Raw genomic sequence first — 121,896 nt, forward strand, 5'->3', positions numbered from 1 at the left:
GCATGTTGTCACACTTCATAAATTACATAAAACAAGTGTGACATCAAGCCCTGTTATCCCTTATATGCTATTCTCAGGGGAGCAATTTTCTCAAATATTAGTGTGCATGATTACTAGGCAACTAGATAACACTTAAATTATAAGGTTAGTGGAGAAAAAATAAAAAGTAGGTTTTTAGTAAATAATTCATGTAAAATAACATACAGTATAAAATTACCAAGGAACATTTTGGGCATTTCAGTGATTCAGTGGGCAATAAGGAACACTTTTCAATAACTTTCATGAACATCCCATCCATAAATTGTCAGTTTCGTTATGTTTTCTAAACCAATTTTAACTCAAGCAGCCACCACAGCCTCCCAGGTGTCAAAGATGTGAGTTGTTTTCCATCACTGTAAATCTCACATTGTAGAAGGGCCCATAAGTTCTCAGTTGGGTTTAGTTCAGGTGGGGAAGGGGGCCAGTCATTATTTAGTTATCTGTCAAGCGTTCTGGCTAGCCAAGCAGTGGAGTATTTAGAGGAATGTAAAGGAGACTTATCTTGCATGAAGATCATGGCTGTCTTGAATACTGTTGAATTCTTCTTGTACAAAGTTTCAAAGAAATTGTCTTCCAGAAACTGGCAGTAGTTTTTTTTGTTCTGCAAACAAAAAAGGTCCAACAAGCTCATCATTAATGAGAGCAATCCACTTCATTACCTCTCCTCAACCCTGCTGGCACCTGACTCTAACCTATATAATTTGTGCATTAGTGATCCAGCTATGTTTCCACACATCTGGGCCGTCAAGAGCCACTCTCATCACATATGTTCATAAAACCTTTGAAAAATAAGTCTTCTGGTATTTCCTGGCCCAATCTCGATGCATCAGCTTGCTGTTCTTATTCATTCGAGGATGTGTTTCAGCCTTCCTATTATTAACAAAGTTATTTCATTGTCTGGTGGTCACACCTCAATACTATGGAAATTTCAAGAGTGTTGCATCCTTCTGATAGGCTTCTCATAATTTTGAACTCTTTTTTTGTGTCAGTTAGATCCAGGGCCAGAGTGGCTAATCGGGGAGATCGGGAGGATTCCTGGTGGGCTGGTCAAAAATTGGGCCGGCAGGTCTGCATTTTTATAAATAAACTTTCATCATGTATCGCATAACATTTGCCATCTGGTATTTAAGGGATAAGAATTGCGATTGCAGGTCACGTGACGCCATGCGAGGAGCAGACGTGTGAGCGAAGTATTATCATGTTATAATCCGGTGAGATTCGATACACCCCGTATATTTATTCTTTGAGGTAAACATGGCAAAGAAGTCAAAATCCTCAGACTCTGGAGACATTAAAAGACACTTACGTGTTCAAGCTGAGGCCACTGACGGAACTGCGAGCCGGGGACTCGATTTGGACGGCACGTCGGGAGATGAAATTCAGCGTTAACTGTCCAACATCTCGGTGATGCTGAGGTAGGTTGTTGCTGACTTGGAGGATCTCTCTGTAATACATCGATCGATAACGGCGATGGAAACAAAATTCTCTGAATTGGTCACAAGAGTGACAGAAGTTGAAAAACAAATCGATTATCTGGAATCTTCTGAAAGGGAATTATCTGCTAATCCGCCTGCGTCCAAAACAGACTTGGAACACATTTTGGAAAAACTTGAATATTTCAAAAATATGAACCGAAGGAATAACATACGAATTGTTGGAATTCCTAAGCATGAAGAGGGCAGAGATATGGTGAAATTCCTGGATGAGCTCTTCCCGTGTCTGCTCGACATAACATGCCATAAACTGGAAATTGAGCGAGCTCACAAAGTCCCAGCTCGCAGATCTGCTGAGGGGGACAGGCCCCGATCAATTCTGTACAAATTTCTGAGATCATCCGATAAAGATCTTGTGTTGCGCCAGGCGAGGAGCAAAGGAAAGCTTTCTTGGAAGAATCAGAATATTTTCTTGTTCCCGTACTTTGCGAATTCGACAAGAGATAAACGTGATCGGTTCAAGGAATGTAAGAAACTCTTACATCAATGGAAGATCGCTTTTGCACTGATGTTTCCGGCCAAATTGAGAATAGACACCAAGGATGGCAACAAAGTATTTTTATGCCCCCAAAAGGCACTGGCTCCGCCTAGCGGCTGTAGTTTGTTTTGTGGCATGACACTCCAATAAACTTTTGCATTGATGGAAGAATGCTTTTACACAGAAGTTCCCGGCCAGATTGAGAATGGACACTATGGATGACCGCAAAATATCTACATGCTCACATAAAGGACGTCTTTTATAAAGTTGTCAGTCTGAGTAAGTCATGATGTATTTTTTTTTATGCGGCCTCCGAGTGAATTTGACACTTGATCATCCGAGGAACCAGGATGCCTATTTTGTTTCTTTATGTGCTGGCTCCGCCTAGCGGCTGGAGTTTGTTTTGTTGAATAATACTCCTTTGGGTCAGCCATGGATGAATCTGATCGTTCTTTGTGCTTGCGCCTCATGTTGGCGGGAGTTTGTTTTGTGGAGTATTTTTAAGGGACATTGGAATGATTACGTCATCTGCTGCACTCATAACAGCTGGCTCAATGAACACTTGTCTGTCTGTCCGAGGAAACTGAATGGCTTTATATCAGCTGGAGTTTGTTTTGTGGAGGAACACACCTTCAAACACTTTTGTGAATGAATCTACATGTTCTTTGTGTTTATTCTGCCTATTGGCTGGAGTTTGTTTTACAAAGTATTTTCTGTTATGTAATTTTGCCTCAAAACCTGTGCAGAAGCACCGGACTTGAGCAATCCGATGGCAAAGTTGTCGCGGGGGTTCTCACAGGCATATATGGACCTTCTGAGTTTAGAGGGATTGACGCTGGTTGGTGCTGTCGTGCGCAGGGTTAATGCACACGTTTTTCTTTTTTCTGTTTGTTTTGTTTGGAGGGGGAAGTTCGGGGTTTGATTGTTGCATTAATGGGAAATGTGGTCTGTATAATCTTGCTTTTGACACACAATTTGTTTTATTATTATATCAGTATGTCAGTTGTTATTATGAGTGGATTGTCTCTCTCCACATGGAATGTCAATGGATTGGGGCACCCCATAAAAAGAAGGTTTCTTTTCTTAAGCGTAAGAAATATGATATAGTGTTTCTTCAAGAAACACATCTTTCCCAACAGGATGCTGAAAAAATTGGGAAGATATGGGGTGTACATGTTTTCTTTTAATGCTGGCTCAATTAAGAGCAGGGGGGTCATTATATTGATAAATAAACATCTACAATTCAAATTTCTCAAATAGATTAAAGATAAAATAGGAAGAGTCATTATTGATTCAGGGGCAAAGGTTGATTTTGGCTAATATTTATGCACCTAACGCTGATGATCAGGGCTTTTTTATAGATCTTGAAAGGATGTTTAAAACCGCTAGCACCCCTCATGATATAATATTGGGAGGAGACTTTAATTTATTGATGGACTCAATCCTTGATCATAGTGAAGCAAAAGTGTGTAAGCCCCCTAGAGCAACATTGATGCTTCACAGGATGTGTAAAAATCTTGGTCTTGCAGATACACTATATTGCCAAAAGTATTCGCTCATCTGCCTTTAGACGCATATGAACTTAAGTGACATCCCATTCTTAATCCATGGTGTTTCATATGACATCAGCCCACCCTTTGCAGCTATAACAGCTTCAACTCTTCTGGGAAGGCTTTCCACAAGGTTTAGGAGTGTGTTTATGGGAATTTTTGACCATTCTTCCAGAAGCGCATTTGTGAGGTCAGACACTGATGTTGGACGAGAAGGCCTGGCTCGCAGTCTTCGCTCTAATTCATCCCAAAGGTGCTCTATCGGGTTGAGGTCAGGACTCTGGGCAGGCCAGTCAAGTTCTTCCACACCAAACTCGCTCATCCATGTCTTTATGGACCTTGCTTTGTGCACTGGTGTGCAGTCATGTTGGAACAGGAAGGGGCCATCCCCAAACTGTTCCCACAAAGTTGGGAGCATGGAATTGTCCAAAATCTCTTGGTATGCTGAAGCATTCAGAGTTCCTTTCACTGGAACTAAGGGGCCAAGCCCAGCTCCTGAAAAACAACCCCACACCATAATCCCCCCTCCACCAAACTTCACAGTTGGCACAATGTAGTCAGACAAGTACCGTTCTCCTGGCAACCGCCAAACCCAGACTCGTCCATCAGATTGCCAGATGGAGAAGTGTGATTAGTCACTCCAGAGAACACGTGAGCGGCGTGCTTTACACCACTGCATCCGACGCATTGCATTGCACTTGGTGATGTATGGCTTGGATGCAGCTGCTCGGCCATGGAAACCCATTCCATGAAGCTCTCTATGCACTGTTCTTGAGCTAATCTGAAGGCCACATGAACTTTGGAGGTCTGTAGCGATTGACTCTGCAGAAAGTTGGCGACCTCTGCGCACTATGCACCTCAGCATCCGCTGACCCCGCTCTGTCATTTTACGTGGCCTACCACTTCGTGGCTGAATTGCTGTCATTCCCAATCACTTCCACTTTGTTATAATACCACTGACAGTTGACTGTGGAATATTTAGTAGCAAGGAAATTTCACGACTGGACTTGTTGCACAGGTGGCATCCTATCACAGTACCACACTGGAATTCACTGAGCTCCTGAGAGCGGCCCATTCTTTCACAAATGTTTATAGAAGCAGTCTGCATGCCTAGGTGCTTCATTTTATACACCTGTGGCCATGGAAGTGATTGGAACGCCTGAATTCAATTATTTGGATGGGTGAGCGAATACTTTTGGCAATATAGTGTATCTGGTGACTTTTGAACCCATCTGGTAGGGATTATACATTTTTTTCCATCAGTTCATAAGATTTATTCTAGAATAGATTTTTTTATATATCTAAATCCCTCATTCCATCTGTTGTTGACTGCTCAATTGGAAACATCTTAGTTTCAGATCAGCCTTGGTGAGTTTAGAGATGTTGCCACATACAGAGAAAAATAAATCATATAGTTAGCATTTTAATGTATCCCTTTTGCAAAATCCTGATTTCCAACAAATGTTAAAGACTGAAATCAGTGTTTATATGGAGACCAACTGGTCCTCAGTATCCTCTGTGGGCATGGCTTGGGAGGCACTTAAGGCAGTTCTTGGGGGTCGGATCATACAATATGTCTCATTCATCAAAAAAATCCAAAGCATGAGAACTCATGGAGTTGGAAGAGAATATTAAAAGTGCCGAGGCAGAGCTGAATCACCGAATGTCGTCTGATGGCCTCAGAGAATTGACCTGACTGAAATATAGATATAATACTATTTTGTCGCAGAAAGTGGAGTTTTGGTTGTTCAGGGCAAGACAGTCATTCTTTGAGTCGGGGGACAAAGCAGGGAAGCTTCTGGCTATACATAAAACAGAGAGAGTCTTTCTCTACCATTCCCTCAGTGAAATCTGCTGATGGTGAAATTTTTGCCTCAGCCATTGATATTAATAATGCTTTTAAGGAGTTCTATCATGATCTCTATAGTTCCACATCTTCGTCTAATGATGAATATATAAGAAAATTTTGGAACCATTAGAACTTCCTCAATTGACGACTGAGCAAAACCATTCTCTTGAATCTGAGATAACCTTGGAGGAGCTTGATGAGGTAATTAAGGCCTTGCCTTCAGGCAAGGCTCCGGGGCCAGATGGTTTTGCTGCTGAATTTTTTAGATCTTATGCTACTGAATTGGCTCCACTTTTGCTAGAAGTTTATACAGAATCACTAATGAATGGAAAGCTTCCCTCAACCATGACACAAGCCCGGATCAGTCTGATCCTTAAAAAGGACAAAGATCCAAGCGAGTGTAAGTTACAGTCCAATTTCCCTGATCCTGCTAGATGTAAAAATTTTGGCTAATCGATTAAGTTATGACATCTCTTATACATGTAGATCAGGTGGGGTTTATTAGGGGCCGCAGCTCTTCTGACAACATTAGGCATTTCATCAATATCATGTGGTCAGTGGCGAATGATCAGACTCCGGTCGCTGCCATCTCACTTGATGCCGAAAAGGCATTTGATATGGTAGAATGGGATTATCTTTTTAAGATTTTGGAAAAATACAGGTTCGGGAGTACATTTATTGGTTGGATTAAGTTACTTTATAGATACCCTGTAGCGGCGGTACAAACAAATTGATTAATTTCAGATTATTTTACTTTGAATAGGGGCACTTGTCAGGGTTGCCCTCTGTCCCCATTACTGTTCTGTCTTGCCTTGGAACCATTAGCATCTGCGATAAGAAAGGAGGAGGACTTTCCAGGGGGTGGTGGCAGGAGGTGTGGCACATAAGCATTTGCTTTACGCAGATGATATTTTATTATTAGTCTCCGACCCTACTAGATCTGTGCCTTGCCTCCACAGAATTATAAATTCCTTTTCTAAGTTCTCGGGATACAGAGTTAATTGGTCTAAATCTGAAGCTTTGGCTCTGACAGCGTATTGCCCAGTAACAGTTTTTCAGCTGGGTGCTTTCCAGTGTCCCAAACAGGGCATTAAGTATTTCAAGCAAAGTCCTTCATTTGGAATGGTAAACATCCCAGATTACATTTCAGTAAATTGCATAGGCTGATTGACAAAGGTGGGCTAGGCCTACAAGATTTTGTTTTATTATTATGGTGTCCAGAGTGTTTAATTCGGAGACTTATTTAAATGTTGCCTCAAGCATATGGCTGAACCCAAAATGATGTATTAATAAATCCCCTTTCTGCTGGTCAGAGTGGATTGTGAGGGAAGTTAAAGCTAGGGTGTGCAATCTTTTCCAGAAAAGAATCACACATCATCAGCGCAGGTTCCTTGACGCTGTGCAGAGTGAGCGCGAGAATGGAAGGCGAACCGCAGCTACCTTATGTTCCTCCTGAACCACCAGTATAAAAGGAAACAAGAAAAGAAAGACCGTGTTAGAAACTTCTTCAACGAAAAATCGTCTGGATCAAGAGTGTGCTAAAAGCAGAATTAACATTGGTGATGCTTTTCCACGCTGGAGGCATCTGCGGGACTCAAAGGGTCTGAAAAATGATGCCATGGTTGCTGTTTTTCTTTTGGACAGGTAATTACATGGTTTGATTTGTTTTTCATATATTTTGTTAATGTAATGAAGTATTTAGCTCAAGTAGTTTGTGTACCTTTATGAATTCTCTCAACGCTAACAGCAGCTACGGTGTAAAATGAAACTATTTTTTATGTTTTCAAAGTTATGAAAACACAGCAACATCCACACCTTTGGTGCATGGATTCAAAAGGCCACCACCACCAACTGTTTCGAATGAGACATGAGGTAATCTGAAACCGTTGCAAGTGATTCCACCAACACGTCTCTTTTCCTGGTGCTTAGACTCTGTGGGTGTATGTGTGTGTTCATGTGTGATAGAGGAGGCGTGGCTTTAGAGACACTTCTGAAGCGAGGGTGGGCTCTATGCTTTCAAAGCTAGCTTGCTAACTGCTAGCCTCTCTGGATTACACACCCTAGCTTTAATACACTTGGTGACTAATAGGAGAGTGGAGTGTTGAGACCCTTTAAAAATTTGGTTCAACATTTTGGGATTCACCCAGATCTCAGTTCTTTAGGTATTTACAGCTGTGCCACCTGCTCTGTACTATTTTACACCCCCCTAAAGCGGCAGATACTCTAGGAGTGGTGATTACTGCTTTTGGAAAAGGTCATGAGGCATCAGTGTATTACTCCCCGCTAATTCAGTGTCTGGGGGATGGAGCTTTAATTTCTATCAAGAGATTATGGGAGAAAGATTTAAACTTTGTATTGGAGGAGGGAGTGTGGGTTAGGATTCTAAAATAATGTCAAGTCTGCATCTAGAGATGCAAGGGTGCCCCTTATGCAAATAGTGGGGGTTAAATGTTGATTGTGTATATATGCTTTGCTTTTCTTTGTTTACTGTATGAATCAATAAAAAAATGTTAATCACAAAAAGAATATGTAAAGTAAATGAATACAGATGCAACAGCACAACACGGTATGAAAATATATTAAAATGGGACTTTACAGCTCTCAAAAGATTAAACTCAGCCAAACACAGCAAACTCAGCAGATTGGTTTCAATATTGTATCATGCGGGATGTCCCTCTTAAAGAGACACTAATCATATTGCCGCTGTCCACAACATTTACATTCATAGTACACAAAATACAAATTTGTTATTTTTAGTCTTTTACTCTTTATTGTTGGTAAATGGCACTTTTCTTAAATGGCATGTAACAATGTAAAGACAATAACTCAACCTTCATTGTTTCCTGAGCATTTCATTTGCTAGTTATCAAAATACAAAGCACTGACAATTTGAATTGTGAGTCTGTACATCTTGAAATGTTTATGTACAGTTACAGTTATATAGTGTTATTATTTGCCTAGGCAGACTTTAAAATAAACTTCATATTAAAGGGAAAGTTCACAAAAATTATCTAAAAATGTTCTCACCCTCATGCCATCCCAGATGTGTATGACTTTTTCTTCTGTAAAAACACAAATGAAGATTTTAGGAGAATATCTAAGTTCTGATGGTCCATTTAATGCAAGTGAATGGTGGAAATTTTAGTTAAATTTTAAGCTCCAAAAATCACATAAAGGCAGCATAAAAGTAATCCATACGACTCCAGTGGTTAAATCCGTATTCAAAAGCAATATGATAGGTGAGGGTGAGAAAGAGATCAATATTTAAGTACTTTTACTACTATAAATTCTCCTCCCTGCCCAGTAGGTGGCGATATGCATGAAGAATGTAAATCACCAAAAAGTCTCTTAGGAGAGAAGAGTCTTTAGAAAAGTGAAAGTGGAGATTTATAGTAAAAAGGAACTTAAATTTAACTGTTTTTCACTGTTTCTCATTCACTTACATTGAAAAAAAAAAAAAGAGCTATTTTTCTAAAAAACATTGGAAACATTGGACATGAAATTAACAGGCTGAATATGAATCCCACTCCAACCCTGGTTAGATCTCTTTTTGGCTCATTTGATCTGTAAGAAAGTGTGGGAGAGAAAGCTGGATTAAAACATATTCATATAATCATTATAACCTCATATTCAAATGTATTATGCATAACCTCATGTAATCCCGAACAAGTGAAGAACAATGAACAAATATAGCTGCGAGCAGCAGTGACGGGCCCAAGCACCATGGGACCAATTCCACTCGTTGGCTTTCGGGAAACAATGCAAGGTGGACACACCAACAACTCAACATTAATGTAAACTTGGACCCTAATCATACAATGAGTAATAGATATATGCCACCATTCCAGTTTGACTACAACTTCACAAAATTGTCCATCAGGAGTGTCTAAACAATTTAAGCAATTTGGGTAAGAGACATTTTTCAAAGTCTATTGTAAGTGCCACACTTCCTGCTGCCAGTTGGTGGCGCTATGACGTGACCCACTATAGCCATATCCATGTGATTAGCCCCCAAGAAAAAAAAACTCAAGTCTCTCAATATTTAATTGTAATTTGAAATTTTTTGCTAACTGATTAATTTGAAATTTTTGCTATAATCTAATATAATTATTTATTGAAAAAAAATCTAGATCTAAAGATTATATTGTATTGAAATTATTTGCCATGTTTATTCATCCATAAACTGGCTTTAAATTAAATTAACAAATGTAATTCATGGCATTAGGTGTTAAGATTTTAATACGAGCACAGAAGTCATTTAGGCTTGTAATTTCCTTGCAATTCTGTTGTTGCATTTTTTTCTCTGTTCACTGTCAAAATAAATGAAGTACATTTATTTTGTACATTTATTTAGGGCAGTGGTAGCTCAGCAGTTAAGGCTCTGGGTTACTGATCAGAAGGTCGGGGGTTCAAGCCCCAGCACTGCCAAGATGCCACTGTTGGGCCCTTGAGCAAGGCCCTTAACCCTATCTGCTCCAGGGGCGCCGTATCATGGCTGACCCTGCACTCTGACCCCAGCCTAGCTGGGATATGTGAAAAAGAAGAATTTCACCGTATATGTGCAAATGTTTAATGTGTGATAAATAAAGAAAATTATTAATTATTATTAATTATTACATTAACTTTGAGTCTGCATTTGTTATTCATACGCACAACTGTTTAAATTGCCTCTAAATTAATGTTGGGCAAATGAGGACATAAATTAGCTTAGAATACTGCATGTTCGCCCATAGAATAATTATTCAAAGCATAAATTACCAACTGGTTACCAACAAACAACTATTTGTCATGGTTCCGGCATTTGTGCCGGCTCATACTGTTTGTTTTTCTCTCTCCCTCACGTCTCACAGGTGGAGCCAGCACACGATCAGCGTTTCCATGGGAATGGTGATCGATCTCGGGGAAAATGCTGATCACAGCAATGATTTACTCGCCCGTTATCATCTGCTTCACTCTGACTGCTCTCCCTACTTATTCTTTGTGTGTCACCTCGTTATTTGCCTGTATATTGTTCACTGTCATGTTAACTGTGCTCTCTTGTGTAGTTGGAGCATGCTCACATGTCTGTTGGTTGCCCCTCTGTAGAGGTGCGGTTACCTTCCTGTTTGCCGTCACCCTCACCAGTTCTGTGCCCAGTTCATGTGGAGGATTCCTCGGTCTCTGCCCGCGTCTCGGGGAACATATCATCTGGAAAATGACCCAACCATAACCATAAAGTCATTAAAGCCATAGCCATAACATTGTCATTAAGTAACAACTGACAAAAGGACGATTAACTGGCGACGTCGTCACTATGGCGGGAAGTCCATGCCAAAACCAAGCGTCTGATCAACCGACCGACGTCCAAAAGCCTAACCGAACATCTTGTGCTTTGAGTGTCTTACACGGCGGGTGACCCATGTGACGACCTGACGTGATGTCAATGTCTTGAAATTAGCTTGATTTTAACTAGGTAAGGAGCCATGCTGTTGTTTAAAGACTTTAAATGGACATTACAGGCACTAAATATAGATATTTTATACTTAAAACAATACTCATTTTTAACTGCATCCTGCTGTACTTCCCTCAATAAGCATTCAGAGAAAGGTGTTGTAGGCTATTCTAAGTCCTTCTTAGTGATGAACTGATAGTTATAAAAAAAAGCTACCACCTGTATATCATGACTTTCTCTGATAATTTTGACAGAAACTTACATACCACATTCCATGACAGAAGGATCTAAAGTTCTGTTTTCATTTTTCAAAGGCGTGTGTGTGTGTGTGTGTGCGTTTGTTTGCGAGTCTGTTTGTTTGCTTGTGAGTGTGTGTGTGTTACTTGCAGAGAGCAGACACTGTACATACTATACATATAAACAGTCTTAATTCATGCGTTTTTATTTTTTCATATTTATTATTCATACGAAATTAAATTTTTATATAATTTGACTTTGAGCTAATCAGCCGGTCGCAAGCAAGTGAAACATTGCACAGGCAAAAAGAGAACATCTGTACACATTCAGATAAACAGGGGCAGACTGGTCATCGGGAGAACTGGGACTTTTCCCGAAGGGCCGGCCACGAAACAGGGCCGAATGGGCCACGATAAGCTGAAATGGGCCGCCACGTTATGCAGAACGGGCCACAAAACTGCGCCGCGATATGCCAAAGGGGGCAGTGGTATGCAGAAATGGACAGCTGATTTCTCTTCCCGGTCCGCCCCTGCGTTGCACAGAATTGTGGCAGAAAAATCATTGCATTTCAGGACAGCCTGTGACTAGAGAGAGTCAGGTATGTTTTTGGAGCTCTTTGTGTCTATGAGTAGAAAATTGTTATATTAAGTGAAAACTTGGTTTAATACTGATTACAGAAGTGTTCTAAAGCTGGATTGAGTTCATGTATGTGCTTTTCTGAATATAGTTTAACTGATATTCATAGTTTTACATATGATTCATTTAATAAATGTTTTTGTTTAAATTGGTGCGCAGGCGGCAACATTAAAGCACATATGCGCATTAATATGAATTTCATACATATAAATCTGGTGGATTGTGGTCACAAGTGTCATGACCACTGATCTGAGGGGGTGTGTGTGTTTCCTGTCCTGTCTTTAATAAACTGCAGACGTGATCCAACAGATTTTCTTGGAACACTGGAAATTTGGTGGTGAAAATTATCTCTGAAAATGAAGCATCAGTTTCACCACGATAGGTCTTCAGTTGGTTGTTTGATTTGGCTAAATTAGTCATCGTTTTCTGCTGTGAACAAATTTGAATTTATAGCTGTCCATGGCATATGGATGTAGTTTATTCCTTGGTCAATTCATTGTGTAATCTCCAGCTAAAAAAAAAAAAAAAAATCAGCTCAAGCTGGTAGCTGTGTTTTGGAACATGCTGGTAACTTCTTTCTAGCTGGTCCCAGCTTGGACCAGCTCATGACCAACTTCAACCCATTTATGACCAGTTTGGACCAGCTAGACACCAGCTACCAGCATGTTCCAAAACTCAGCTGCTTAAGCTGGCTTTTCCAGCAGGAGATGATGCCTTCACAACAAATCTAAACATAAAAGCGATGCAAATTAGTCCATACATTTTCAAGCCTTTTGTTTTTGCATGTATTTGTAACAAACAACAGTGATGTTGAAAATATTTAATTCCTGTCTTTTCAGGGATGATCAGCAACTACAAGATTTTTTGGATGAGGTGTCCAACATATTAATCAACCTAAGCCGTAGAGTAGCATCCACTCATGAGGACATGGATTATGTTTATCGAAGAACTGAACAAGTTCTTCATGTATTATCTTGGTTTTCTGAAACCACAGCAAAACCCAGTGCTCTAGAAGTGCAGCGGAGTCTGGTGTTTGCTTTAGAGACATTAGATAACTGTCAGTGCACAGTGGTCAATGGTTACAAAGCACCAATTATTATAACAGGAACAGGGCAACGTCCCGGTTTTGACATATCTAAAGAACAACTGGAATTCCTTCTCAAATTCGATTTCACTGTTCCACAAATCGCAAGACTTTTTGATGCGAGTGTCAGAACAATCAGAAGACGAATGGCAGAATTTGAATAAGTGAAGCAGTGCTTTACTGACATTAGTGAGGAGAACCTCCAGTGAATTGTGGCAGACTTTCTTGCCACCACTTCCAACTCTGGATACAGAATTGTCTTTGGATATCTGAGAAGCATAGGCATTAGGTGTGTAATATAATAAGAGATTAACAAATAAATAGGACATCAGTGGTATTTATTTTTTCAATAACTCTTATAATGATCCAAGTTATGTTAATGCTGTCATTGTTTTCTAAACTTAGGGATATTCACTACTTTTCCATAATTTTTAACAAATTCATAAATTTTCCACCAAAAAAGTTTGCTATTATTCTATATTTATATTCCTTCTGTAAGACTATTTTAAATTAATTTGGGATCTTCTTTAAAAGAATGTGACAGGCAAGTCAGTTTGCAGTGTTTTTCATTTTATTTCAGTAAATAACTGAATAAGTTGTCGCTAATTAATTGGCTTTGAGTGATATTGGAGATTAAGGGATACAATGGTTTTAAATCAATGGTTGTTTCAGTCAGGACCATTTGCATCGTGTATAAATTTTACTTTCATTTGGAAGTCGGCTGGTGCGGGTCCTGATGCTGCGATACTGCCTGCCTGATGGTAGCAGTGAGAGCAGCCCATGGTTTGGGTGGCTGGAATCTCTGATGATCCTCCGAGCTTTTTTCACACACCGCCTGGTATATGTGTCCTGAAGGGAGGGAAGCTCACCTCCAATGATGTGTCTGGCAGTTCGCACCACACTTTGCAGGGCTTTGCGGTTGTGGGTGATTCTATTGCTGTACTAGGCAGTGATGCAGCCAGTCAGGATGCTCTCTACAGTGCTGGTGTAGAACCATGTGAGGATGTGGCGGTTCATTCCAAACTTCCTCAGCCGTCTCAGGAAGAGGCACTGGTGAGCCTTCTTCACAACGGCCTTAGTGTGGACAGACCATGTGAGTTCCTCAGTGATGTGGACACCCAGGAACTTGAAGCTGCTGACTCTCTCCACTGGTGCTCCATTGATGGTGATGGGACTATGTTCTCTTTCACTTTTGAATAATTGATTACTGTACTTATGTAATTGATCATACTGTAATGTCACCTGTAGTAAGTCCGTCTATCCTCTAGGAAATTACTACAGCCTTTAGAATGAGAAAGCAGATGATCTAGCACATGATGATCTAGCAAAAAGCTAAATAACTGGCAGAGTATAAATTCATAGGGGAAAAGACACTAGCACAACAATTATGTGGGTGGAGCTGGAAGAGCACAACTATATTTTTTCTAAAATAATTATCGTACTCATTGTTATAAATACTGTAGTAAATCGCACCTGTATGAAGTCCATCTATCTTCTGGGAAGTTACTACAACCTTTAGAATGAGAATATCATTTTGGTGAAGTGAATATTTTCCTTAATTGAATACTGTACTCCTAATTGATCATACTGTAATAATCTCACCTGTAGTAAGTCTGTCTATCCTCTGGGAAGTTACAACAATCTGAATGTGAAAATTCACCTTGATATTTTAGTGAATATTTTTCTAAAATAATTGATTACTGTACTCATGTAATTGATGATACTGTAATAGTCACATGGGGGTGGGGGTTGTGTTGGACCTTCAACCCACAGCAACAGTTAGTAGCCCAATTCCGCAGTTAACCCTTCAGGCTACAATTGTGGTTTGCATTCGTGTTATTTTTGGCCTATAGTGAGCAATGTGGAAGATATGTCAAAGAGGTGATAACTTCACCTCTTTGTTAGTATGTATTTTGTCTGATGAACATTCATTTCTGAACTTACTCTTTCCTATTTTACAGAGCAGAACGTGAGCCATTGCAAAGCATCTGAAATGCTTGTTAGAGCATCACAGATGATCAGAGGACCGCAGAACATTACATCAACATACATCGCAACTCAAGTGCACACATTCACACTGTCCCCAAACCCCCATCAAAACTGTCCAACAACTGCAATTCTGACACCCTCGCATACATCTAATTCTTTCCCATCATATATCCCAACACAATTTCAGTCATCCACACAGTCTGCTGTCCAAAGCAATGAACCAGCTTTCATTCCCACAGAGCTGCACACAAATACACCCCAAATGTCCCCAAACCCCTATCAAAACTGTCCAACACCTGCCTCTCTGACACCTCTATCTTGCCACATACATGCCAAGACACATTTCCAAGAAGAAGAGCACCACATACGGAGTCCATTTTAAAGGGGTCTTTTCAAGCCATACACGAAAGACCCAAATAGAACACAAACATCTTATCAGTATATACAGACCTTCTGCTGTCTGGCTGAGACAAACAGCAACATGGCTCCATCCCACAGAGAACGGCAGGTTCTGGCTTTTTCAGGCCTTGTTTTTAAAAGGATAGTTCTGGTATGTGTATCAGGCACATTTTGTGACGAGACAAGAGAGGAATGAGGATCTAAATGCAGCCTTTTTAATAAAATAGAGGTAAACCAGGTAACTCAGAACATAATGAAACAAAACACAGGGAACAAAGCACAGCATAATACAGATGAAGACTGACAAAGAAACCAGGGGAAAACAAGGGCTTAAATACACAAGGGAAAACAAGGGAACGAGGAACACCTGGGAAAACAATCAGGGGAAAACCAATCATGAAAAGAAACTACAAAGGACTACAAAACTAACAGGAAACAGGAACAGGGAACTAAACCAGAATTTCAACATAAAAGTCAATACAAAAAACAAGGAATATGTGACACATTTGATGAATTCAACACCCAGCTCACAAATGCATACCTTCCGCTTAAGAATGCACATGGATTTAAATTGAATGCGGTGCAGTCGAAGCCAAAACTTAATGGATATACCTATACCGAATTCTGGGTATTCAATACCTTACCTGAAATGTCAGCATGGCTTAATCAAGGCCACTGCCTACATAGTGCCACTGCAGAAAATACGGTAAGATTTGGGTTTTAAGTGAAATGTCAATACACTTATTATATTAAGTAGTAGGACTGACACTTTGCACCAAAATAGGAATAATTTAGTATTTTTTAAGTAGTAATTAATGATTATGGTCAACATTATTTAACAACAGTATTATTATTATATAATACATTGTTTTTTTAAAGAATGTTGTAAAGGAAGTTTGCCAGCATTGCTGTGGAGCTATTCCCCTTTTTGATCTGGAGAAGCATATTCAACAATGCAAAAGGTAACCTGTCCTCAGTTGTATCTAAAGTTATTTCTTAGAAAAAATTATATCCACATTTCTGTATTAATTTGTCCAATAACTCATAATATTGGATTCCTTTGTTTTGTTTGAATGTGCATACAAACTCATTTTCTAATGGGTTTTTACAAAAATAAATGAATGTTTATTGCCAAGTTTAATTACTTAACATGGTCCTCTTTTGTGCACTACCCCCTCTTTGTTATTAATTAGACTCAGAAAGGGGAGTTAACCATCACTGCATTACAGATACTTGTTTAGATGTATTCATAAAAAAATGCACTTTCAGTGGGCTGGGTTGAGCATTCCAAATTAGAACATATGTTTGTTTTGTTTTTTCAGGTCCAAAGGGCAAGATGAGCAAACAGAAATGCATCAGAGTACTTCGTAAGTCTTGATTGATTCTTTATATATTGTTTAAAAAATGCCTGATATATGCATAAATGTATGTGTAAATTTAGTACAATATATTTGAGGTGCCAGATAGTAATGCCCATTTTTATACATGTAGTAGAAGTTACTATAATTGACTCTACAGGTACAGTAAAGAGTCATGATATAGTGGACCTTTCTGGATACTTTCTGTGTAACATTGCAGCTTCATTAATTGAATGTATTTTTAGTGTATCTGTCGAACCGTTAAGCAACTGGAAAAAGATTGTGTCTTGCTTCAACATGCTATAATTTACATTCAGTAATTATAAACCTATATTCCACAGAACACATTGCCATGAAAGCACTCCAGAACTTCAACCAACTTGGTCCCTAAGAGTGGTGCTGCTGGATGACCCATTCATGGATGTGTATAATTCAAAAGATGGTAATTTCTTTTGCAACACAATTTTCTTAAAAAGTGATGAACATAAACTTTACTCTGGGGCCATATTTGCTATTGGTTTGAGCAGAAGACACTGAATAGGTTCGGCACTGTATGAAGATGCCATTCATTTCAAGACAATGAATCTAAATGTTTTGAAGCTGTCACATAGATAGAGCATTACTGAACTATGTATTTCAGATTTTTACATGATATGTCCATGCTATGTATGAAAAAAAGACCTTTTTTTGCCAAACTATTTTGCTGATACCACAGTTTGCCATTACTGATCTGGCTGTCTCTTAAAATGTTTGAAATCTTTTATTTTGCAGCAAATAAAATGCAACTCATTATGGTGCCACTTGCACTAAATGCTCAACAGTTTGTGGCCTTTCTACATAAAGAGTTTCCATTTCTTGGAGAACACCCATTTGAGGTGGACAAGAGCAGAAAGTTGCACGTTTTGACCTGCTCAATCAAGACACCATCAGCAATAAAGGCTCTTGGAGAGCTTGGAAGATCTGCTCTGTATATCAGACCACAGGTGTATGTACATTTTTTTATTAGGGATGTATGGATATGAATTTGTAGGTAGGTTTTAACCAAAAAATATAGGACAATGCCAATGTTTTCCCTCATGACTGTCTTACCTTAATTTGTCAACAGATCACCATTTTGCTAATGAATTTAGCTTTAAAAGTGTGAAAACAGTTACATCAGCTATGCAATTGTTCAAACAATAAATAATTGAGCAGATTTAAATAGAACACAACAAATAACTTAACAAAAAGTCATTGATGCAGTTACTTTCTACCAGTATGCTCACAAATTATCTCAAATAGGCAGATAAATATTGGTGGCTGATACATTAGTGCAGCCCTATTTTATCTTGTCTCGACCTTGCTAACATTTTTTGTAGGTCACTGTAATGATTAATATTTTCTAGATAGTGCACAAATTACATATTGCATTACAGACACAGAACAGACATGTCAAAATTTTATAATTTTTGTGCCTTATTTTAGATGGACAAGGAGATAACACACTCCGACCCAGATGAACTGTCAGAGGTAAATAATGAACTGAAAATATGAATATACTCCATTATGCGATTCTGGCTCTACTACACATAGGTTGTTGTATCACAAATAGTACACTGAGTTACATTATCCTTCCTTATAATTTGCCCCAATTATAGTCTACATTGCTTGCATTATTCAATGGCAACACAATCACAGAGTTAATTAATCCCCAATCCATTAATTCTGAGACTCTTTTGTTGAAGGGAATTGACACTGAGAGTACATCATCTGATCTGTTTTTGGATTCACATTACATGGAAAGCCCAAACAATTCACCACTTGCTCTTGCATCTCTAGCTGAACTGAGCCCAACCGATTTGTCTGTTCCTGAACAAAGCTCGGACACGTGTTCTTTTTCAGCTGAAAATACACCTCCTGTTCAAAATGTGGCACAATCCCCTGCTGGTGCCAATTCACCTGCTCAAATAAGCCCTACTCATTCCCCTCTTTCTGAAATAAGTCCACTCCACTCCCCTCTTAATGAAGACAGTCCTGTCCATTCACATCTTCCTGAGCGAAGCTCGGTCCATTCCCAACTTAGTGAAGACAGTCCAGTCCATTCACCTCTTTCTGAGCGAAGCCTGGTCCATTCCCAACTTAGCGAAGACAGTCCTGTCCATTCACATCTTCCTGAGTGAAGCCCGGTCCATTCCCAACTTAGCGAGGACAGTCCTGTCCATTCACCTCTTTCTGAGTGAAGCCCGGTCCATTCCAAACTTAGTGAAGACAGTCCTGTCCATTCACCTTTTCCTGAGCGAAACCTGGTCCATTCCCAACTTAACGAAGACAGTTCTGTCCATTCACATCTTCCTGAGTGAAGCCCGGTCCATTCCCAACTTAGCGAAGACAGTCCTGTCCATTCACCTCTTTCTGAGCGAAGCCCGGTCCATTCCAAACTTAGCGAAGACAGTCCTGTCCATTCACCTTTTCCAGAGCGAAACCTGGTCCATTCCCAACTTAACGAAGACAGTCCTGTCCATTCACATCTTCCTGAGCGAAGCTCGGTCCATTCCCAACTTAGTGAAGACAGTCCAGTCCATTCACCTCTTTCTGAGCGAAGCCTGGTCCATTCCCAACTTAGCGAAGACAGTCCTGTCCATTCACATCTTCCTGAGTGAAGCCCGGTCCATTCCCAACTTAGCGAAGACAGTCCTGTCCATTCACCTCTTTCTGAGCGAAGCCCGGTCCATTCCAAACTTAGTGAAGACAGTCCTGTCCATTCACCTTTTCCTGAGCGAAACCTGGTCCATTCCCAACTTAACGAAGACAGTCCTGTCCATTCACATCTTCCTGAGCGAAGCCCGGTCCATTCCCAACTTAGCGAAGACAGTCCTGTCCATTCACCTCTTTCTGAGCGAAGCCCGGTCCATTCCAAACTTAGTGAAGACAGTCCTGTCCATTCACCTTTTCCTGAGCGAAACCTGGTCCATTCCCAACTTAACGAAGACAGTTCTGTCCATTCACATCTTCCTGAGTGAAGCCCGGTCCATTCCCAACTTAGCGAAGACAGTCCTGTCCATTCACCTCTTTCTGAGCGAAGCCCGGTCCATTCCCAACTTAGCGAAGACAGTCCTGTCCATTCACCTCTTTCTGAGCGAAGTGTATAGCTAGAAGTACAGTAACTCAATGTATCCGTCTTTTCCACTGCTGTGCTCAGAACTGCTCTATACCAGGGTTGTGCAGCATTAAGAATGCCATCTGTTAAATTGAAGTGAATTCGAATTAATGTGGCAAACATGACCTACAATTGCAATTTGAATATGAATTTAGGAAGCAGAATTAAAATGGAATGAAGTTCAAAAAATTAATAACTGTTGTTAAGTTTATTTTTTAGTTATGTATTTGATTTTTCTGTAAAACATGAAACATGTTATCATACACACTGCATTTAGGGTATTTTCAAAAACATTGCACTGTATAATTATTCTTATATCAGGTAAATAATATTTAAAAAACAGACAGGCCAGTTTATTTGATTATTGTGGTTATTTCATATTTCATCCATTTTCATTTTATGGACAGTGGTGGAGGAGCACACCTTTTCCTGCATTGCTCTAATTTAATTTTTATATTCATGATTATTTTGTACAGTAACACTTTGGTTCAAGTTTCAAATTACAACTCATGAATTGAAAGAGAGTTAATTCTGAAATTCTTAATTTTGGCACAAGTTTCGCTATGTGAAATATTCCGTTTTTTGGGGGGTGGGTGTTTTTTGTTTTTTTTATGTTTTTGTGTTTCAGATCAACACACCTAGATCTGTGGAAGAAGCAAGGGCAGCAGTTTCTGCCTTTGCAGACACCCTAGGTGTTATGGGGGCCTTCACTTACATCAGAAATGTAGAAGAGCGGGGTAGGGTAATGCAGACTGCATTGCAGTTTTAACTTCAGGACAGATTTTCACAGCCTCTTTCACAGTAAATTGAAGATTTTTATATTTCATCTCATTTGTAAAACTATATTAGTGTGGTGTTATGTTTAGTTTAGAAAATCCAGTTTTAAAGAGAAGATACACTATATTGCCAAAAGTATTCGCTCACCCATCCAAATAATTGAATTCAGGTGTTCCAATCACTTCCATGGCCACAGGTGTATAAAATGAAGCACCTAGGCATGCAGACTGCTTTTACGAACATTTGTGAAAGAATGGGCCGCTCTCAGGAGCTCAGTGAATTCCAGCGTGGTACTGTGATAGGATGCCACCTGTGCAACAAGTCCAGTCGTGAAATTTCCTCGCTACTAAATATTCCACAGTCAACTGTCAGTGGTATTATAACAAAGTGGAAGTGATTGGGAATGACAGCAACTCAGCCACGAAGTGGTAGGCCACATACATCACCAAGTGCAATGCAAAGCGTCGGATGCAGTGGTGTAAAGCACGCCGCCACTGGACTCTAGAGCAGTGGAGATGCGTACTCTGGAGTGACGAATCACGCTTCTCCATCTGGCAATCTGATGGACGAGTCTGGGTTTGGCGGTTGCCAGGAGAACGGTACTTGTCTGACTGCATTGTGCCAACTGTGAAGTTTGGTGGAGGGGGGATTATGGTGTGGGGTTGTTTTTCAGGAGCTGGGCTTGGCCCCTTAGTTCCAGTAAAAGGAACTCTGAATGCTTCAGCATACCAAGAGATTTTGGACAATTCCATGCTCCCAACTTTGTGGGAACAGTTTGGGGATGGCCCCTTCCTGTTCCAACATGACTGCACACCAGTGCACAAAGCAAGGTCCATAAAGACATGGAAGAGCGAGTTTGGTGTGGAAGAACTTGACTGGCCTGCACAGAGTCCTGACCTCAACCTGACAGAGCACCTTTGGGATGAATTAGAGCGAAGACTGCGAGCCAGGCCTTCTCGTCCAACATCAGTGTCTGACCTCACAAATGCGCTTCTGGAAAAATGGTCAAAAATTCCCATAAACGCACTCCTAAACCTTGTGGAAAGGCTTCCCAGAAGAGTTGAAGCTGTTATAGCTGCAAAAGGTGGGCTGACGTCATATTAAACCCTATGGATTAAGAATGGGATGTCACTTAAGTTCATATGCGTCTAAAGGCAGGTGAGCGACTTTTGGCAATATAGTGTATATTAACACTAGCTGAAGCATTTCCTATGGTGTAACTTTTTAATCACTGATTTTCTATATTGTCTTGCACACTAGGCTAAAGGAAGGTCTAATGACTTTGGGGGTCCTAAATGAGGTTGTAGCCAACCCAGAGATATTCCACAGAATCTTCACAGCATCCGTTGTGCCTCTAAACTCCACTGACCTAGTGAACCTTTTCAACCCCATTTTCTCGCTGATTGGAAGTAATAGGAGAAGGTTTGAGAATAGAACTCTTGCTTTCTGGAGAGACTGGCTGTTGGAGGTGGAACGTAATTATTTGTTTGCTTTTGATGTATCCAAGTGTTTTAACAGCAACGATTACTGTATGTGTTACCTGAGAAGTGAGTGAGGGTCTGGCCTGTGTCAGTGAAAGTGTTTACTCATTTAGCCAGGCTTCAAGGGCAGACATGGCATCTGTGTTGTATTTCATTTATTTTACATCACATTTTTATTACATTTATTCATATACAGTTGCCGCAAAAAGTATTTGGACACCAAAGCCTTAAGACAGTGCGAATGCTGCAGTAAATTTCAGTTTCCTTTGCTTGTTGTAAGAACACTTCTTGAATATAAATTTGAAATGCAGTGGTTATTTCTTAGCATTACTTTTTGTCCTGTCTGCTGCTGTTCTCCTGCATCTGTCTCATGGGTTGTGGAGGAGATAACTTAAATTGACTTAAAATATTAAAACAACATCTGAATTGTACTGACAGTCAGATCTAGTAAGGAAAATAGCAAAATCTTATACTTAAACTGTATGTTAATTATTTTTTTTATTGGTAAACCAAAAAAACAATTAAACATCTCAAGACACAGCTTCAAACAAACCTCAAATTATAACAGTATTAAAAAATAACATTGAATAAGACAAAGAGAGACAAAAATAAATATAAATGCACATACCTACACATAAACAGACACTGTAATATACACACATTTTTACAAGTACTTGTCTCCTTAAAGTAGCCTAAAAAATGGCTCCATGATTTAGTCAAAAGATTGGGTTTCATTCTGACTCTAAATTTAATCTTTTAAAGTTTGAGGGCAAACAGTAGGTCAAAAGCCTCCTGACGATAGGTTGGTGGAGATGGCTGTGCTATATTATCCATCTCTAAAGTTGTTAGTTTAATATTTTCTGGGAGAATGACAAATACACCTGTCAGGAGGTGGCAGAAATTCTGAGAGACAATTAAAAATTCTTCCCCAAAACCTTAATAGCTTAGGACAAGACTAAAATGAATAAAACAAAGAGGCTGGCTCTACAGCACAGTGTGGACAAGTTGGGTCCAAATCAGGAAATACCTTGCAGAGTTGCCATGGCACGCTTTTTACGACTAAAAAATTCTACGGCACACCACTATCCCACATAGGCTAACCATCGTCAGCATTTTTCCTTTTCAAGAACTTGGCCGTGTTTTCTGTCCATCTTAGTAGCGTGTTTACTTGTAATGTTTGAAATTTGGCTATGCAAAAAAAACCCCCAAAAAAACAAGTCACATAGGTAGGCTATGCTGTGTGAGGTCACAGGTGGCAAGAGCACTAAATGGGTAATGAAAAAACAACAAATTTGCTTATTTTTAATTTGTAGATTTGTTCTTGCAATGCCACAACAAATTACAGGGATGCAAACTCATGAGGAGTGAAAAAGGTAAGACAATCACTGGTCCACGAAAAATTTTTCTGGGGATATTTTTTTTAAAGAATAAGGTAAAAGCACCAATTCCAGCTGTTTGAGTGATTCAAGTTTACAACTGAGCAGAATTAGCTGCAAAATAAAGAGTATTTTTGTGAGGCTTGCTTCTGTTTCACAAATTTGTTCAATTTTATTAACTGATTAGTTCAGTGACCCCTTCTGGAAATGAGTTTCAATAACGTCCTTATCTTTTCCTTTACTAAAACTTGCATGGCAACAAATCTACTGACTTCAGTATAAGAATTATAAACACAAAGCAGTTCTACGGGATCATTTTCCTATAGTAGCCTATTTAAACCACTGAGCGTGGCTTTTATCAGAAAAGACCACAATAATAGACAAATAATAATCATTTTGAGTTTCAGTAATGTTCTTTCGTCATTGTAAAGCGTATTTCACATGAGTTGAGTGCCAGCATTGAGCGCTGCATTGCCCTCCACATGACAAGAATTGCAGAAAGCGTCGCAGAGGGGCGATTTTACGAGGTGTGCACAATAAACATTGAAAACATGTATTTGGAAGAGAGAAAAAAAGCTTGCAGTTGCTTTGATAGCAGAAAGTAATACAAGGACTCGTTTATGTTTAGGTCTAAGTGTTTTCTTGGTGAATTTAAATTAGTTCAATAACTGGCGTCTGATATTCGTAAACGATAAGGTAATATTTAATTAAAAGAAATTATGAGACATTCAATGTCTCCACAAATTTGGACAGTTTTTAAATATTTCTTATTGCTTAGTGCTCTCAAAGACATTATTGGTGAAGCAAAAACGTGTGTGTGAAAAACACTTTGGTGTAAAGTGGCGTCACATCATAGACTTCAATGTATTCTGCAGCGCTGACGCGAGTCATGTGAAAGACCCTTAACGCGTATGTGGCATGGGGGGGGGTTCACGCTCTCCTCCAAAGCCAGGTTCTCGGCACCACTGTAACAAGTTCTCAGTTCGGGATGGAGGAGTCAGGAGCCAGCGAAGCAGATTCAAGGTCACTCTTTTAATTCTCAGCCTCCCTCTCCCTATCTCTCTCTCTCTCTCTCTCTCTCTCTCTCTCTCTCTCTCACACACACACACACACAATCGACGGTAACTGTCGTAACAGACTAAATAATAAACAACAACACTCGTGGCTGTCTCTGGACTTGTCGGTCGGGCTGGCTGGCTCGCTCGCTCTGATGCTCTGGCGTGCCTTTTAAGTCTCCCTCCGCCATCACTATAATGAGAGACAGGTGTTAGAGATAATTATGAGCCAGGTGACGAGCCTTACCGCTCTCCCTCTAAAAGCTTTCATGCATTTATTTATTTTGTGGAATTTAATAATCTTTCACGGCACACTAGTGTGCCGCGCACAGTGGTTGGGAAACACTGCTCTAGACCAATGAATACAGTGCACTACCTTAAATTGGATATGGCTGTGCCTAGAGCTAACTGAAGAGGAATGCATCCCAAGTGTCATTTTTGAGAGTCATATTTAAGTCATTCTCCCAAAGAGACTTTAATGGTCTATTAAACGGAGTTTGTTTATTATTTATTATACTGTAAATCTTAGAAATAGCACCCCTTATACATTTATGCTGATCTAAAATGCACTCTAGAATACTGTTTGGAGGAATAGAGGGGAAAATATTAAATATTTACGGCTGAAATCCCGAACTTGAAAATACCGGAATAAATGTGTTATAAATCTGAATTTTCCTTTAAGTTGGTCAAACGAAGCAAAGTTATTGTCTATAAATAACTGGAGAAAGATACTTAAGCCCTAACGCTTTACGTAACTGGGACCAAATCCTCAAATTAACTTGACTTTAATGACCTAACTGCTACCACTGACATTCTCCTCAATGTCCTGTATTTCCTCATTTGAGGTTTCAACTGCATTTTTGGCCAGATTGGGATGCTCTTGGAATAGCAACCACATAGAGATGTATCTATGGACACAACTTTTGTTCTTTGTGCCTCTGCACTGGCAGTGCCATTTGCCCGAGTTGGTGTCAAATGTGGAAAATGTTCTCTCAAACTCACACCAGTTGTCCTTCTGTCCTGTGTACACCGAGAAGTAGATGTATCTGTCCGACAAACTGTGCCCCCCCCCCCCCCCCAAAAAAAAAATTGGAAACACACAGTCTACTTCCTCAGAGTAAGCCTGATTGTAGAGTGTCAAACATTCTTCTTGTCTAGATTTTGAGAAGTCCTTTTTCTACCATCTCCTTTATAGACTCATTGCTTCGTGCTGCAGGTGGAAAGTATACTTTTGCTTTCCTGGTCCTCTCTAGGTGATAGCATTCTTTACCAGGGTTTCCACTTTGGGCAGCTATATTCATAAAATCCCTACATGCCTCCACTTCACAATCATAAAGTCGAGCTATTAAACATTTTGGTACATGTAAGAGAGGTCTAATACCATGACTTTCTTTTGTTGTCACATATATTCCATTTTTTGGATCAGTGCACACCATGGGTTCCTGTCCATCATGCTTGTCCCTTTCATGTCTTTTGAAGTCAGAGGTGGTGGTGAAATGAATCCCACATTTCTGGCATATTCTTTCTCTTTTTTGGAACTGGTTTATCTTCAACAGTGGGTAGGGAGGGTTCTTCCACATCTGAGAAATAGATGCCACATTCCATTATGACTTTTATTACCATTTCAATGTATAATTATTTTTGTATCGCCACTTAAAGGAATAGTTCACCCAAAATGAAAATTTGGTGATAGTTTACTCACCCTCAGGCCATCCAAAATGTATCTGAGTTTCTTTTTTCATCAAAAGAGAATTTAAGATTTTTAGGATTTCATTTCAGGCCTCCTCCTTGATGAAGAAAGAAACTCAGATACATCTTGGATGGCCTGAGGGTGTGAATTATCAGCAAATTTTCATTTTGGTTTACTGGTTTACTCACCCATTGATTCAATAAAAGACATTGCCTGATTGGGACATGTAAATACTTTGCGACCGTCCTTCTCTTCTATTCTCAGCTTGGCCGGAAACATCAATGCAAAAGTGATCTTGCGTTGATGCAAGAGTTACTTGCATTCCCTGGACCGATCGCGTTTATCTCTTGTCGAACTCACAAAGTCCGGGAAAAAGAAAATATTATGATTCTTCCAAGAAAGCTTTAATTTGCTCCTCACCTGGCGCAACACAAGATCTTTATCGGATGATCTCAGAAATCTGGCCAGGATTGATTGGGGCCTATCTCCCTCAGCAGATCTGCAAGCAGGGACTCCGTGAGCTCACTCAATTTCCAGCTTGTGGCCTGTTATGTCGAGCAGACTCGGGAAAAGCTAGTCCAGGAATTTCACCATATCTCTGCCCTCTTCATGCTCAGGAATTCCAACTATTCGAACATTATTCCTGCGGCTTCTATTCTCAAGATCTTTTAGCTTTTCAAAAACCCGTTCCAAATCAACTTTGGTCGCGGGTGGATTAGCGGATGATTCCCTCTCCGAAGACTCCAAATAATCGATTCGTTTCTCAGCATCTGCCACTCTTGTAACTAACTCAGAATTTTATTTCCATCGCCGTAATCGATCGACGTATTACAGCGAGATCCTCCAAGTCAGCAAGAACCTTCGTCAGCATCACCGACATGTTGGACAACTGATGCTGGATCTCCTCTCCCGCCACGCCATCTAAATCGAGGCCTGTCAGGGCTTTCATCCTGAACACGTGTCTTTTAATATCTCAAGAGCAAATGTGTAACTGGGTGTATCGAATTTCACCAGATTATAATTTGAGAATAATTAAAAATTAGCAAAGTGCGCAGAGCTCGTCGCTCACACGTCTGCTTCTTGCATGGTGTCCGTAAAGCCATCTTTCAAAAAGTTGAACAACACACATTTTAATTGCAGTTGAAATTAATCAAAAATAAAGTTCAAAGTTTGAAATCAAGGTGTCTTGCTTTATTGTGTAGGCTTAACAATAACCCTGCTTAACGAAAATTACCCCATAGTACCACCTAGCATCCAACGTGTTTGTCGGTTTGGAGCTTTTTTTTTTTTTTCTTTTTTCTGTGGTCGGTTGGTCAATCAAAACTTGGTTGACCAAGACTCTTCTCATCGACTAATGTTTGGTCAACTATTAGGGGGCAGCCCTACAAATAGGTCAGAAGCCTAATATTTTAATTGTTTACATGAACATACCATGATTTAGTAAGTGGGATTTGAAATCCATAGATATATTTATTATTGTGACACACTTTCATCAGTGCCAATGGCTTCTTTTACCACATCTTCTGTTAGGACAGTAGCATGGTATGGCAAACTTGCCTAATAAGACAAGAATGTGTTTTCAAAATTAGTGAGAATAACAATTAAAAACCTGTAATGAATTGAAAGTATTTTCAAGAGATTTACGTGTGCTAGCCTCAATAAAATATATATACAGCAAATCTCGGAGGCCGTACGAAAAAATGATCTTCAGAGGCTGTTACTGTTGTGCTGCAATAAGAACAGTCATGAACACCACTGAGATTAAAAACTCCTCTTCACTGATAAACTAAAATTTTCTTCCTCTAAATGAAGTAGAGGAAACTTAGTTTTCACACTTTCTATTCGTTGTTGAATAACTCCAGTGTAAATAATGTTAATATAACCTAATTAGGTGCAAGTGAAAGTTTAACCTGTGAACTTGCACTAACCTACCAGTGGGCCTTTTTTGTTGTATTTACATTTACAGCACTATATTAAATGAAATACAAACCAAATTTTGTCTAATTACACTAGAAAGATCTAGGAATCAGACTGTAAGGGGGTTCGAGTGAAAGGAGGAGGCGAGAACCGGCTTTACAACTTAAATAATAATTTAATAAACAATTTAACCACACACCCACACCCACACACCCACACCCACACACACACCCACACACACACCCACACACACCCACACACACCCACACACACCCACACACACACACACACACAGCTGCCTGTAATTCTCTCTCTCTCGAACTGTCGTCCCCGGCCGCCTTTATCCCTCGCGCACCCCATCAGGCTGATTGGGGACCGGGCGTGCGTCATTCCAGCCCGGCCCCGCCCTCCTCGGCTCTACACAGACTTGCATGTTTAACTGCAGCTTTGTGATTTAAATGATAGAGACACATTATTTTTTGTAAGAAGACTAGGCCTTCCTTTCTACATCCGTTGACTGTTTAGTGCTCAGAGCTCCAATTTCTCCCTTTCATTTAAATAGAAGTGGCCCGTCTCTGCTAAATAATCTCTGACAGAACAAACATTTTGAAGGACAATGAACCAAATTAGGGGGAAAAAACATATAGGCAACTTAAATATTTAAATACACCTTATTTTGTTCATTAATGTTTTTAAGATTCTGAACTCATGTTGATGTACATTTTAATATTAAAATGTAATTTGTGTAATATATCATTTTGAGTGCAGAGTCTGAGTCCTATTTAGTATTGTAGGTCTGGTCACACTGTTGTTTGCAGTGATTGCCTTAACTGACACTATTGTAACTTTACAATAATGCAACACATGAACAGTAACATACATTACAATAGTTATATTTGTCCCCTGTAGAGTTAGGGTTATTTTGCTAAAAGCAGTGTTAACAACATCAAATAAATGAATATGTAAAAATATTTAGGGTTTGAATAACATTTATGGAGTGTCAAGCTTTTTGTTTACATTATGATAATGTCAAATAAGAACCTGTCATATTTGATGGAATGAAAAAAATTATGCTACATGTCAGTGCTGCGCGTGTGTGTGTGTATGTGTGTGAACATTCTCTCACTCTCTCTCTCTCTCTCTCTCTGTCTCACTCACACACACACACACAGTTCTATTCAATTTCGATAAAAGTACTTTATTCACATCATTGTGTTTACATACAATATTACCAAAGCATTAATACACAAAACAACTACTGACAAGAAAATGTAATTTGATAATAATATAACAGTAAACAAAGATAAAAATAAGGTGCCAAGCAATGAATAAAATGAAAAACTTTTCTCCCACAATCACATACTGACAACAATTGTAATTCTGATGTAGTCTGTCTTTTGTAATTAAAAATGAATAGATACGCACACTGACATAAGCCTAGTGCACACAAAGCATTCTCGCTGGATGGAAGGGTTTTATTGTAAATAAGTTAGGCTTTACTGTCTCCCCGTTACTTTATTACTACACTCTGCAGCAGCCTAAGTTTAAATCTGTAAGTTGAAGTTCAAGTGCTTTTATGATTGTTTCTCTCTTGTGTGGCAGGGAATGTCATGTAACACAGTGTCTTCTGAACCGCAAGTAGGCCTAACATATGACGTACATGACCAGTAGAAACATGTATTATTACAAATAACAGAACACTCCACAGAAAAACAATACAGACAATAGGCTACATACAGACAATTTACAATTCACAGTGAGCTAGAACTATGCTAAAGTAAACTACTCTTTTTAATCTCTTTTTACTGTTGTGCAAGTTGCACATCTGCATACATTGAAGCAATGTAGGCTGTACATTGTGAGGTTGGATCAAGTTTTCTTGTGGAAAAGGAAAAAGACAGGATTGTAAGGGCAACAGAATATGCATATTAATGTCTTAAATCTCCTAGTGTATGGAAACAGTACATGTGCATGTGTGTATATGGTGGCAGATCGCAAGAGAGGCACAAGTAATGGGGTGAGTTGGAGCTGTCTATGACGCTGACGGATCAAGAGGGAGGCACAGGTAATGGTGATGGATCACGAGGAAAACAGTGACGGAGCCAGGATAGCTGTATGCAGCAGTGGCAGGATGAGTTATAGCCGAGCGAGAGCTGTCGTTGGCGGTGGCAGGTCAAGTGAGAGCTGCTGTTGGCGGTGGCATGTCAAGTGAGAGCTGCCTGCGGTGGTGGCAGGTCTCAAGATTTTACCCAATTTTTTTTTTAATGTGTGCAAGTGAACGAGATTTCAGGATGGGTCAGTCTTCTGCGCCCCCCACCGGGCGCGCCCCACACTTTGAGAACCACGATATAAACATAGCCACTGATCAGTGCCCTGACTGCTGAATTGGGGAACTAATGAGCTGATGAGTTGAATCGGGTGTGTTTGATAAGGGAGGTATCCAAAATGTGTAGTGTTGGGGGCCTCCAGAAACAGGGTTGGGAACCAATGGGTTAGAGGATGGAAATGACAATATCTGTCATCTGGTACAAGAAAACATAAAAAGATACCATTATAATTATTTAACATTTACATCTGGTTCAAAAGACTCAGAAAATGGGTAAGTGGGCATGGGTATTTATATCCCAGAATTTAACAAGTATTAATAAAATAATCTCTAATAATTTGGCAATTTACACAGAACTAGTGGCAATAATTTTGGGTTTACAATGGGTGGAGGAAGTTAAACCAGTTAAGAGTGGTGATATATTCAGATTCAGCAGGAGCCTTGTATAGCATTATTACAAATAAAACAACTAGAGAAGATGTTTTAATCGAAATATACACAATACTGTTAAATGTGGAAAAATTTGGAATAGATGTTCAATTTTGTTGGATACCCGCTTGTGAAAGACCTCTGTTCGGTCGAGAAATCCACATCACGAAATGGTGTTTTTGGAGCAGCCGGCAGATTCCCCAGCTGACAACAGAAAAAGGCCATGAGACGACTTAATGTTATTTCCCGATGGCTCTTTGGTACCAACAACTGGATTGTATTTTCTTTTGTCCAAGCATCCTGTGTCACTCTGTATAACAAATCTTTTACAACTGGAAAAATATGGATATGTGAGTGCGATGCCCGTCTGATAACGTTGACCATCAATCACTATCACTTGGTCAAACGCGTGCTTCAGGGTTTCGTCTCCAGTGTAACTGGTTCAATGAAATGAGGAAGCGGGAGACGGCATTTCCAACTCAAGAATGTCACTGTTATCACATTAAGCGTAAGCGACAGCAGGTAACACAAACAGCTTCGGGTGTCTGTCTCCACACCCTGAGGTCTGGCCCCTTTTTATTTCCCCTGTCTCTCACTGCGAACACAGAAACAAGCAATTACCAGCAATTCATCTCAGGTGAGAACCCTTACCGCTGACTTTCTTCCCAGACAGACGCTCGACCACACCCTCGCCTCCACACCGCTTATGTAGGAATACAAGGAAATGAAGTAGCAGATAAGTTAGCAAAATCCCCCTTGGAAAAAATGAAGGAAATCCCTAATTAAATGCAATATAGACAAACACTGGCAAAAGAGTTGGGATACAGATTAAAAAAAGGTAGAGAATATTACAATATTCAAAAGCCAGTCAAACATAAACCCTTCAGGAGGTAGAAACAGAAGAGAAGACATCATTATTACTAGATTACAGTTAGGACATACAAGACTAAATAATACATTATTTCTCATGAATAAACAAATACAGATATATGTGAGGTATGTAAATATAAGGAAAATGTGGGGCATGCACTATAATTCAATTTAAAAAATGTAATGTAGACAAATGAACTAAAAAAATAAATATTCCTTAAAATGGAAGGAAATGGGACATAAAAGGATTACTAGAAATAGGAAATAAACAGATGGAAGTAGGCAGGGCTTTAGGTAAGTTTTATAAGAGACTGGACTAATTGGAAGAATATAATTAGTGACTAATGAAGCCATGATTTGAGTTGGCGGTATGCACCTTTTATAATGGTCTGTAACACGGCAGAAAACTAAAAGAAGAAGAACAATTTTGTCCATAGACATATACTGTATATGTTGACGCCGCATTGGCTGCTTCGGCCCATTGCTGCGATACGTCAACGCTGACCGGTGTCATGAGAAATCGAGTCCCAACTGAAAATGGGGTCTCCCTCTGACATCACAGCAATTCTATTAGCTGAGGGACCTATTAATGGGTACGAAGATGGCGTCATAGGAAGACAGTCTTGCTGTAGCTCTTAAAACTTTGCTCAAATCCCAGCTTTTTTAAGAAATACTTTATGTACAGAACCAACTAGAATGTGCTGTTAACACTTTAAGTGAAGCATTTTTTTATCTGCCCTTCTTTTGTACATTTTTTGGGAGTTCGGCAGACACAGCTGATTTTTGTGAACTAGTTGCTAATTATAAACCACGCACGTGTTTATGCTACATACTGCTGACTGCTGAGAATGGAAGAAAAAGATGAAACACATCTTGCTATGCATAGCTATGCAAGGAGAACACTAAATGCTGAATTGGATGCTGTTGCTGGACAGCCTGGACTGGTGCCTTTACCCGGTACTCCTGAACCTAATCCTGCCAAAAAGACCAAACCGAGTACAGACAGTCCTGTGGTGAGTGACGCTATGCTTATGAGATTCATGCAGAGAATGGAGGCCATGCATGAATTCAAGGGGTGAAAAAACAGTCATTGAAAACTCTGCTTCAATTAAACAAATAATCAACTCCCTGGAATACCACGGTGAACAGGTGACATGTTTGACAGACAAAACTGGAGGACTCAAAAAGAAAATGGAAAAACTTGAGAAAGACAACCTCGAACATCATGAAAGATGTAACGACTTGGATGCCTACAAGAGAAGGTAGAATCTGCATGTCGCTGGAATTCCGGAGAAAGCAGGAGAGAATGTGAAGCAAATGATCATCGAACTCTTCAGCCAGGTTTCGCCGAGCACCGCTGCAGATCTGCCGCATGGAGTTGACATCGCTCGTAGGTTGGGACCGCATTCCGCTGCTGAAAAATCCTCTCGCCATATTATAGTTCTCTTCTCATCGAGGGTAAAAGATTGACTGCTAAAGATGTAATCAACACTTAGAACTCAAACAATGTTCAAGCTCAATCAATAAGCATCTGCCTTTTCAGTGGGTAGCTTGGTAAACGCGTGCGAGTGATGTAGTAGCTGGTTTTTCGTCCCTTGTTCTGCAAAGCTTTATTTTTTATTTATTTTTATTTTTGTCAGGGTTATGCCTCTTTTAAAGGTGGAAGATTATTTAAAGTTAACCTTTCTAGAAGGTAGACTTATTTTTGTCCTAAGTAACTATATTATCTAATGTTTGAAGGTATTAAACTTAACAGTTTTTTTTTTTTTTTAAAAGCTTATTATGGTTATCAAACGGTTTAAATTTAACTATTCTTTTTTTTTTTTTTGACTCTTAAATGGTTGTTTCAAAGAAAGAAAAAATTAAAATACAAAAAATAAAGCCAATAATTAAGTTTGGTATTTATTTTTTGTCTGAACTCAAATCGGAGTGTACTCTCTTGGTTTTCTTTTCCTTTCTTGTTTTTTCTATTGTTCTCTGTTCATGTCATTGTCATTAATCTCTTTTAACGCCAGGGAGCTCAGGGATACTGTCAAATGGAAAGCTACTTTTTTTTTTTGTTTGTTTCTTCAGGAATGTCAACTAAAGATGATTACAAATGGTGGAAATCTCAGTGGGGATATGACATTTGGAGTTTACATGGCGCTGAACACTTTTTTGACAGATTAGATGAGAAACTCACATATAGGTCGAATAAATTCCCTAATGCACTTTTTATTCTAGGAGGAGATTTTAATGTATCTATAAACCATTCTTTGGACAAATATCCACCCAAGAGGACAGCTTGTTCTAGTCAAGCACTATTAGGATTAATAGAGAAATTTGATTTGGTGGACATTTGGAGAGAAAGATTCCCTAACAATTTGGAGTTTACCTGGGCCAACAAGAGTGGATCAAGGCAATCTCGTATTGATTACTGGCTCATATCAAAATGTAACAGTTCACTCTTAGAATGATCAGAAGTTAAGGGAAAAATTAAAGAGTTAATTGCTAATTATTGGGAATAAGCCACAATTCAAAATTCCTTTTGCACTAATTGGGAGTTACTTAAATTTGAGATTTGAGTTTATTTGAGAAGAGTTGGAGCAAATTTAGCCAAAAAAAGAAGAGCCTTGGAAGATAACCTGATTGTGAAATTATCTCAAACCCACAATTCTGATTGCCGGTCTTTGGAGGAAAAATCTGAAGTTGCAGCTTTGCAGACTAAATTGGACGAGATGTATTTGATGAAGGCTAGGGGTGCTTGTATAAGATCCAGGAAAAATGGCTGGAAGAAGGAGAACTTAATTCTGCATATTTCTTTAATCTTGAAAATATTCTGCATATTTCTCTCAACAATTGAGCAACTATGTGTTGATGGCAAAATTGTTAAAGATCCGATGGAAATAGAAAATTTCAGTGCCAGGTTTTATAAAAATATTTATAGTCCAAATGTTCAGAGCAGACGACAACCTCATTTCTCAGTTCAGTTAATTATGTTAAAGTGATTTCTGAAAATGATAGGAATTTTTGTGATGGCGATGTTACGCCTAAAACGAAGCACAATTAAGAGTTTGAAAAACAATAAATCTCTGGGATGTGATGGGCTTACAGCTGAGCTGTACAAATTAATTGTTGATGAACTTACTCCATTTTTGACTTAAGTTTTTAAAGAGAGTATTGTCAGAAGCTCTGCCTCCTACATTGACACAGGATGTCATCACATTAATTCCAAAGCTGAAGAAAGATCTCACCAATTTGGACAACTGGAGACCCATCACACTCCTTAATAACGATTATAAAATCTTTGCCCTAGTATTTGCGAAAAGACTTAAAGTATGTTTGGAAAGCCTTATGGATAAGACTCAGTCTGGATTTATGAGGAATCGACACATAATAAATAACATCAGATTAGTTCTAGATTTACTTGATCACAGTGATCTGGTTGAACATAGTAGTTTTATTGTTTTCCTGGATTTTTATAAAGCTTTTGATTCGGTGGAACACAATTTCATATTTAAGTAAGTACAAAAATTTATATTTTGGTGAATACTTTTGTAAAGTTTTTTAAAACTCTTTATTACAACTGTAGTAGCTCAATTAAATTAAAATATGGCACTTTTCCTAGATTTTACTTGTCACGTGAAATAAGACAAGGTTGTCCAATATCCCCTTATTTGTTTTTACTTGTGTCTCAGATATTTGCATCATATATTTCCAATAGTGATCTGCGTGGTATCTCTATTGCTGACAAACAGATACTCATCAGTCAGTTGACGGATGATACCACTCTTTTTTTTTTTTTTTTGCAAGATGCTAACCAAGTTCCTTTAGCACTAGAGTATATCCAGCAATTTTTCAAAGCATCAGGCCTATTCTTGAACCTATCAAAATGTGAATTAATGTCCATTAAAGAGTGTAACCTTACAGAAATATGTAATATTCAAATTAAAGATCAGGCATCCTGTTTAGGAATTGTTATAACGAGAAATGAATCCGAAAGATGCTCTTTAAATTTCAATCCATTAATTGAGAGTACACAAAAAAGGCTATATATGTGGCTCTAGCGAGATTTCTCTGTAAAGGGTAGAATTTTACTAGCTAAAGTTGAGGGTCTGTCAAGGCTGACATATGTTGCTCTCTCTCTAAATGTTGACAAGTTCACTACTAAGAAAATTGACAAAATGCTTCTCAACTTTGTGTGGAAGAATAAAACTAATTTTGTTTAAAAAAAACTGTACTAATGAACACTACTGAGAATGGGGGTTAAACTTTCTTGATTTTATCACTTTAAACAACACTTAAAGTAAACTGGATAAAGAATATATTAATAATCCCTCCTGTATTTGGAATCTGATCCCTAATATAATTTTTTCCAAACTAGGTGGTTTGAGATTCTTATTAATATACAATTATAACATAATGAAAATTCCAATCAAATTGTCCCTTTTCCATAAGCAAATGTTATTAGCCTGGTCCCTCATTTTTAAACATTTTACACCTCATTCATATCCCATTTGGAATAATAAGGACCTATTGTATGAACGTAAATCTTTTTTCTTTGACAGTTGGTTTAAAAATGGTAACATTTTTGTAAATTTGTAAATATTCTGAGTTATTATTAAAGCATGGAATTCCTATAACTCAAAGAATTTGCTATTGTGGTGGATGCAGTACCACAAGGAGTACTTTTGCTTTTCAAAGGGTTGTCTATGTCTCTCTCTTCTCACTCAGTGGATCTTTGTGAAACATTTGTAGGTAAACAGTGTCTTCTAAATCTAAAAATAATAAGAAAATCAGGGCTTTGTTTCAGGAGGAACTGGTTTCTATATCCTATGTGATTTCTTACTGAAATGGTATTGCAAATGATATTCCCTGGAAGAAAGTTTGTGTCACAGTCTGTCTCCCTTATTTTCTTCAAGGACTCTTATTTTGAAGTTTTCCCCTGCATTACGTTTCCCAGAATTCACTGCCCTAATCAGATTCTACAGTCTGGTCTCTTCCTCTCCGTTAACCAAACGTTACAGTTTGGATTTTACCTAACAAATATCTTATAACTAAAAGTGAAAGAAATTACATTTAAACTGATTCATACATTTTATCCAGATGAGTGCTTTCTCAAAAGAATTAAGAATGATATTAACACAAATTGTTCTTTTTGTTTAGAGAAGCATTTGTTATGGAATTGCTCGTATACAGTGAAATTTTGGTGTGACATTCTTGATTTCATTGTGTTATGTAAATCCCAATTTTGAGTTTACTTATAGAAATGTCATTTTTGGTTTTCACGATTGTGAAAATAGAAATTATTATATTATAAACCTTATTTTTCTGTTAGCAAAATACCATATTCACAAATATAAATTCTCTAAAAGCAAACCGCTTTTTTTTTTTTGAGGTTCAAACTTGAATTGAGATTATATATTGATTTGTTTTTTTAAAAACATGAAAGCAATAAGAACTGTGACTGTGTGTGAGAGCTTGGCACTCAGTTTGGACTGAAGGACTTGTAGAGGACCTGGCCTGTTGTGTTGTGACAATGGTGATTGTTATTGTTTCAGAACATTTAATATATATATATATTAATAGGTATTATATTCACTGCCTGAGTAAAAATCCTTTAAAATCTTTTATGATGTATTTCGATATAACTTTGTAAATACGACATTTAATGACTTTTTTAAACCATAACTTAATAGTATATAACTTAAGTTATAGATTGTGAAATGAAAGATGTGTCATTGTTTGTGTTTTTCATTTAGTCTAGACTTAAATGACATAATATCATGATAACATGATAGGTTTTTGCACAGGCATTAACAACCAAACGGTTACCCATGGGGACTCAGTTTATCATGACACTGGGCAGAACTGGCCTGTAAACAAATACAAGTAAACGGGGTATGCGGTTTATCTGGGTAAAAAGCACAATAACGTTTACATTTCTCAACCAATTTCAAGGGTTTATGATCTACGTGGAGTACAAAAAACGTTTTGTCTCCAGTTACTTAGAATCTTGATAGTTAGGCTTGGAAAATAATTATTTGTCATAAAGAATTGTAAAAACTCACGCTTGTCAAGCATGGATTTGGCTTATTTTCCTTGGTTAATACTTGTGGAGACGTCCCTATAATGTTATATAATTTAATGTACATGAAACGTTTTTCATCATTTTAGTCTACATCCCCATTATTTTAGCTTTTCTTGTGCTTCAGGTCAGAACACCGCTCATTCACTTTGAAATACTGAGATAAACCAAAAAAAAAAAAAAAAAAAAAAAAATGCACTATTTTTTAAAAAAAAAATTTAAGTACTAATAATTGACCATCATTGAGAAAAATGGAACAAAATCAAATCAAATAGTGAGACACTGGCAGTCAATCTGCTTTCTATATTTTTTATAGCAGCGAAAGGATACAGATATACTCCAAAACAGACAATTATGAGATAAGCCTTTACTGATCCCCAGAGGGGAAATTCAAGTGTTACAGCTGTAAAACATATTTACATGATATGGTAAAATTGTAAAAAAATATAGTGCAGTATAAATACTATGGAATATAAGTGTAATATAGTATAAAGTGAGATGTAGTAGTAGTACAATATACAGTATAGTACAGAAGTATACCATATTATTACTATTATTATTATTATTAATAGCCTATAAATACAATAAGGTGTAGTATGAATATTATATTATAGTAGTAATAATAATAATAAATTAATAATAGCAAATAGTATATGTAGTATAAATAGTAAATAATAAAATAAAAATAGTAAATAAAAGTGAGTAGTGAATAGTACATTAATAGTTTAAGTAGTATAATAATATATTAGTATAATATAATAATAATAATAATAATAATAATAATAATAATAATAATAATAATAATAGCATAATAGACTATATAGTAGATCCATCCATCCATCATCTATAACTGCTTATCCTTTGCAGGGTCACGGGGGGCTGGATCTGATCCCACCTGAACAAGTTATGCTCTTCTTTTAAAAAACAGGGGGATGGGAGCTAAAACCCTTAGAACAGAACTGATTTGCACTGCTTTTTTCGGGAGTTGCCACTCTGTAATTTAAGAGTGTCCAGTTTGGCAATGTGGTGCAGCCTTAATTTGTGGAAGACAGACACAACTAATGACGATCAAAAAAAATTATGGTTGTCAATTCCAAATTGTGTTTCCTGATTGTGCTCCCTGAAAAAAAAAAAAGAAAAAAAAAAAAAGACATCCTCTGAACCAATCTCAGCCCGGACAAACTGATTGATCAAGGACACTCTGATGGCTTGCCCCAATGATGACTGGCGAATAAACCGCTCAGCTGATCTGACCATCTTTACTGTACCTTCAGAAGGAATCGTCAGCCCTACTTTGTTTTTCAGTGTAAAGTGGTAGGTGTGATCAAATGATGTGGGTACAGCATGTCACCAAGCTTGCATGGCACACGTCACAGGACAGCTTTCTCAAAATCTGTCGAACGACAAACCCTAATATGTACACAAGGGCATTGTCCACAAGGCTACCAAAGTGGGTTGGCAGGTAGCTATGGCCACACACAATTGCAGAGATGTTAACAAAAGGGGATGGAAGCTCTTCAGTTTCTTCTGCTGCTAAAGCAGAGGACATCTCAACAGCAGACAGGGACACGGTCTCATCCTGTGCTGCCACGTTTCCTGAAGTGCTTGGATAGACACCGCACCGGACCATGAGATGGCAGAAAATGCTCTGGAACTGGCCTGCAGAATGGTTGTTTTTCCAGCCCCCTAAAAAACAAACACACAGAGACACACAACACTTAAAAGAATAGTTCAACCAAAAATGAAAATTTGCTGATAATGTACTCACCCCAAGGCCATCCAAGCTATATATGACTTTCTTTCTTCATCTGATGAAGATGAAGAGTTTTTTTGCTCTGATGAAGAAAGAAAGTAATATATATCTTGGATGGCCTTATGGTGAGTGCATTATCAGCAAATTTTCATTTTTGGGTGAACTATTCCTTTAATACTGATATTTGCTCTTTCCAGATGATAGATCTATAGAACTCATCCACCTTTGTAAAATGTAAAAGTAGTTATTTAATGTATTAGAACCAGTATTTTGTAAAAGTGCAATAAAATGACATGAAGAATACCTTTGTAATGTATGTGGATGTGGGAAGTCAAGATGGAGAGACTCTCTCAAATAGTTATATGCTTTTGGACCATGTAAGTGGAAAGTGAGGGCAAACTCCCTCTGGTCTTATGTGTACTCATGGCCCCGTTTTGACAGGAGGTCTATCGGAAGATCTGAAATTCAGTTAGCACAGACTAACTAGTAAACGCTCTAGCAATAATAACTAGAAAGTCTAAAAAGATGGGAAAGTGTAAACATAAGATATATATAAAGTTAAAAGTTTTATTTTAATTGTACCAGAGTAGAAATTGAGCCTCTCTTTCGCCTCTTCATTTATGACGTTCTTCCCCTTCAGATCCTCTAGAAGATCTTGCACTGTGTTCTTTGCCCTCCGTTCTCGGTCCGTCACATTCCTCATCTCTCGCTCCAGACTCTCCACCCTAACCAAGTCTTCACGGAGTCTGGCCTTTAGACCAGTGGGAGATGCAGGCAATGCATAGGAGTGGTCCTAGTAGAAAGAAGGTTGAAAATGTTTTGAGTTATGTTTATATCACATCACTCACAGTCTCAGCTGTTTGGTGCATAGTTCCATTCTTAAAGGATTATTCCTCCCCAAAATGCAAATTATCTCATCATTTACTTACCTCCATTCCATCCCAAATGTGTATGACTTTCATTGTTGATCTGAACACAAATTAAGATTTTTAGAATACGTTTTCGGATTCAAATAGAATAGAAGCATCTGGAGCCATATATATGGATTACTATTATCCTGCCTAAATGTGATTTATGGACCTTGAAAGTGTTGGTTGCTGTCTCCTTCCATTCTAAGTCCCTCCACATCTGAAAACTTGTAAAAATCTTTGTGTTCAGATGAACAACAAAAGTCATACATATAATCCTTTAATCTCATCACCCCTCAATCCCACTGCCATCACCGTGGGTTTGTGTGTGTGTCAGGGAAGCATATTCAACAACAGCACGTTTCAATGTGTGCATGTGTATACATGAATGTGTCTGAAAATAGTGGCAGAGAGAGAGAGAGATTGATTTGAATGTGACCAGGGCCATGATTCTCACAGTTGTTCAGGGATTAACTAGTAAAAATACTCACAATATTAGGCAGAGGGGGTACAGTCTCTTGAAAATCTAGAGAACAGTCCACTAACAGGCTCTCTTCAGCTTTTCTTGAGGCTTGTGTTGTCCAGGTTGCCACTGGCTAAACTGGAAATATATATATATACAGGTGCATCTCAATAAATTAGAATGTCGTGGAAAAGTTCATTTATTTCAGTAATTCAACTCAAATTGTGAAACTCGTGTATTAAATAAATTCAATGCACACAGACTGAAGTAGTTTAAGTCTTTGGTTCTTTTAATTGTGATGATTTTGGCTCACATTTAACAAAAACCCACCAATTCACTATCTCAAAAAATTAGAATATGGTGCCAATCAGCTAATCAACTCAAAACACCTGCAAAGGTTTCCTGAGCCTTCAAAATGGTCTCTCAGTTTGGTTCACTAGGCTACACAATCATGGGGAAGACTGCTGATCTGACAGTTGTCCAGAAGACAATCACTGACACCCTTCACAAGGAGAGTAAGCCACAAACATTCATTGCCAAAGAAGCTGGCTGTTCACAGAGTGCTGTATCCAAGTATGTTAACAGAAAGTTGAGTGGAAGGAAAAAGTGTGGAAGAAAAAGATGCACAACCAACTGAAAGAACCACAGCCTTATGATTGTCAAGCAAAATCGATTCAAGAATTTGGGTGAACTTCACAAGGAATGGACTGAGGCTGGGGTCAAAGCATCAAGAGCCACCACACACAGACGTGTCAAGGAATTTGGCTACAGTTGTCGTATTCCTCTTGTTAAGCCACTCCTGAACCACAGACAACGTCAGAGGCGTCTTACCTGGGCTAAGGAGAAGAAGAACTGTATTGTTGCCCAGTGGTCCAAAGTCCTCTTTTCAGATGAGAGCAAGTTTTGTATTTCATTTGGAAACCAAGGTCCTAGAGTCTGGAGGAAGGGTGGAGAAGCTCATAGCCCAAGTTGCTTGAAGTCCAGTGTTAAGTTTCCACAGTCTGTGATGATTTGGGGTGCAATGTCATCTGCTGGTGTTGGTCCATTGTGTTTTTTGAAAACCAAAGTCACTGCACCTGTTTACCAAGAAATTTTGGAGCACTTCATGCTTCCTTCTGCTGACCAGCTTTTTAAAGATGCTGATTTCATTTTCCAGCAGGATTTGGCACCTGCCCACATTGCCAAAAGCACCAAAAGTTGGTTAAATGACCATGGTGTTGGTGTGCTTGACTGGCCAGCAAACTCACCAGACCTGAACCCCATAGAGAATCTATGGGGTATTGTCAAGAGGAAAATGAGAAACAAGAGACCAAAAAATGCAGATGAGCTGAAGGCCACTGTCAAAGAAACCTGGGCTTCCATACCACCTCAGCAGTGCCACAAACTGATCACCTCCATGCCACGCCAAATTGAGGCAGTAATTAAAGCAAAAGGAGCCCCTACCAAGTATTGAGTGCATATACATTAAATGAACATACTTTCCAGAAGGCCAACAATTCATTAAAAATGTTTTTTTTACTGGTCTTATGATGTATTCTAATTTTTTGAGATAGTGAATTGGTGGGTTTTTGTTAAATGTGAGCCAAAATCATCACAACTAAAAGAACCAAAGACTTAAACTACTTCAGTCTGTGTGCATTGAATTTATTTAATACGAGTTTCACAATTTGAGTTGAATTACTGAAATAAATGAACTTTTCCACGACATTCTAATTTGAGATGCACCTGTGTATATATATAAACGAGCCACGATTTGATGACAAGCGATCAAATCATTATAGCCTATCGATACACCAACTCTTTGGAGATGAGTCGGGAATCTGAAGATTTAGCTCCATCTCTAATCCTGAGAGTCTGACCTGTTCTGTAAAAATCCTCCGCCTTGAAGTGCTCACTGCATAGCAAAGAGGACTCACTGGTGGAAAAACCTTCTTCCCACTGCATCCTTAACTGTTTCTCTTTGTGAAACCGTCAAAAAGTTTGAGAAAAGTTAGCTAGCCAACTAACTACAGTCAGACTTACAATATGTCAGTCTCCCAGCCGAAACAAGTAGCTTGACACTAAAGTCGGTTTGGAGAAAAACGGCAATATATATTAAAATCTCGATTATGGGCACTTTAGTTTATAATCTAAACCATAATATAAGCTGAGACTTTATAAGAAATCATGTAAACTGTATAAGTCCCAGCTTTCATAGCTAACTAGCGTTATCGCTAGCTATTAATAGTCTGACTCTGGTGGCCAACTAGTTAGCTTTCAACAATGTTATAATGACCAAATTCAACCAGAATCAACTGTTCAGTCTTACCTATGAAAGGTAATACCCCGAGATCTGGTTTGGATTGTGCAAAGGTTTGTACAGCCCCAAGCTGCACAAGAGTCAGGCATCTTTTCTCCAATACAGCTGCCTGAGAGTTATGGCAAGTTGCCCGGTCCAATATGGCGACGACGTTGACGTACGATCCATCGGCCAATGAGGCGTCTATGTATTTATATGTCTATGCCTCCGGCCTTCCATAAGGAAGAGGTGCCCCTACGCAGTGACGTATTTTTTGACGTATTTACAACGCGCCAAATTTTTTGGCGCGAGTGCGACCTGCTGTAGAAAGTATTTGCTGTTGTCTGTGCCTAAAGCAGGTGGTTCCGTTTCAGTCCTCTGTCTGGAAGATTTTAAGAAGTGTTGTCATTTATAATTGTCACTAAAAATCTCTCAGGTAAGTATGTTAATAAAACATCAAATTAACTACTCATGCATTTTCTGTCGAATAATTTTACATGTGTTTTGTGTAAATATTGCTACACACAGAATATAGTATAAATATTAAATCGCGTTGAATAAAGTTTGTCAGTATTGACGAGAGTATGTTTACAGTTCTTTTGTTGTAATTTATGTACCAGTGAAGTATTTATCTCAAACAGTCATGGGATTGCTGGAGCAGTGTGACAAGCTCTTTACGACCTCTAATCTGTATGAAATCCTGGGTGTCTGTAAAGAAGCATCAGATGTAGAGATCAGACGTGGCTATTATAAAGTCTCTCTACAGGTACATCCTGATAGAGCTCCTGATGATGAGCTAGCCACGACCAAATTCCAGGTAACAACTGTATTTGTCTAGTGCAGCACTTATTTCAGAACCTCGTTATATAGGAGTTCACCTCTTTTGACCAATGAATTTCCTTGAACATCTCCTGTTGTTCATGATTACTAGATATTTGCTCTTACATGGTAACTTGTAAGTAGGAAAAAAAAACATTTATCTTGTGACGAATAAACTTTAAAACATTAATTTGTTATGCAGTTGCTGGGAAAGGCATATGCTGTGTTGGCCGACAAGGAACAAAGGGCAGTTTATGATGAACAAGGAATAGTGGATGAGGAGTCAGACACCCTCGATCAAGATCGCAATTGGGAGGAGCATTGGAGAAGACTGTTTCCCAAGGTATTTTTTGCATCATATGCTTGTATGTTGGTTAATCCACAGGTTATCGGTTTCTGCAATGTCACACTATTGTGATACTTTTCTGCAACAGATCACAATACAAGAAATATTGGACTTTGAGAAACAGTATAAAGGCTCTGATGAAGAGGTGGAGGACTTGAAAAGACTGTACCTACTACATGAAGGAGACATGGATCTGGTCATGGAGTCTGCTCTGTGCTGCACTTATGAAGATGAACCACGTGTCCATGACATACTGCAGAAAGCCATTGATGCTAAAGAGGTGCCGGCCTTTAAAGCTTTCATCCATGAGAGTGTCAAGAAGAAGAGCAACCGCAAAAGAAAGGTACCATTTTACCTTATTGTTTTGAAAGAGTTGTTAATTATTTGTAGAGAAATAGTGTTTCTTCAACTTCGTCGACTTTTAGAACTGTGGACTAGAAAGTAAAGTCTGCCCCAAAAAATGTTTACACTATGATTTGTTTTACTTGTCTACTATGTCCAACAGTGTATGTCCATGCACCACAGGAGACAAGGGGTCTAAAAATTTGCACTGGTTTGATTACAAATTTTTTACGATGCATTGTGAAATCTGAAGTTTGGTCATGATTTGATTATTTTAGAATGATTCATAATTATTTAAAAAGATATGAAGAAATAGTTTTTTTACTGAACGTTCTTTTGGGAATAGTTCTCCCAAAAAAGATAACTCTTTCATCATTTACTCACACTAATGTTGTCTCAAACTCACATGACTTTCTTTCTTCCGTGGAACACAAATGAAGATATTTTAGTGGATATATGGTGTCTGTTTGTCCATACAAAGCAAGTGAATAGTGACCAAATTTTCAGTCTCCAAAAAGGATACAAGTAATCCATAATACTCCAGTGGTTTAATCCATATTTCTGAAGCGATCCAAACGGTTTTAGGTGAGAACAGGCCAAAATCTAACTCCTTTTTCACTATAAATCTTGACATCAGCGGTCTCAGTGGCGATCATGATTTCAAGCTCGATTACACTTCCTAGTGCTTGAGGCATAGAGCGCTAGATTGGGCTTGGAAGTGTAATTGAGCTTGAAATCATGACCGCCATGGAGACCGCTTATGTCAAGATACAGTGCATTCATAAAGTATTCAGACCCCTTCATTTTTTTTCACATTTTGTTATGTTGCAGCCTTATGGTAAAATGCTTTAAATGATAATTTTTTCACATCAATCTACACTCCATACCCCATAATGACAAAGCAAAAAAAAAAAAAAAAGATTTTTGATAACTTTGCAAATTTATTGAAAAGAAAAAACTGAAATATCACATTGATATAAGTATTCAGACCCTTAACTCAGTACTTAGTTGAAGCGCCTTTGGCAGCGATTACAGCCTCAAGTCTTTTTGGGTACGATGCAACAAGCTTTGCACACTTGGATTTGGGGATTTTCTGCCATTCTTCTCTGCAGATTGTCTCAAGCTCTGTCAGGTTGGATGGGGATCATTGGTGGACAGCCATTTTCAGGGCTCTCCAGAGATGTTCGATTGTGTTCAAGTCTGGGCTGTGGCTGGGACACTCAAGGACATTCACAGAGTTGTCCCTAAGCCACTCTTGCATTGTCTTGGCTGAGTGCTTAGGGTCATTGTCCTGTTGGAAGGTGAACCTTTGGCCCAGTCTGAAGTCCTGAGCACTCTGGACCAGGTTTTCATTAAGGATATCTGTATTTTGCTGCGTTCAGCTTTCCTTCAACCCTGACCAGTCCCTGTCAGTGGAAAAACACCCTCACAGCATGATGCTATCACCACCATGCTTCACTGTTGGGATGGTATTGCACAGGTGATGAGCAGTGCCTGGTTTCCTCCAGACATGACACTTGGAATCAAAGCCAAACAGTTCAATCTTCGTTTCATCAGACCAGAGAATTTTGTTTCTCACAGTCTTGGAGTCCTTTAGGTGCTTTTTTGCAAATTCCAAGTGGACTTTTATTTATCTTGCACTGAGAGGCTTGCGTTTGGCCACTCTGCCATAAAGCCCAGATCGGTGGAGTGTTGCAGTGAAGGTTGTCCTTCTGTAAGTTTCTCCCTTCTCCACACATGACCTCTGGAGCTCAACCAGAGTGACCATCAGGTTCTTGGTCACCTCTCTTACCAAGGCCCTTCTCCCCCGATTGCTCAGTGTATATATATGAGACCATATATAGATAGGTGTGTGCCTTTCCAAATCATGTCCAGTCAATTGAATTTGCCACAGGTGGACTCCAATCAAAGTGTAGAATCATCTCTATGATCCAGAGAAATGGGATGCGCCTGAGCTAAATTTCAAGTGTCATAGCAAAGGGTCTGAATACTTGTTTAAGTTATCAAAAATCTGTTTTTTGCTTTGTCATTATGGGGTATGGAGTGTAGACTGGTGTAAAAAAAAATTTTTTTTTTTTTTTTTTTAAAAGCATTTTAGTATAAGGCTGCAACATAACAATGTGAAAAAAATAAAGGGGTCTGAAGGGGACTTTGCTAGTTGTAATACTTTTTGTGTCATAAACCGGTGAGATTCGATACACCCTGATTCTTAATGTTTCTTGGAAGACAATGTCAAAGAATTCAAAATCCTCTGGCTCTGGAGACATTACAAGACACTTACGTGCTCAAGCTGAAGCCCCCGAGCAGCAGGCTGCAAGCCCGGGAGACTATTTGGCTGGTGAGGTGAAGGAAATTCGGCGACAATTGATGAACTGTGGATGTTGAGAAATGGGTCGATTGTCTGGAGTCATCGGAGAGGGAATTAGCTGCTAATCTCCTTAAGACCAAGGCGGATTTGGAGCGCGTCTGGGAAAAGTTGGAAAATATGGAGAATAGTAACCAGCGGAATAACGTCCGAATTGTTGGAATTCCTGAGGGAGCAGAGGGTCAGAATATGGTGTAATTCCTGGACGGGCTCTTTCCGTGTTTGCTCGACATAACAGGCCATAAGCTGGAAATCGAGCGAGCTCACAGAGTTCCGGCTTGGTGATCCGCTGAGGGAGACAGGCCGTGATCAAATTGTGTTACGGGAGGCGAGGAGTAAAGGAAAGCTTTCTTGGAAGAACCACAACATTTTCTTGTTCCCAGACTTTGCGAATTGGATGAGAGAAACGTGATCGATTCAAGGAATGCAAGAAACTCTTACATCAACAGAAGGTCGCTTTTGCACTGATGTTCCCGGCCAAATTGAGAATAGATGCTAAGGATGGCCGCAAAATATTTACATGTCCCCAGCAAGCATTGTCCTTCATAAAGTCAGTGGAGTAAGTTTGTGGTAATCGCGTTGCAGCCGAGTGGGCCCGACTCGCTGAATGTTCACTTGACCGTCCAAGGAAACTGGGTGCCTTTTTTGTTTCTTTTTGTGCTGGTTCCGCCTAGCGGCTGGAGTTTGTTTTGTGGAATAGCATGCCTTCGGGACAGTGTTGTGGATGAATCTGCACATTCTTTGTGCTTATGCCTCGTATTGGTTGGAGTTTGTTTTGTGGAGTATTTCTTGCAGGACATTGGCGTGATTGGGTCATTTGTTGCACTCATGTAGCAGTCGTATGGGCCGACACACTGAACATTCGTTTGACTGCCTGAGGAAACTGAACGGCTTTTTTTGTGTGTGTGTGTGTGTGTGTGTGTGTGTGTGCTGGTTCTGCTAGAGGCTGGAGTTTGTTTTGTGGAGGAACACACCTTCGAGACAGTTATGTGGATGAATCTACATGTTCTGTGTGTGTGTTCCGCCTATTGGCTGGAGTTTGTTTTATAGATTATCTTCTGTTATGTAATTCTGTCTCACAAAACTTGTATAGAAACACCGGACTTGAGCAATCTGAAGGCAGAGTTGCAGCGGGGGCTCTCGTAGGCATACATGGACTATTTGAGTTTAGAGGGATGGACGCCGGTTGGTGCTGTCATGCATGAGGTTTATGCACACGTTTTTCTTTTTTCTGTTTGTTTGGTTCTGGGGAAGTTTGGGGTTTGATTGTTGCACTAATGTTGGAATGTGGTCTTTATAATTTTATTTTTGATCCACAATCTATTTTTTCTAATATGTCAAATGTTAATATGAGTGGATTGTCTCTCTCCATGTGGAATGTGAATGGGTTGGGGCACCCCATAAAAAGATGGAAGGTTATTTCTTTTCTTAAACATAATAAATATTATATAGTGTTTCATCAAGAAACGCATCTTTCCCCACAGGAAGCTGAAAAATTTGGGAAGATATGGGGTGGACATGTTTTCTTTAGTGCTGGCTCCAGTAAGAGCAGGGGAGTTGTTACATTGATAAGTAGCGTCTACAATTCAAATGTCACAAACAGATTAAAGATAGATTAGGAAGAGTCATTATTGTTTTAGCAGAAATTCAGGGGCAAAGGTTGATTTTGGCTAATATTTATGCACTTAACGCTGATGATCAAGGCTTTTTTATAGATCTTGAAGGGAAGTTGCAAGCTGCTGGCACCCCTCATGATATAATATTGGGAGGAGACTTTAATCTATTGATGGACTCATTTCTTGATCATAGTGAAGCAAAAGTGTGTAAGCCCCCTAGAGCAACATTGACGCTTCAGTGTGTGTAATGATCTTGGTCTTACAGATATTTGGAGACTTTTGAACCCATCTAGTAGATGGTAGATGCATTCTTTTCATCAGTCCATAAGATTTATTCTAGAATACATTTTTATATCCATTTTATTCTATATTCTATTTTATATCTTAGTCCCTCATTTCATCTGTTGTTGATTGCTCAATTGGAAACATCTTAGTCTTCGATCACGCCCTGGTGAGTTTAGAGATGTTGCCACATACGGAGAAAAAGAAATCATATAGTTGCCGCTTTAATGTATCCCTTTTGCATATGTATGCCCTTTGGTCGTGGGTTGGGAGGCACTTGAGGGGGTTCTTAGGGGTCGGATCATACAGTATACCTCATTCACCAAAAAATCCAAAGCACGAGTACTCGTGGAGTTGGAAGGGAATATTAAAAGTGCTGAGGCAGAGCTGAAGCGCCGAATGTCGTCTGATGGCCTCAGAGAATTGACCTGAATGAAATACAGATATAATACTATTTTGTTGCGGAAGGTGGAGTTTTGGCTATTCAGGGCAAGGCAGTCATATCTTGAGATGGGGACAAAGCAGGGAAGCTTTTTGGCTAGATATATAAAGCAGAGAGAGAGTGTTTTTCTACCATTCTCTCAGTGAAATCTGTTGGTGGTAAAATATTGACCTCAGCCATTGATATTAATAATGCTTTTAAAGAATTCTATCTTGATCTCTATAGTTCCACGTCTTCGTCTACTGATGAAGATGTTAGAAACTTTGTGGATCCATTAGAACTCCCTAAACTGACAACTGAGCAAAAAAATACAGGCAAGGCTCTGGGGCCAGATGGCTTTGCCGCTGCATTTTTTAGATCTTATGCTACAGAACTGATTCCACTTTTGTTAGAAGTTTATATGGAATCATCAAAGAATGGAAAGCTTCTACCAGCCATGACACAAGCCCGGATCAGTCTGATTCTTAAAAAGGACAAAGATCCAAGCGAGTGTTAGAGTTATTGTCCAATTTCCCTGATCCAGCTAGAAGTAAAAATATTGTCAAAAATTCTGGCTAACCAATTAAATAGTTATGACATCTCTTATACATATAGTTTAGTTGGGGTTTATTCGGGTCCGTAACTCTTCTGATAACATTAGGCATTTCATCAATATGTGGTCAGTGGTGAATGATTAGACTCTGGTCGCTGCCATCTCACTTGACGCCGAAAAGACGTTTGATATGGTAGAATGGAATTATCTTTTTAAGATTTTTGAAATATACGGGTTCGGGAATTCCCCATTATTGTTCTGTCTTGCCCTGGAACCATTAGCAGCCACGATAAGAAAGGAGGATGATTTTCCAGGGGTGGTGGTGGGAGGTGTGGCGCATAAGCTTTTGCTTTACGCAGATGATATTTTATTATTTGTCTCCGACCGTACTAGATCTATGCCTTGCCTCCACAGAATAATTAATTCCTTTTCTAAGTTCTCAGGATACAGAGTGAATTGGTCTAAATCCGAAGCTTTGGCTCTGACAGCGTACTGCCCGGTAACGGCTTTTCAGCCGGGCGCCTTCCAGTGGCCCAAACAAGGCATTAAATATTTGTGTATTTTATTCACAGAAAATTTGTGTGATTTTAGTGAATTAATTTTGACCCTTTAATAAAAAGAGCGATGTGAGCAGGTGGGCTTCATTACATTTATCTATGACTGGCAAGGTTAATGTTATTAAAATGAATTGTATACCAAAATTCAACTACCTGCTACAATCTCTCCCTGTAGATGTCCCCCTCTCTTATTTCAAGCAATTTGATAGCATAGCGAAGTCCTTCATTTGGAATGGTAAACGTCCCAGATTACACTTCAATAAATTACATAGGCCGATTGACAAAGGTGGGCTAGGCCTACCCAAGATTTTGTTTTATTATTATGCATTCAATCTCAGACATTTGTCTCATTGGTCACTTCCACCTGAGAGAGCCCCTCTCTGGTTTTTAATATTGAACCGGAAGTTCTTGCCCCTATTTCGCCATTGCAAATCCTTTCTATCAAACTAATTGGAGAAGTTACACCTCGTTATCTCGCATTTGCACTCTGTATGGACAAAAGTGTCCAGAGTGTTTAATTTGGACAGTTATTTAAATGTTGCTTCGAGCATATGGCTAAACCCAAAATTATGTATTAATAAGTCCACATTCTGCTGGACAGAGTGGATTGTGAGGGAGGTGACCTATGTGAGAGTGGAATGTTGAGGTCCTTTGAAAATATGGTTCAACATTTTGGGATTCCCAGGTCTAAATTTTTAGGTATTTACTAGAGCCCTACCGATTTTAGAGAGGAAAAATTCACCGATTACCGATATGGTGACCGATATAGCTAATTTTATAGCTGGAATGACCTTTTCTATGTGGATTGTTCACCGATTTTGCACTGATATGACTATGCAAAGGTACTCAGAAGGCTGCTTGCTTTTTTTTTTTTTTTTTTTTTTTTTGGGGGGGATTTTTCCCCTTTTTCTCCCAATTTGGAATGCCCAATTCCCAATGCACTCTAAGTCCTCGTGGTCGCATAGTGATTCGCCTCAGCGGAGGATGAATCCCAGTTGCCTCCGCGTCTGAGACAGTCAACCCGCGCATCTTATCACGTGGCTTGTCGAGCGTGTTGCCACGGAGACATAGCGCGTGTGGAGGCTTCACGCCATCCACTGCGGCAACCACGCTCAATTCACCATGCGCCCCACCGAGAATAAACCACATTATAGCGACCACGAGGAGATTACCCCATGTGACTCTACCCTCCCTAGCAACCGGGCCAATTTGGTTGCTTAGGACTGGTTTGGTTGCCTGGCTGGAGTCACTCAGCACGCCCTGGGATTTGAACTAGCGAACTAGCGAACTCCAGGGGTGGTAGCCAGCGTATTTTACCACTGAGCTACCCAGGCCCCCCAGAAGGCTGCTTTCTTAAATATTTTTATCAAAGAGCATTTGACATTATTATTATACATTGTCAACAAATTCTAGAAATGAACACTGAGAAAATAAAGAATAAATAAAAATACAATACTGATGTTTATTTAGCTATTTATTGTATGTTTAGTATAAGTCAGTTGCCCACCATTAAAATAAAGAATAAATTAAAATAGCTTAATTAACATCAGTACTGTATGTTTAGTATTAGTCAATTGCTGACCATTTAAATAAAGAATAAATTCAAATAAAATAAATAGCTAAATAAACATCAGGGGCTGGTTGCACCAGCTATATGTACATTACAACTTAGCCTAGTTGTGGCGTAAATGGGCACTAAGTCACAATGTCAAGTCAAGTTTCAAGATATTCAAAATATATATATATATATAGGATATTAAAATGAATGTCTATTTTTCCAGCCTGTTGTATTAGTATTTATCACCCCTCATTTATTTTAGATACAGTTCCTATATATAATTATTTACACAGGGCAAATATACTATTTATTAAATCTACTTTTATTACGTATCCTATTTTAATATCTGGAAAACCAGACTTTTAAATATTACATTTTATAAATGCAATGACTGGAATTGTTCGGTTGAAGGGGTACCAAACTGTGAATCCTGAACAAAACAGTTTGGTGAATACATGTTTACACGCTGACAAGGTATGAAAGTAGCTACGTGGTTAGCTAGTTAGCTGTAAGCTTGTTGCCACGGAGAGTAAAAGATGGACTTTATTTACTTTCCAGCATTGTGTCTCACCAACTAGGTAACAGCGAAGTGTGAAATCAACACTCACCACACACAATCCACCACCGCACCGTTGTCTGCTGAGCTGCAAAAAGATGCTCTGATGTTTACCTTTCAATCTGAAACATTACTTACTGTACTGACAAAATATAGCTGGCTAACAGCAAACAGACATGAGTGACATGGTTGTCAGGGCCAGGGTTAACGTTATATTAGTTATATAAAATGATGGGGTCATTTTTTATTAACTTTCCAGTATGTATTTCACTAACTAGTTAGCAATTTAAAGAGAAGAGATCTCCTCAAATCAGCACCGTTTAACTGCCCTGTCTGCAGAGCCACCGTCAGCTCAGAGTCAGCTCTGTAAACAATGGAGTCGGAGCACGCTCTGCTGGACAAACTGTGCTATGACTCATGCTATGAGTGTGGGCTAGGATTCTAAAAAACGTCAAGTCTACATCTAGAGATGTAAGGGTGTGCCTTATGCAATTTAAGATTTTACATCTATTCTATTGGACCCCCTCTAGATTGTATAGGCTAGGTCTTAAAGACACACCCACTTGCTGGCGATGCCAATCAGAAGATGGGGACACAACCCATGTTTTTTGGTGGTGTGGTAAGATCCAAGAATTTTAGTTGAGGGTTCAGAGTTTTATGTGTGACGTATTGGGCACTCATTTCATTTTGCCCCAGACTCTGTATTTTAGGCGTTGGGGCGGTCATTAATATAGGGGATAAATGTATACAAAATTGGGTCCTAGCCAGTGTTATGATAGGCAGACAGATCATTCTTAGGGGATGGAAGTTGACTGGAGCACCCTCATTTCAAGAGTGGTGCACAGAGATGGGCAGGGTAGCGGCATTCGAGGAGATGTCATGAAGAAGGCTAGGCAACTTAGATTCATTTAATAAAAAATGGGGCTGCTATTTGGGCTTTTTGGAGGGCTCTCGGGGAGGGGCAGTGGAGAGAGATGTGCAAATTTAAATGTGTTTTTATATATAATATACAAATTATATATATATATTTGTATTTGTATTTTTCTTTATTTTTTTGTGTGTGTGTGTAACTCAAGTTGTGACCACAGGGATATTATTGAGGGTGGGGTTGGGGATTGGGAGGAGGAAAGGGAATAATCGGGGTTATAGTTGATTCTATGAATATATGTTTTGCTTTTCTGTTCAAGTGTGTGAATCAATAAAAAGTGTCAATATGAAATGGCTTTTGCAACCCGTTTCAGTTAAAACAGGATAATCAATGTAGGGCGAGACTTGATTTTATGCACTGGAAATTAATTTGATACTAAATGGTCTCTATAACAGGTCGTTGAAGGAGTTAAAATACAATTTTATATATAATATACAGTTGTGCTCAAAAGTTTGCATACCCTTGGAGAATTGGTAATATATATACCATTTTTAAAGAAAACATGAGTGAGCAGGCAAAACACATTTCTTTTATTTCTTATGGGATTCATATTCAACTGTAGGTTATAACAGAATGGCACTCATAAAACAAAACATGGCAACAAAGAAAAATGAAATGACCCCTGTCAAAAGTCTGCATACCCTTAGTCCTTAATACTGTGTATTGCCCCCTTTAGCATCAATGACGGCGTGCATTCTTTTGTAATAGTTGTCTATGAGGCCCCAAATTCTTGCAGGTGGTATAGCTGCCCATTCGTCTTGGCAAAATGCCTCCAGGTCATGCAAAGTCTTTGGTCGTCTTGCATGAACCGCACATTTGAGATCTCCCCAGAGTGGCTCGATGATATTAAGGTCAGGAGACTGTGATGGCCGCTCCAGAACCTTCACCTTTTTCTGCTGTAACCACTGGAGGGTCAACTTGGCCTTGTGCTTAGGGTCATTGTCATGCTGGAAAGTCCAAGTGCGTCCCATGCGCAGCTTTCGTGCAGAAGAATGCAAATTGTCTGCCAGTATTTTCTGATAACATGCTGCATTCATCTTGCCATCAATTTTCACAAGATTCCCCGTGCCTTTAGAGCTCACACACCCCCAAAACATCAGTGAGCCACCACCATGCTTCACAGTGGGGATGGTATTCTTTTCACTATAGGCCTTGTTGACACCTCTCCAAACATAGCGCATATGGTTGTGACCATAAAGCTCTATTTTTGTCGCGTCACTCCAAATTACAGTGTGCCAGAATCTGTGAGGCGTGTCAAGGTGTTGTCGGGCATATTGTAACCAGGCTTTTTTGTGGCATTGGCGCAGTAAAGGCTTCTTTCTGGCAACTCGACCATGCAGCTCATTTTTGTTCAAGTATTGTCGTATTGTGCTCCTTGAACCAACCACACCGTCTTTTTCCAGAGCAGCCTGTATTTCTCCTGAGGTTACCTGTGGGTTTTTCTTTGTATCCCGAACAATTCTTCTGGCAGTTGTGGATGAAATCTTTCTTGGTCTACCTGACCTTGGCTTGGTATCAAGAGATCCCCAAATTTTCCACTTCTTAATAAGTGATTGAACAGTACTGACTGGCATTTAAGGCTTTGGATATCTTTTTATATCCTTTTCCATCTTTATAAAGTTCCATTACCTTGTTACACAGGTCTTTTGACAGTTCTTTTCTGCTCCCCATGGCTCAGTATCTAGCCTGCTCAGTGCATCCAAGTGAGAGCTAACAAACTCATTGACTATTTATACACAGACACTAATTGCAATTTAAAAAGCCACAGATGTGGGAAATTAACCTTTAATTGCCATTTAAACCTGTGTGTGTCACCTTGTGTGTCTGTAACAAGGCCAAACATTCAAGGGTATGTAAACTTTTGATCAGGGCCATTTGGGTGATTTCTGTTATCATTATGATTTAAAATGGAGCCAAACAACTAAGTGATAATAAATGGCTTCATATGATCACTATCCTTAAATAAGAGTTTTTTTGCATGATCAGTCATATTTTCAAAATCAATGCCAAAATTTCACAATTTCTGCCAGGGTATGCAAACATTTGAGCACAACTGTAATTCAGTAAAAAAATTCACTGCAAAAAATCCTGTTGTAATCAAGTGTTTTGTCTTGTTTTCCATTCAAAAATATCAAAAAAATCCTTAAAACAAGATACATTTACCTGAGAAACAACATATAATATATTTAGATTTGCTTTCAGAGAATGTATCTTGAATATGTGTATTTTGTATATGTGTATTTTTTCACTTGTTTATTCTTCTGCCAATGCAGTAAAGTCAAAATATAATTATATTCAAGATCTATTCTCTGAAACCAAGTCTAAATATCATATGTTGCTTCAGGTAAATGTATCTTGTTTTAAGGATTTTTAGATATTTTAAAATATTTAAATATTTATTATATTCGACATTCTCAGATAACAAATTTTTTTTCTGCAATAGAGCTCCTAAAGTAAATGTACTTTAAAGCAGTTTTAGATATTTATATTGGAAAACAAGCCAAAACAACAACAAATCAAACAAGTATTTTGTTGCAGTGTATAATGGTGAGAAGACTGCCCTCTAGGGCTGCCCCGACCAAAGATTTTCCTAGTCGACTAGTAGGCGTTAGTTTAAGCCATTAGTTGACTAGGCGTCGCACGTAATTTAATTACTTGTATATATGTCGGGGGGCATCAGAAAATGGTTTGAGTTCCAGGGCTGAGAATGTTATAAGTAATATTGCTAACACTGTTCTACATTACAGAGGAATACTAAACTGTAATAATGAGCCTTTAAAATATACATTTTACAAGCGCACGCACTAAGCGAGCTGCAGCGACACCGGCATAAGCGGTAATGCTTCTGATTGTGTCGGAAAAACCAGCAAGGAGACTGTCTGAACATTTTGTTAATTTATAGAGAGAAATGCACATTAGGGTTGTGTCGACAGACAATGATCTCGGGGATCGATGATGGTCAGAGTGATCGCCAATAGCTGATGCCTTTGACCATGTCAAGACAATATTTGGCTCCATCATTAAATTATTAATATTATTATTATTATTAGGCTATTATTATTATCAAATTAATATTACAAATAATTTGCCCGTAGAGACACAGACACGTGCTAGAAGAAACACACTTTATTATATTATTAAGAACACATGACAGCCGTCTATGTGCATATATGATGCGCTGATACGGAGGCATGCAGTCTCGTGGAACACATGCATGTAAAAGGTTCTCACTCTTTCTTTGTTTCTGTCTTCTGATTTTTTTAAAAACATTTTTGCAAGAATAGTATAGTCTAGGAGTGCTGCAAATTACCTCAGATCATCTCAGCTCAGGAGGTGCTTTGAGTTCAGTTCACTTTATTTCCACAGAGCAGTTCATTTTGAACACAACTCTGCAGCCTATATATCTGTGACTAAAACATAAAATAATACAAAAACACATTCACCTCGAACCATGATTTATATTTCAGTGATTATTATCATCATTATAATTATTATTTTTACATTTAGAACTGTTTTTATGTCTTCATTTGTACGAGTAATTTTCTGCCTGCATGTTTAGATGGATACTTGCCTGATGGTAATTGGAAAGGTGGTTACTTATAATAATATTATTATTATTATTATTATTTTTGTTTTGTTTTTTATTTCTTTTTCATTTCGTTTGGAGTGAAATTTGAATTTAGAAATGTATTTGATTTAAGCTTTTCATTTTTTAAATAAATGTATTTAATTTTCAATGCAAAATCACTAAAAGCAAGAATATTCACCGATCCCTCAGCCCAGGGGTTGCTGATGTAATTGGATATTGCGATATCTATCGATCTGTTGTGAAGGAGGGAACAAAACTAATTTATTCAGACACAAGATGTATTTTCCCGGCCAACGAAATACCCAACCGGTAGAGAATGCACAGATGAAGTAGGTTAGTTTCCAAAGAGATGTTGTAAAGCCATCTTTCAAAAAGTTGAACACACATTTTAATTGCACTTAATTTTTTCCAGTTTCATTTTAATTTTTAGTTAAAATAAATAAAAAATAAAGTTCAAAGTTTGAAGTCAAGGTGTCTTGCTTTATTGTGTAGGCTTAACCCTAACCCTGCTTAACGAAAATTTACCCCATAGCGCCTAGCGTCTAATACCGGTGTTTGTCAGTTTCCTGTGGAGTTTTATTTTTGCGACCAACCGACCAATCAAAACTTGGTCGACCAAGACTCTTCTCATCGACTAACGTTTGGTCAACTATTAGGGGGCAGTCCTACTGCCCTCACTCACCTTTTTGTTCACATCGATCCATCTTTAACTCTCAAAAAACTAAATCTCTTTTCCTAAAAGAGCTGCATATCGCCGATTTTCTTCACGATAAGATACACACCGCAACACATATGCATTATGATTCACTACGTGGCGAGCCATCATGTTATAATCTAGCTGCAGCAAGCTCGCACGAGGGATGAGCATCCCCGCTCCAGAGTGTACATCAGCCGGGTGCAGTCTCGATCTCTCTCCCTTCACGTGACTCATAGAAGCGGTGCAGACCGCACAGAGAAATGCCAGTTTCGTTGTGTTTATACTTATTTACATGACCTGCTTCCTTATTATTTAAACTTTAATAAACGATGCATTAAAGATATAATGGTGAGGTGTTTCGTTTAAAGATGCTCTGACATGCAAGTTTTGCATAAGGGAACGGCAGCTCCAGCTCCGCTGTATTTCACAACGAGAGTGCTTCTATATTTAGTTATTTGGTATTTTTGTATCATTCCCTCATACTTTGCGATCTACATCAACTGAAGCTGTTTGGAAAGTTTATAGTACATCTGGATTGTGAGCTGTGTTTTTTCCCTCTCCTTAGTCAGGTGCGATCTGCAGTGCTGAGAGTTTAATGTGATCTCATGTTACGTTAAATGAGATCAAACGTCTATTCGACATAGAAAATGTTTGATTGTCAATGTACATTACAGATAATTACATAAAGTATAGTATGCATATAGTAGTTTGTTGTCTTCTTGAGCATCAATGAATGTGTGCACCTTGTGTAATAGTTGTGAACAAGTCCCTCAATTGTCCTAAGTGTCAAAAGCTTGATCTCATATACTATCTCATATATATATATATTTTTTTTTTACAATATTGCCTTAGTCTTTTACTGTTACCAGATGGCCCAGACACAGACTACAAGAGTGCAAATTGAATGAAATCCCAGATGCAGTTTATTGTGTTACTCCAATCCCAATCAATAATTACCAGGAGAAAAAAGTGGTACACAATACAGGACTTTTAATTATAAAGAAACCCAAAATACACATGGGACTCTTATTTTGAAATGTCTGCACTCCCAGTTGTGAGCTCACTGACGGCTGATTCACTGAGAAAGTGAATCTGATTCAAACTGCTAACCTGAGCTTCTGAGTTCAAACCCTCAGTTCTTTTCGGGTGATTCATGAAAAAGATCCGGTTCAAAAGAGTCATTTGGTCACGACTCTCGCACTGGATTTGTTGTTGCATGCGGTGCAGCGAGCTCGTCATCATAACAGAATGAGTGAAAAGCGGCACGAGACACACTGGTGCTCAAAAGATGTATTGAATAACTCATAAGATGATATCTGGTGTCATCCTATGCGTCAGATAGTCGCAATAAATTATTTTTGGTCGTATTTGCGACCATTTTAGTCGCAGTCTGGAGCCCTGAATCTATGAAACTACATTCATAATTGGGTTCAGCTGGACTAGACACACCCAGGCCTGATTACTGCCAGCCCTGTTCAATCAAATCAACACCTAAATAGAACTTTTTCAGCAGCATAAAGTTGGCTAAAAGGTCTCACCTAGCAGCACACTATGCCAAGGTCGAAAGAAATTCCAGAAATGATGAGGAAAAAGGTGATAGAAATGCATCAGTCTGGGAAGGGTTACAAAGCTATTTCAAAGGCTATGGGACTCCAAAGAACCACAGTGAGAGACATTATCTCCAAATGGAGAAATCTTGGCACTGTAGTGAACCTTCCCAGAAGTGTCTGACCTTCCAAAATTCCTCCAAGAGCACAGCGACGACTCATCCAGGAAGTCATAAAAAAGCCAAGGACAACATCCAAGGAACTGCAGGCCTCTCGTGCATCAATAAAGGTCACTGTTCATGACTCCACTATCAGAAAGACACTAGCCAAAAATGCCATCCATGGAAGAGTGGCGAGGTGAAAACCACTGCTAACCTAGAAGAACATTAAGGCTCGTCTGAATTTTGCCAAAACACACCTTGATGATCCAAAACATACCTTGATGATCTGTGGACCGATGAGTTGAGGTGGAACTGTTTTGAAGACATGGGTCCTGTTACGTCTGGCGTAAATCAAACACAGAATTCCACAAAAGATCCTATGCATCATACCTACGGTCAAGCATGGTGGTGTTACTTTGATGGTGTGGGGATGCTTTGCTGCTTCAGGGCCAGGGTGACTTGCAATAATTGAGGGAAACATGAATCTGCTCTACCAGAAAATCCTGAAGGAGAATGTCCGGTCATCAGTCCGTGAGTTGAATCTCAAGCGCAACTGGATTAGGCAGCAAGACAATGATACAAAGCATAGGAGTAAGTCCACCTCTGAATGACTCAAAAGAAGCAAAATTAAAGTTTTGGAATGTCCTAGTCAAGGTCCTGACTTGAACCTGATTGTGGTGCTGTGGCAGGACCTTAAATGGTCAGTTCATGCTTAAACCCTCCAATGTGGCTGAACTCAAGAAGTTCTGCAAAGAGTGGGTTAAAATTACACCACAGCGTTGTGAAAGACCGATGCGTTTGGTTGCAGTTGTTGCTGCTAAAGGTGGCACAACCAGCTATTAAGTTTTAAGGGTTAGTTCATTTTTCACATGGGTAATATAGGTGTTCGATAACATTTTTGCTTCAATAAAATATATATATATATATATATATATATATATATATATATATATATATATATATATATATTTGAAAATATATATTTAAAGTCACATGTGGTGCCTGTGACTTTAAACATGTGACTTTAAAAAGTAAAAGTGAAAGTGGAGATTTAAGAGTTAAAAAAGGACTTAAATATTGTTCTGTTGCTCACCCACACCTATTATCACTTCTGAAGATATGGATTTAACCACTGGAGTCTCATGGATTACTTTGTTTCTTTTATGTGATTTTTGGAGCTGCAAAGGTCTGCTCACCATTCACTTGCATTGTATGAACCTACAGAGCTGTGAGATTCTTCTAAAAATCTTTGTGTTCTGCTGAAGAAAGTCATATACATCTGGGATAGCATGAGGGTGAGTAAATCATGATAGAATTTCGAACTGTCCCTTTAATCGCATTTTGGTGCTGATGTGTGAATGTTCGCAAAACAAAAAATGCATGGAAACAGTTGCATGTGTGAATACAAGATGTGGTACATTTACCATTAAATGCAATCCATCAATTTTACTGAAATTTAGAGGTTGCATGTGTGTAAGGGACTAGTGAAAATAGGGCTTGGTATTGATACATATTTTTAGATTCTTATTCGCATGCTTTTGATTCATTTCATATGGGTATATTTCTGTTACAATGTCCATTTTGCTTGCATAAGAATCTCAGCCAATGCTGTAATTATAAAGGGACCTTCTAGGTACAATTATAAAATATTAATTTTATAAATTATATTTTCAATATTTGTTATCATATTGGTCGTAATTTAGTTTTTGAAAAATGTTTGAATTCATTGAATTCCAACACTAAAGTTCATGAAATTGCATACATTATATTGCAGATTTATTTTTTGTATTATAATTATTTACATACATAATTTGTAGTATTTACTTATTAGGATGTAGGACACATGCTGAATCTGTACTGTCTCTTTAAGACTGCTGACTTCCGTCAGAGAGCGCATATTAAAGCTACAGTATGTAACTTTTGGCCCTCTAGCGGTTAAAGCATAGAACTGCAAGTTTCTTGTGGCGGAACATTTGTTATGGTAATTATGTCAGTCGGGCTTTGGCTCTGCTCGGATGAATCTTATGGTTTGAGGAGAACCGGTGTAACCATGGTTACAGGTGATTGACTTGAAGCAATGTCAATAATGACAACAAAACTCACACCTCCCCACAATAAATAAATAAATAACGAAAGGAAGTAAAATACGGATATACTAAAAATTTCTTATTTGCAGGTAAGAAGCATATCTTCTGCTGTTGTTTTGACTTACTGAAAACAATTTTAATTTTAAAACAATTATTTCAAAAGAAAATATAGCTGCAAGCAGCAATTATCGGGGCCAAGCACAGGAATGGCAAAAATTAGTGATGATTGCATTTTTGTGAAGATTTTAGGCAAACTGCTCAAAGCAATGAATAGAATCACTTGTAATATACATTACATTACTCTTGGCATCAGCCAAAGAGTCTATCAATGACAATAGACTGAAATTATCAAAAGTTATTAGCATTTTTAGAAACATCATTATGATTTGATTACAAAATAAGCCTTGATGCAGCATGATACATCTTATTGTATTTCAATTATTTGATCAAAATACACACTCTGATAGATGTGAACTCTTTATCATTTCATAATATAATTGATAAAATATTTAAATACAATATATTAAAATTTAATAAATTCCTCACAATATGTTGCAAATATTTTCCTTAATTGACATATGAACAATCAGACAGTAAGTATACTGAAGAGCTTGTTTAGCCCATGAACTGGCATCGTCCCATATATGCTTTTTTTAGCATTTTTTACAGTTGAAGTCAGAAGTTTACATACACTTAGGCTGAAGTCATTAAAACTAATTTTTTAACCACTCCACAGATTTCATATTAGCAAACTATATAGTTTTGGCAAGTCGTTTAGGACATCTACTTTGTGCATGACATGAGTAATTTTTCCAACAATTATTTACAGACAGTGGGTCAGAAGTTTACATACACTAAGTTAACTGTGCCTTTTAAGCAGCTTGGAAAATTCCAGAAAATTATGTCAAGCCTTTAGCCAATTAGCTTCTGATAGGCTAATTGGAGTCAATTGGAGATGTATCTGTGGATGTATTTTAAGACCTACCTTCAAACTCAGTGCCTCTTTGCTTGACATCATGGGAAAATCTAAAGAAATCAGCCAAGACCTCAGAAAAAAATTGTGGACCTCCACAAGTCTGGTTCATCCTTGAGAGCAATTTCCAAACGCTTGAAGGTACCACATTCATCTGTACAAACAATAGTATGCAAGTATAAACACCATGGGGCCATGCAGCCATCATACCGCTTAGGAAAGAGACGACGCATTCTGTCTCATAGAGATGAACGTAGTTTGGTGAGAAAAGTGCAAATTAATCCCAGAACAACAGCAAAGGACCTTGTGAAGATGCTGGAGGAAACAGGTAGACAAGTAGCTATATCCACAGTAAAATGAGTCCTATATCGATATAACCTGAAAGGCTACCCAGCAAGGAGGATGCCACTGCTCCAAAACAGTCATAAAAAATCCAGACTACAGTTTGCAAGTGCACATGGGGACAAAGATCTTACTTTCTGGAGAAATGTCCTCTGGTTTGATGAAACAAAAATTGAACTGTTTGGTCATAATGACCGTCGTTATGTTTGGAGGAAAAACGGTGAATCTTGCAAGCCAAAGAACACCATCCCAACCGTGAAGCATGGGGGTGGTAGCATCATGTTGTGGGGGTGCTTTGCTGCAGGAGGGAGTGGTGCACTTCACAAAATAGATGGCATCATGAGGAAGGAAATTTATGTGGATATATTGAAGCAACATCTCAAGACATCAGCCAGGAAGTTAAAGCTTGGTCACAAATCGGTCTTCCAAATGAACAATGACCCCAGCATACCTCCAAAGTTGTGGCAAAATGGCTTAAGGACAACAAAGTCAAGGTATTAGAGTGGCCATCACAAAGCCCTGACCTCAATCCAATAGAGAATTTGTGGGCAGAACTGAAAAAGCGTATGCGAGCAAGGAGGCCTACAAACCTGACTCTGTTACACCAGTTCTGTCTGGAGGAATGCTCCAAAATTCCAGCAACTTATTGTGAGAAGCATTTGGAAGGCTACCCAAAATGTTTGACCGAAGTTAAACGATTTAAAGGCAATGCTACCAAATACTAACAAAGTGTATGTAAACTTCTGACCCACTGGGAATGTGATGAAAGAAATAAAAGCTGAAATAAATAATTCTCTCTACTATTATTCTGACATTTCATACTTTTTTGTTATAAATTTGTTTTTTTTATTGATTCCATCTACAAAGCAGATAAACACAACATAAAATATGGAATCAGTTATATAAATTAAACCCCTCCCCCCAAACATCCACGCCCCCACCCGACACAAACACGCACTACAGTGGTCACTTACAATTATAACATAAAAAAAAAAAAAGAAAATATACTTTCGAAAAACAAGAGTGCACATACACATCAAACTAAAAATTAAAAATCAAAAACCTCTCCACTGCCCTCAAAACAAGCTAAATATCCACCCCACTTCCTATTAAACAAATCCCATTTTCCCAACCTTCTATAAATCGCCGCCTCAAATGCTGCCACCCCACCCATCTCCCTGCACCACTCCCGAAACGAGGGTGCCCCAGCCGTCTTCCACCTCGTAAGAATGATTCGTCTGGCAACCGTAACTCCGGCCAGGACCCAACCTTTCAAGTGGCTATCCCCAAATTTAATGACCGCCCCATCACCCAAAATGCAGAGTCTGGGGCAAAATGAAAATTGTGTCCAAAACGTCACACAGAAATCTCTGAATCTTCAACCAAAATTCTTGTATCTTAACACATCCCCAAAAAACATGGGTTTTGTCCCCATCTTCTGATTGGCATCGCCAGCATGTGGGTGTGTCTTTAAGACCAAGTCTATATAATCTAGAGGGGATCCAATATAATCGATGCAAAATCTTAAATTGCATCATACGCACCCTTGAATCTCTAGATGTGGACTTGACGTTTTTAGAATCTTAGCCTACATTCCCTCCTCCAATACCAAGTTTAAATCTCTCTCATAATCTCTTGAGGGAAGTTGAAGCTCCGTCCCCCAGACTCTGAATTAGTTGGGAGTAATACACTGATGCCTCATGACCTTTTCTAAAAGCAGTAATCACCACTTCTAGAGTATCGGCCCCTTTAGGGGGATGTATGCTACTCCCAAAAATAGTACAGAGCAGGTGGCGCAGCTGTAAGTACCTGAAGAACTGAGATCTGGGAATCCTGAAATGTTGGACCAAATTTTCAAACGTTCTCAACACTCCACTCTCATATACGCCACCGAGCGTACAATGACGTGTCGCAGGATGTGTAAAAATGTTGGTCTTACGGATATTTGGCGACTTTTAAACCCATCTGGAAGGGACTATAAATTTTTTTTCATCAGTCCAAAAGATTTATTCTAGAATAGATTTTTTCTTGATATCTATGTCCCTCATTTCATCTGTTGTTGATTGCTCAATTGGAAACATGGTTTCAGATCACGCCCTGGTGATTTTAGAGGTGTTGCCACATACGGAGAAAAATAAATCATTTAGTTGCCGCTTTAATGTATTCCTTTTGCAAAATCCTGATTTCCAACAAATGTTAAAGACAGAAATCAATGTCTATATGGAGACCAACTGATCCTCAGTATCCTCTGTGGGCGTGGCTTGGGAGGCACTTAAGGCAGTTCTTAGGGGTCGGATCATACAGTATGCCTCATTCATCAAAAAATCCAAAGCAAGTGTTGAAAGGGACTCATGGAGTTGGAAGGGAATATTAAAAATGCAGAGGCAGAGCTGAAGCGCCAAATGTCGTCTGATGGCCTCAGAGAATTTACCCGACTGAAATACAGATACAATACTATTTTGTCACGGAAGGTGGAGTTTTTACTCCTCTATTAACCTACCTCACAATCCACTCTGACCAGCAGAATGGGGACTTATTAAAGAGCACCTATTATGGTTTTTAAATGTGCCTAATTTTGTTTTAAAGGTCTCATAAAATAGATTTGCATGCATCCAAGGTCAAAAAACACTTTAATTTGCTCATAATTTAAATTGCAGCATTACCTTTTTTTTCCTAGTGTCAAAAACGACTCGTTCAATGATCCGTTCTAAAGGATTCATTCTAAACTCCTCCTTTTCAGAGAGCTTACTCTGCTCTGATTGGTCAGATGTCCCAGTCTGTTGTGATTAGTCTACCGCTTAGTGTAGTGTTTGAGGGCGGGTCAAAGCTGTTCACGAGCAGCCAGTGAAGACCAGAGGTGGGTTTTTTGTTACCAAATTACGTAGGTTAGTACAGGAAGTCTGGAATTACTAACGACTCGTTTCAGGTGTTCAGAATCGGTTCTTTCTTTTGGGAGTCAATAACTCCATTTGTCGTGCTCTTTGATTTTTGAAACTTTGCAGACTTTTTTACATTCACAAACTGCTATATAACACACTACATGAAAGGTAATATTTGAAAAACCATAATAGGTGCTCTTTAATACGTAAATTTGGGTTTAGCCATACACTCGAGGCAATATTTAAATAAATGTCTGAATTGAACACTCTCGACACTTGAGCCAAATGTCTGAGACAGAATGCATAATAATAAAACAAAATCTTGGGTAGGCCTAGCCCACCTTTGTCAACCGGCCTATGTAACTTATTGAAATGTAATATGGGACGCTTACCATTCCAAATGAAGGACTTCGCTATGCTATCATATTGCTTGAAATAAGAGAGGGGGACATCTACAGGGAGAGACTGTAGCAGGTAGTTGAATTTGGAATACAATTCAATTTAATAACATTAACCTTCCCAATTATAGATAAATGTAATGAAGCCCATCTGCCCACATCGCTCAAAACTTTTTTATTAAGGGGTCAAAATGAACTTACTAAATCACACAAATTTGCTGGGAATAAAATGCCCAAATATTTAATGCCCTGTTTGGGCCACTGGAAAGCGCCCTGCTGAAAAGCAGTTACTGGACAGCACACTGTTAGAGCCAAAGCTTCAGATTTAGACCATTTGACTCCATATCGTGAGAACTTAGAAAAGGAATTAATAATTCTGTGGAGGCAAGGCATAGCTCTTGATGAGGTAATTAAGGCCTGTAGGCAAGGCCTTAATTACCTCATCAAGCTCCTCCAATGTTATCTCAGAATCAAGAGAATTGTTTTGCTCTGTCGTCAGTTTAGGTAGTTCTAATGGTTCCACAAAGTTTCTTATATCTTCATCGGTGGACGAAAATGAGGAACTATAAAGATCAAGATAGAAATCTTTAAAAGCATTATTAATATCAATGGCTGAGGTAAATATTTCACCACCAGCAGATTTCACTGAGGGAATGGTAGAAAAAGACTCTCTCTGCTTTATATATCTAGCCAAAAGTTTCCCTGCTTTGTCCCCCGACTCAAAGTATGACTGTCTTGCCTGAATAGCCAAAACTCCACCTTCCGTGACAAAATAGTATTGTATCTGTATTTCAGTCGGGTAAATTCTCTGAGGCCATCAGACGACATTTGGCGCTTCAGCTCTGCCTCTGCATTTTTAATATTCCCTTCCAACTCCATGAGTCCCTTTCAACACTTGCTTTGGATTTTTTGATGAATGAGGCATACTGTATGATCCGACCCCTAAGAACTGCCTTAAGTGCCTCCCAAGCCACGCCCACAGAGGATACTGAGGATCAGTTGGTCTCCATATAGACATTGATTTCTGTCTTTAACATTTGTTGGAAATCAGGATTTTGCAAAAGGAATACATTAAAGCGGCAACTAAATGATTTATTTTTCTCCGTATGTGGCAACACCTCTAAAATCACCAGGGCGTGATCTGAAACCATGTTTCCAATTGAGCAATCAACAACAGATGAAATGAGGGACATAGATATCAAGAAAAAATCTATTCTAGAATAAATCTTTTGGACTGATGAAAAAAAATTTATAGTCCCTTCCAGATGGGTTTAAAAGTCGCCAAATATCCGTAAGACCAACATTTTTACACATCCTGCGACGCGTCATTGTTGCTCTGGGGGGCTTGCACACTTTTGCTTCACTATTATGAAGGACTGAGTCCATTAACAGATTAAAGTCTCCTCCCAATATTATATCATGAGGGGTGTCAGCGGCTTGCGACATCCCTTCAAGATCAATAAAAAAGCCCTGATCATCAGCATTAGGTGCGTAAATATTAGCCAAAATCAACCTTTGCCCCTGAATTTCTGCTAAAACAATAATGACTCTTCCTAATTTATCTTTAATCTGTTTGTGACACTTGAATTGAAGATGTTTACTCATCACTGTAATGACTCCCCTGCTCTTACTTGAGCCAGCACTAAAGTAAACATATCCACCCCATATCTTCCCAAATTTTTAGGTTTAAGAATCGGGTACGGCATGAGACCCATCTTCTTGGTGGTAGCTCGTGAAAGGAACAGTGGCATGCTTCTCCCCTCCGTAGTGCTAGGGTCTTCTATTTGGGCAAGAGAGAACAACCCTTGAGCTCCCCTTATGAGGGTTACAATTTTCTTGATTATAACTTTTGAACACACCTTATCCATCTAGATGTGCTAATACCATCCTTCATCTCTCTGTAAGGATCCAGAGTAAAATAAATCCTCAGTATCCCAATGCTGTTCGCAAGGAGTGATAAAAGGGGCAACTTGTTTGCAGTAAGTTGCAACTCGTGTTGGTGGAGGAAGAGATTCTGGTGCCTGAGAAGTATGGTTTGCTGCAGCTGCCACTGTTTCAACACTGTACTTTGGCACATACTTCACCTAGACGGGAGGTTGGAGTGGCTCACTCCAATCATTCGGCTTGTCAAGACATGCTCTGAGAGTTCTATGATAGCTCAACAACTGCTAACTTTCCAGAATCCCCAGTAAGTGTTGGCTAAGGGTCAGTCGAGTGGATAGAGCAGTTTACAATCTGCTCTACCTGCTCGAGTATATCATTCTTATAGCCCTGATGCATAATCTGCTGGAATTCCACGGCGCTGTGCATCCCTGTTTTTTGGGCTCCAAGGTGGGTGGGGAATAAATATGATGAAACAGAAAACCTAACATATGGCTTCAAAACACACTTCCAAAAAGCAGTTTCTAGACTTGGATACAGACTGCATTTCAGAGAGTAAATGTTTACTCATGCCAAATAGTGAAGAGTGGACAAGGTTTATAATCCTTGAAGCAGTATCACCAGATTTGCCAATCACTAAACTTTCTCCATTTGCTATACACAAGGGTATCACAGGAATAGCAGGAACAGTGAAAGAAGTGAAAAGTTAAGATCTGGACCAATTCTAGTGGAATGCTGTAAAAAGGCAAATGCAGAGAATTTACTACGAGCCACACTACTCGCTGGAGTTCAAATAAAGACATCACCTCATCCAACATTAAACTACAGCAAAGGAGTGATCCGCACTAAAGAATTAGATGATGTAGATGAAGATGAAATTACCCATGAGCTCAAACACCAAGGAGTAGTAAATGTGAAAAGGATAATAATCAAAAGAGGATCGAGTTATCAAAACTGGTACATATATCCTCACTTTTAGTAAGCCTCTTCCCCCAGAATGAATCCAAATTGGATATCTGAGTGTCACAGTGGATTTATTCATGCCCAACCCAGTGCGATGTTTTAAATGTCAAAAATATGGACATGGGTCAAATAGTTGCAAAAATAAAAGCATCTGTTGCAAGTGTGGTGAAGAAGACCACAACATGGAGAGCTTCCAAAAACCACCCAAATGCTGTAATTGTACAGGAGACCATTTGGCTGCATCAAAAGAATGTCCTACATGGATCAAGGAGAAGGAAATACAGAGAATCAAATGCACAAAGAAGATCAGTTACCCCAAGGCAAGGAAAATGGTAGACGCTGTCACTCCTTTAACACAGAGTAAAACATATGCCTTTGTTGTCAAGAAATCTGTGAAGACCACGGAATGCCAGACAGACTTCACCTGGATGCACAAAGATAGACCCCAAAATGTTAACAGCAATAAATCTCTCCCAAGGACCAAGAATACAGGAACCCAAAGTGAATCTACCTCAATCAATACTCAATCTAATCAGAACTCAACAGAAAATCAAACTACAAATAGAAATACAAGAAGATCGAGTTGTTCGCAAGCAAAAGACGAAATGGCAAAGACAAAACAAACCAAAGATGTCGAAATGAAAGGGATAGTCGATGTTCATCCCCAAAAGGAAAAATCAGGGGAAATATTCCTATTTTTCCTACGTGAGAATGGAAAATATTTTTATCTAATGGAACTGTAGTGGACTCTGCAAATTTTGTAGTTGCAACGCTTACAGTTCTCAACCCCCTTGGTTTTTGTCTTCAGGAGACAAAACTACCACCAGATTTTACCTTCTGTCTTAAAAAGTTTACAATTTTAAATACTTTTGGTCCTACTAATAGATAGACTTTTGGTGGTACAGCCATTTTAATCAGAAACTATATGATTCATAGTTGCATCAATGTGAGCAGTAATTTACAGGTAACAGCAGTGCGTTTGACCCTGCAGAGAACCGTTACAGTATGTTCCATATACATTCCACCTAATCTTACTGTAACACTCAAGGACCTGGATGGCCTAGTAGCCCAACTTCCTTCTCCATATATACTCACGGGAGACTTTAATAGCCTCAACACTCTATGGGGAAATATCCATTTTGACACCAAGGGAAAGAGGATAGAAGAATTCCTAGACAATCACGCCTTATGTCTTCTAAATGATGGATCCAGCACTTACCTACACACAGGGCACGGAACATACTCTGCAATTGACCTAACAATTTGCGAACCTGAATTATTTTTAGACCTTTCATGGAAAGTATGGCATGACCTATGTGGTAGTGACCACTTTTCAATAATATTAACCCTAAAAGGAAGAGAAGAAGCTCTAAGAATACCAAGATGGCAGTTTAAAAAAGTTAACTAGTATCATTTTCAAACGCTTTACTATGAAAGGTTTAATGAAGCCTCTGAAGATGATCCAGATGTTGTCCAGAAGATGAACACTTCACCAGCGCACTCATCTCCATAGCAAATGATACCATTCCAAAAACAACATCAAACACAAAATGCAAACGGATGCCATGGTTTGATGATAAATGCAAGACAGCTATAAAAGAATGGAAGAAAGCTGAAAAAAAAAAAAACATACAAGTCAGCATAAAAGTAATCCATAAAACTCCAGTGGTTAAATCCATATTTTCAGAAGCGATGTGATATGAGAATGTGTGGATGAGAAACAGATCACTTTCACATTCTTGTATTATTACAATGAAAACGTGAACAATGTCCCACAGGGAAATATAAACCAAAGCAAAATCATGTTTTATTAATGCCTGCTTTCACTATTTCATAGCTTATAGTTGTTAGTTCAGTGTAGTTACAGTTTTCAGTGTCGAAAGAATTTAGATAATTAGTTCTGTACAGCAGTACTGCCGGTCCCTAAACGCAGTGTACGCAGCCAGTGAAATGCTGTCTGTTTGCGCTCCAGTTGTCAATAATGCGATCGGCAGAGCAAAAGGCATTTACACTTAATGTGGATTTTTACATGGATTTATACAGTTAATCCACCTGAAGTAGCTGCAATAGTTTCCAGTATCCCCGTGAGGGCGCGGGGTAAATGCGTAAATACTGCTTATGACATCATGAGCAGATTTAAAAATGTACACTTAAAAACTCGTGTCACCAGAGGACATACTTACAGAATCACCATGAAAATGACCATCACCATGTCACAGAAAAGCCTGCATTATCATTAGAGCCAAAACTTACCTCAATTTTAATCTTGAAATATCTGCTTGACTTGGTGTTAAATGAAGGCATTGCATGATGAAACTATTTTTTTTTTTTTACTGTGCAGAGTGAAGAAAGTGTTTCACTTAGCTGCATGAACTTCCGCTGTCGTAAAAGTCACATTTAATATTCTCTCAATAAAATACACATTAAAATGAATCCCAGTAATGTAACGACAGGAACGCCGCCCATTGTAACGAAGTTCAAAAATGTAATTAGAAATTTACTTGAGTGAGAGTAACGGAGTAATTGTAGCGCATTACTACCCACCTCTGACCATTACGCTCTGAGTTTTCTTCCATTTCTGATGACCGATCGGAGCAGAAATATAACATTTTAGCTGCTTCTTTCAATGGATCTATGCAAAAACACTACAATCTAGCTAGATTTGAGTACTTTGGAATAAGTTCCACGCAGTTTTGAGGAGTAATGAATGCCAAACTGGCAGGAGCCTGTATTCTGTGTTTGGACTCATAGGAGCTATTAGTGATGGGCACGAGGATGTGGCAGCAATGATCGATGGTGATCACACATGATGTGACTTTTCACTTAATTTGAATTTCAGTGACAATTACCTGACAACTAAACACAAACGTGTCAAATAGGAAGCGTATTTTTAATTTTGAGATTGATTACGTTGTGGTTTTGAGGGGTACATTTGATTGTCAGAGACATCTCAGTGCAACCAAACTGATACGACGCTACAATACTATCTTTACGATAATCAAAACAAACAGTGTAATTAACCGTGTTTTGAACAAATGTCTCTGCAAAACGTTTGCTAAACACATTTTATCATTTAATTGAAGGACTTTGACTCGTTAATGGATATTATTCAATACAAGTGAATGTTTGTCACTGACTGTAAACCTCCCTGCCGTAAGTGACGTAACACACCTGCATCTCGTCGAAATGGGAGTTGAAGATTTCCTCACTAGTTTCCAAGTTAGAAGTCCGACATAAAGTGTCAACTTTCCCCAACTGAATGTTGGAAATTCAGAAACTCCGAGTTGAATGGAACGATTAATGAATCATTACAGCAACAACAATACGGAGCATCACAGCCTTCCCCACAGGAGCGAACACTTGGACACACACACACACACACCAGGCGTGTGTGGCAGTGGACTCAATGCATATACAGCAAATGAGTGTTTAAAACAGCTAGACAGAGCGCAGCTAAATGGAACAGAATGCAGCGTCTTCAAAACTGAAAGCGATTTATCAGTCATGAAAAAAAAACTGGTGCGCGCTTAATAAGATCACTATGATAACCTGAAGGAAGAACAGACAGACGCGCATTGTGCCCATTCTTTCATTGAGTTGGGCAGCGAACCTTAACATAATGACAAAATATGATGCATTATATTTTGATTATGCAATCTTTTGTACATTTTGTAACAGATTATTTTATAACAGCCTATAAAAATGAATAGACGATACACTGGAACAACAAGATGCAATTCAGCAGCCAAAGACGTTTGTCAGACATGTTATTATATATAGAGTTATGTACATGTCATTGCCCCTCGAGTAGACAAATTGACCAACAATGCCCATCCCTAGTAGCTATAGGGCTAAAGGTAAATGCACAGGCGCTGATCAGTGTGAATGAATGGGCTCTTCATTTATTACTTTATTATATAATTTATGGCAGAAAAATATATGTTTGTTAGAAATGTGAATAATTGCTGGCTTCTACTGTTAACAATACTTACACTGTAACCATGCATTATAAATATAATTATAATAATTATAATCTGTAATGAATTTTATATAATGTTTTGCAATAAAATAGTGTCCTCGTGTGGTTTGAGTGGTGTTCCTGAAATTAGTTTTTCACATTAGACATTTTCACTCTTGCACCAATGGAATTCTGATTTCATCCTGTGGCTACTTTAATAAAATAAAAGTTAAAGTGCATTGCTTTTTCATTTCAATAAACTTAAATTCTATAACTTTTTTTTTTTTTATTAATTAACTGATTTCACTTGCACAATAATCTCCCAGATGTCTTTAAAAAGAGTCCATAAATAGGTCTGTAGACCCAGGCATTAAAATCTGAGTATGTCACTCATGGAACAATGGAGCTTTGTCATCTTGTGGCACATTTGGTACTGCGTCTACAATAATTCTAAGAAATTTGGCATTTTATAACTTATTTTACTTGACCAAAATTAGGTCTCTAGTCCCAAACATTCAATAGTAAAGCTGAAAATTTAATTTTCTGGTAAATGCTTAAAAAGTGGAATGCCAGTTAAGGGGATATTATACTGAATATTATTTTGAAGTCAGATGACAGAGTAAAGAAATGCAGTGCAGTGAGTCAGTGTAGTGTAATTTGATAGTAGGTACAATAGGCACCAATGGTTTTAAGAACAACTTGGGCAAACAATGCTTTTGGTTAACACAGTGATTCCATTCATTTAGTTGAATGATTTATCAGACTGAATCAACATGCAAGTTTGTAAGACTGAATTATGGCGATGCTATGGAGGTGATGCTATGGAGTAATTTTTTTTAATTTGAGTACATTTAGTAGAATGAGTGAAAATGACAACAAGAAGTGGTTTTTGGTATTATTTGGTGGTACATATTTTTTTCTTTGTGTTACATTCAGTTTAGACTGCAAGCTCTTAAAGACCTTTGATTAGCATGGTCTGAAGATGATCTGAGCAAAATTGGGTGAATATTCGATTATCGCTGTGGGAGGAGTTAAAAAAAGTAGGTTTTCAAGTAAATTAATAATGGCCGACAGGAAGTTTGGCCGACCATGACAAATGTGGTATCGTTAAACTTGACTTGACCCAAGGAATGTTTCAAGACCAGTGTCATAACAATAGACTAAAATTTTCAAAAGTTATTAGCATTTTTGTTTCATTATATTTTTTGACCACAAGCTAGTGCTGTCCTGAAACTTGTTGAGCACCTTCAGGGCATTGTGCCGATGACACATACAGAGGTTCATAATGATATGCCAAAGCGTTTGTAAAATACAGCATTTTACAACAAAATTCAAAATGGCCAACACCCAAAATGGCTGACATAGGCAAAATTGGTATCATTCGACACGGTATACCCCACAGAAGAGTCCAGTTTCATCGACAAACCATTCAGAAGTTATAAGTAAAAATAACCATTTATTTTTTGTATCTCATAACCAGTAGGTGGCGCTGTCCCAAAACTGGTCAAGTACCCTCAGGTCATGGTTGTCATAACACACACCAGGTTTGGTCTGAATACACTAAAGCGTTGCAGAGATATAGGCTAACAATTGATTTGGCGTGCTCGTCGTCAAATTTCTTAGAGTTATTCGAGAGCGGTTTGGTCTTTCAGAAATCTTTGGCCGACATAGGCAAAATTGGTATCATTCGACATGGCCATATACAGAATAATTATAAAAAGAACGCTAACAAACAAAATAGATGCCTACGCACCTTCGGTGCTTGGCCCCTATTAACGTTACAAAAGTTAGGCAATGATGACATTAGACAATGATTGCTAGTCATATCGCATAAAGTCAAACAGTGGGAACTAGAGCCTGACCGATATGGGATTTTTGAGACCGATACCGATTTTAGAGGGGGGAAATTCACTGCTTCCCGATATGGTGGCAGATATAGTTAATTTTTGAGCTGGAATGAAAACAGACCTTTTCTATGTGGATTTTTCACCGATTGTGACTATGCAAAGGTACTCAGAAGGCTGCTTTCTTAAATATTTTTATCAAAGAATATTTGACATTATTATTATACATTGTCAACAAATTCTAGAAATGAACACTGAGAAAATAAAGAATAAATAGAGTACAATAAATAGTTTAAACACCAGTACTGTATGTTCTGTATCAGTCAGTTGTTGACCATTTAAATAAAGAATACATTAAAATTTCAGTTAAACATCAGTACTGTATGTTTAGTATAGTTCAGTTGCTGACCATTTAAATAAAGAATAAATACAAATACAATAAATAGCTAAATAAACATCAGTACTGTATGTTCAGTATCAGTCAGTTGCTGACCATTTAAATAAAGAATAAATACAAATACAATAAATAGCTAAATAAACATCAGTAGTACTGTTTAGAATCAGTCAAATGCTGGCTATTTTAATACTGCCAGTCAATTAGGGGGAGGTTTTAAAACCAAGAAGCATTTAACCCTGCCGAGTCAAGAGATAAACAGCGGCAGCGGTGTTAAACCATATTCTGCTATACAAGTGCAGGGGAAACTTTCAACGGTGGAAAACCAGACTTTTAAATATTACATTTTGTAAATGCAACGACTGGAATTGTTCGGTTGAAGGGGGTACCAAACTGCGAATCCTGAATAAAACAGTTTTGTGAATACATGTTTACACATTAGCTTCCACTCAGCTGACAAGCAATCTCACCAACAAGGTAACAACGTAGTGTGAAATCACCACTGAACAGACACAATCCACCACCGCACCTTTGTCTGCTGAGCTGCAAAAAGATACTCTGGCAAATTATAGCTGGCTAATATAGCAAACAGATGATAAACATGAGTGGCATGGTTGTCAGGGACAGGATTAACGTTATATTAGTAATATTGAAAAGGGAAAATGATGGGGTAATGTTTAACTTTCCAATAAGTATTTCACAAACTAGTTAGCATCTTACCGAGAAGACATCGCTTAACTCCGCCCTGTCTGCAGAACCACCGTCAGCTCTGTAAACAGAGTTGGAGCGCACTCTGCTGGACAAAATGCATTATGACACACCAATTCAAGCATTGTTTTCTGCAATATATGTTCTGAAAAAAAGTTTTCATATCTGCGCATATCGGTAAACATATACGCCGATACGATATCCGTGAAAGGCTAATATCGGCTGACTGATAAATCGATCGGGCACTAGTGGAAACTATGGCTGTTTTCACACCTAGTTCATTCGAGCACTCCCAAGCGCTCTCAAGATCTCGGAGTTGTTGCCACTAGAGACCTGCGTGGGACGGATTTTTCCAATTCTGTCCTGCTCCCGCAAAAAATATATCTTCTCCCGCTCCTGCCCGCAACTTTCATGTTTTGTCCCACTCCCGCCCGCAGGTAAAGGTATGCGTGGATTTGCTTCTGCCTGCTCCTCATATCAGACAGTTTATTTTTTTAAAACAAACACCACAGACATCGTCAGCTGAAAAAGAGGATGAAGCATCAGTAAAAATTTGCTCAGGCTTGAGGCAGCTGCAGTCCGCACCTGAATGTTCATCTGACCCAGGTAGACTACTTGGGTTTAGTCCATAGCAGTTATTTAAGCTGAAGACAGTACTACCTCAAACATATAAAACGACAACTAACTTCGTGAATGAATTAAGTTATGTATTGTATTTTTTAATGTCTTCTGTTAAAGTAGCTCTAACATAGGATGATAGCTGATATTATCAGTATTATTCTAAGTTAAATATAACTATAGGTCTGCTCGTCTGCAGCGTGCTAACATTGACAACAGCAACTTAGTTAAGTCAATTGTATAAGTCAAGCCACAGATGCTGTTTTGGATATTTCTTTTAAACTTAATTTAAATAGAATTGGAATGTATTTGTGAGCTTATTTGTAGTACATAAAGATTACATAAATTTATGTATTTATATTAAACATGTATTTTGAAGATTAAAATAAGGTTTGTATTAAGTGAGGTCACACTTTATTTTAGATGTCTTTAAATACTATGTACTTACATTGTCTTAAATATGGAGCACGCCAGAAAGAGTTACGAATGAGCCACCGTCCTTGCGCCTGTAAATCGTTTTTTTATTTTAGTTGTTGTGGGTGCTCTTGTGCAATAAATGAATAATAATAATAATAATAATAATAAAAAAAATAAAAAAATCTATATACACACACACACACACATACATAGATACCCACATAATAATCATACTAACTATATTACACTACTCCACACCCCACCCGAGAGTTCTCCAAAAACTCCAATACCTGCCCCATTTTCGTATAAACATATCCAAGCCACCCAGTCTTCCCGATGACACCTCCTCATAAGCTGCCACCCTCCCCACCTCCATGCACCAATCCGGATATGGGGACGCACCAGCTGACCTCCAGCCCCTCAAAATAACCTGCCTGGCGATCATCACACAGGTCTGAACCCAGTTCTCTATATGGCCCCCCACATCGACGGCCGCCCCATCGCCCAGAACACGAAGTCTGGGGCAAAACGAAACCCGAGTGCCAACCACGTCGCACACAAAATTCTGAACCTTCGACCGGAATATCTGGATCTCGACACATCACCACAAAATATGGGCCATGTCTCCATCCTCCGATTGGCATCTCCAGCAGGTGGGTGTGTCTTTAAGACCAAGCCTATACAGTCTAGAGGGGGTCCAATAAAATCTATGTAAAATTTTGAATTGTATAAGACGCACCCTTGCATCTCTAGATGCAGACTTAACGTTTTTAAGAATCTTAGCCCACACTCCTTCCTCCAATGCCAAGTTGAAATCTTTCTCCCAAACTCTTTTGAGAGAAGGTTAGGCTCTGTCCCCCAGACTCTGAATTAACAGGGAGTAATACACTGATGCCTCATGACCTTTTCCAAAAGCCGCTTTCACCTCTCCCAAAGCATCTGCCTCCTTAGGAGGGTGTGTGTGCTACTCCCAAAAATAGTACAAAGCATGTGGCGCAGTTGTAAATACCTATAAAACAGAGGTCTGGGGATCCCAAAATGTTGGACCAAGTTTTCAAACGATGAGTCACCGAGTGTAGCAACCCCCCTCACAATCCACTCTGGCCAGCAGAAAGGAGACTTGCCAATACACAATCTTGGGTTTTGCCATATGCTCGAGGCAATTTTTAAATAAGTGTCCAGTTTAAACAATCTGGACACTTTAGTCCATACCGAGTGTAAATGCAAAATAACGGGGTGTAACTTTTCCGATTAGTTTGATAGAGTTGCTTTGTAATGGCGAAATAGGGGCAAGAACTGCCTGTTCAATAACAAACCAGGGAGGGGCTCTCTCAGGTGGAAGTGACCAATGAGCCAAATGTCTGAGACTGAATGCATAGTAATAATACAAAATCTTGGGTAGGCCTAGCCCACCTTTATCTATCGGCCTATGTAACTTATTAAAATGCAGTCTGGGACGTTTACCATTCCAAATGAAGGACTTCGCTATGCTATCATTTTAATACCATTAACCTTCCCAATCATCGATAAATGTAATGAAGCCCACCTGCCCACATCGCTCAAACCTTTTTATTAAAGGGTCAAAATTAACACTAACTAAATCAGACAAATTTTCTGGGAGTAAAATCCCCAAATACTTAATGCCCTGTTTGGGCCATTGGAAGGTGCCCGGCTGGAAAGCCGCTACTGGACAGTACGCTGTCAGAGCCAAAGCTTCGGATTTAGACCAATTGACTTTGTATCCTGAGAACTTGGAAAAGGAATGAATAATTCTGTGGAGGCAAGGCATAGATCTAGTAGGTTCAGAGACAAATAATAAAATATCATCTGCGTAAAGCAGAAGCTTATGCGCCACACCTCCTGCCACCACCTCTGGAAAATCATCCTCCTTTCTTATCACGGCTGCTAATGGTTCCAGGGCAAGACAGAACAATAATGGGGAAAGAGGGCAACCCTGCCGAGTGCCCCTATCCAGAGTAAAATAATCTGAAATTAATCCATTTGTTTGTACCGCTGTTACAGGGTGTCTATAAAGTAACTTAATCCATCCAATAAATGTACTTCCGAACCCATACAACTCCAAAATCTTAAAAAGATAATCCCATTCAACCATATCAAACGCCTTTTCAACGTCAAGTGAGATGGCAGCGATCGGAGACTGATCATTCGCTACTGACCACATGATATTGATGAGACGTCTGATGTTATCAGAAGAGCTACGGCCCCGAATAAACCCCACCTGATCTATATGTATAAGAGATGTCATAACGTTACTTAATCGTTTAGAGAGAATTTTTGACAACATTTGTACATCTAGTTGGATCAGGGAGCTTGGATGGTAACTTTTACACTCCCTTGGATCTTTGTCATTTTTAAGAATCAGACTGATCCGGGCTTGTGTCATGGTTGGAGGAAGCTTTTCATTCTTTAATGATTCTGTATAAACTTCTAACAAAAGTGGAGCCAGTTCTGTAGCATAGGATCTAAAAAATTCTGCGGCAAAACCATCTGGCCCCGGAGCCTTGCCAGTAGGAAGGGACTTTATTACCTCGTCAAGCTCCTCCAAGGTTATCTCAGAATCAAGAGCGTTTTTTTGCTCAATCATCAGTTTAGGAAGATCCAATGGTTCCACAAATTTTCTAATATCTTCATCAGTAGACAAAGACGTGGAACTATAAAGATCAAGATAGAATTCTTTAAAAGCATTATTAATATCAATGGCTGAGGTAAAAATTTCACCACAAGCAGATTTCACTGAGAGAATGGTAGAAAAAGACTCTCTCTGCTTTATATATCTAGCCAAAAGCTTCCCTGCTTTGTACCCCGACTCAAAGTATGACTGTCTTGCCCTGAATAACCAAAACTCTACTTTCTGCGACAAAATAGTATTATATCTATTTTTCAATCAGGTCAATTCTCTGAGGCCATCAGATGACATTTGGCGCTTCAGCTCTTCCTCTGCCCTTTTAATATTTCCTTCCAACTCCACGAGTTCTCGTGCTTTGGATTTTTTGATGAATGAGGCATACTGTATGATCTGAACCCCTAAGAACCACCTTAAGTGCCTCCCAAGCCACGCCCACAGAGGATACTGAGGATCAGTTGGTCTCCATATAAATATTGATTTCAGTCTTTAACATTTGTTGGAAATCAGGATTTTGCAAAAGGGATACATTAAGGCGCCAACTATATGATTTATTTTTCTCTATATGTGGCAACACCTCTAAACTCACCAGGGTGTGATCCAACACTAAAATGTTTCCAATTGAGCAATCAACAACAGATGAATTGAGGGATTTGGATATAAAAAATAAAATATATATATATATATATATATATATATATATATACACAGGTGCATCTCAATAAATTAGAATGTTGTGGAAAAGTTCATTTATTTCAGTAATTCAACTCAAATTGTGAAACTCGTGTATTAAATAAATTCAATGCACACAGACTGAAGTAGTTTAAGTCTTTGGTTCTTTTAATTGTGATGATTTTGGCTCACATTTAACAAAAACCCACCAATTCACTATCTCAAAAAATTAGAATATGGTGACATGCCAATCAGCTAATCAACTCAAAACACCTGCAAAGGTTTCCTGAGCCTTCAAAATGGTCTCTCAGTTTGGTTCACTAGGCTACACAATCATGGGGAAGACTGCTGATCTGACAGTTGTCCAGAAGACAATCATTGACACCCTTCACAAGGAGGGTAAGCCACAAACATTCATTGCCAAAGAAGCTGGCTGTTCACAGAGTGCTGTATCGAAGCATGTTAACAAAGTTGAGTGGAAGGGAAACGTGTGGAAGAAAAAGATGCACAACCAACCGAGAGAACCGCAGCCTTACAATTGTCAAGCAAAATCGATTCAAGAATTTGGGTGAACTTCACAAGGAATGGACTGAGGCTGGGGTCAAGGCATCAAGAGCCACCACACACAGACATGTCAAGGAATTTGGCTACAGTTGTCGTATTCCTCTTGTTAAGCCACTCCTGAACCACAGACAACGTCAGAGGCGTCTTACCTGGGCTAAGGAGAAGAAGAACTGGACTGTTGCCCAGTGGTCCAAAGTCCTCTTTTCAGATGAGAGCAAGTTTTGTATTTCATTTGGAAACCAAGGTCCTAGAGTCTGGAGGAAGGGTGGAGAAGCTCATAGCCCAAGTTGCTTGAAGTCCAGTGTTAAGTTTCCACAGTCTGTGATGATTTGGGGTGCAATGTCATCTGCTGGTGTTGGTCCATTGTGTTTTTTGAAAACCAAAGTCACTGCACCCGTTTACCAAGAAATTTTGGAGCACTTCATGCTTCCTTCTGCTAACCAGCTTTTTAAAGATGCTGATTTCATTTTCCAGCAGGATTTGGCACCTGCCCACACTGCCAAAAGCACCAAAAGTTGGTTAAATGACCATGGTGTTGGTGTGCTTGACTGGCCAGCAAACTCACCAGACCTGAACCCCATAGAGAATCTATGGGATATTGTCAAGAGGAAAATGAGAAACAAGAGACCAAAAAATGCAGATGAGCTGAAGGCCACTGTCAAAGAAACCTGGGCTTCCATACCACCTCAGCAGTGCGACAAACTGATCACCTCCATGCCACGCCGAATTAAGGCAGTAATTAAAGCAAAAGGAGCCCCTACCAAGTATTGAGTACATATACAGTAAATGAACATACTTTCCAGAAGGCCAACAATTCACTAAAAATGTTTTTTTTATTGGTCTTATAATGTATTCTAATTTTTTGAGATAGTGAATTGGCGGGTTTTTGTTATTTGTGAGCCAAAATCATCACAATTAAAAGAACCAAAGACTTAAACTACTTCAGTCTGTGTGCACTGAATTTATTTAATACACGAGTTTCACAATTTGAATTGAATTACTGAAATAAATGAACTTTTCCACGACATTCTAATTTATTGAGATGCACCTGTATATATATATTCTAGAATAAATCTTATGGACTGTGAAAATTTTTTTTTATAGTCTCTACCAGATGGGCTCAAAAGTCTCCTAATATCTGTAAGACCAAAATTTTTACACATCCTGTGAAGCGTCAGTGTTGCTCTAGGGGGTTTACACACTTTTGCTTCACTGTGATTAAGGACAGAGTCCATCAATAGATTAAAGTCTCCTCCCAATATTATATCATGAGGGGTGCCAGCGGTTTGCAACATCCCTTCAATATCTATAAAAAAGCCCTGATCATCAGCGTTAGGTGCGTAAATATTAGCCAAAATCAACCTTTGCCCCTGAATTTCTGCTAAAACAATAATGACTCTTCCTAATTTATCATTAAACTGTTTGAGACATTTGAATTGTGAATGTTTATTTACCAATATAATGACTCCCTTGCTCTTACTTGAGCCAGCACTAAAGAAAATATGTCCACCCCATATCTTCCCAAATTTTTCAGCTTCCTGCAGGGAAAGATGCGTTTCTTGAAGAAACATTATATCATATTTCTTGTGTTTAAGAAAAGAAATAACCTCCCTTCTTTTTATGGGGTGCCCCAACCCATTCACATTCCATGTGGAGAGAGACAATCCACTCATACTAACATTTGACATATTGATATAATAGAAAAAAATAAATTGTGTGCCAAAGACAAAATTATGAAGACCACATTTCAACATGAATGCAACAATAAAACCCTGAACTCCACCCCCCCCCGAACAAAACAAACAGAAAAAAAGAAAAACGTGCGCATTAACCCCGAGCACGACAGCGTCAAACCCTTTAAACTCAGTCCATGTACGCCTACGAGAGCCCCCATGACAACTTTGCAATCGGATTGCTCAATTTTGCCTCACAAATTTGTAAGGTAAAATTACATAACATCAAATATTTTGTAAATAAACCCCAGCCAATAGGCAGAATAAACACAAAGAACATGTAGATTAATTCACAGAACTGTCTCGAAGGTGTGTTCCTTCACAAAACAAACTCCAGCTGATATAAAGCCATTCAGTTTCCTCGGTCAGACAAACAAATTTTCAGTGAGCCAGCTGATGAGTGCAGCAGATGACATAATCATTCCCATGTCCCACGAAAATACTCCACAAATCGTACTCCAGCCAACAGGAGACATAAGCACAAGGAACTGACAGATTCAACCATAATTGTCCCGAAGTAGTGTTATTTAACAAAACAAGCTCCAACCGCTAGGCGGGACCAGCACTAAAGGAAATTTTGTTTTTTCAACATCTGTCACTCTTGTGACTAGCTCAGAGAATTTTTTTCCATCGCCGTAATGGATCGATGTATTACAGCGAGATCCTCCAAGTCTGCAAGTACCTTGGTCAACATCGCCAACATATTGGACAGTTGACGCTGGATTCCTTCTCCCGCCGCGCCATCCAAATTGAGTCCCCGTTCCACAGGCCTGTCTGGGCTTTCATCTTGAACCCGTAAGTGTCTTTTAATGTCTCCAGAGCCCGAGGATTTTGACTTCTTTGCCATGTTTACCTCAAACAGTAAATGTGTAACTGGGTGTATCGAATTTCACCGGATTATATCATGAAAATAATTGTAAAAATTTGCAAAGTGCGTAGAGCTGTCTCTCACACATCTGCACTTCGCATGGCGTCACGTGGCTCCGATGAATAACAATTGATTTATTCTTAGATATTTCTATTTTGCAGGAGTCCCGCAAATAATTTTATTCTCCCGCAACCCGCACACGAGTGTCTTACCACCCGCACCCGTGCTCACCAAGCAAAACTTGTGCGGCGCCGCACTCTGTTGCGTCGGGTCCCACGAGAGTGCAGGCCACTAGTTGCCACCTCTGAAAAAGCCAAGCCGATATTGTTTTTGCTTTATTATTACAGGCTCTATTCCTTTCCCTTTATGCTTGCAGACTGTTTGAGGTTTCTTTGCTTTGAAAACAGGTGATTCCCCAGAGGGTTGCCTTTTTGGATGATCCATGGTCAGTGTCGCTCCTTTGTTGTGGCTACAAGCTTTCAACTTCTTTTCTTTATTTACGGACATGACGTAAACACCCACAGATGACTGACGGAAGTATACAATTTCCTGCCAAATCTGTCCCGACAGCTCTAAAACAATTATTATAGGCTTATCGTAGTGAATCGGGGTATGGCAAATACATGGTTTGGAAGATGGATTGTTGGTGTACTTGATCATTAATGAAACTGTGTTTATTTCTAACAAAAAAATCTTACATAGTGTAGCTTTAACGAGAGAAGGTGCGAAAGACACAGGGTTTCTTTAGTGCATCGATGCTATGAAATAAAGTAAATGGTTTTTAAAAAAAAAAAAAAATATTTATTTTTTATCAACAACTGACTGTAAAGAAATTAAAGGGTAAGGGCAATTAAAGACATTATTCAGTGACATCTGGATTGCATGGATCTCTTTGGTCTTTGGACACACAGAAAAAGTCAAACCAAGCTTTTACTCTTTACAGGCTATCATGATATCGGTGCTAAACTTCTTCACCTATACACTACTCAATCACTTGTGAGTGAGATCTGAAAGTTTTTTTAGCAGCCAGTGGCTAACAGTGTTGGGTGTAATGCATTACAAAGTAATTACTGTAAATTACGTTTTTGTTGAAATGGGATTACACTTAATTTTTCAGTAATTAGTTACTTCTGATGTAATTGTGTTAAATACTGTATAGACAATTGAACAATTCTATATAAAACAATAGTGAATTTAAAATCGAAATTTAACGTCTAATGTTCAAATGTATGTTTTCTAATTTAATGGTGCCCCTTAAATTCTTTGGCCAGTTCATGAATAATTTATTTGATTTTACATGATTTATTTGAAAGAATTAAAAGAACAGTTTCATGACTATCCTTGTATTCTTCATCTGGTCGAGGTTGATAAGGGTTTTAGAAAGTAATTAGTAATAAGTAATGCAGTTACTTTTCAGACAGAGTAATTTGTACAGTAATCTAATTACACTGTAGAAGATGTAATTAATTACTTTTTTAGAGCAAATGGTGGCTAATCACAAAACATTTATCACACAGTGCAAAATTTGGTTGCATATGCAAGTGATTCTGGCATTTTAGAGGGATGCCACAGAGTAAAAGTTCCATCTTGGGATTTAAGAATTGAGAGAGTTTGTTCAAATCAATATTTTTACCCAGTCCTTATTAAATAATATTTTCACAATTTTTGCATCATTTGGCAAAATTACAGCTTGATTGGAATTGACAGTCAATAAAAATATTCTGCTCAACTTTAGCATACCTTGAGTTTTCTTGGTTTTCCTCAAACATCACTTGTCTCAATTTATCTCAAGCATGGTCTTCACTGACACTTTTGTCAACTTTGTAAACAAGTCCACTAACTTTTGAAAAAACTTTTATTAGGGGTGAAATTGTTTGGTGGGTGGAAATGACCAACATCAGTGGGATAAACCTTTTTCACACAATAAATATCAAAATGTTTTATATCTGTTTGACGTGGTTATGATTACCATAGTTTTGGACATGTAATCATTTGTGTTTTTATAATGGATTTTCATAGTTTAATATTGAAGGTGTGGGACAAGGTGAAAATGGTAAAATTTACACACAAGTACCAAAAATAAGTGAAGGCCTGGTAAAGGATATTCAAGTCGGTTTTAATGAGACGTTCATAAAACAAAAAAATCAAAAAAGTTAATCCGTTATAGTAAAAATCTATCCCTGGAACATGAAACTGTCCGAAGTTGAAGAAACACAGTAAATAATAATTTTGAAGTAATGCATTGTTTAATGGGGGGTTCATTAGATTCAGAAATGATCCTCATTATTCTGTCTTGTCCAGGCTGAAAAAGAATGTAAAGAGGCAGAGGAAATGCAGAAAGAGATCGGCTTGAACAGCGAGGACAGTCTGGTGGCTATGATAAAGGTAAAAACACATCAAGGCCTAAGAGTGGCTGGAAATGTTCTGTTATGTGTAAAATTGTATACAGAGTGAATTAAATGGGTCATGACATGAGAAATCAAACTTTCATTGGTATTTTGACATATAAGAGGTTGTTATACTATAAAAACATACTATAAGCTTCAGAACTCAACTTTCTCCTCAGAGCATTTGTTGAAACCAAGCTGCCAAAATGACTTGTTCTTTACTTCCTCCACATTGTGATGTCACACTGTGGAAGACATTTGCATCTCACATCCTCCACAACAACACATCAAGAGCTACTTTACCTTATCACTTTCATAGCCCCGCACAGTAGTGGTGAGCAGTGAGATGGCTGGTCAGTCGAGAGCAGAGAGCCAGTCATAACAGTGTATGTTTACTGTCAAGTCTTAAAGGAGAAGCAGCATCAAAACAGACCATTACTGAAAGAGTCAGAATGTGGGTGGAAAATTATCATGTTTTACAAATATATTGTTTGTGCAAAATGTATATATATATAATAATATTATAAGTAAGCCTCAAGCAACATGTTAAAATAATAATAAAAAAAGGCATGTCATGACCTCTTTAAATCAACACGATGACAGTGTTTATTAAATCTGCTGAATCTTAAGCGCTACAGCAATATTTCATAATGTATGCCATTTTTCCCCTGTGAACTAGGTAATAAATGATTTTGTAACCATTATCTGCATGCACAAAGAGAACTAGTGCATTTAATAGCTTAAATTTTCTCACAGAAAATGGACAGTAGTCATATTAGGAAAATGTTGTTAGCCCAAAACATATCACTCTATGAAACATTTAATTATCTAATGATCTAAATTTTTTTTTTTTCACTGATTTTAGCTGAATTCATAACCTTCAAAAAGTATCAAATGACAAATGCCCTTTCTCTCTCTCTCTCTTTCTCTCTCTCTCTCTTTCTCTCTCTCTCTCCTGACCATTGTTTACTACTTACTACGCTTAGCAAAGACAAAAGTCTAAAGAACATGGATTTAACTCCCTCATCTCAGATCTAGAGGCCAAATACTGCAAGAAGCCAGCAGTGGGAAAAAGGGGCAAGAAAAAGTGAACAGTATTTCACCAGACATTCATGTGGCTGTTTCTTAAAGTGTTCATTTTGTGATGTACTCTGGAACTGATAATAATCAAAGGACACTTAAAAAAAAAAAAAAATATATATATATATATATATATATATATATATATATATATATATATATATATATATATATATATAAAAAGATACTGGCCCTTTGTTAGCCATAAACACCCATTTGATGATGCATGTTTGACAAATAACAAGAAATTCATGGTTGAGGATTGAAGTGTTATTGCAAGTTTGCCACTGTTTTGAACATAATTTTTCATGTTTATTTGTATTTAAGGTAGCATGATCACTTGAATATAATAAATTCTATTCACAGGTTTTCTCCTCTGTTCTTTGTATGTGCTTTACTGAGTTAACTGGGTTCAATTGTTGATGATTTGACCCGATCCTGGATTTTTCTATTCCTGGAAAAACATCTGTCATAGAAACTGGTTCGTAGTCTTGTAATGTAAACAGGGTTAGGTCATACCTCCGTAAGCAGATGTAATACTGAAAGTCTCTCCCAGCTGCTGGATATTAGTACGAGAGCACCCATTTGAAGAAGAGGTCATAATAATTTTGAACATTGAAAATCAAAAGTCAGTACATGCAATTGAAAATAATTGAAGTTACACATTTATTCACAACTTATCAGCATTTTTCCTATTTTGTCCACTTTTGTCAGTTTCCTTTTTAATACTACTGTCTCGTTTGGCCAGTTTTGATGTTGACTGCTCTCACAAAATAAATGGATATGGATATCTCCATTAATATACACTTAATGTATAGACCTATGTTATATACATACAATGGCAAGAAAAAGTATGCAAACCCTTTGGAATTACCTGCATTTATGTATAAATTTGTCTTAAAATCTAGTTTGATAATATAATAATGAATCAATCTTTTTTAACTAACAAAATTGTGTTGCTCTTGTATATATTGATTACATCGTTCAAACGGTCACAGTGTAGTATGTGAACCCCTAGGCTAATGATGTCAACAAAAGACAGAGTCAGGAGTTGGCAAACCTGCCATCCAATTAATAAAACAATATTGTAGGTGTGGGTTAGCGCTACTATTAAAAAGCACTTAAACATTGAGTTTTTTTTTTTTTTTTAATGAGTTTGCTATACACAAGCAGCATCTGCTGATGTAAGATGAGATCACATTTTATGACCAATTAATGCAGAAAACCATCTAAATCCAAAAGGTTCACACTTTTTCTTGCCACTGTATATAAAATGTATTTATGCTAAATAACACATTTCTTAAATTAGTGTATAGCTATAAGAGAATAACAGAATTAGCTAGAGGAATTTTCACCAATAGAAGATCTGGTATACTACCTATCATCTCAGATGTATTAAGGGACATACTTGACCAAGAACAGACCCCAGTTGTAAAGTTTAAACATTTTGATAATGCAGTCAAACCAGCACAAATCCAATTATTTTAAAGTCACATTGTTTATTTTCAATAAAAAAAAGGCATTTCAACTGGGTTTTACAACACTACACTGTAGTAACAACTGATTACTCGGTGACACTGAGGATATCTGAGGAAAGCTGGGCTGTCCGAACTCTGCGTCATGAAGTAATTTTTGGATCTGAAGCTTCACCAAGGATTGTTTTGAAGCAGGCAATCGTCTTAAGGCAGGTGCTAAGCTGCGAAGAAATAAATCAACCTCATCTTGGTGTTGTTCTTTCTCTCTGTCTTTGTCTCTGGCATCTTTCGCTGCCAGATACCTCTCCAGCATCTCTAGAGTCTCAGATCGTTTTCGCTTCACGGCACCCGTCTGGACCAATCCTGGACTCGTTGTGGATGTACCTGTGCTGGTGGTGGCCGGTTCAGCCCCACTGTCTTCATCCGGCTCATCATCCTCAATTTTGCTGGGCGTGCTGTTCAAAATAACACTGTTCACCAGTCACAGCATAATTAGTCATGATGACACACTCCATAAACAAACATAGCAATATTCAACAAATTAGGTTAAATATAGTAGGTTTTGGACTGCTCCGTATGCTTCATTACAATACAGATTTCTAGGGATGTCCCAATATACCGATACAGTACAATAACAATTGTATTATATTCAAGCAATAACACATCTGTGATGCTCTGTTGTGCAGCATTCTATTTGACAAAAATAACTTCAATGTTGTATTTTGAGAATCAGTGTATAAGCACTTCTTATGATAAAACATAATGCAATTTTATGTTTAAAATTACTTGTTCTATTTTAATTTTAATTTTATTGTATTTTGTATTTTTTTTGACATCCTTTGATAAAACTGAATTAACCTTGTGCAACCCCGCATACACATGCGTGGATGTTGTATTTTGGCTTCGCTATATGCAACGTATAATTTTAATTCATTTGAATTTAAACCAACTGATCTCAGTTAAGAAGACTCTGGGCTGTCAGTAAAGGGTTAAACTTTCAATGCACGGAGTCAGGTGATAAAACAACATGGTGCCGATCACAGCAGAGTTTGTCTTTGGGAGAAACACCAACAAAACTACATCTGGTAAGAAACCTAGTTAAGTTTTGAAAACTTGTTCGAGTCAAAAGATTGGAGTATCTAGTTTCATCCGATATGCCATTTTTAAAATTTGAGCAACTTGTCGCAAAACGCCATGCTGCTAAACACAATTTAAACTAAAGTGTACTTTGGCCTTTTTTTTTCTTAAAAATCTTATATTCACTGTGCATTATCACTTTGAGAATCAATGGGTTCATCCAAAAGCTGAGAAATGCTGTCTTAAGAGGTTCTATATGGAGTTAGGAAGAAAATAAGGTGCATTTCAAACTTTTCTGCAGACAGACAGCACACTGGAGGTTAAGTCATTCACTAAATATGGAGCAAGGGAGCATCCTAAAGCTTTTTATGCAGCTAAGTGCATTCACTCCTAAAATCCGACCAAAGGTTCAGTTTCAGGCTGCAGATGTTGTTTACACCACTTAACATGTTACAATGGTATACAAATAATGTATAATTTTATTTTAACATGGTTGGCATTGATTGGATGATGCTGGCCATTATTTTGAATCAATTATTTATGCTAATTTCTGATGTAATGTCTGTAACGTCTCGAAAACATGAATAATCAACACTCCTGGAAACAAACAATTTGATAAAAAAAAAAAAAAGTTTTCTATAGCTTGGTAGTATTTAATATTTCACAAGCTGTCCACACATGTTGCCATAATTGTTTAGGAAAGCTATTTGGTCTAGGTTTTTATTTTATTTTTTTGCATGTTTATTAGGTGCTACTAGTTACAAATCAAAAAGGGAAATGGAAAATGCACACAGCAGTTATGCTTGGTTCTCAGGAGGGTAAACTGTTGAATGTGGAATTTTTGAAAAAAGAAAAGGGATTTCATAGGGCCATACATGTTAACATGCAGAGATACTTCTGTTCATGAATAAGAATCTTTCCCTTAAATTTGCAAAAGAACACTTACTGATAGACAGCCTTTACATCTTGGATTTAATTTTGAGTTACAGTTTCTGAAACCAAAGTCAGCAGGTCAGCTGTCTTGGTTTTGTTTACTGTATAGAGATTATTTTTATATTTGTTTCTGTGACATTTTCTACAGTATTCCAATTTCACATTATTGTATTTTAAAACAAACAAACAAACAAACAAAACAACCGGCATCGGTACTGGCGAGTACTGAAAAGAAAGTATCAGTACTCGTACTCGCTCAAAAAAAAAAAAAAAAGGTATCGGTACATCCATTTACATTTCAGTGTAAAGGAACTGTTAAACCAAAAATTTTAATTGTCATTATTAACCGACCCCCATGCCGCACTCGTGTGCTCTTATTTTTTCAGTGGAAACCATAGTAGAAATTTTAAAAGGATCACTGGCAAGCTCTTTCCATACAACATTTCTTAATGATCATTGCCATCAAGCTCATAACAAAACAAAACATACATCATGAAAGTAGTCCATTTAACCTGTACTCTATATTTCAAGTCTTCTGAAGCCATTCAATAGCTTTGTGTGAGGAACAGAATCATTGATGGGCCAAGATTATCAGTTAAATTATTTAGATTTCAGTCTGTTCATCATTCAGCTATCATATGACTTCAGAAGACTTGGGATATAGTGCACAGATAATGTTTGTTTTTTTGTTGTTGTTTTTTTAACTTGACAGCTCCATGCCACTTTGAAATGGGAAAAACTGTATGATACTTTTCAAAAGTGCTTGCCACTGGATTAGATTAGATTGTCATTCGATTATATGGGTTTAAAACAACATGAGGGTGAGTAAACAGTGACAGATTTTTCATTTCTGGGTAAACTTTTCTGCCCTACACAGGCAAAATATACCTACATGCATTTTGACAAAACTGAGTAATGACCAAAATCAGGGTTATTAGATTATGCTCTGTACTGTGACAGATGGTATTGGCTTAATTATGTCAGATTTAGAGAAAACAGTGATACTTTTATTATCCACCTTTGGCTGGACTATCTAAAAGCCATTTATTCTCATTTCCAGTGTTGGCATAGTTACTGCATTTTAGCTTTGTAGGGCAGTATTTTAGTAATTAACATAATAATTGAAAAATATTTTACTACAATTATTTGAATATCAATTCAAAATCTTACCAAATTTATGACAGCTGTATGATATTAAAGGGACAGTTTACCCAAAAATGAAAATTCTCTCATTCAACTCTGTTGGTCCTCACAATGCAAGTGAATGGTGACCAGGACTCAGAAGGTCTAGAAAGGCCATAAAGGCAGCAAAAGTAATCCATATGACTCCAGTGGTTTATTCCATGTCTTCTGAGGCGATATGATAGGTGTGGGTGAAAAAAAGTTCAATATTTAAATCTTTTTTTTACTATCAATATCCATATTTGACCAGCCCAAACCAGTAGGTGGCTGAATGTGAAAGTTACTTCAACACGAGAATGTGGAAGTGAAAGTGTAAATTTTCAGTAAAAAAGGACTTACATATTGATATTTATACTGTTTCTCACCCACACCTATCATATTGCTTCTGAAGATATGGATTACTTTTAAACAGCTTTCATGTCCCTTTTAGTCCTTCAAAGTAGGGTTGCTCCGATACCATAATTTTGGCTTTGGTATGATACCAGTCAAAGTACCTCTGTATCGATACTAAATCGATACTTCAGCAAAAAACAACCTCAGATTACTGATGAAATCACACGGAAAAGGACTTGATTAAAAGAACTGCATAAAGTCTTCCAATTTTTATGGATTTCATGTTTTATGTTTTTTTTCTCCTCCCCTTTTCTCCCCAGCGAAGGACGAATCCCAGTTACCTCCACGTCTGAGACTGTCAATCCACGCATCTTATCACGTGGCTTGTTGAGCGCGTTACCGCGGAGACATAGCGCGCGTGGTTGCTTCACGCTATTCTCCGGGGCATCCATGCACAACTCACCATGCGCCCCAGCGTGAGCGAGAACCACATTATAGCAACCACGAGAAGGTTATATCTCATCTCTATATTGAGACTCCATAGAATCGTTTGGCATTGGTTTGGTCCCAATTGGAGGAACGGCCTAGGACTAATTCGCAAAAGTAGGTTTTTAACGTAATCTCAAATATTTAGCGAACGGTTTGATGCACACCAATGGTTCTTCAGGCAAAGTTGTTCACAATGAGAAGAGCTATGATATGATATGAATTACTTATGTTTTTTTTTTTAAAACACTGTGTTATATACAACCATTAACACGCACAAAAATCGAGATAGCGCCACCCAGTTGCCGATTTTTTTAAAACTTTGCACAGACCTCTTAGGCCAAGAGTCAAATAGGTCCACTGAGTTTCATTCCGATCGACCTTTGTTAATGTCTAATAGCTGCTGAAAAATGATTGGCCGATGGCAGCCATGTTTTTAAACATATGCAAATGTCCTCAAAGACATTGATGGCACCTGAGACAAAAACACTGCATGCAAAGTTTGAAGTCAATCGGACCAAAGGTTCCATAGTTACAGCCATTTTCATGTTTTTCCCTGTTATAGCGCCACCAAGTGGTAAAACTGTGCAGATTTTTTTGTGCATCCTCAGATAGAGCCCATACATAAGTATGTCAAGTTAGTGAAGATATCTCATTTCGTTCAAGAGTTATAGCCATTTAGGTAAAAGTGGCCACGCCTACTTCCTGTGTTTTCGCATATCGTAGCAAACGTGAATCGAAAGTTCAAACAATTTTTTAATAATTACTGATATTGACACTCCATAGAACCGTTTGGCATCAGACAAAAGGCCTAGGACTAGTTCGTAAAAGTAGGTTTTGCCAAAAATTCAAGATGGCAGACATTTTTTTTATGGCGGAAATGAAATTGGAGACATTTTGTTCATCTTGATTCCACTGATAAAGACGGTTAAAAAATTATGGCCATCTTTCTAAACGTTTTTTTTTTTTTTTTTTTTTTTTGCTCACTACAGCGCCACTGTCTAGCTGATTGGGGCGAGACTTTGTGCCTGAGTAGCGACAGTGTGTACTACCTTATGACCAAGTTTCATGTCTCTACGCCTTACGGTTTGGGCTCCATGATCAGTTTTAAGGCAGAAAAATAATAATAAAAATAAAAAAATCTGAGCAAAAACAATAAGGTTTCTAGCGCTTCGTGCTAGAACCTCTAAATAATTATTATACTTTAATTATTAAACATACTATTATAATGATAATAAAATGATTTATTATAAAATTGTTATTAGTATTATTATTGCCATTTCTTTGAATATTACATTTTTCTATACAATAGCAATATTTTTCTGTTGTAATGTCCTCAATTTCATGCATTCAGTTAAACAGAGCTTTTATTTTGGCGGAACTTTTATTTTGACGGATCGTTGAGTTCCTCCTGTGTGGTAGTTTTTAATTAGGTCTGCATTCTAAATGAAATACTAAAATACTCACAAGCTGAGATCTCGAAGCACGAGTAGCACAGGAAGACTTTGTGTTTAGTGTATGAGCGGCTGGGAACTCACACGATGCATTATGCGCATCACGTGCGATCTGATTGTGTATGTGTTTGTGTGTGTGAAGCACGTGTAGACTAAAATTTTGCTAATAGCAGCACACTGTAGTATGGTACCGAAATTAGTAACAAGATGATATGGTACCTTTTAACATTTTTGGTATCGCAATATTTTGTAAGTACCGGTATACCGCGCAACCCTACTTCAAAGTTCTAGTCACCATTCACTTGCATTGTGAGGACCAACAGAGCTTAAATATTATTTTAAAAATCTTTGTGTTTTGCAGAAGTCACACACATCTTGGATGGCATGAGGGTGAGTAAATGATGAGAGAACTTTCATTTTTGGGTGAACTGTCCCTTTAAATGTGGGTATAGTTGAGAAAATCATTAGATATGTTAATCTATTCTACATTTATATCCTCCTTTCTACATTTAACTGTGCTGGATATGAATTCTAGATATCTATAATTACATTTAAAATAGTTAAAATGCTAATTCTTAAATCAGCTGCTTGTGAAAATTTGTATTTCTTATATCAGTACTTAGGTTAGCAGACTTTGCACTGGTATAAAATAATAATAATAAAATTACACATGGAAATACCCATTCTTAATCTCAAAAACAGAATTTCTAGTAAAATACATTATATTTTATTTAATTTTTTTTATTTTCTCCCTTTTTCTCCCCAATCTGGAATGCCCAATTCCCAATGCGCTCTAAGTCCTCGTGGTGGCGTAGTGACTCACCTCAATCCGGGTGGCGGAGGACGAATCTCAGTTGCCTCCGCGTCTGAGACCGTCAATCTGCGCATCTTATCACGTGGCTTGTTGAGCGCGTTACCGTGGAGACGTAGCGCATGTTGAGGCCCACGCTATTCTCTGTGGCATCCAAGCACAACTCACCACGTGCCCCACCGAGAGAGAGAACCACACATTATAGCGACCACGAGGAGATTACCCCATATGACTCTACCCTCCCTAGCAACCAGGCCCATTTGGTTTCTTAGGAGATCTGGCTGGAGTCACTCAGCACACCCTGGATTCAAACTCGCAACTCCAGGGGTGGTAGTCAGCGTCAATACTCACTGAGCTACCCAGGCCCCTAAAATACATTACTTTTAATAACTTTAACTGCATTTTTCACTAGTATAATTTCACAATGATCTGTCATTCACTCTGTTCAAAACACATACAGATATCTATACTTAATGCCCTAGTCGAAATTACAATTACCCCTATCTTTGGCAAGCAAATGTGCATATTAAACCCAATGCTTGACTCGTCATAATTCTTTTTTTTTTTTTTTTTTGACTAGTCAAAATTCCAGTTCCAGATATCCATTATACGATTTGGAATAGTCATAATTGACATTGAAGTTATCTGCAATGCTATTTTGACTGGTCATATATTTCCATTGGCTTACATTGAAAAATATTTTCTGATATCAACAAATTTGTTTTTACTAGTAGAAATTGTAACTAAAGATATCTACATTTATCTACAAGATATCTCTTAATTGTATTCTTCCTATGAAACTTGTAATTCAAGATATCTCTAATTGGTTTTTTGACTAGTCATAATTCAAATTTCAGATATCATAAATTCCTTATCATTAAAGATATCCAAAATGCATTTTTGAAATCTGAAACTAAGATATTACTAGTCAAAATACCATTATAAATTATCTTGAATTGGATATATGACAAGTCAATATAATAGGAGATATCTTGAATTTAAATTATTCAAAGTCAAATCTATTTATGGATTTCTCTATTTAATTACTGACCAGGATGATATTTTGGAGATATTTGCAATTAGCATTCTGACTGAGAAGAATTTGAACAGAGATATCTTGAATCAACATTCTTACTAGTGAAAATTCCTTTACAGATATCAAAATGCGTAGGCAAATTGCCTCTCTGCTATGCTCCGCCTTAAAAATGTCAAAAACCAATCCTATCTCAGAAATTGTTGCCATTCGCCATTTTGTCTGATAAAGAATTGATCTTTTAATGTTAGTCTTCCATGTTTTTTGTTTTTTAAGAATTTTACAAAAAAAAAAAAAAAAAAAATCTAATAATAATATTGCTGAGGCACTTAGAATAATGATTTGTATCAGCCATCATTCCCAAATAAAATCAGCAGGGACATTTGTTCAAAGGTCAGTTGCACATTACATGTCTACAGTGGGCATGTAATAATTAATTATTAGAAAGGAATTTTATTAAACCATGTCACATCACAACACCGTACATCAATCTTGCTGTTACACACATCCATCAAGTGAAAACTGAATTATTATCTTTGTGTATGTGTGACATGTCTATTGACAAAAGCTGTGATGTCATTGCAGATATCTTAAAAGGAATTTTGACTAGTCAAAATGTATTTACAGATATACTGACTGATCTTTCTTACCAGTTAAATTGCAGATCTCGCAAATTATCATTCTGACCAGTAAAGTTACAATTGTGACTCATCAAAACTGTGTATATAAAAAAAGTAATTCTTCTTAATAGGGCTGGGCAATATGTAAAAAGTATTTGATCAATAATCGCCTTAAAAATATAGCGATATATGATTATATCATCAGCCCCCATACAGAGGGACGGTAAATATTTTTGCTTTATTGATTTTGCTTTAAAAATTAATTTATTGAAACACAAAAAACAAAAAGACATTTGTTAATTCAAATTGCACTTTAAACTACATGAACAAAAAGCAATTAAAATAAAGTGATTAAAAAAAACTTATTTAACCACCTCCCCAAATCCAAACATTTACTGTCTCCAACAGCTCCATTAATTTGCCATCATGCAAGTATCGGTCATCAACAACAGGTGGAAAATTACTAATAGTCTACATATTAAGAACTGAAGACAATTATATATGTGAAGACAATAATAATCATAATAATAAAGCCTTATAAATTCCATTGTGTTCCCAAAACAATGCTGCCAAATGTGTGCTCTTATTGAATTTGTGTTTGTATTGCATTTTAAGAATACAGTTAATGCTGCCTAAAGAAAATAGAACTCATTTTAGGTTCAAGGTGAACGTGCCTTTAATGATTTAATTACTTTCATCTTTGTATCTTTAATAAAAAGATATATATTACTGAACCTGCAGAGTTGCGTTCACAATCCATGTTAACCGCAAACTGCTCCATGGAAATAAAGCAAACTAAACTCACAGCACCTCCTGAGATGATCGAAGATCATTTGCAGCATTCTCATAGACGACATTATTCTTGCAAACAGTTTTCAAATGAATGAAAGAGAGAAAAAAGTGTGATAACTCATTACATGCGCTTGTTCCACAAGACTTGCGCTGCATGCCTACATGCATTATTACTAGTGAAAATGTCCATTCACGATATCAACAATTTCTTGCAGTTAATTTTAGAAATATACAATGTGATTGTAACTAGTAAAAAGCCTTTTAAGATTTCTATAAATACTCTTCAGTTTATTGATATGTGAAATCAATTAACAGATATCTGAAATACCAAATCGATATAGCAAGCCGTATGTGCATTTAAAGCTTGTCTAACTTCTATTATTATATTTTAGATAGCTACAATTGCATTTTGATGAGTCACAATAATTATTTGACTGAACAGAATGCTAATTTGAGATATCTGCAATTCATAATGTCACTTATGTCACTTGACGTGTCACACATACACTACCGGTCAAAGTTTTTAAACACTCATTCTTTATTATAATTTTTTTTTTCTTCATATTTTAGAATAATAGTACAGCCATCAAAACTATGGAATAACATAAATGGAACTATGGGAATTATGTTGTGACTAAACAAAATCCAAAATAAATCAAAACTGTGTTATATTTTAGCATCTTCAAAGTAGTCACCCTTTGCCTAGAATTTGCAGACATGTACTCTTGGCATTTTCTCAACCAACTTCTTGAGGTATCACCCTGGGATGCTTTTTAAACAGTATTGAAGGAGTTCCCATCTATGTTGGGCACTTAGTGGCTGCTTTTCTTTATTATTTGGTCCAAGTCATCAATTTCAAAAACTTTAGTTTTATAATGAAATAAATTAATATGGTGGCACAATTATATTTTTGTCTACAAAACTAATTTCAAACATTTAAGCATACACATTCAGATCAAAAGATATTTAAGATCATGAGAAACATTTCAGTCAAGTGTTTCAAAACTTTTGACTGGTAGTGTATACATTGACAAAAAAATAATAATTATATATATGTTCAGCTATCTAAATTGCCCTTGCCCCTAGTCAGTCAGCTGAGTTATGACATACAATGACTCTTCACTAAGCTCCGCCCCCTTCCTGTTGCTAATCCATAGTGCTAACCTAAAAGCTGTAAAAGTAGCCTATTCTATTGTTGCTGCTATTGCTATTTGGACAGAGAAGCTATTGGATTAAGTTGATGTTTGGCAACTTATTAAACAATATCTAGTTGTATTTATATCCATTAAAATGTCTCCAGTTTACCATGTGTAGAAAAGTGCTTGTTATATAAGCTATATATTGCAGCATGGACCAATCTGAATGTAAATGTTTAATAAAGACAGACAACCACAAACTGGTCTTTTGAATTTATAATTTATAATGAAACATCCAAAATGTGAAATTGGGAAAATAAATGCATTATGGAGAGGTTTACTGCTTCGGAATCAAGGCACCCGTGGTTTAACCCTTTAAAATCTTTAAAGAAATTGTAAATAAAATCAGAAGGGACCCCTACATTTGCTCAATGGAAAATTGAACATGTTGCATGTCTCCAGTGGACACGTAATTAATTATTAGAAAGGAATTTTATTAAACTGTGTCTCATCACTCCAACACACTACATCACTCTTGATATTACACACTCCCATCAAATGGGCTACAACCTTAATGCAATGGATAAACCCGTATTTTCAAATAATACACGAGCATGTACTACATAATGTACTAATTAAATGTATTAAATTTTTAGTACCATTAATTACTGTAAATAATACATGTTTTGACTCAGAATATAGAAGTTATGGTAAAAGAAATTCACAGCTGCTTAATAACATGTTCAGTTATGCTCATTAATTAATCGATATGATAGATTTGTTAAATTCATGAATCTTCTTAATTGACTGTATTTTTTTACTGTGTTTAAACATTTAAAAGGGTTATGAATTGTGGGTACCTTGATTCTGTAGCAGAAAACCTCTATATTATGCAGTTATTTGTCCAAATTCACATTTTGGATGTATCCTTCTATAGATTGCTTAATAATCTATAGAAGCATAGATGCAATTGATTATCAATTATTGATCGGCTCTTTATTTTATTGATACATTTTTGAGGTATCTATATATTAAAGGTATAGTTCACCCAAAAATTAAAATTCTCTCATCATTTACTCACCCTCATGTCATCCCAGATGTGCATGCCTTTCTTTTTTTTGCAGAACACAAATTAGGATTTTTAGAAGACTATTTCAGCTCTGACGTTCCATAAAACATATAGAGGCATCATAAAAGTAACCCATACGACTCCAGTGATTTAATCCATATCTTCACAAGTGATATGATAGGTGTGGGTGAGAAACGGAACAATATTTTAAATATTACATTATATAATACTATATAATATTTTTTGCTAGAAATTCTTCTCCCTGCCCAGTTGGGGGCGATATGCATGAAGAATGTGAAAGTTTAAGTGGAGATTGACTGAGCATTGAGGAGAATTTATAGTAAAAAAATAAAAATAAAAAAAGGACTTAATGTATCTGTTTCTCACCCACACCTATCATGTCACTTCTGAAGATATGGATTACTTTAATGCTGATTTATGTGATTTTTGGAGATTAAACTTTTTGGCACCCATTCACTTTCATTGACTGGACCCAAAGAGATGAGAAATTCTTCTAAAAATCTTCATTTGATTTCATTAGATGAAAGAAAGTCTTAAACATCTGGGATGGCATAAGAGTGAGTAAATGATGAGAGGTCAACAGAGAATGGTCAGATTGGTTCGAACTGACAAAGTCTACGGTAACTCAGATAACCGCTCTGTACAATTGTGGTGAGAAGAATATAATCTCAGAATACTATTCTGAGATGCAGGTTGGCACTGTTTTGGTGACACAAGGCCCACTAATTTTCTATTGGATCAAGGACGGGGCTTTGTGATGGTCACTTAAGCCATTTTGCCACAACTTTGGAGGGTCATTGTCTATATGGAAGACCCATTTGCGACCAAGCTTTAACTTCCTGGATGATGTCTTGAGATGTTGCTTCAATATTTCCACATAATTTTCCTTCCTCATGATGCCATTTATTTTGTGAAGTGCACCAGTCCCTCCTGCAGCAAAGCACCCCACAACATGATGCTGCCACCCCCATGCTTCACGGTTGGGATGCCCCTTTTTCCTCCAAAAGTAACGATGGTCATTATGGCCAAACAGTTCCATTTTTGTTTCATTAGACCAGAGGACATTTCTCCAAAAAGTAAGATCTCTGTCCCCATGTGCACTTGCAAACTGTAGTCTGGCTTTTTTATGGCGGTTTTGGAGCAGTGGCTTCTTCCTTGCTGAGCAGCCTTTCAGATTATGTCGATATAGGACTCGTTTTACTGTGGATATAGATACATGTCTACCCGTTTCCTCCAGCATCTTCACAAGGTCCTTTGCTGTTGTTCTGGGATTGATTTGCACTTTTTGCACCAAACTTCATTCATATCTAGGAGACAATGCGTCTCCTTCCTGAGCGGTATGATGGCTGCGTGGTCCCATGGTGTTTATACTTGCGTACTATTGTTTGTACAGATGAACTTGGTACCTACAGGCGTTTGCAAATTGCTCCCAAGGATGAACCAGACTTGTGAAGTTCCACAATTGTTTTTTTCTGAGGTCTTGGCTGATTTCTTTTATTTTTCCCATGATGTCAAGCAAAGAGGCACTGAGTTTGAAGGTAGGCCTTAAAATACAGTTGTGCGCAAAAGTTTGCATACCCTTGGAGAATTGGTAATATATGTACCATTTTTAAAGAAAACATGAGCGAGCAGGCAAAACACATTTATTTCTTATGGGATTCATATTCAACTGTAGGTTATAACAGAATGGCACAATCAAAACAAAACATGGCAACAAAGAAACAAATGAAATGACCCCTGTCAAAAGTCTGCATACCCTTAGTCCTTAATACTGTGTATTGCCCCCTTTAGCATCAATGACAGCATGCAGTCTTTTGTAATAGTTGTCTATGAGGTCCCAAATTCTTGCAGGTGGTATAGCTGCCCATTCATCTTGGCAAAATACCTCCAGGTCATGCAAAGTCTTTGGTCATCTTGCATGAACTGCACATTTGAGATCTCCCCAGAGTGGCTCGATGATATTAAGGTCAGGAGACTGTGATGGCCACTCCAGAACCTTCACCTTTTTCTGCTGTAACCACTGGAGGGTCAACTTGGCCTTGTGCTTAGGGTCATTGTCGTACTGGATAGTCCAAGAGCATCCCATGCGCAGCTTTCGTACAGAAGAATGCAAATTGTCTACCAGTATTTTCTGATAACACGCTGCATTCATCTTGCCATCAATTTTCACAAGATTCCCCGTGCCTTTAGAGCTCACACACCCCCAAAACATCAGTGAGCCACCACCATGCTTCACAGTGGGGATGGTATTCTTTTCACTACAGGCCTTGTTGACACCTCTCCAAACATAGCGCATATGGTTGTGACCATAAAGCTCTATTTTTGTCGCGTCACTCCAAATTACAGTGTGCCAGAATCTGTGAGGCGTGTCAAGGTGTTGTCGGGCATGTTGTAACCAGGCTTTTTTGTTGCATTGGCACAGTAAAGGCTTCTTTCTGGCAATTTGGTATCAAGAGATCCCAGAATTTTCCACTTCTTAATAAGTGACTGAACAGAACTGACTGGCATTTTCAAAGCTTTGGATATCTTTTTATATCCTTTTCCATCTTTATAAAGTTCCATTACCTTGTTACGCAGGTCTTTTGACAGTTCTTTTCTGCTCCCCATGGCTCAGTCTCTAGCCTGCTCAGTGCATCCATGTGAGAGCTAACAAACTCATTGACTATTTATACACAGACACTAATTGCAATTTAAAAAGCCACAGGTGTGGGAAATTAACCTTTAATTGCCATTTAAACCTGTGTGTGTCACATTGTGTGTCTGTAACAAGGCCAAACATTCAAGGGTATGTAAACTTTTGATCAGGGCCATTTGGGTGATTTCTGTTATCATTATGATTTAAAATGGAGCCAAACAACTATGTGATGATAAATGGCTTCATATGATCACTATCCTTAAATAAAAGTTTTTTTTTTTTTTCATATTTTCAAAATCAATGCCAAAATGTCACAATTTCTGCCAGGGTATGCAAACTTTTGAGCACAAACTGTAAATCCACAGGTACACCTCCAATTCAGTACACCACTTATCAGAAGCTAATTAGCTAACTGTCATCATTTTCTGGAATTATCCAAGCTGCTTAAAGGCACAGTTAACTTGGTGTATGTAAATTTCTGACCCACTGGAATTGTGATATAGTCAATTAAAAGTGAAACAATCTGTCTGTAAACAATTGTTGGAAAAATTACTTGTGTCATGCACAAAGTATATGTCCTAAACGACTTGCCAAAACTATAGTTTGCTAATATGAAATCTGTGGAGTGGTAAAACATTTTTTTTAATGACTTCAACTGTATGTGGTCCATACCGAGCATACACCCTCCCCTGAGAACTTAAGAGACCACTGTAAAATGATCAGTTTCTCTGGATTTAGGTATGTCTGAGTAGAATGAACATCTTTGTTATATTCTATGAAGTACTGACAACTAGGGGTGTAACGATGCATCGATCCAATAACCAATGATCCAATGTTATCGATACAATGCGTAAATATCGATATAGACATTTTTTAAGATGTAACTTCATTTTAATACTCTAATGTCAGCCACGTCTGTACGCATTTCCGTCAGGCGATGAAGCAACCTTATCATATTCATTTCACTTTATGAGCGCTAAATATGCTTTTCATGTGGGACACGGATGTGCGCAGGGTCTTTGAAGCCAAACTGTGCTCTGCTATCCATGCGGCCTGCGCACGCGTCAACCGGGCTTCCCGCGAAACGCGAGCTCCAGTGACAGGATCTGTGCGAGCGCATCAACCGGGCACTCCTTAAAATGCGATATCTCGTGACAAATGCAGAGAGGCTCATATGCACGATTAATTCGGGCTTCCATCGATATCGTTGCACATGCGACCCATTTGAATTTTACATGAGAATTTGCTATTTTAAAGTACCATGGAGAAGTTCAACCATGTGAAACATCTTGACAACGCCGACATTCTGAACTAGTGCCCGACCGATATATTGTATCGGCGTATATTTTACCGATAGGCGCCGATACAAAAACTTTTTTTCAGAACATATAATGCAGAAACCAATGCTTTACAATTGGTGTCATAGCGTAGTTTGTCCAGCAGTCTGACTCCATTGTTTACAGAGCTAAGCTGACGGTGGCTCTGCAGACAGGGCGGAGTTGAGCGGTGTCTCGGTAAGTTAACTAGTTTGTGAAATACATACTGGAAACTTAAACAATGACCCCACCATTTTCCCTTTTCAATATAACTAATATAACATTAACCTTGTCTCTGACAACCATGTCACTCATGTCTGTTTGCTGTTAGCCAGCTATAGTTTTCAGTGCAGTCAGTAATGTAGCAGATTGAAAGGTAAACATCAGAGCATCTTTTTGCAGCTCAACAGACAACAGTGCGGTGGTGGATTGTGTCTGATGAGTGTTGATTTCATGCTATGTTGTTACCTAGTTGGTGAGACACAATGCTGGAAAGTAAAATAAACAATGTCCGTCTTTTACTCTCCGTGACAACGAGCTTATAGCTAACTAGCTAATCATGTAGCTACTTTCATTGTTGTCAGCTGAGTGGAAGCAAATGTGTAAACATGTATTCACCAAACTGTTTTGTTCAGGATTCACAGTTTGGTACCCCCTTCAACCGAACAATTCCAGTCATTGCATTTACAAAATGTAATATTTAAAAGTCTGGTTTTCCACCTTTGAAAGTTTCCCCTGAACTTGTATAGCAGAGTACAGTGTAACGCCGCTGCTTATTTGTTTATCTTGACTCGGCAGTATTACTATAGTCAGCATTTGACTGATACTAAACATTACTGATGTTTATTTAGCTATTTATTTTATTTTTATTTATTTTAATGTCAGCAATTGACTTATACTAAACATACAGTACTGATGTTTACTAAGCTATTTATTGTATTTTTATTTATTCTTTATTTTCTCAGTGTTCATTTCTAGAATTTGTTGACAATGTATAATAATAATGTCAAATATTCTTTGATAAAAATATTTAAGAAAGCAGCCTTCTGAGTACCTTTCATTGTCATATCGGTGCAAAATCCACATAGAAAATGTCTGTTTTCATTCCAGCTCAAAAATGTTATATATTGGCCCCAATCTGTGAATTTTCCCTCTCTAAATTGGTATTGGTCTCAAAAATCCCATATCGGTCTGGCTCTATTCTGAACAGCAATAATGAGGAAAAGAGAAATCACCTGCTTAGCTCCAGCATCAGTTACACATCTACACATCAACACCCTTACTAACATTTATCCCAGTTAACTGTCAAATAATTTCATTACAACTGTGGAAGTTGTAGCCGAGAAAAGTTGGAAACAAGTACTTTGAATTGGATTAAACTGAAAAATAAGGTGTAATCAAACGATTGATGATCACTTGTGTGTAACAATATTTTTTATATTATTATCTGTATAATTTTTGTCAACATCTTAAGTACCTTATTTTGTTGTGGATGTCCCAATGTGGATACTAAATTTGCACTTTTCAGAGAGCTCAATAAAATATTCAAATTATATTTTGGATGCATTTGAGGGCAAACTATTTTAATTGTGTAAAATAGGCACATAATATTGGGATATCGATCGCAGGGCCCTGAATCGAATCAAATCGTATCAGGGCAGACTTTGAAGTATCAGCAAATATCGGATCGCAGGCCAAGAGAATCGATATAAGATCGTATCGTGATGAAGCGTCCAATTTACACCCCTACTGACAACATTTCATACTTTATAGAATAAAACAAAAATGTTAATTTTACTCAAACCATACCTAAATCCAGAGAAACTGATAATTTTGCAATGGTCTCTTAATTTTTTCCAGAGCTTTATTTAACAATAAAATTGTGCATCAATAATGTATTTAATTAATGTTAAAATGCAATTAAATGTAACAAAAAAATTAAGTAATTTTTAAATGTACCTGTTAAATTGAGTTTTAAAAAATAATTTGCCAGTTGCTTTTCTTCATCCATTTGCTAATGGCTTTTCTTTTTTGTTTTACTTTGGCTTTTCTTTTCCATTTGCCAATTCCTTTTCTTTCTCCATTTGACACTCGAGTTTAAAAATTACTTTTGTACAGTTGACTCATGGTAGCAACAAATGAACTTTGGACAAATTTTTAAGACACTCCCTCTTCCACATGCCACTTGTAGGAGATGTAAGATGGCCAGTCACTGGACGGTTCTCGATGGCCTCTCTCCACCACCGATTGAGGTACTGAGTTGCTGGAGAAAGCCGCCAGACCTCCAGGCTGCAGCAGCCGCCAGATCAAACGCTTCTCTGCACTGCCTGACCTTCCCTCAGCTGCTCCTGTCAAGTGGGGACACCATGTCCACTGTCAGTTATATAACATTCTTCTTAAGACACTTTATGTCCACCTTTTAAATATGTTAAGGTAATTTTTATAAAAATAATTGCCTGTGTATGATCGGGAAAAGGCAGACCAGGATAGAGGAGGATACACAGAAGGCAAGCGAGCGCACATTTGTGGAACAAATGGTAGACCTTAAACTACTGGCCCTGTCCTAAATGACACACTTGATGAGGACTTGCGGTCTTGTGACCTTCATTTGCGCATTCCAGCTAAGTCCACGAGACTGTAGGGTGTCCTATTTAACATGTTAGTGCTCAGAAGGGTGCTCACAAGAGAGTGATAGTAAAAAAAATAACTTTAATATTGCACTGTTTCTCACCCACACCCATCAGAAGATATAGATTTAACCACTGGAGTAGTATGGATTACCTTTATGCTGTGTTTATGTGAATTTTGGAGCTTCACAATTTTGGCACCCATTCACTTGCATTGTATGGACCTAAAGAGCTGAAATATTCTTCTAAAAATCTTTGTGCTCTACAGTCATAAACATCTGATGTGGCATGAGTGTGAGTAAATGAGAGAATTTTTTTTATTTTTGGGGAAACTAATCCTTTATTGCACCCTTCGCCTCCACAGTGGACTACTACCCAACAGTCCCTGCAGCTGATCTTCTCGACCAATCACAGCAGACTTGAGTAACCGAGCTGGAGAAAAAATAAGGCGGATGATGCAATGTCAATTGCGGATTAAATATTGATTTTAATAATCGTTTTCTTTGATTGTCAGTGACAGATCACTTGCTTTTCTTGTGTATATCACTTTTTAGTCTGATGTGTATGACTGGTTCAAAACTTTGTTTTATTCAGTTTTCCAGAGATATTGAATTACTCTTTAGTTTTTATTAAATAGTTTTTCATGAAGTTTTACATTCATAAAAGTAACCTCACACTAAACCTTTGTTATCATTGTTTTAAAGAAGATTTTAGAATTAGAGTCTCTGAAACATTAAGACATGAGGGTGTACGTTCCTGTACAAAGCTGTAGGTTGTAAGATTTCTTATATTTATTTAAATAGCAACGTTTGGTCTAATAGTGATATATATACCTGCAGAAGTGTGGCTGTGTGTATTTTATAATGATTTTTGCAACATGTGGCGGTGTGTGAGATACATGTTCTTTCTATACAATTGACTGTTTTAAGCACCTGACTGCAACCATCCATGTGTCTGAATCCTGTTTATTTGTTCTCTAAACATTTAAAAAAACAGGGTTTTGTTACAGTATGTGCCCTTTGTTTTTCAGAGGTTCTTGATTAAAATGTCTAATGCTTTATTTGTATGTCAGCTGTGTTGCTTGGAATTTTTTAATAAAAATAAATATCCAAGAGTGAGTTTAAAGTGTGTTTCTTTACCATATCTATCAATGTTATGACTTTTCAAATAATTTGTGAAACTGCATGTATATAATAAACAATGTATGAAAATGCTGTTATCTGACTGAAGTCTGTCTCAAATGCAAATGTTTTTAACTCATACACCCTCACTTGCTGACTAGCGCCCCATCGGACTGCATTCGCTTAGTCTGGACTTGGAGGAAGACCGCAAGGGCTTAAGACTTATATACTTCCATAGAACTTCTTATTCTTTTTCATTCAGGAGTAAAAAGAAGTTCGAAATGGCCGAGCAACATTATACTGTTTCCGAACATTCAGAAACCTGCCACACCACTGTGGGAGGCGTTAGAAGTACATTTAAATATGAGGATGCTCAGTAAAACCACACTAATATGACATTAAAATGTGTTATCAATGACTTTATAACTCATTCTATGAGTAGAATTCACATGAGGTCAGTAAAGAAGATTTTGTAACCACTTGATGATGATTTAAAGTAATATATATGCAGAAGAAAATGTTTAATTTGTCTTGTTTACATTATGAATTAATGACGCTAACACGCTATATACTGCCATAATATGCGCTGGTTAAACTCTGTTATTGTGATTTATGATGACACTGATACAACTGCAAATATGAGTGTATAAAAGTGTTAATGTGCAGAATAATGACAAAAGAATGATGATAGAAGCATATCTTACTTCAGACAGATGTGTGAATGGCTTTCGCTGCAGACTGCACAAAAGTCAATGGGCACTTGAGAGTATTTGAGAAGATTTGATTCCTTTAGTAGTCTAATTAAACAAAACCAAAAAAATCACATGACATGGTCTTGGAAAATGTCTCTAAGCGAATAATCGTACAGATGTAGGTAAATTTGCACCAGCTCGCTAATAACTCTACACGCCGATGTCGATGTGTTCCTGTTGACTGATTTTGACTGACTGAACAACAAACAGAATGAGCTGTCGGCCTCAAGGTAGGTGGAGCTCTAGGTCACACCTACCAATCACATGGACAATTGAGAGTAAGAAGGTGCTTTGCAGCCGGTAAGAATTTTTCTTAAAAGTTCGCCCAAGCGAGCTGTTACGAACCACCGAAACGAACGCAAAACACCTTCTTTTTGGCCAGTTTTTGTTCTAAATGACATCACACCTATTCATTCTTCGATTTCGTAACAAGTAAATCGAGGCATTTAGGGTGCCATTTGGGACAGGGCCTACTGTTGTGTTTTACTTGTTGGCAAGAATTTAAAACTGTCTCTTTGGAATGACAATTAAAAAATACTGTATTTTCTCATCAACCTGCTGTGTATATGAATGTTTATAATGAATGCTTAAAATAAAATCTGCTTCTTAACCTTGTGTTGTGCACATCTTCATAAAGATGTTTATTGACTGACAGTAGCTATACACACATTAAACATATTGTACATTGGCATTAAATTGCTTTATGAATTATTGCTACGTTTATCACATACCTCTTTTACAACTGAAGTCTGTGTGTTAATGATTTAACATTCATTAATGAATTTAATTGTTTACAGGTTAAATGCATCAGACTGGATTATTTTTTTTTTTATTTAATTGACATAGACAATAGAAACTAACATGTCAAAGATGTCTGAGGTAAAAATGTCAAAGCTTCAGGCTAAACATTTTATGGAAAATATTTGCAAAAATCAACCAGAATTTTACCCCTGCTCTCCTCTTTTTCAGCTTGAATTTGTTTGTTGTGTAAGTGAACAGCAGTATCACTTTATCAAGCTATATAAACAGAAACAGTTTCGTAAAGTTTTGTTGATTTGAATCCCAGTAGTTGTGGATGATCCCACAGCGCAGCACACTGAAGGTACAGTATATGGGGTTTGTTCACAAATATGACAGAGCAAGCAGCCATACAGTAAAGACATATGAAACAGGTGAATAACTGGAAGGTCAGGCAGTGCAGAGAAGCATTTGATCTGGTGGCAGCTGCAGCCTGGAGGTCCAGCAGCTTTCTCCAGCGGCTCAGTACCTCAAATGGCGGTGGAGAGGGAAGCAAATGTCAGCCATTAACTGCTCCCTTGGCTTCACAGTGCACACTCAAGGAGGGCCACACTCGGCATTTAACAGCAGCGATGATAAGTGACCTTTAAATTCTTTGCATCTGTTTCATTTGCGTGGCCTTCATAGAGCATGTAAACTGCTCGTACCTCTATCAATAACCGTCCAATGACAGGCCATCTTACATCTCCTTTCAGTGGCACGTGGGAGATGGGGTGTGTCTTAAAACTGAGTCGAAAGTTCATTGGTTGCTCCTACGAGCAAACTGTCCAATGGCATTTTTAAATTCGACTGTCAAATGGAGAAACAAAAGCAATTGGCAAATGGAAAAAGAAAAACCACTAGCAAAAGGATGAAGAAAAGCAATTGCCAAATGCTTTTTTTTAAACGCAAACAATTTTTTAAAAGGTGCATTTAAAAATGACTTAATGTGCCATTTTATTGTTACATTTAATTGCAATTTAAACATGAATTAAATAGACAATTTATAAATGCACAATTTAATTATTATATATAATTACATTTTTAAACATGAATTAAATTTAAATGCGTCTATTTGCCCATTTATACATTGGTTTATTTATTCACATTTTTATTTTCAACTGAACATTTATTTCTTCATTCCTTTTTTAATTGGCACTTCACGGCAGCGGTGTGTTTGTACCTTCATAGAAAATAATTGTTTCTAATTTAGAATGCACCACGTCGTCTGCCAGACGTGTCCGGTGTGTGACCCTCTTTAATTTACTATGCAACTCACACTTTACCAAAGTTGTGTTGAGAAATATGTTTGGAAACAAAGACTACTGTGCAACAAGCAGCCCTGTTCATATCTGAAAAAATGCAGATATATATTTGATAATTATTGTGGAAAATGTCTGATTATTGATGAGTGAAAAAGGCATCGATCCAAAGCCTAATAGTCAGACAAAAGCTTTAAATGATAACAAGGCTTGCGATAGGCACTTCCTTGCCTCCTTGGAGAAAACGCCACTGCTATAAAGGAATTTTCACTAGTAAGAATGTTGATTCAGGATATCTCTATTAAAGATTTTAAAGGGTTATATTGTGGGTGCTTTGATTCTGAAGCAGTAAACCACTCAATAATGCATTTATTTTCTATTTCAATTCTTCCCAATCCGAATGCAAATTGCAGACATCGCCAAAGAAAGTTCTTCCTGATCAGTAATCAAATTGGGATATCAGTAAATACATTATAGATATCTTTCAACAAGATTTGACTTGTAATAAAAAAACTCCTATAAAGTTTGGCTAGTCATAAATCAAATTCAGGATATCTACAATGGTATTTTGACTAATATCTTCCATAAGATTGATTTAGGATATCTTTAATGATATAGAATTAATGATATCTTAAATTTGAATTAAGACTAACAAAAAAACAATTAGAGATGTCTCGAATTACAACAAATTTCCTAATGAGAATTCAATTTCAGTTTCCTAGTAAAAATACAATTAGAGATATCTTGAATTAGAATTCTACCTAGTGCAAAATCAACTGTAGATCTCTTTTATTACAATTTCTACTAGTAATAACTCATTTGTAGATATCAGAAAATATTTTAATATTGTAAGCCAATGGAAATATATGACCAGACAAAATAGCATTTTAGTTATCTTCAACGTATATTAAAACAAGTCAATGTAGCGTTGTAGATATTTTCTATGTGTATTATTACTAGTCAGGATTGCATTATAGATATCTGGATTTGGAATTACGACTAGTCAAGCATTGGGATTTTAATGCAAATTCGGCTTGCCATAGCAAGGCTGCAAATGTCCAATCACAATTCTGTGCGCAAAATATTTCTATGACCACTGTCAGTTACATTTCGGATAGCGAACATTCCATTGACAAGTGAAGTCAATAGGAGATATTTTAATGCCTTGCAAGCACTTTGATAACTGATGTGTAAGATATGCATCATACACGTATATCAAACATATTTAATACCTTTTGTGTTCTGTAGATGGATCGAGAAAGTCCATCACACCCATATATTTCCACTGTTTCTTTTTCTTAACAGCCCGTCCACTTCGCATCATATCCTGCTCCATTCGCTTCTTCCTTGTGTATGTGTCTCTGAGATTTTTCCACTTTGCTTTAACCTCCTCCACTACACAAACACAAAAACACAAACATTAATGGAGATGGTTAAGCGCGCGAACAGAACATACAACACCAATAAAACTCACCATCGACTCCCATTTTGTCTGCAATCCCTTGCCAGAGCATATCTTTTCGCTTCGTATTTTTATAATCATAGTGGTTTTTATCATATAATTCCTTGTTTTCCGAGACTAAAAACAACAACAGCTCAGCGTCCATGTTGACTACCATTCTTCTTCTTCCGGCAAACTAAAGTTCGTGCGACAGCGCAACCTACTGTGCTGGAGTAATGGGGCGCTTGTCATTTCTTGATCCTCGTTTCGTTTTTTTTTTTTTTTTTTTTTAATTGAACAAAGATTACAGGGGATACATATATCACACACACACACACACACACACACACACACACAAGAAAACAGGAAACTCGAGGTAGAGCAAGGCAATAAAATACATTTTCAAACAAGATACAGTAAACAGAAAGTCTACTAAAAAGAAAAAGTAATTCGCAAAACATCTAAAGCAATAGAATAAACATACAATAAATTAATAAAAATAAATAGAAATAAATAACATGAAACGTGAAAAACAAAACTGAAAATTGTCACCTTCAGGAAATCAGGAGGTATAATGCTCATCTTATAATGAAACCATAATTTTTTTTAATCAATAGAGCAGTTTTAGTGGCTTTCTTGTTAAATGATAAACAAAGAGAGTCATAGAATAACTTAGATTGACACAGAAAAGCCTAAAATTGGGCTTAGAATCAGTGACTTTACATTTATGGAGATGAAACTGGCCACAGAGAGTTAGCAGTTTTAACCTGTCATTCATCTCCTTTGACCCTGAGTCCCAAATCAAAAACAGTACATTCAATATTTCGAAAATAAAAAGTTTGTTGTAAGCAGAGAAAATAAGCCAGGCTACTTCTTTCCAGAACTCCTTTGCATAATCACATTAAAAAAACAAGTGTGGTATAGTTTCAAGATTAAATTTGCAAAATGTACATTGTGAAGAGATGTCCAACTTAAACTTAGAAAGAAGAGAGCTACAGGGATAGTAATTATGAATCATTTTATAGAAAAGTTCTTTCAGCTTGTTAGGTAACAGAAACGTATTAATGCCAGTCCATATGTTAATAGTAGAAAGAGAAGGATAATTTAATTTCCACTTGAAAAAAGCTTTGGGATGACAGCTGATTTTCCTGATAAGGTTTAGGATTGTTAATAGTTACATTAGATGTTGGAAAGCTCCAATCCTCCAATGGATAATTGGGGTATTTCACAGACTGATACTCTGTAACTACAGTATGACCTGACCATATGCAACAGTTTAGGTGAAATACAGTTAATAACCCAGTCATAAACGCTAGGTGAGGTATCCACTCCAAAAATGGTAATAAATTCAGTATAGGATTAAAAGCTGCCATCCTTTTTTAACAAATCCAAAACAAAAATTACACATTTGTCAAACCAGTTCTTAATAAAGATAAATTTTTTTCCACGCAGCACATGCTGATTGTTCCATATAATACTCTTATGAGGGGAACAATTGTGGCAGAAGGCAAGCTTCCAAGGCTTGCTTATGAAAATTAGCAAGCTTGACCGGAAGTTTGTTGCATTTGAATTCGCAGGCCAATAAAAAAATTTAACCCCCCACATTTTTCAAAGATCAATTTAGGAATGTAAAACCATAACAGATTAGGATCAGCATTCAGGCAGTGTTTAATCCAACCAATCTTGAAAACCCGATAGAGAGTACTGAAGTCCAAAGCACTCACACCTCCCTCCAAATATTTCTTATCAGAGTCTTCCTTTTAACATATTCAGTTTTATTTTTCCACAAGAATCTAAATAGTATGGAGTCGATAGACGAGCAGGTTTTCGGGTCGACATATAAAGACAAAGCTGGGTAAACAATCCTAGAAATGCCTTCAACTTTAGATATTAAGACACGACCATAGATAGTTAGGTTTCTTTGTAGACAGCAGTTGAAGACATTCTTTAATTTTTGTGTCCATTGCGAAAAATTATCTAAAATTCTATCCGCGGGTGATTTAATTATTAAAATGCCCAAATATCTAACAGAACTTTTGACCTCAATACCTTCTATATGACCTTTATCAAGACTGTGAACAGGTATAATTTCACTTTTATTTTGATTGACTGTGAGACCAGAAGCATTAGAAAATGAATTTAAAGCATCCAAAATAACAGGGACCGGTTTCTCATCTTTTAAAAACAGACAGGTGTCATCCAAAGGTTGACAAATTAGAAAGGTGTGTTCCACTACTAAAATACCCTGAACATCTACACAACGAGTAATAAAAATATTGAGAAACTCAGCGACCAACAAAAACAAAAACGGCGAAAAAGGACACCCTTGTCTTGATGCCCCTGCTAATCGTAAACCGGGGAGAAACACCATTCACCAAAGATACATTGCTGTTAATATTTTTGTAAAAAGTCGGAACTATTTTAACAAAGGAAGAGCCAAAACCAAACCTACGCAAAGATTCAAACATAAACTCATGCTCGACCTTGTCAAAGGCCTTATAAAAGTCTAAAAATAAAATAATTGCATTATCGTTGATCAATTCCTTATAATCTAAAATATCTAAAACAAGCTGAATATTATTTGCTATATGCCTACCTTTCATAAAGCCAGATTGGGAAACAGAGACAATTTCTTCTAAGCATGGTTTCAATCTATTTGCGTGAAGGGAAGCTAACAATTTATAATCTGAATTAAGTAAAGTAATTGGGCACCAATAATCTAAATACAAGGAATCTTTGTTAGGTTTTGGGATTAAAGTAATCAAGCCCTGCTTCATGGACTCAGTCAATTCACCTTTCTGTACACAGTCTTTAAACACTTCCAAAACAAACTTTTTTATGTCTTGCCAAAAGGTCCTATAGAATTCAAAAGGCAGTCCATCTGGACCTGGGCTTTTATTGAGGGGAGCTTTCTGAATAAATAGCATCCAACTCTTCCGAAGTCAAATCCATCTCACAAGATGACCGATTTCCATCACTTATAATAGGTGTAAATGCTTGAACCCTCTCAAAAAAGCTATCAGAAAACTGTGGATTAAATGAAGAAGTATAGAGCTGTGAATAAAAATTGGAAACAAAATTAGAAACTCTGGCTTTATCTGTGACCAAATTGCCCTCAATATATAAAGAAGATATTCTTTTAGCTTTCCCTCTTTTCTTTTCTAAATTAAAAAAATATGCTGAATTTTTCTCCCTGAATTCCAGCCACTTCATTCTGGATCTAATAAAAGCACCCTTAGCCGTTTCTGCAAATAGGTTATTTAATTCTTCTTTTAGGTTGTGCAGTTCTACTTTATCATCTTCGTTTGTCTGTTGCTTGCCTAAAATATGATTAATTTCATTTAGGATAGAAGTATACCTTAAATATTTTGCCTTTGCCAACTGTTTACTAAATCGAATAGAGAATTGTCTACATTCGTATTTGAACATCTCCCAATTAGAAGATACTGAAACAGCAGGTTTTGCTTTAAATTCTTCAATAATGTTCTTAATACCTAAAGAATAAGATGGAATCCGTAATAGAGAACAATTTAGTTTCCAGTATCCAAAGTTTCTGTGACAACCAGTACCAGATATAAGCCAGTAATCTATACGCAATTTTCTTGAGAGATCCAATAAGCATCCAATAGAGAAAGGTTACTACAAAATCATTAATAATAGTGTTACATCTGCATGACTCTCGTTTTGGGGGAAATCTATCAAGACATAGGTCAGGAGCTTCATTACAATCTCCTCCAACTATTACTGCAGCAGAGGGATATTTACATTTTAAATCAAGAATTTAAGAAGACAGATCCTGAAAAAAGAAGCTATTTTGTGTATGATTATTAAAAACATAAGCATTAACCAAGATAAAGAAAAATATCCCCCATAAGAATAACAACAATAATCCATCTACCCTCGGAAGAAGAAAAAGACTGAAGAATGAGCCACTAAAATTACGGTCAAACAAAATCAAAACTCCAGCGGAGTGATTAGTACCATGACAAAATAAGACATTACCTCCCCATTGATTGCACCAAAAGGTTTCATCTTTAAAACAAGAATGTGTTTCTTGCAAAAAAATAAATAAATAAACATCCCTTTTCTGTGAGGTACAAAATAAAAAAAAAAGCTTGCGTTTAGACAAATCACGGATCCCCCGTACATTGAGAGAAAAACAAGACAGTTTAACCGACATAAGAACATTATCAAAACAAGGAAAAATTCTATACCACTACAATAGTAACAAAAGATTTATGAAATGTAATACAGAATACAATAAAGTGCAAAACTTGAAACTTATTCATACCCCTCTGTTATCTGTCCTCCTTTAGCCTACCTTAATATATTACAATGATCTTGCATATTTGTCAGCTTTTTGCCAATGTCAGTACAATTCTTTCAGCATTCAAAAGTTCTTCAATCAAAATGTCAGTAAACATCACTGGCGTAAAAGCGTTTAACCTCCAGTGTCCGTTAAAAGTCAGATATCATCCACACAAATCTTCTTTCCATCTACGATAGCAAATGGACCCTTAAAACCAGCACGGCGACCTCCTTTTCGGGCTTTCTCCACAAAAGGCCACAGCTTGTTCCGGGCTTCCTTCTTCCTCTGTGTTAGGGCCTCTGAGATCCTAATCTTCTTCTGTTTGAGCACTTCTGATTTTTTTGCATCAGCCCAGATGCGATCACGGTGAGACTGAGAGAGGAACTGTACAATTATCCCGCAAGGGCGTGCATTGCCCAATTTAGGGCCAAGCCGGTGCGCAATATCAATCGAAGACTGCAAAACATCTGCTAAGCATGGGGACACCTGAAGAAAAATGTCCATTATGACCATCTTGACATTCTCCCCATCTTCCTCCGGAACAGCTGAAATCCTTAGATTCCATCACCTCTTGTAGGCATCCAGCTCATCTATTTTATCCCATAAGTGTTTGTTTTCTGCAGCCAATGTAGACAGCCGAGAGTCCATTTTACCAGATTTAAAAGCTGTATCCTCTGATTTTTTAGCAACAGTGTCAACCCTTGTAGCCAGATCAGAGATGAGGATGGAATTGGATGCGACTGATTTCTCGATCTCCAAAAGTTTCTCCATGAAGTCATCCTGCTTCTTACCCAGTCTCTCTATTGCTTCAAGCAAGACGGCATTTGAAGGATCTGAGACTGGGCGTCGCATTTTCGGAAAAGGGCTTGCCGCAGGAGACTCGAGAAGACACATGTCCAATGATTCCACATCATAAGCAGGTTTGGCATAAGTATGCATACATTTAACACTTTCAGATTTCGGGATATCATCCACCTCCATCATGACGCCACACAAGAGTGCTAAGATCCACATGCTGTATAGCCTATCCAGTGAATAGTCATTGACGAAAATGGGAAAAAACTCTCAAAAAATGTAGGAATTCACTAAACACAGTAACTTTGATGTCATCGCATTGAGAACAAAACAATCTTCAAAGGGGAAGAAAAATCAAGTTTTGCACAAAGTTCAGGAAAGAGCTGAAAAAAAAAAGCAACCTACACCGATGCCATCTTGAGGACGGACTCGTTTCGGTTGTGTCTGTCCACCTTATTTTTCAGTGAAACTAGGGTGCCGCCATTATCAACCGTGAATGTGTACCACTTCCGGTATAAGCCACTTCAGCAATTTTAACAATACAAAAATACTACATTGTGCTGCTTTATATTACAAGCTGGCAATAAATGTCAGCATATTATTATCATTAATTACGATTTTCATAAACTCATAGGTTTTGAACACAAACAGTTTAATCACACTGTTGCACAGGCAGAATGAATGAAATCGGATGGAGGGCTGAGCGGGATTGAGGCGGGCTGACAACACTGGACTGTGACTGGAGCATTGATGGAAGGAAGTGACGGTAGTACCGGAAGTAATCCGGAGATGGAGGAAGAAAATATCAGCGGGAATAGTGGAGTAGGTGATTGGAGTAAAATTGTAAAACGTAAAAGGAAAAAAACTTGCTGACGTGAATAGGGAACTGATAATGAAAAAGAAAGGGTACCAGACAGGACAAACAAGGAGGAATTTAAGGTACTGATGAAATTTGTAGAAAATAATACGGTCAATCCAGTAAAATTTACCAAAGCATTAAAAAAACACTAGGTGATATAGAGAGTGCTAAGACCCTGAGAAATGGAAATCTTCTAATTTTCTGTAAAAATGTAAAACAACAGAAAGTAGCACAAGGCATAAAGTCAATGCTCAGCCAATCAGTGAGTTGCACAGTTCAAAGTAAGAGAGCTTGGTTAAGGGGAGTAATCTCTGGAATTCCAATTGATGTATCTACAGATACAGTAAAGAGCAACATAAAGGGGGCTAAGTTGATTGAAGCGAAAAGATTGAAATGTGTACAAAATAAAGAGAAAGTAGATGTAATGCTTCAATTTGATGAGGAAAGAATGCCAGAGAGAGTGTACATTGTCAGTTATATGGTAAGAGTTGTGAACTCAAGATGGCGCCGAGTATGGCTGCTGCGTTGCGAGCTCCGACACAACATAGCAATGTTTTGTTTGTTTTGTTTACAATTCTTATGTTTTTTGTCTTGGATGTTGTCTGCCTTATTGTCTACGACAGACAAACACTTTTGGACATTGGTTCAGCGATCTCACACCGAAAACCGGACTTCACATTCCTCAATGCTGACCCGCTGTTTACAAACACGCAAGCAGAGCCCTTTGTCTGGGCAGTCCGGACGCGGAAATGCAGGAGGAAAAGGGGAAACAGAGCCGGCGTTCTCATCAGAGTAAGACGCCGCGCAAATCGACCCCCGCTACCCACTATTCTACTGGCAAATGTTCAGTTTCTGGATAACAAGCTCTGCGAGCTGAAAGCGCGGATCTCTTTCCAACGAGAGACGAGGGACTGCTGCATTATCTGCCTAACAGAAACTTGGATGTCTGCGGAGATTCCGGACTCAGCCATTGAACCCGCGGGGTTCTCCATGCACCGAGCGGACAGAGCGAAAGACCTCTCAGGTAAAACTAGAGGAGGTGGTGTATGTTTTATGATCAACAAATCCTGGTGTGATCAGAGGAACGTACATTCCATCAAGTCTTTCTGTTCTCCTGATCTGGAATTTCTTATGCTTCTGTGTCGACCATTCTGGCTACCGAGGGAATTCACAGCGGTCATTATCACTGCTGTGTACATTCCCCCACAAGCCGACACAGACCGGGCACTCTAGGAACTGTATGGGAGTATAAGTGAGCAAGAAACCGCGCACCCTGAGGCCGTGTTCATTGTGACCGGGGACTTTAATAAAGCCAGTTTAAAATCAGTCGCACCAAAATACCACCAGCACATTAGTTTCAACACACGAGGGGACCGGGTTTTGGATCATTGCTACTCTCCGTTCCGGGATGGCTACAAATCCCTCCCCCGCCCACCATTTGGCAAATCGGACCACTCTTCCATTCTGCTTCTGCCCGCTTACAGGCAGAAATTGAAACAGGAAGCACCCACCCTCAGAACGATCCAGTGCTGGTCAGACCAATCAGATTCTATGCTACAAGACTGTTTTGATCACACGGACTGGGAGATGTTCCGGTCCGCCTCTGATGACGACATCGAGCTTTACGCTGATAGCGTAATGTGTTTCATCAGAACGTGCGTAGAGGAAGTGATTCCGACCAGAACTGTACGAATCTATCCGAATCAGAAGCCATGGATCAATAGCGATGTTCGCGCGGCACTTAATGTGCGGACCTCCGCTTTTAATTCCGGGAACGCGGAGGAGCATAAACAAGCCAGTTATGCCCTCCGAAAAACTATCAAAACAGCAAAATGCCAGTACAGGAGCAAGATTGAAGGACAGTTTAACACCACCAACTCTAGAAGCATGTGGCAGAGAATTAACATCATCACGGACTTTAAAGGGAATAAAAACTCCGCGATGAACACCGCTGCCTCTCTACCGGATGAGCTAAATACTTTTTATGCTCGTTTCGAGGGAAATAACACCGCCCTCGCGGAGAGAGCTCTCGTGGCTGAAGCTACAGAGGTTAGTTCACTCTCCGTCTCTGTAGCGGATGTAACCCGATCCTTCCGACGGGTGAATATCCGCAAAGCCGCAGGCCCAGACGGCATTCCGGGCCACGTCATCAGAGCATGCGCGAACCAGCTGGCTGGTGTTTTTACAGACATTTTCAACCTTTCCCTCTCTTTGTCTGTAGTCCCCACATGCTTTAAAACATCCACCATTGTGCCTGTTCCAAAACAATCAAAAATAACTTGTTTAAATGACTGGCGTCCTGTTGCTCTGACCCCCATCATCAGCAAATGTTTTGAGAGACTAATCAGAGATTACATCTGCTCTGTCTTGCCACTCAATCTTGACCCGCTGCAGTTTGCTTACCGCAACAACCGCTCCACTGATGATGCCATTGCATGTACAATACACACTGCTCTCTCCCACCTGGAAAAAAAAGAACACTTATGTGAGAATGTTGTTTGTAGACTACAGCTCAGCATTCAACACCATAGTGCCCTCCAAGCTAGATGAGAAACTCCGGGCTCTGGGCTTAAACAGCTCGCTGTGCAGCTGGATCCTGGACTTCCTGTCAAGCAGACGCCAGGTGGTTAGAATAGGCAGCAACATCTCCTCATCACTGATCCTCAACACTGGAGCCCCACAGGGCTGTGTTCTCAGCCCACTACTGTATTCCTTGTACACACATGACTGTGTGGCAACACATAGCTCCAATGCCATCATTAAGTTTGCTGATGACACGACGGTGGTAGGTCTGATCACTGACAATGATGAAACAGCCTACAGAGAGGAGGTGCACACTCTGACACACTGGTGTCAGGAGCACAACCTCTCTCTCAACGTCAGTAAGACAAAGGAGCTTGTGGTGGACTTCAGAAGAAAAGACAGAGAACACAGTCCCATCACCATCAATGGAGCACCAGTGGAGAGAGTCAGCAGCTTCAAGTTCCTGGGTGTCCACATCACTGAGGAACTCACATGGTCCGTCCACACTGAAGTCGTTGTGAAGAAGGCTCATCAGTGCCTCTTCAGCACTTTTATTCCCTCTGTAGGTTTCATCATTGACAGTGATCAGACCTACCACCGTCGTGTCATCAGCAAACTTAATGATGGCACTGGAGCTATGTGTTGCCACACAGTCATGTGTGTACAAGGAATACAAGAGTGGGCTGAGAACACAGCCTTGTGGGGCTCCAGTGTTGAGGGTCAGTGATGAGGAGATGTTGCTGCCTATTCTAACCACCTGGCATCTGCTTGACAGGAAGTCCAGGATCCAGATGCACAGCGAGCTGTTTAAGCCCAGAGCCAGGAGTTTCTCATCTAGTTTGGAGGGCACTATGGTGTTGAATGCTGAGCTGTAGTCTACAAACAACATTCTCACATAAGTGTTCTTTTTTTCCAGGTGGGAGAGAGCAGTGTGTATTGTAGATGCAATGGCATCATCAGTGGAGCGGTTGTTGCAGTAAGCAAACTGCAATGGGTCTAGAGAGAGAGGCAGCACAGAGCAGATGTAATCTCTGATTAGTCTCTCAAAGCATTTGCTGATGACGGGGGTCAGAGCAACAGGACGCCAGTCTTTTAAGCAAGTTCTTTTTGATTACTTTGGAACAGGCTCAATGGTGGATGTTTTAAAGCATGTGGGGACTACAGACAAAGAGAGGGAAAGGTTGAAAATGTCTGTAAAAACACCAGCCAGCTGGTTCGCGCACACTCTGATGACACGGCCCGGAATGCTGTCTGGGCCTGCGGCTTTCCGGATATTCACCGTCGGAAGGATCGGGTTACATCCGCTACAGAGACGGAGAGTGAACTAAACGCCGTAGCTTCGGCCGCGAGAGCTCTCTCCACGAGGGCGGTGTTATTTCCCTCAAAACGAGCATAAAAAGTATTTAGCTCATCCGGGAGAGAGGCAGCGGTGTTCATGGCGGAGTTCTTTATTCCCTTTAAAGTCCGTGATGATGTTAATTCCCTGCCACATGCTTCTAGAGTTGGTGGTGTTAAACTGTCCCTCAATCTTGTTCCTGTACTGGCGTTTTGGTGTTCTGATTGTTCCTGTACTGGCTTGTTTATGCTCCTCCGTGTTCCCGGAATTGAAAGCGGAGGTCTGCACATTAAGTGCCGCACGAACATCGCTATTTATCCATGGATTCTGGTTAGGATAGATCCGTGTTGTTCTGGTCAGAACGACGTCCTCCACGCACTTTCTGATGAAACACATTACGCTATCAGCGTAAAGCTTGATGTCATCATCAGAGGTGGACCAGAACATCTCCCAGTCCGTGTGATCAAAACAGTCCTGTAGTGTAGAGTCTGATTGGTCCGACCAGCACTGGATCGTTCTGAGGGTGGGTGCTTCCTGTTTCAGTTTCTGCCTGTAAGCGGGCAGAAGCAGAATGGAAGAGTGGTCCGATTTGCCAAATGGTGGGCGGGGGAGGGATTTGTAGCCATCCCGGAACGGAGAGTAGCAATGGTCCAAAACCCGGTCCCCTCGTGTGTTGAAACGAATGTGCTGGTGGTATTTTGGTGGGACTGATTTGAAACTGGCTTTATTAAAGTCCCCGATCACAATGAACGCGGCCTCAGGGTGCGTGGTTTCCTGCTCACTTATACTCCCATACAGTTCCTTGAGTGCCCGGTCTGTGTCGGCTTGTGGTGGGATGTATACAGCAGTGATAATGACCACTGTGAATTCCCTCGGTAGCCAGAATGGTCGACACAGAAGCATGA

At 38.2% G+C, this 121,896-nt stretch overlaps 4 protein-coding genes and 1 pseudogene across 12 annotated transcripts; 2 read left to right on the forward strand and 3 right to left on the reverse strand.

Annotated features, from left to right (window-relative positions):
* The first annotated feature begins 16,528 nt into the window (after positions 1–16,528).
* On the forward strand, positions 16,529–22,234 carry LOC127427128 (uncharacterized). Of its 4 annotated transcripts, none has more exons than XM_051674533.1 (6): positions 16,529–16,552; positions 16,885–16,985; positions 17,315–17,526; positions 18,008–18,052; positions 20,308–20,480; positions 21,717–22,234. In XM_051674533.1, exons 1-5 carry the CDS (start codon positions 16,536–16,538, stop codon positions 20,446–20,448), a joined length of 516 nt encoding a protein of 171 aa, XP_051530493.1. In that variant the 5' UTR covers positions 16,529–16,535; the 3' UTR covers positions 20,449–20,480; positions 21,717–22,234. The 4 variants fall into 4 exon arrangements, 2 of the variants coding, with proteins under 2 accessions (XP_051530493.1, XP_051530494.1); XM_051674534.1 differs by having other exon boundaries at positions 16,531–16,552; positions 20,308–20,416; XR_007894904.1 differs by lacking the exons at positions 16,529–16,552; positions 16,885–16,985; positions 17,315–17,526; positions 18,008–18,052 and having other exon boundaries at positions 18,530–20,480.
* A 2,927-nt stretch (positions 22,235–25,161) lies between these two features.
* On the reverse strand, positions 25,162–25,948 carry LOC127427220 (uncharacterized; annotated as a pseudogene).
* Positions 25,949–37,969: 12,021 nt separating this feature from the next.
* On the reverse strand, positions 37,970–43,235 carry LOC127427151 (uncharacterized). Of its 2 annotated transcripts, XM_051674583.1 has the most exons (5): positions 43,100–43,221; positions 40,820–40,929; positions 40,350–40,722; positions 40,003–40,213; positions 37,970–39,353 (listed from the first exon to the last, which is right to left on the reverse strand). In XM_051674583.1, exons 3-5 carry the CDS (start codon positions 40,380–40,382, stop codon positions 38,992–38,994), a joined length of 606 nt encoding a protein of 201 aa, XP_051530543.1. In that variant the 5' UTR covers positions 40,383–40,722; positions 40,820–40,929; positions 43,100–43,221; the 3' UTR covers positions 37,970–38,991. The 2 variants fall into 2 exon arrangements, 1 of the variants encoding a protein (XP_051530543.1); XR_007894907.1 differs by lacking the exons at positions 40,350–40,722; positions 40,820–40,929 and adding an exon at positions 39,725–39,878 and having other exon boundaries at positions 43,100–43,235.
* A 110-nt stretch (positions 43,236–43,345) lies between these two features.
* dnajc9 (DnaJ (Hsp40) homolog, subfamily C, member 9) lies at positions 43,346–106,769 on the forward strand. 4 transcript variants are annotated; one of them, XM_051674571.1, is made up of 6 exons: positions 43,346–43,505; positions 43,711–43,886; positions 44,091–44,231; positions 44,323–44,577; positions 85,651–85,734; positions 106,181–106,769. In XM_051674571.1, the coding sequence occupies exons 2-6, from the start codon at positions 43,713–43,715 to the stop codon at positions 106,241–106,243; spliced, it is 717 nt and encodes a 238-aa protein (XP_051530531.1). In that variant the 5' UTR covers positions 43,346–43,505; positions 43,711–43,712; the 3' UTR covers positions 106,244–106,769. The 4 variants fall into 4 exon arrangements, with proteins under 4 accessions (XP_051530531.1, XP_051530527.1, XP_051530528.1 ...); XM_051674567.1 differs by lacking the exon at positions 106,181–106,769 and adding an exon at positions 86,723–86,961; XM_051674568.1 differs by lacking the exon at positions 106,181–106,769 and adding an exon at positions 86,723–86,961 and having other exon boundaries at positions 43,347–43,505; positions 43,690–43,886.
* On the reverse strand, positions 87,100–111,356 carry si:ch211-207i20.3 (uncharacterized). Of its 2 annotated transcripts, none has more exons than XM_051674574.1 (3): positions 111,203–111,356; positions 110,961–111,123; positions 87,100–88,746 (listed from the first exon to the last, which is right to left on the reverse strand). In XM_051674574.1, the coding sequence occupies exons 1-3, from the start codon at positions 111,345–111,347 to the stop codon at positions 88,341–88,343; spliced, it is 714 nt and encodes a 237-aa protein (XP_051530534.1). In that variant the 5' UTR covers positions 111,348–111,356; the 3' UTR covers positions 87,100–88,340. The 2 variants fall into 2 exon arrangements, with proteins under 2 accessions (XP_051530534.1, XP_051530533.1); XM_051674573.1 differs by having other exon boundaries at positions 87,100–88,761.
* Between the last annotated feature and the right edge of the window lie 10,540 nt (positions 111,357–121,896).

The sequence above is a fragment of the Myxocyprinus asiaticus genome, chromosome 36 (assembly GCF_019703515.2).
Source record: "Myxocyprinus asiaticus isolate MX2 ecotype Aquarium Trade chromosome 36, UBuf_Myxa_2, whole genome shotgun sequence".
In the NCBI taxonomy this organism is placed as follows: Eukaryota; Metazoa; Chordata; class Actinopteri; order Cypriniformes; family Catostomidae; genus Myxocyprinus; species Myxocyprinus asiaticus.

What these genes read in the sequence shown, in the direction of transcription:
- LOC127427128 (XM_051674533.1), top strand. An exon ending in CTCTGTATATCAGACCACAG is followed by an intron (nt 17,527 to 18,007) that starts GTGTATGTACAT and finishes GCCTTATTTTAG; the next exon opens with ATGGACAAGGAGATAACACA. An exon ending in ACCCAGATGAACTGTCAGAG is followed by an intron (nt 18,053 to 20,307) that starts GTAAATAATGAA and finishes TTTGTGTTTCAG; the next exon opens with ATCAACACACCTAGATCTGT.
- LOC127427151 (XM_051674583.1), bottom strand. Translation starts at nt 40,382, where the DNA reads ATGAAAGTCATACACATTTGGGATGGAATGGAG. An exon ending in ACATTTGGGATGGAATGGAG is followed by an intron (nt 40,214 to 40,349) that starts GTAAGTAAATGA and finishes TCTTTCTACTAG; the next exon opens with GACCACTCCTATGCATTGCC. An exon ending in GAGGCTCAATTTCTACTCTG is followed by an intron (nt 39,354 to 40,002) that starts GTACAATTAAAA and finishes TTTGTTTTTTAG; the next exon opens with GGGGCTGGAAAAACAACCAT.
- dnajc9 (XM_051674567.1), top strand. Translation starts at nt 43,713, where the DNA reads ATGGGATTGCTGGAGCAGTGTGACAAGCTCTTTACGACCTCTAATCTG. An exon ending in AGAGCAACCGCAAAAGAAAG is followed by an intron (nt 44,578 to 85,650) that starts GTACCATTTTAC and finishes TGTCTTGTCCAG; the next exon opens with GCTGAAAAAGAATGTAAAGA. An exon ending in GTCTGGTGGCTATGATAAAG is followed by an intron (nt 85,735 to 86,722) that starts GTAAAAACACAT and finishes TACTACGCTTAG; the next exon opens with CAAAGACAAAAGTCTAAAGA.
- si:ch211-207i20.3 (XM_051674573.1), bottom strand. Translation starts at nt 111,347, where the DNA reads ATGGTAGTCAACATGGACGCTGAGCTGTTGTTGTTTTTAGTCTCGGAA. An exon ending in AGACAAAATGGGAGTCGATG is followed by an intron (nt 111,124 to 111,202) that starts GTGAGTTTTATT and finishes GTGTTTGTGTAG; the next exon opens with TGGAGGAGGTTAAAGCAAAG. An exon ending in CCATCTACAGAACACAAAAG is followed by an intron (nt 88,762 to 110,960) that starts GTATTAAATATG and finishes ACTGGTGAACAG; the next exon opens with TGTTATTTTGAACAGCACGC.